The 144,179-nt window shown below is 48.7% G+C and overlaps 2 protein-coding genes across 2 annotated transcripts; both read left to right on the top strand.

The window, feature by feature from the left end:
• The first annotated feature begins 40,500 nt into the window (after nucleotides 1–40,500).
• LOC119974592 (alpha-tectorin-like) lies at nucleotides 40,501–106,609 on the top strand. The gene is made up of 11 exons (XM_038813622.1): nucleotides 40,501–40,532; nucleotides 41,684–41,738; nucleotides 47,350–47,376; nucleotides 63,206–63,229; nucleotides 64,813–64,932; nucleotides 72,366–72,550; nucleotides 80,518–80,681; nucleotides 86,163–86,411; nucleotides 86,521–86,683; nucleotides 89,466–89,544; nucleotides 106,156–106,609. The coding sequence occupies exons 2-11, from the start codon at nucleotides 41,699–41,701 to the stop codon at nucleotides 106,242–106,244; spliced, it is 1,140 nt and encodes a 379-aa protein (XP_038669550.1). The 5' UTR covers nucleotides 40,501–40,532; nucleotides 41,684–41,698; the 3' UTR covers nucleotides 106,245–106,609.
• A 5,460-nt stretch (nucleotides 106,610–112,069) lies between these two features.
• LOC119974234 (protein FAM187B-like) lies at nucleotides 112,070–113,281 on the top strand. Its single transcript, XM_038813002.1, has one exon. It carries the CDS (start codon nucleotides 112,070–112,072, stop codon nucleotides 113,279–113,281), a length of 1,212 nt encoding a protein of 403 aa, XP_038668930.1.
• Nucleotides 113,282–144,179: the final 30,898 nt, after the last annotated feature.

The raw sequence follows: 144,179 nt of genomic DNA, 5'->3' as shown, positions 1-144,179 counted from the left end.
TCCGGAATTCAATCCCTCTACCAATAAAGGCCAACACACCATAGGCCTTCTTCACAACCCTATCAACCTGGGTGGCAACTTTCAGGGATCTATGTACATGGACACCGAGATCCCTCTGCTCATCCACACTGCCAAGAATTTTACCATTAGCCAAATATTCCGCATTCCTGTTATTCTTTCCAAAGTGAATCACCTCACACTTCTCCACATTAAACTCCATTTGCCACCTCTCAGCCCAGCTCTGCAGCTTATCTATGTCCCTCTGTAACCTGCAACATCCTTCCACACTGTCCACACAACTCCACCGACTTTAGTGTCGTCTGCAAATTTACTCACCCAACCTTCTGTGCCCTCCTCTAGGTCATTTATAAAAATGACAAACAGCAACGGCCCCAGAACAGATCCTTGTGGTACGCCACTCGTAACTGAACTCCATTCTGAACATTTGCCATCAACCACCACCCTCTGTCTTCTTTCAACTAGCCAATTTCTGATCCACATCTCTAAATCACCCTCAATCCCCAGCCTCCGTATTTTCTGCAATAGCCGACCGTGGCGAACCTTATCAAACGCTTTACTGAAATCCATATACACCACATCAACTGCTCTACCCTCGTCTACCTGTTCAGTCACCTTCTCAAAGAACTCGATAAGGTTTGTGAGGCATGACCTACCCTTCACAAAACCATGCTGACTATCCCTAATCATATTATTCCTATCTAGATGATTATAAATCGTATCTCTTATAATCCTCTCCAAGACTTTACCCACAACAGACGTGAGGCTCACCGGCCTATAGTTACCGGGGTTATCTCTACTCCCCTTCTTGAACAAAGGGACCACATTTGCTATCCTCCAGTCCTCTGGCACTATTCCTGTAGCCAATGATGTCATAAAAATCAAGGCCAACGGCTCAGCAATCTCTTCCCTGGCTTCCCAGAGAATCCTAGGATAAATCCCATCAGGCCCCGGGGACTTATCTATTTTCACCTTGTCCAGAATTGCCAACACTTCTTCCCTACGCACCTCAATGCCATCTATTCTAATAGCCTGGGTCTCAGCATTCTCCTCCACAACATTATCTTTTTCCTGAGTGAATACTGACGAAAAGTATTCATTTAGTATCTCGCTTATCTCCTCAGCCTCCACACACAACTTCCCACCACTGTCCTTGACTGGCCCTACTCTTACCCTAGTCATTCTTTTATTCCTGACATACCTATAGAAAGCTTTTGGGTTTTCCTTGATCCTACCTGCCAATGACTTCTCATGTCCCCTCCTTGCTCGTCTTAGCTCTCTCCTTAGATCCTTCCTCGCTTCCTTGTAACTATCAAGCGCCCCAACTGAAACTTCACGCCTTATCTTCACATAGGCCTCCTTCTTCCTCTTAACAAGAGATTCCACTTCTTTGGTAAACCACTCGACTCCTTCCTCCCTGCCTGACTGGTACGTACTTATCAAGAACATGCAATAGCTGTTACTTGAACAAGCTCCACATATCCAGTGTGCCCAACACTTGCAGCCTACTTCTCCAACCTACACATCCTAAGTCATGTCTAATGGCATCATAATTGCCCTTCCCCCAGCTATAACTCTTGCCCTGCGGGGTATACTTATCCCTTTCCATCACTAACGTAAAGGTCACCGAATTGTAAGATATTCCCTCAAACCCTGCTCCCGCTGAAAGGTAAGCAAATTTAAAGGCACTCACTCACCTTCACGACAGGCCCCTGCTCCCGCTTCCCAACAACCGTGGGGGGGGGGGGGGGGGGGTTTGGTTAGAGGAGGAGGTAGGGTGGGAAACACTGACAAAGTGTTTCAGGTTTAACTGTCACTTGACAACAGGCCCTCCACAAACCACCTTCAAATTAGGCTGACCGCACTGCACGTGTGCAAATTTCCCCAGAACAGCTGATCAGTAGCTCTGCTCTGCTGCCCTCTGCTGGATCTGCTGCCCTCTGCTGGATCTGCTGGCCTCTGCTGGATCTAGTTCTGCTGGTATATTCCTAAACTTGGAATAATGCCCTTTTGGCCAATCATTGTTGAGATGGTCAGTGACTCTTTGAAGCATTGAATCCTTCTTGGTTTCTTCACGGATGAGTTCAGTTTTACCTCTGATGCAGGAAGGGTTTCAGCTCGAAGCCGCACTTGAGTGTCTATGTGATGTATAAATTTGGGAAGTTGCTCTTCTGAATTAATAGAACATGTTAACGCGTCAACAATTATCAAGTCCTTTCCTGGAGTATATATAAGTCTGACGTTGTACCTACGAAGCTTCATCAAGATTCGCTGTAACCTTGATGTCATATCATTTAGATCCTTTTGTATGATATGAACAAGTGGTCGGTGGTCAGTTTCAACTGTAAAGGTGGGAAGACCATAAATATAATGATGAAACTTTAGAACACCTGTCAGTAAACCCAAGCATTCCTTCGCTATTTATGCATACCGTTGTTCAGCTGGCATCATTTCTCTGGAAGCATAGGCAACTGGTAACCATAACGAATTAGAACATAGAACATAGAACAGTACAGCACAGAACAGGCCCTTCGGCCCTCGATGTTGTGCCGAGCAATGATCACCCTACTTAAACCTACGTAATCCGAATACCCGTAACCCAACAATCCCCCCCATTAACCTTACACTACGGACAATTTAGCATGGCCAACCCACCTAACCCGCACATCTTTGGACTGTGGGAGGAAACCGGAGCACCCGGAGGAAACCCACGCACACACGGGGAGGACGTGCAGACTCCACACAGACAGTGACCCAGCCGGGAATCGAACCTGGGACCCTGGAGCTGTGAAGCATTGATGCTAACCACCATGCTACCGTGAGGCCCCCATGCTACCGTGTAACAGAACTGCTCCAATTCCACTCTGACTTGCATCCGTTGAGATTTTTGTTTCTCTGTCAGGGTCAAAGAACGAAAGACAAGGTGCAGTCGTCAGGTGAGACTTTAAATTGAGCCATTCCTTTTGATGATTGTCAGTCCATTCAAACGTGGTAGACTTCTTGATGAGATTTCTGTGAGCAGCAGTTCTGGACGAGAGGTTGGGAATTAACCTTCCTCGAAAATTCACAACACCTAAAAATGTTAAAATGGCCTTTTTGTCCTCTGGGACTTTCATTTGTGGTATGGCAGCAATCTTGTCGTTGTCAGCTCGCACACTATGTTCTGAAATCCGGTCGCCAAGGAACTTCAAAGTCAATGTACCAAAACTGCATTTGGTTCTGTTCAGTTTCAAACCAAATCTCTGTACCCTTTGAAATACTTGCAACAATCTTGTATTGTGTTCGTCTCTTGTAGATGACCACACAATTATATCATCCACATGCACAAATACACCTTCAATACATTCAGTTACCTGTTCCATCACACAAGGAAAAATCTCTGATGCTGAAATAATTCCAAATGGCATCTTGTTGAAACAGTACCTTCCAAACGGTGTGTTGAAAGTACACAATTGTTTGCTGAATTCATCTAGCTGCATTTGCAAATTCCTCTGGAAGCAATTTATCATGGCCAATCCACCTAACCTGCACGTCTTTGGACTGTGGGAGGAAACCGAAGCACCCGGAGAAAACCCACGTAGATACGGGGAGAACGTGCAGACTCTGCACAGACAGTGACCCAGTGGGGAATCGAACCTGGGACTCTGGCGCTGTGAAGCCTCAGTGCTATCTACTTGTGCTACTGTGCTGCCCAATATTCTTATTAAGATCTTTAGGATCGACGGATATCCTCAATTCCCCGGAAGGTTTCTTTACACATACCATGGAACTGACCCAGTCAGTCGGTTCTGTAATTTTAGTTATTATGCCTAGATTTTGTATCCTAGTAAGTTCAAGCTTCAGTCTCTCCCGAAGCGGTGCAGGGACTCTTCTCAAAGGGTGTACCACTGGTTTGGCATCTGGTTGTAACTGAATTTTGTATCGGTAGGGAAGAGTACCCATGCCTTCAAAGATGTGTGGAAAGCGATCCAGAATTCCTTGTATGTCATCTTGAATAGGTGGATGAGATGAACTCACACTATAACTCCTCTGAATTAGGTGCAGATCCTTGCAGGCTTGCGCACCTAAGAGGGAAGATTTGTTTGAAACAATAATCTCAAATCTTAGAGATATCACTGTGTCGTGATTGGTAACTAACAAATAGCAAGATCTCATTGAGGTGATGGCATTGCCATTGTATTTTTTTTTGAAATAATTTTTATTGAAAAATTTAGAACTTATACAACAATAACGCACCATAGTAAAATACCAAAAATAACAATAATATTAACAATCATAAACATTCGCCCCACCTCCATGAACAACACAGCATTTTAACAACAACGCAAATTAACACAATATAAAGTTACAGAATAGACACTACAATAAGGAATACCCCCCCCCCCCCCCACCCCGGGTTGCTGCTGCTATTGACCAAGTTACCTATCTTTGAGCCAGGAAGTCAAGAAAAGGCTGCCACCATTTATAGAACCCTTGTATTGATCCTCTCAGGGCAAATTTGACCCTTGCTGATGCCCGCCCTTTGCCACCCCCTAAATCCCCCATCCTTGTTCCCCGGGATGAACCGATGGTTGCCACCCAGTGGAGCCTCCATCGAGTCCCCTGTTTCCCCCCGATGCCGTCTCCACTGTCCCTAGATTCTTAGGGTCGCCGCCGCCACCACCGGTCTCGTGGTAACCTCTTAGGGGAGAGCGGCAACGGTGCCGTTACCATGGCACCCAGGCTCGTACCTCTACATGACGCCATCTCCATTCTTTTCCACGCCGCCCCTCCCCCCTCCATCACCCATTTACGCACCATTGACACATTGGCTGCCCAATAGTACCCCAGAAGGTTGGGCAGCGCCAGCCCGCCTCTATCTCTCCCTCGCTCCAGGAACACCCTCTTCACTCTCAGAGTCCCATGTGCCCACACAAAGCTCAAAATACTGCTAGTCACTCTCCTAAAGAAGGCCCTGGGGATAAAGATGGGCAAGCACTGAAAGAGGAACAAGAACCTCGGAAGCACCGTCATTTTGACAGACTGTACCCTCCCCGCCAACGATAATGGCAGCATGTCCCACCTCTTGAACTCCTCCTCCATCTGATCTACAAGTCTGGTGAAGTTATGATTGTGAAGAGTCCCCCAGTCCCTGGCCACCTGCACCCCCAGGTACCTAAAGCTCTCCCCTGCCCGCCTAAGCGGGAGCCTACCAATTCCTTCCTCCTGGTCTCCAGGTGTTGTATTTTATATTTTCCCCGCGTCTTGACTGTGATAGAGAAATTCAAACAGCATTCATTAGATAAGCAAAACTGAACTTTATTCACTAATTAGAACTGCTAGCAGAAATTGGCTGATACTTGGAGTCGGAAGGCAGTCAATTACAAACTGCGGAGTCCGTCCCAAGTCTGCGCTAGTACAGAAAAGAAGGCGATTCTTATACATTATAGGATCAAGATAACATGAATACAACTTGGTCAGGAATTTGGTCAAAAGTAAAACATAAGTAATAATCGTTACCATGGCGGCACCTTGCTGACCGCCAGGGGACGTGAGTTTCATATTATTATCTTGTCTTTGTTTTAAGTAAGGGAAGAAGTTGTTTAGGAACAGGAAGAGATAGTTGTTCAGCTTGTTATGTATTACGACTACTTCGGGCTCCAAGCCTTATCTAGACTCTCAGAGTCACCCAGTTCCCAAGACATGCTGACCTCGGCTGTCTCTGTATTCTGGGCCTTAGGTTATATGAAAATCAGTTTAAATTCACTTGTACCAAGAAGACTTGACTAGTTTTCCCATCATGCCATTATTTGCTTCACACAATACTACACAGGGTGCACCACAAACACCTCGCTCATGCCTAAATTTAATTTATAACCTGAAAAGGTCCCAAACTCAGCTAGCAACTCCATCACTCCCGGCATCCCTCCCACCGGGTCCGCCACATACAGGAACAGGTCATCGGCATACAACGACACCCTATGTTCCTCTCCACCTCGCACCAAGCCTCTCCACCTCTCTGAATCCCTCAACGCCATCGCCAGCGGCTCGATTGCCAGCGCAAACAACAAGGGGGACAGGGGGCAACCCTGCCTGGTCCCTCGGTAAAGCCGGAAGTACTCCGACCTCCTCCTATTCGTGGCCACGCACGCCATTGAGGCCTCATATAGCAGCCTTACCCATCTAATGAACCCTTCACCAAATCCAAACCTCCCCAACACCTCCCATAGGTACCCCCACTCCACTCTATCGAAGGCCTTCTCCGCATCCAGTGCCACCACTATCTCTGCCTCCCCCTCAATCGCCGGCATCATGATGACATTCAACAATCTCCGCACATTCGTGTTCAGCTGCCTTCCCTTCACAAACCTGTCTGGTCCTCGTGCACAACCCCTGGCACACAGTCCTCTATCCTGGTGGCCAGGATTTTTGCCAGGACCTTAGCATCCACGTTGAGGAGAGATATGGGCCTGTATGAACCACACTGCTGGGGATCCTTGTCCCTCTTTAAAATTAATGATATCAGCGCCCGCGACATCGTCGGGGGCAAAGTCCCCCCTTCCCACGCTTCATTGAGTGTCCGCACCAGCAAGGGGCCCACTAGGTCCACAAACTTTTTATAAAATTCCACCGGGAACCCATCCGGCCCCGGTGCCTTCCCTGACTGCATCTGCCCGATCCCCTTAACTAGCTCCTCCAGCTCAATCGGCGCACCCAACCCCTCCACCTTCTCCTCCTGCACCTTCGGAAAAGAAAGCCCGTCAAGGAACCTCTCCATTCCCCTCCTTCACCCCGTTGGCTCCGACCGGTACAGTTCCCCGTAAAAGTCCTTGAAGACCTCATTCACCTCTACCCCCTTCCGCACCACATTCCCACTCTTGTCTCTCACTCCAGCAATTTCCTTAGCCGCATCCCGCTTGCGGAGCTGATGAGCCAGCATCCTACTCGCCTTTTCACCATGTTCGTACACTGCCCCTTGTGCCTTCCTCCACTGTGCCTCTGCCTTTCTAGTGGTCAGCAAATCAAATTTAGCCTGCAGGCTGCGCCTCTCCCCAACAGTCCCTCCTCTGGTGCCTCTGCATACCTCCTGTCCACCTCCAGGATCTTTCCCACCAGTCTATCCCTCTCACTCCTCTCGCTCCTCTCTCTGTGTGCCCGGATGGATATCAGCTCCCCACGAATCACTACCTTCAGGGCTTCCCAGACCATCCCCACCTGAACCTCCCCCGTATCATTCACTTTGAGGTACCCCTCAATACTTGCCCAGACCCTCCTACACACCTCCTCCTCCGCCAACAACCCCACATCCAACCGCCACAACGGACGTTGGTCCCGCACCTCCCCCATCTCCAACTCTATCCAATGCGGAGCGTGGTCGGAGATTGCAATGGCCGAATACTCGGCCTCCTCCACTCTCGGAATCAGTCCCCTACTCACAACGAAGAAATCTATCCGAGAGTAGACCCTATGTACGTGGGAGAAGAAAGAGTACTCGCGTGCCCTCGGCCTCACAAACCTCCATGGATCCACCCCACCCATCTGATCCATAAACCCTCTCAGTACCTTGGCCGCCGCCGGCCTCCTACCCGTCCTAGAGCTGGACCGATCCAGTGAAGGATCCAACACCGTATTAAAGTCCCCCCCCCCCATGATCAGACCTCCCGCCTCCAGATCCGGGACCCGTCCCAACATACGCCTCATAAAGCCCGCATCGTCCCAATTTGGGGCATACACACTAGCCAGTACCACCTTCTATCCTTGTAGCCTGCCCCAACCATAACATACCTACCCCCCTTATCCGCCACCACCTCCGATGCCTCAAACAACACATTTTTCCCCACCAGAATTGCCACTCCCCGGTTCTTCACATCCAACCCAGAGTGGAAAACCTGCCCCACCCATCCCTTCCTCAGGCGGACCTGGTCCGCCACCTTCAGGTGGGTCTCCTGAAGCATTGCCACATCTGCCTTTAGCCCCTTCAGGTGAGCCAGTACCCTCGACTGCTTCACCGGCCTATTCAACCATCTCGCATTCCAGGTGACCAACCGGATCAGAGGGCGTCCCGCCCCCCTCCCCCGTTGACTAGCCATAGCCCGTCGACTGCCCACCCCAGGTCAGCACCCCCTGCCCGACCCAGTCCCCACAGCGACAACACCTCTCCTCTGTCCTCCCAGCCCCCACCAGCTCCTTCCTGACCCTACCAGCAGCAACCCTGTATTCCCCTTTCCCCCCCTCCCCCCCCCCAGGCTAGGAACCCTCCCAGCCGCGAACCGTCCTCCATTGTACTTCCGTGGGTCAGTTAACTTCTGCTGACCCTGGAAACTCCCGCCAATAACCCGACCCCTCCCAAAGTGGGATCATCCCCCAATCTATCCCTCCTCCAGGCACCGCTCCAGTGCAGGGAAGAACCAGTTAGGGCCCCGCCTCCCCCGTCACCGTCTCCGCCCCCCAGCCCCGCAGCGCGGGAAACCAGAGGAAAGCCCGCAATTTCGCACTGCCCCACCACACCCTTCTGATGCAGCTCCCAAATAACAGCCCCACTCCATACCCCCAACCCGACATAGAATACAACAAACCACCCCGACCCTCCCCGCAAGATACACAACTCAACCAATGCCGCACAGCAGAAAAAAAATAGCAGAACAACACCCCCATAAATAACCATATCAAAATTGCAAAAGTACAAAAAAAAGAGAACACAGCAACAGCAGAATCCAGCACTAAAATATTACAACCGACCCCGCAACCCCAAACCCCTAGTTCAAGTCCAGTTTCTCCGTCCGCACGAAGGCCCACGCCTCCTCCGGGGAATCAAAATAATAATGCCGGTCCGAATAAGTTACCACAGGCGCGCGGGCTGCAACATTCCGAACTTTTTTTGCCTGTAAAGCACCTCCTTTGTCCGATTAAATCCGGACCGCCGCTTAGCCACCTCCGCACTCCAATCCTGGTAGATCCGTACTACCCCATTCTCCCACTTGCTGCTCTTCACCTTCTTGGCCCAGCGCAGCACACACTCCCGATCACTGAACCGGTGGAACCTCACCAGCACCGCTGGGATCATTGTCCTTAGCCCTCCTGGCCAGTACTCTGTGTGCTCCCTCCAGCTCCAAGGGCAGATGGAAAGACCCGGCCCCCACTAGCGAGTTCAGCATTATAGCCACATAGGTTGTCAGGTCCGACCCCTCCAGCCCCTCCGCAAGGCCCAAGATCTGCAGGTTTTTCCGCCTCATGCGGTGATCAAGCTCCTCGAAGCGTTCCTGACACTTATTGTGGAGTGCCTCGTGCCCCTCCACCTTACTCACAAGGACCACGGCCTCCTCCTCTCGTTCAGTGGCCTGCGCCTGCAACTCCTTGATGGCAGCACCCTGGGTGGTCTGAATCTCCGACAGCCTTCTGTTTGTTTCCTGCAGAGAGCTCAGTACCTCAGCCTTGAAGTCTGTGAAGCAGCGCAGGAGAGCAGCTAGTTGCTCCTGGGCCCACTGTTTCCACTCCTCTGGAGCTCTGCCGGCGGCCATCTTGGATCTGTTCCCCCTTTTTTTCTGGGGAGCTGCTGCTGCTTTTTCCCCCTTTCCACTCCGAGTTCGAGTCATGGACTGCAGGGAAAGTCGTTCAGCACACCTTCCCCCACCGGGAGACGTCGAATAATTTCCGTTTTGGGCTCTAAAAAGAGCAGCAATGTCCTTTTAAAACGGGAGCTCCCAAATGTGTGGCTTCCTACTTCATCACAGCCACCGGAAGTCCAACATTGCCATTGTAGTCACGCAATTGACAAGTTGATTTATTGATCTTCGGAGTTTGCTTCAGCTTTGAAAGGTGAAGCCTATTGAGCAAATTTGAAGAAGCGCCAGTGTCAAGTTTAAAATTAATTTGAGAATTATTAACTTGAAATACTGTGTTCCATTCCGTATCCGAGTTGATAGAATGAACTATCTTGAGAGGAGATGAGACTTCTGTGGTTCCATCATATTTCGCAATGATGCCCACAAAGAATGAGTCTTCCCAAAAATAAGCAACTAGATCATTGGCAAAATTTTCTTCTTGAAAACCTTCTTCCTTTATATCCACACTTCTAACTTTCATCTGCTTTGAATTTAAATTTGAAGATTTAAATTTAAGAGTGGATCTGCACTGAGTGGCAAAGTGGTTGTGTTTTCCACATTGTGAGCAAATCTTTCCTCGTGCTGGACATTTTTTTTGAGGGTGGACGTGTCCATAGCATCCACATGTCATCACGTACACGTCATCATGCTTACAGCCTCTTCACACATGCGCAGATCAGCCTTCTTCCGTCTCGCATCTTTTTGCGATGTGCGCATGTGTAGGCTTACAATGTGTGCGCACAAGATGGCTGCCATTCAAAATGTGCATCTTTTTGAGCTGTGACACAGCTCTAAAGCATTCTACCTCAAGGTGCGTTTTCGCGGCCTTTTCTCGGGGGAATATTTCATTATCCTGACTTTTGGATAATTGATGCATACAGCACGTTTTGATAGCATTTTCAAGCTTGAGATCTTTCTGTCTCAGCAAACGTTCCCTGAGCTTATCATTGATTACTCCAAATACAATTTGATCCCTGATCATTGAATCAGTTAACATGGAGTCATGAAGCAATCAATTGATTCACCTTTATTTTTGCATTCTTCTTTTGAAGACAAAATGCCGAACAGTTTCATTTATCTGGATCTTGCAATGAAGATCAATCTTTTTTATAACTACTGGTTATACTGGTTTAGCACACTGGGCTAAATCGCGGCTTTTAAAGCAGACCAAAGCAGGCCAGCAGCACGGTTCAATTCCCGTTCCAGCCTCCCCGAACAGGCGCTGGAATGTGGCGCCTAGGGGCTTTTCACAGTAACTTCATTGAAGCCTACTTGTGACAATAAGCGATTTTCATTTCATTTCAAATTTGGTCTTATGTTGACATGCAGCACATTGAAATAAGCTATACAGTTCTATGGCTTGTGGACCAGCCATTCTTTTAAATAGAGCTAATTTATGATCATTACTCACATCATTTAAATCAGAAGCTGACAGATACAGTTGAAACTGCTGCTTGAAGATTTGCCAGTTAACATCAAGTTTACCGGTGATCCGGAGTTGTCGTGGAGCATGAGCTTTCTCTATCGGTCCTGGGTTGTTCAAGTAACAGGTTTGTTAATTCGAAATTCGAGGTGCATGTTAGTTTTTCTAACTAAATCCTTATTAAACGATTGAACAAGCTTCAGCAGTCACCTGGTACCATGTTATTATGTGGTACATTAAAATTTAAAGGTGTTCACTCCTTGTACCATGTTACATTACCCTTTGTGGTAATATGTTGTGTACTTTGTCTTTTCTTCCAGAATGATCCGATGTGTTGTTGACAAAGAATCCACCAGTCAAAATATTGAAGCAAAACAAATTTATTATAAAGCTATTGATTAAATGAACAATGCACACTTTACTGACCTACAGTTAATAATTAAATAATATTGAATCTGTCTAGCAGTACTCAATAATCTAAATAGTCACAAACTACATTATGATCGAACCTCATGTTAACTCTGTCTAATCTAATCTTCTAGTTGCTGTCACAATGCTTTCTCCTTCAACTACTCTTCCCAGATACTCAGAATTTCCTCAGGGTCTGATTTCTATACAGAGAAGTGTTGGTGCCCTCTGGTGTTTGAATTATACAGAGATGTAATAATTAACACTTCACCACCCTGACTCTATACATATCATTACAGATTTGTTCGTTTTTGGGTCCTGCACACAGTCGAACTCTCCCGTCAAGATGGCGTCAAGTCCAGGTCAGAGAATTCTGCCATTGTTTCCTTTATGAATTTGGTGTTGTCCCAGTTTCGAGAGTATATATTTACTGGAACCACCGGGGCTCCTTCCACGGTCCCACTGACCATTACAAGTCATCCCCCTGGGTCCGTCACCGTATTCAATGCTGCAAATGCTACCTTTTTATTAAACAGTATGGCCAACCCCCTCACCCTTGGGTCAAAACACATCTGATGTGAAAAATGAACGAAAATTAAATGAAATGAAAATCGCTTATTGTCACGAGTAGGCTTCAATGAAGTTACTATGAAAAGCCCCTCGTCTCCACATTCCGGCGCCTGTTCGGGGAGGCTGGTACGGGAATTGAACCGTGCTGCTGGCCTGCCTTGTTCTGCTTTAAAAGCCAGCGATTTAGCCCAGTGTGCTAAACCAGCCCCTGTGTCTGTCCTACCCAGACTTTCCTCACCTTTTAAAAAAAATTAGAATACGCAATTCTCTTTTTCCAATTAAGGGGCAATTTAGCGTGGCCAATTGACCTACCCTGCACATCTTTTTGGGTTGTGTGGATGAGACCCACTGATAGATTACTGATTTGTTGATTCATTGATTAATTTGGTGCCTTTAAGAATTGCTTGAGTGCATTGACAGAGAATAGAATATTCACAAGGCCAGAAATGTGGAAAGATAGTCATTGTTTCAGATAATGCATAATCCATTGCCGTGTTTTTTAAACTTTTTTGCCCGGGACCTATTTTTACCAACCGGCCATCCTTCGGGACCCACGCCTGCCGACCTTCACATCCCACGCAGGCAGAGTTCGTGACCCGTGCCGGCCAACCTTCGCGACTCACCATTTTATCTTACCTTAATGCGAGAGGTGAGCCTGGGCTTATATTCTATCGTCTAGAGTAGCGAAGAATGAGAAATGACCTCATTGAAACAGGCATTATTCTCTCAGGACTCAACAGAGCAGTTGCAGAATGTACGTTTTCCTCGGAAGGGTGGTTTACAGCCTGGGGATAGAGTCGGCAAATTGCAATGCAACAATTTTAAACATAGATGAGGAGGAATTGCTTAACTCAATGTATTGTGAATCTTTTTAATCTCTAATATTCAATATGGGCGCACGGTAGCATAGTGGTTAGCACAATTGCTTCACAGCTCCAGGGTCCCAGGTTCGATTCCTGGCTGGGTCACTGTCTGTGCGGAGTCTGCACGTTCTCCCCGTGTGTGCGTGGGTTTCCTCCGGGTGCTCCGGTTTCCTCCCACAATCCAAAGATGTGCAGGTTAGGTGGATTGGCCATGCTAAATTGCCCTTAGTGTTGAGTGAGTGGGGTTACTGGGTTATGGGGATAGGGTGGTGTGGGCTTGGGTAAGGTGCTCTTTCCAAGAGCCGGTGCAGACTCGATGGCTTCCTTCTGCACTGTAAATTCTATGATCTATATCAAAGAGAGTTCTGAGGCTCAGCCATTGAACATGCTCAAGACAGATGCAGGAAGTATTTTTGAAAAATGTTTCTCCTAGGTCAGCGCGCTGATGTCAGGTGGAGGCAGTATTTCTCTCTGGGCTCCAAGCCTGCACACTGATGAGCAGGTACGCATGCGCAGCACGTCGGCATTTTTAAAGCTGGTTGCAGCCGTCAATTTTAAAGCCGCTCGCAGATGGCATTTTTAAAAGCCGGCTGCTGCAGCCATTGCTACTGAATTCCCGCGATCGGGAATGCCGTGATGGATGGCTTCACTACTCTCCCGACACCACCTGCGATCCACCCGCTGGTTGCGACCCCCACTTTGAAAATGCCTAATCTATTGCCATGTCGACAGAAATTCAGATATTGTTTCATGTAAATGTTGCATAAAAGTATGTTGCAATATGTATCAAATGCTTAGCAACAGCAAGGTTAATGCAAGGTTAATGTAAGCATCTTGGGCGGGATTCTCCGATCCCCCGCCGGGTCGGAGAATCGCCGGGGGTCGGCGTGAATCCCGCCCCAGCCGGCCGCCGAATTCTCCGGCTCTCCAAAAGTCGGCGAGGCGTGAGTCGCGCCGCCCGTCCCGGAGAATGGCGGGGTATGGCACGACTCAATGGGCCCCGGGGCTCCCCAAATTCTCCGGCCCGCGATGGGCCGAAGGCACGCTGGTTTTTTTGCCGGTCAGACTAGGTCCCTTACCGGCGAGACCTGGCAGCGTGGGCAAGCTCCGGGGTCTTGGGGGGGCGCGGGGCAATCTGGCCCCGGGGGGTGCCTCCACGGTTCCTGGCCCGCAAACAGGGCCCACCGATCGGCCGGCGGGCCTGTGCCGTGGGGGCACTCTTTTACTACACGTCAGCCGAGTCAACCTCCACGATGGCCGACGCGTAGGTGACCCCTGCGCATGCGCGGGGATAATGTCAGCAGCCGCTGACGCACCCGCGCATGCGCGGACTCTCACCAGCCGGCGGAGTCCCTTCGGACCGGACCCTGGGGGAATCTGGCCCCAGTAGGGGGTGGGTGGGGGGGGTGGGGTGAGGGGGTGTGCCCCCACGGTGGCCTGGCCCGCAATCAGGGCCCACCAATCTGCGGGCGGGCCTGTGCCGTGGGGGCACTGTTTCCCTCCGCAGCGGCCTCTGTAAGGCTCCATGATTCTCCATGGCCGGCGCAGAGAAGAAACCCCCTGTGCATGTGCAGGAAACATGCCGCCGGTTCTGCGCATGCGCCAGAACACTCCGGCAGTCCTGCGCATGCGTCAATTCGCGCCAGCTGGCGGCTGCCCTTCAGCGCTGGTTGGCGCGGCACCAACCCCTCCAGCGCCGGCCTAGCCCCTGGAGGTCTGGAGGATTCCGCAACTTCTGGGCAGCCCGACACCGGAGTGGTTCACGCCGCTCTTGGCGCAGGTATGGGCCGCCCTGCCAATTCCGGGAGAATCTCGACCAATATCTTCGAGTGTAAATGGTTTTGGAATGTCCCAAATTCCTGAAGGGTGCTATATCAATGAAAGTCTTGCTCGCTTTCATGAAGAATTTAAAAATAAGTATCTGTAAATAAATATGCATTTTTTACGAGTGTTCCGGGAATCAGGGATGGGCAGAATTTAATGACTGAAATAGTTGGTTACTCACTTACGAGGACTTACCGTCAAATCCACATGGTTTACAACAAATACTTGTAGTGATCTACCACTGTATATATGTGTGTGCTTGCATTAGGGGATGTATGACAGTACCTGTATTACAGGTTTTCTGGTAAGCCCCTGCCAGCTAGCTCCGCCCACAGGGAGCAGTATAAATATTCATAAGTTTCCCTGAGATGCTATTCTACAGCTGCAGCCGAAGGAATAGCATCTCACTGTAATAAAGCCTCTCTTGTACCGAATCGAGTCTTTGTGTGCAATTGTTAGCGCCACAATACTTCAGAACTTTTGCTCGTGAATTGAGAGTGATCAGAACCGGTTCTGCCAGTCATAAGATCACTTTATTATTTCCTTAAAACAAATTATTTCCAGTTGAATTTAGGTCAGAATAAAAAACACATAAAGGTGCATTTTATTTCTCGGAGTGTTTAATTGAGAAAGAGACAAGTGTGATTTCCACCTCCCATCAGGGGCTAAATAAGCAGAGTAGGACCAGCGGCCTGACCCACATCAATAAGAAACTGGTGATTCATCTGAGGAAGGAGCAGTGCTTCGAAAGCTAGTGATTCGAAACAAACCTGATCGATTTTAACCTGGTGTTTTAAGACTTCTTACTGTGCTCACCGGCATCTCCACATCATATGAAACTGGGCCGAGCTTTGAAAAGCAGCTCAACCTGTCCACTCTGTCCCCTCGATTCAGGATTTTTAATCAGCTTTCTGTCTCAAAAGATCCTGAACCATCCAATGTGTTGCCTATCGATGGAATTAAATTCCCCATTCGGTGTCCTGGTCGAGGAACATTGGAACAGGAGTAGGCCATTCAGCCCCTTGATCCTGTCCTGCTATTCACTCAGATCATGGCTGATCTGAGGCCTAACTCCATACATCTGCCTTTGGCCCATATCCCCTTAATATCTTTGCTTAATAAAAATGTACCAATCTCAGAATTAAAATTAACAATCAATCTAGCATTAATTGCTGTTTGTGAGAGAGGGTTCCAAACCTCCACCATCCTTTGTGCGTTAAAATGTTTCCTCACATCTCTCCTGAATGGTCTGGCCCTAACCTTCAGACTATGCCCTTCAGTTCAGCATCTCTAACCAGTGGAAACACTTTGGGTGGGATTCTCCGACCTGCCCGCCGGGTCAGAGAATCGCCGGTGGGCGGCGTGAGTCCCATCCCGTTGCTCCGACACCGGCTGCCGAATTCTCCGGCACTGGTTTTTGGGCGGGTGCGGGGATCGCGGCGCGCGGGTCGGGGCCGTTAGCAGTGGCCCCCCCCGCCGATTCTCCAGGCCCCGATGGGCCGAGCGGCTGCCAGTTTTCGGCCAGTCCTGCTGGCGTGGATTAGACAGGGTCCATACCAGCGGGACCTGGCTTTGAGGGTGGCTTGCGGAGTCCTCGGGGGAGCGCGGGGGGGATCCAGCCCCGGGGGGGCCCCACGGTGACCTGGCCCATGATCAACCACTCCAGCGCCCACCTAGCCCCTGGAAGTGCGGAGGATTCTGCACCTTCCGGGTGGCCCGATACCGGAGTGGTTCACGCCACTCTTTGGCGCCGGTACAGCCCCGCCGATTGCGGGAGAATCCCGCCCTTTGGGTGGGATTCTCCGTTTCAGAGACTAGTGTTGACTCCGGGACAGAATTGGTGGACTTCTACGACAGCAAAATTGGCACCAGTCCTCAAGCAATTCCGGAACTGTTAATGGGCTAGCACTGGTGATACGGGGAACCCGAGCGATTCTAATGAAAAACGGTGTCCGCTTCGCCAGGGTTTGGATTGACACACACAAGGGGCTGTCAAGCTGCAGCCACATATTAACACTCCGCTCACCACACATGCTTATCCCAGCCAACAAGATGGCAGCAAGGAGAGCGGCACCCCGGCTTGCGGGTGTGGCGATGGAGAGCTTGCTGGACACCGTGGAGGAGAGGCGAGCTATCCTGTACTCCAGGATGGGAAGGGGGCTGCCACCCACTGCTATACACTGGGCCTGCACACAGGCGGCAGAGGCCATGAGCAACATGGGCCCCACCGCCAGGAGCAGCCAGCAGTGCCGTAAAAAGCTGCACGACCTCCTCAGGTCGGCCAGGGTGAGTAGGCAGCACTGTGCCCTGGTACTAACTCCATGCACCCACAACCCCCACCCCCCACCTGGAGGGTGACTGGACCCCACCTGTCGGCAGTGTGCACACACCCCATCCTACACCACATGTCAACATTCATACCAGCCACCATGGCCAGATGCCCTTGCAATGAAGGCCACCACCCCCTGTGCTGCATGCATCTGACTGCCTAATACTGAGCACTCTCTGTCTCCCTGCCCCCAACCACTCCAAGGAGAAGGCGGCGCAAAACCGCCAGGAGATAGAAAAAAAACGCCGGATAGGGGACCACTGGATCTGTGGCACCTCACTGCAGTGGAGCAGCAGGCACTGGACCTGATTGGTGGGCCCAGAGAGAGGACAGTCACTGAAGTGGAGGTCAGCAATGGACGTGCCAGTGAGACCCCACAGAGTTGTGGTTCCCCATGACACATGTGACACAACTCCCACACCACCCCCACATCAACCCCACCACCACCCAACATTCCCCCCCCCCCCCCCCCCCCCACTACTCCTAGGATTCCAGGACCGGCATGTTCCTATGAGGAAGAAGGATATTTATGGCAAGTTTCGGGAACGAGGGATATTGTGAGCCTAGTCCTAAAGAAAAAGAAAGCATTTGCAAAGGCTAGAAGACTGGGAACAGATGAAGCCCATGAGGAACACAGGAAAATAGGAAGCAAGGAGTCAGGAGGGTATAAGGGGTCACGAGAAGTCATTGGCAAATAGGATTAAGGAAAGTCCCAAGGCTTATTACACATATATAAAGAGCAATATGATAGCCAGGGAAAGGGTTGGTCCACTCAAGGGCAGGGAAGGGAATCTATGCGTGGATCCAGAGGAAATGGGCGAAGTACTGAATGATTACTTTGCATAGTATTCACCAAAGAGAAGAACTTGATGGATGATGAGTCTGAGGAAGTTAATCTGAGTGTAGGTAGTCTGGGTCACTTTGAGATCGAAAAGGAGGTGATGGGTGTCTTGAAAAACATTAAGGTAGATAAGTCTGATATGGTCTACCCCAGAATACGAACGGAGACAAGTGTTACGTTCTAGTGCATTGCAATGATTGAGTCAGTGAACCAGAGAACGTCTAGTTTGTGACTAGTTAAAGATTTATTAAATTACAATAACTTGGGAAGGAAAACAATACTAATACTACTAAACTATGAACTGTTAATAACTAGAATATGAGAGCTAACCGTAAACATGACAATCCACAATGACTTCTAATCCCAGACTCCCCGAGGCTGCAGTATCTACTACATTTCTACTGCCACCTGCTGGCTGGAGGTCTGACATGTCAACATATAGAATTGCTTCCGCATATCATTACATCCCCTTTCCTTTAGAGTATAGCAAAATTAATACATCATTTAAATCAATTATCGTGCAGATGATATGCACAACATAACAATTCCAACTACTTACAATTTCAGTGACTATTACAGGTTTGGTCTGTCCGGCTTCTTTCGTTTTGTTGATTGGCTGAATCTGGTTGGCATTCAAGTGGTTCTGAAGATGTTTCTGGTGGAATTACCTTACTGTGTACATCTTCAGATTGTTCATTTTTGTTCAGGTTGCATTGGTTTGGTGAGACAGACAGTCACATACATCATCTGCTGGCAATGAAGTAACAGGTTGCTGAAACGTTACCAAAGCTCTCCTGTTCCTTCTGAGTTATTGTTCTTATTCTGCGATGACTGTATACGACTTTGGACCTATCTTTTGCATGAAATTTTGTCCAGCCATCAGGACCTTCCACCCTTACTGTGTTATTTTGTTCTAAGGGTTGTAGATACCTGGTTGACCTGTCATAGTATCTCTTCTGCTTCTTCTTCTGAGACTTCAGTTGATTTGCTATTTTATGACTGGTTGGCTGATTTGACGTTGTTCTTATCTTCCTATTCACAATAACTGAAACGGTGATAAACCATTGCTGAACGGTGATGCTCGGTAGCTGAGTAATGCCAGATAGGGATCATCCTGCCTGTCCATTGATTCCTTTAGTAACTGTTTCACAATTTGTACACCTTTCTGTGCTGTTCCATTGGACCATGGATATAAAGAACTGTGCGGTGATATGCATGTACACATAAATGTATATAGTTGTATATCAGTGCACATAGTTATTGGTAGACCTCAGACCAGCAGGTGGTGTCAGACATCCATCACGTGACTGGAGACACCTGCCAGTTGGTAGTAAGTAGTACAAGAAGATGGTCGCACTTGGAGTAGCTCCAGGAGAATTCACTGAATTCACCTAGTCGCCCTTGTCTGTATAATAGTCTGTTAGTTATCTCTCCATGTATTTGTCAATAAATAAACTTTCTAGTTAAACAACTGTTATATTACTTGAAGTAATATATGTTACTCATTTGTTTATGCTGAGAAGTTCTTAACTTTTATGATGATGAATACTCTAAGTCGTCCAGTGATAACAAATAATCTATTGAGTAACTAATCAATTAACTAGTGAGTTCAATTCTTTAATACTTTTACTAGCTATTAAATTAAACAGGATAGAATTAGATTGAACTATGAATATTATACTTGTACTCTGAGCTAACTCTACACCTCTGTCCTCTAGTCACAACACACTCGAAGAGAGTGGGAAAACAGATTGAGCCTGTATTTATACCCCCTGTTAGTGTTGCTCTCTAGTGATCATTTGACTGTGCTGACTAACCATTAACCCATTATGTATATACATATACAGAGATCTCTACATCCCCCTTTTTTTGTGTTTCATATTTCCTGTATCCTGTGAAGAAAATTGTACATAAAGAAATGATGCTGTGAACAGCTGTACAGGTTTGTAATGCATTATATATATAGCCAATTAATCAGTTCAGTGTTCACAAATTCAAACAATTGGGTTTATGTCTTCTTCTGCATGATCGCCTTGGTTGAATTGAAGTGGTTGAAGCTTTAATGTCCTTTTGTGCAATGTCAGTTGGTTGGTTGATATTCAAGTGCTGCTTGGTAAGTGATTCATGTAAATTCAATGTGGGAAAGACAGGTTTTGGAAGTTGTATTTTAAGTAGGTCTCGCCGATTTCATCGAAAAAGTACACCCTCTGCAGACTTGGCAATGTATGAACACGGTGCTGCTTGCCTGAATACGGTGCCGGTAGTAGACCATTTTCCTTCTGGATGTCTAAGTCGAGCAATGTCATCCTTCATTCGTGGTTTTAGAGGAATCGCATGCAGATCATAATACTGTTTTTGTTTGTTGCATTGATATTTGATCTTTTTTAGTACACACGATTGATCCGATTGCTGATTTGAATTGTGGGTAGCGTTGTTCTCACATCGCGGTTGAAAAGCATTTGAGCCGGAGATAGCCCTGCGCTTAATGGTGTTGCTCGGTAAGAAAGCAAAGCCAAGTGAATGTCATTCGCCTTGATTATGAGTTGCTTGATAATGTGAACACCTTTCTCAACTTTGCCATTTGACTGTGGAAAGTGTGGACTCGAGGTGACATGATGAAAATTGTACTGATTGGAGAATTCTGTCCACTCCCAGCCCGTGAAGCAAGGACCATTATCGGACATAACCGCTCGTGGAATCCCATGTCCCGAACATGTCTCCTTACAGGCTTTTATCACTGATGAGGAAGCAAGATCCGGAAGTTTCATCACTTCAGGAAAATTTGAGCAGTAGTCTATGATGAGAACATAGTCACGTCCTGTAGCATGAAACAAATCGATGCCTACTTTTGTCCACGGTGACGTTGTTAGCTCATGCTGCTGGAGTGTCTCCTTACATTGTGCCGGTTTATGTTTCTGACAAGTGGTACAAGTAATTGTCATGTCAGTTATCTCTTTATTAATACCAGGCCAATGCACGGCCTGCCATGCTCTTCTCTTGCATTTCTCGATTCCGAGATGTCCCTCGTGATTCTTGCTGAGCATTTCTGACCTTAGACTTAGTGATATGACAATTTGGTCATTTCGGAGTAACAGTCCATCCACAACAGTCAATTCTATCTGTATGTTCTGATACTATGAACACCGTCCCTTTGGCCAACCATGCTGGAGATGATGTATTACTCGGGGGCAAGGTTGCATCTTTTTGTGTCTCGAGACAAATTTGTTTCAGCTTCTTGTCAGGTGCCGGAAGATTCGCCTTGCACAATTGCATTTGAGCTTCAATATCGTCAATGGACTCAGGCGGTGAGCTTTCAGTTTCAATAGATCTAGACAGTATTTCAGCTGTGATGAGGTCCTTCCTGGAGTGTATACTAGTGTGACGTCATACCTCCTCAACTTCATCATCATTCGTTGTAGGCGAGGAGTCATGTCATTTAGGTTTTTTAAAAATATGTTGACGAGTGGTCTGTGATCTGTTTCTACGATAAACGTAGGAAGCCGATACACATAGTTGTGAAATTTTGTGATGCCTGTGATCAGACCAAGACACTCTTTTCCGACCTGTGCATACCTGCACTCGGCGGCAGTCATTGCTCTGGATGCATATGCAACTAGAACCCAGTCTAATTGATCATCTTGTTGAAGAAGCACTGTGCTGATCCTGTCTTGACTGGCGTCGGTGGAGATTTTGGTAATTCTGGTTGGATCAAAGAAAGTAAGAGTTGGAGCTGTGATCAGTTGATGCTTGAGATCCACCATTCATCTTGCTGGCATTGTAATTTTATATTGGTACGGTAAAGTAACCATACCGCAAAATACATCAGGGTATTCATTAAGCAGTTGCTGGATGCCATCGTCCAGTCTTGATGTGTCTTTGGTATTCATGGGCATTCTTTGGACAAGCCGCAAGTCCTTGCAGGCTTGGGTACCTAACAGCGAAGATTTCTGGTCATCCATGATCTCAAACCGTAGTACTTTCTTGACCTGCTTATTTACTACTTTCAAATAGCACGATCCCCTTGAAGTTATCTGGTTGCCATTGTAGTCTTTCAGCTTATATGCAGCAGGTATCTTCTCGTGTTCCTCAGGAATCGATGTGAGATCTTTGCTTGTCATTAAGTTTGCTGACGCCCCAGTGTCAAGCTTGAACAGGATTGGGAAGTTGTCAACTTGCACTGTCAAGGTCCATTCACTGTTAGAGTCAATTACATTTATTTGTTGAGGAGCCTAGGTCGTTGCTTGAAGTTCCTCTGTTTTGTCAATGATTCCAACGAAGAAAGCGTTCTTAAGGAAAAATAATCCTCTTCGTCTGAAAAATCTTTCTTCGATTTGTGATTCTCCATCGTAGCAAAGCTACGAACATTGATGTTTTGTTGTTTCTGTGTTGGGGAATAGTATATTGCTGTAGATTTGCAATGGGAGGCAAAGTGATTGAGTTTGGAGTATCTTTTCCCTAGTGCACGGCATTTCCCCTTTAAGTGGGCATTACCACAGCGGTAGCACATCATGACGTCTCTCTGGTGCATGGTGCACGCTCACGCATGCGCAGACGTCTTCTCTTGAGCCCCACATTTTTGTACCAACTGCATATGTCCCAGGCTAGATTGTGCACGTGCAAGATAGCTGCCATCCAGAACGTGCTTCTTTGCTGCCTGCGACACCATTTTTACACTCTTGACCGCGTGGTGGAATTTCGCAAGCCCTTTTCCGGTGATAAAACTCTAAATATTGAATCTTGATTTGTTAATGCGAAATACATTTTTCAATTGCGATTTTAAGCGTTAGATCGTTTTGTCTCAATAATGCTTCCCTCAAACTTTCATCACAAAGCCCATGAACAATTTGTTCCCTTATTAGTGAACCATGCAAATCAGCGAAGTTACATGTCTGTGCAAGCAACTTTAAGTCGGTGACAAAGCTTGTGATCGGTTCACCATGTTTCTGCAACCTTTTATGAAATCTAAATCTTTCCAAGGTCTCATTAGTCTGCATCTTGCAGTGGTCATCAAACTTTGCGATTATCACATGATATATGCTTTTGTACTCCCCTTCAGAGAATATAAACGAGTTATAAATTTCAAAAGCTTGCTGACCTGCCATTGACTGTAACAGTGCTATTCTTCTAGCTTCAGAGGCAGTGTTTAAATCATGCGCTTCCAAATATAATTGAAACTGCTGCTTAAAGAGTTTCCAGTTTAAGTTCAAATTACCGAGTTTTTAGTTGCCATGGAGCTTGAACGTAGTTCATTGAGTCTATTGCTTGTCAAGGATCCAAATGCTGCGAAGTCTTCCACAGTCAAATAGTCGGTACTGGTTTCTCTTGTTTTCTTGTCTAATCTTACTAGTAATCTTTCTTAAAGCTAGTTTCCTGGTACCATGTTATATTACTTGAAGTAATATGTTACTCATTTGTTTATGCCGAGAAGTTCTTAACTTTGATGATGATGAATACTCGAAGTCGTCCAGTGATAATAAATAATTTATTGAGTAACTAATCAATTAACATGTGAGTTTGATTCTTCAATGCGTTTACTAGCTATTGAATTAAACAAGATAGAATTAGATTAAACTATGAACATTATACTTGTACTCTGAGCTAATTCTACACCTCTGTCCTCTCGTCACAACACAGTCGAAGAGAGCGGGAAAACAGTTTGAGCCTGTATTTATACCCTCTGTTAGTGTTGCTCTCTAATGATCATTTGACCGTACTGACTAATCATTAACCCTTTATGTATATACATATACAGAGATCACTACAACAACTAGATGGTCTGTGTACACCATTACAAAGGTTATATCACAGAACACAACAGACTGGATGTGATATGTTTGAAATCGTCTTTCCGCGCAAATTCCCTCAGTTCCTGACAACTGAAACATGGACCGTTGTCACTCATGAGAATCTGTGGAATGCCATCATGAGCAAAGATAGGCTAAGTATCCATGATGACACACTTGGCTGACGAGCTGGATAACTGTGCCACTTCAGAAAAGTTGAAAAAGTAGTCTGTGATCAACAAATATTCCTTTCTTTCAAGATAAAATGAGTCTAACCCTACTTGATGCCATGGAAGTGCCACTATGTCGCCCTTCATTTGGTTCCTTCATTTATTTATGTTCGAATTTTTTACATGTTGCGCACTCTTCTACCATCCTTTAAGTGTCCTTGTTAATCCCTGGCAAACATACCGTGTCTCATGCTCTTTTATACTTTTCAATTCCGAGGTAGCCCTCATGAATGTTTTGTAAAATTTCAGCTCGCAGAGACCGTGGTATCACTATTCTTTGTTGCCTTAGGAGGGATCCATTGGCTACACATAGTTCCACTCAAATACTGTGATACTTTGAGCATGACCCTTTTGACCATCCCTCATTGAGGTTCTTGATGATCATCTGCAGAATTTTGTCCTTTGTGGTTTCCTCGAATATTAGCTTCGATTTTTCATTAGACACCAGCCTGTCTCCGTTATCTATTGACATTCACTTGCACATCATCTTCAATATGTCTGTCTTCCAGCACAGCTGTAGCTCTTGATAGGGCATCTGCAGCTATGATGTACTTGCCTGGAGTGTAAATGAGATCAAAATCATACTGCTGGAGCATCATCATTATTCTCTGCATCTCACTTAATTTTATTCTGACAATGGCTACTAATGGTCTGTGATCCATTTCGGCCAGGAAAGTCGGTAGGCCATACACATAGCTATGAAACTTTTCCAAGCCATTAACCAATCCAAGACATTCTTTCTCAATTTGAGCGTATTGACACTCAGAATCCGTCATCGACCTGGATGCAGAGGCAACTGGCTTCCAATCTTCTCCATCTTCCTGCTGTAACATCACTGCACTTAACCTATCTTTCAACACATCAGTCAAGAGTTTTGTTTTCTTGGTCGGGTAAAAAAACGTTAGCACTGGAGCTGTTGTCAAGGCTGTCTTCAGAGTAAGCCATTCTTGCTTAAGCCTCTCTGACCACTCAGAAGTATTAGCCTTTTTTATAACTTTTCTCAGGCATGTTGTATTGGCAGACAAATTCAGAATAAATTTGCCTGTGAAGTTGATCATTCCAAATATCCTTAGAACTTCTTTCTTGTCTGATGGTGGTGGCATATTCTGTATTGCCTCTAACTTCACTTCATCTGTTTGTACGCCTTGAGCAAACAATTAGTCTGCAGAAACGTAAATTCTTGAACACCAAATTGACACTTGGCTTTGTTCAACCTGAGCCCACATTTCTTTAAACTGTATAGTACTTTGTTACGTCTGTCGTTGTGTTCGTCCTTCATAGAACCCCACACTATAATATCGTCAACATACACACAAACCCCTTGAACACCTTCCACAATCTGCTCCATTGCCCTGTGAAAGATTTCAGATGAGGATATTATCCCAAATGGCATCATAAGAAAACAGTAGCGCCCAAATGGAGTGTTAAATGTACAAAGCTTCGTACTCTCCTCATCCAATTTAAGTTGCCTAAAACCCTGCAATGTATCCAGTTTACTGAAGCACGTCGCACCTGACATTTCACTCGTCATTTCTTCACATGTTGGTATTGGGTAGTGCTCTTGCTTGATGTTGGCATTGAGGTTTTTAGGATTCATGCAGATTCTGAAATCGTTATTACGTTTCTTCACGCACACCACTGAATTTACCCAATCTGTTGGTTCTTCAATTTTCTTAATTACCCCAATATTCATCATTATATCCAGTTCAGCTTTCAACCGATCCTTTAATGGTGCCAGTACTTGCCTTGGGGCATGTATTACCGGTTGCATTGTCCTTCAGTTGAATTCGAAGTTAACGGAAAGACACCGAAACCTTGAAAAATTTCTGGAAATGCTTGTACTATTGAATCCACCGACGCACTGTGCACAGTCAAAACACAGTCAGTGCTGTATATTCTTTTGACTAATTCAAGTGTTTCACAAGCTTCCACTTGTACATTGTAATCTTTTAAAAATAGCAGTCTGTTCAAAATCACACGGTAGCACAGTTGCGTCACAGCGCTAGAGTCCCAGTTTCGATTCCCGGCTTGGGTCACTGTCTGTGCAGAGTCTGCACATTCTCCTCGTGGCTGCGTGGGTTTCCTCCAGGTGCTCTGGTTTCATCCCGCAAGACCCGAAAGATGTGCTTGTTGAGTGAATTGGACATTTTAAGTTCTGCCTCTGTCTACCCGAACAGGCACCGGAATGTGGCGACTGGGGGGTTTTCACAGTAACATCATTGCAGTATTAATGTAAGCCTACTTGTGACAATAATACAGATTATTATTATATTTACAGTTGCCTGCTCCGTCTCTCTCTGGTGGCTGTGGGTGTTGTTTGGTCGGTCAGCCTTTGCTGCATTGCTTGTTGTTGGCCCTGGCTTGCGCTTCACTGTTTGTTATTATGTCCTCTAGTCTTCTTTTTGCCCTTAGCTTTATCCCCTGCCTCTGTGCCCCTTGCATCTTGATTGATTGATTTGATTTATTGTCACATGTACTGAAGTATACTGCAAAGTATTTTTCTGCGGCCGAGGGAACATACACCGTACGTACAATGTAGACAAAAAGAATAATCAACAGAGTACATTGACAAATGGTACATCGACAAACAGTGATTGGTTACAGTGCGGAACAAGGGGCCAAACAAAGCAAATACATGAGCAAGAGCAGCATAGGGCGTTGTGAATAGTGTTCTTACAGGGAACAGATTAGTCCGAGGGGGAGCCGTTGAGGAGTCTTGTAGCTGTGGGGAAGAAGCTGTTCCTATGTCTGGATGTGCGGGGCTTCAGACTTCTGTATCTTCTGCCTCTTGGATGGTTCTGGAAGAAGGCAATGCCTAGGTGGGAAGGATCTCTGATAATGCTGTCTGCCTTCCTGAGGCAGCGGAAGATGTATACAGAATCAATATGAGGGTGCCAAGCTTGTGTGATGCGTTCGGCTGAGTTCACCACACTCTGCAGTTTCTTGTGATGTTGGACCGAGCAGTTGCCATACCAGGCTGTGATGCAGCCGGATAGGATGCTCTCTATCGCACATCTGTAGAAGTTTGTGAGAGTCGATGCAGCCTTCTTGTGGGTCTTCTTGTGGGTTTATACCCCCTTCTTCTCCCTCCCTTCCCTTCCTTTTGTTAACCATGGCTCGACTGTTTCATTCTCCAGTGGGCGATTAGGGAGGCAAAGACAAGAGAATCGGCCCGTCTCCCCATGAAGAGTTCTGGCTGGTCTGATACCCCGAAGTCTGCCACTTTTCGAGTTAGCTCCACCCTCACCCCCAAAACCTTGGACATTGCCTCAAAGAAGGCTATCCAGAATCCGGGGCAGTCCCAGAACATGTGGGTGTGGTTGGCCAATCGTCCCTGGCACCGTTCACATTTGTCCACCACCTCCGGGAAGAACCTGCTCATTCGAGTTCTGGTTAGGTGTGGCTCTGCATCACTTTCAGCTGCATTAGGCTCGAGACAAGAGTCCCCACCCTATTTCTGTCACTAATTCTTCCCCCCATTTTTCCCGTGTCTCGTCCGGTGGGAATATGCCTCTTCTAACAGTCGTCCATACGTGTCCCGCAGTTCCCCCTAGCAAAGTCGCCTTGACCTCTAACATTGATTGTCTTGACGTTCTTGGGTATGTTGTCTTCTCCTTGCGGAGAAAGATTCCGATTTGTAAATGTCATAGTTCATTCCCTTTGGGCTGTTGCAACCTTTCCGTTAATTCCTCTAACGTCGCGAGTTTGTCGTCCATGTAAAAGTCCCTAACTGTCAATGTCCCCCCGCCCTGTCTCCACCTCTTAAAGGTGGAGTCCATTGTGGCTGGCGTGAACCTGCGATTTCTGCAGATGGGGGCCACGGTGGACATTTCGGTCAGGCCAAAGTGCTGCCTTAGCTGGTTCCATGACCGGAACCTGGCTATTACCATTGGACTTGTAGAGTGCGTGGCTGTCGGGAATGGGAGTGTTGCTATGGCAAGGGCCTGGAAGGACGTTCCTATGCAGGAATTCTCCTCCATCCTTACCCATTCTGTTCTGGCTCCCGTACTCATCCTCTCACTATTTCACAATAGTCCTCGACACCGGGACCCTGCACGGATGGGTGCCCAGTCTTCTACTGTACTCCCTATACACATATGACTGTGTGGCAAGATTTAATTCCAATTCGATCTATAAGTTTGAGGATGGTACGACTGTGGTTGGTTGTATCTCAAACGACAACAAATCAGACTACAGAAGGGAGATAAATCACTTGAGTGCATGGTGCACTGTAAATAACCTCTCTCTAAATGTTGGAAGACCAAGAAACTGATCATCGACTTCAGGAAGCGCAGGATGACACACACCCCCGTCTACATCAATGGCTCCGAAGTGGAGATGGTTGATAGCTTTAAGTTCCTGGGGGTCACCATTACCAACGGTCTGTCCTGGTCCACTCACGTTGATGCCACAGTCAGGAAAGCCCAACAACGTCTCTGCTTCCTATTGAAGCAAAAGAAATTTGGCATGTTTGCATCGACTCTCACAACGTCCACAGATGTGCTATAGAGAGCATCCTATCCAGCTGCATCACAGCCTGGTATGGCAACTGCTCGGCCCAAGATCGCAAGAAACTGCAGAGTATGGTGAACACAGCCCAACGCCTCACACAAGCTTGCACCATGTCCCACCTCTTAAACTCCTCCTCCATCTGTTCCACCAGCCTAGAAAAGTTCAGCTTGTGGAGGGTCCCCCAGTTCTTTGCCACCTGCACCCCCAAGTACCTGAAACTTTTTACTGCTCTTTTGAAGGGGAGCCTCCCAATTCCCTCCCCCTGGTCTCCCGAGTGTATTACAAAGACCTCACTTTTCCCCAGATTTAATTTATATCCCGAAAAGTCCCCGAACTCCGCTAGTATTTCCATAACCTCCGGCATTCCCCCCTCCGGGTCTGCCACATACAGCAACAGGTCATCCGCATAGAGCGAGACCCGATGCTCCTCCCCTCCCCTTGTCAGTCCCCTCCACCCCCCTGAACCCCTCAGTGCCATCGCTAACGGTTCAATCGCTAATGCAAAGAGTAAGGGGGATAGGGGACATCCCTGCCTAGTACCTCGATGGAGCCCAAAATATTCTGACCTCCTCCCGTTTGTTACCACACTTGCCATCGGGGCCGAATAGAGCAGCTTTACCCACTTGATAAATCCCTCCCCAAACCCAAACCTTTCCAACGTCTCCCACAAGTATTCCCACTCCACCCTATCGAATGCCTTCTCTGCGTCTAGCGCTACCACTATCTCCGCCTCCCCCTCCACTGCCGGCATCATGATCACGTTTAACAATCTCCGGACATTTGTGTTAAGTTGGCGTCCCTTCACGAACCCCGTCTGGTCTTCATGGATTACCCCTGGCACACAATCCTCTATCCTGGTTGCCAGGACCTTTGCTAACAGCTTGGCATCTACATTTAAGAGGGAGATAGGCCTGTAGGACCCGCACTGGGCCGGGTCCTTGTCCCGCTTCAAAATCAAGGAGATCAGGGCCTGCGACATTGTTGGGGGCAAACCCCCCCCCTCGCGCGCCTCATTAAAGGCTCTCACCAGCACTGGGCCCACCAAGTCCACAAATTTCCTGTAAAACTCCACCGGGAACCCATCCGGCCCCGGCGCCTTCCCCGCCTGCATCTGGCCTATCCCTTTAATTAGCTCCTGCAGCTCTATCGGCGCCCCCAACCCTTCTACCAGCTCCTCCTGTACCTTTGGGAACCTCAATTTGTCGAGAAAGTTCTCCATTCCCCCTCTCCTCTTCGGCGGTTCAGACCTATACAATTCCCTGTAGAAGTCCCTGAAGACCCTATTCACCTCTTGCCCCTTCTGCACTACGTCCCCATCCCTCTCTCTCACTCCCCCAATCTCTCTGGCTGCATCTCGCTTACGAAGCTGGTGTGCCAGCATCCTGCTCGCCTTTTCCCCGTACTCATACGCCGCACCCTGCGCCCTTCTCCACTGCGTCTCCGCCTTCCTAGTGGTCAGTAGGTCGAACCTGGCCTGTAAACTGCGCCGCTCCCTCAATAGCCCCTCCTCTGGTGCCGCCGCATATTTCCTATCTACTTCCAGGAGCTCACCCACCAGCCTCTCCCTTTCCTGCCTCTCCTTCCTCTCTCTGTGTGCCCTTATGGAGATCAGCTCTCCTCTAATCACTGCTTTCAGGGCCTCCCAGACCGTCCCCACCTGCACCTCACCCGTGTCGTTCGTACCCAGATAGTTCTCAATGCCCGTTCTAACCCTTCTGCACACCTCTTCGTCCGCCAACAGCCCCACATCCAGGCGCCACAACGGGCGCTGATCCCGCGCCTCCCCCAATTCCACGTCCACCCAATGTGGTGCATGGTCCGATATCGCAATGGCCGAGTACTCCGTGTCCTGCACTCTCGGTATCAGCCCCCTGTTCAATACGAAAAAGTCTATCCTGGAGTACACTCTGTGGACGTGGGAGAAAAAAGAATACTCCCTCGCCCTAGGCCTACCAAATCTCCATGGGTCTACCCCTCCCATCTGCTCCATAAACCCCCTTAACACCTCTGCCGCTGCCGGCCTCCTATTCGTCCTGGAACTCGATCTATCCAGCCCAGGGTCCAACACCGTATTAAAGTCCCCTCCCATGATCAGGCCCCCTGCCTCCAGTCCCGGGATAAGGCCCAGCAGGCGCCTCATAAAGCCCGCGTCGTCCCAATTCGGGGCATACACATTCACCAGCACCACATTCTCTCCCTGCAACCTACCCCTCACCATCACATACCTGCCCTCCTTGTCTGCCACCACTTCTGCCGCCACGAACGACACCCTCTTTCCCACCAGAATCGCCACCCCCCGGTTCTTGACATCCAAGCCTGAGTGGAACACCTGTCCCACCCACCCCCTTCTCAGGCGGACCTGATCTGCTACCCTCAAGTGAGTCTCCTGCAACATCGCTACATCAGCCTTCAGTCCCTTCAGGTGCGAGAAGACCCTTGATCTTTTAACCGGCCCATTCAGCCCCCTTACATTCCACGTAATCAATCGGATCGCTGGGCGACCCGTCCCTGCTCCCTGTCGATTAGCCATGTTCTGTCCCTTGCTCGCCCCGGGTCATCCCTCCCTTTCTGACCCGTTTCCCATAGCGATGCCCCCCCCCCCCCAGCTCTCCCCTTCTCGTCCCTGGTCTTTCCAGCAGCAACCCGGTATCTCCCCCTAACCCTCCCTCCCCCCCCCCCCTCCCCCCCCCCCCCCCCCCCCCCCCCCCCTGGCTAGGACCCCTCCTAGCCGCGATGTGCCCAACATCGTACTCCCGAGAGTCAGCTGATCTCCGCTGACCCGGCTGCTCCTGCCACACTCCGACTCCTCCCGGTTCGAGGGGGGGGGAGGGGCCTCCCCCCCCCCGCCATTCCACTCTGACCCCGCTCCAGCGCGGGAAAGGCCGCCATTACTGGCCACGCCCCACTCTTCTCCCCTCCTCTCTCCTCCATCCCGCGCGCGGGAAAAACAGAGGAAAGCCCGCGCTTACGCCCGGCCACACCCCGCCCCGCCATCTTCCACTCCCCCCCATCCCCATCCACGCCCGTGAAGGATCCCCTTAAAACCCCAGAGATAAACCCGCATGATCAACCCACTCCCCCCCGTCCCGTCTTCCCAACTTAACAATATAAATACCCAATGGCAAATAAATACATAAATACTTAACTACATACTTAAATAACAAAATAATTAAATAGCTATCAACTAACAATGTGCTTAACCATCACCCTCCATCAAACAGTATAAATAACCACAGATAACCATAACCAGAGAAGGAAGAAAAAACAAAAAAAAAGACCAAACACCCGAAGAAAAAGGGGTAAAAAGGGTAAATGACTAAGGGAAGTTGGAAACGGGAAGAAACACACCATAAGAAGAAAACGACCCGTAATAGAAATTTCAACAGTTCAAATATACAGAAACACCAAACAACTCGAAACCTTCAAGATATTCAAAAAGTCAAACGTTCAAGAAAAACCAAACAATCCAAGAAACTGTTACCCAGCTCCGACCTGGCCTGAAAAGATAAGGGCCACTTGCTCAATCAAGAGTACCCAGGCGGCTACGACCGCCGGTGCTCCCAGGTTTTAGTTCATGTCCAGCTTTTCTTCTTGTACAAAGGTCCAGGCCTCCTCTGGGGACTCAAAATAATGATGTTGGTCCTTGTAGGTGACCCACAAGCGCGCCGGCTGCAGCATTCCAAATTTGATCCTCTTCGCGTGTAGCACCGCCTTCGTCCGGTTGAACCGGGCCCGCCGCTTTGCCACCTCCGCATTCCAGTCCTGGTACACCCTTACCGTCGAGTTCTGCCACTTACTGCTTTTCTCCCTTTTTGCCCACCTCAGGACTTTCTCCCGATCACATAGCCGCTGGAACCGCACCAGCACCGCCCTCGGGGGCTCGTTTGCCCTAGGCCTCCTGGCCATGACCCGGTATGCCTCTTCCAGCTCCAGGGGCGCAGGACCGGCCCCTTCCCCCATCAGGGAGCTCAGCATCTCCGCAACATATCTCGGGAGATCCGACCCCTCCAGGCCTTCTTCTAGGCCCAGGATCCTCAAATGTTTCCTCCTCATCCGAGTGTCCAGCTCCTCGAAACGGCTCTGCCACTTCAGGTGGAGTGACTCGTGCACCTCCACCTTTGCTCCGAGGACCGTGGCCTCCTCCTCCCTCGCGGTCATCTCCTGCTGCAGCTCTCTGATCGACGCCTCTTGGGTCGCCTGGGCTCCCACCAACCTGGTGGTCGTCGCGTTCATGGACTCTAAGAGCTCCACCTTCAGCTCCGTGAAAAAACGGAGGAGAGCGGCCTGCTGCTCCTCCGCCCATTTCCTCCATTCCTCCGGTGCGCCGCCAGCCGCCATTTTGATTTTCTTCCCCCGCTTTTTTTGGGGAGCTGCTGCCACTTTTCTTGCCACTCCACTCCGAGTACCGACCATAAAATCGGTCTAGTTCTCCTCAGGGGACCTTCCCCCACCGGGATTCGTCTTTTCAGCACCGTTGGGGCCCTCCAATTGGCCCGAAAACACCTTTGTCGCAGGAGCTTCCAAATGTGCGGCTTAGCTAGTCATAGCCGCAACCGGAAGCCGATCCATCAGTGACTTGACCTCTTATTCTGTCGAACTTTCAATTATTTGACCGCTGGTTCACCCGATCTTCAAGTCATTCTCTCTCTAATCTCTGCCCTTAACTAATTTGCAGGGTCTCCACTGTTGCTATTGATCCGTTATCATTTATTTATCTCAACTGCTGGTGTTCAAGAGGCCTGTGAATGAGCTCCTTGCGATGGATATCGAGACCGAGTGGCCTGACTCCTTTACCATTATCAGGTTGGTCACTTGGGTAACTTCTATTCCAGCAGAGTGATTAGCTGTCGCTTTATACAAATCAATTAAAGGAGTAAAACTGTAGTCCCTGTTCTGAGGGTCTGAGCACAACATAAGAGACTCTCTGCCAGTTCTGCAAGATTCTCATGATAAACCCATGAATAGAAACATATTCAAGCCTGAATCAGCGAAGCCAGGGACCTCTCTGACACCAATTACATAAAAAGCCACTCCCCGGCTCACTCCCTGCTCTGTTTCTGGTAAAAAGCAGATTGTTTCCTGGACTGAGCAACAATTGGGTCAGAAAACAATCCAGACAAAAGATATTTTATCTCGCAGAGATTCAGGTGAAGAAAGGCAAGGTATTTATCATCTTCATCTGTGGTAAAGTAGCCGAATGGATCAGCAACCTGGCTGTTCAGACCACAGGTGTTAATTGACACACAAACCAAATCCACGTAGAAAACCTGACCCACGTATCACAGCTCTTTTTATTGTATTCTGCATATGAGGAGATTAATTTCTGGCAGCATAAGTAGGGAGAGAAAAGGGCTAACCTTTCGAGTCCGATGACTCTTTGTCAAAGCTTTGACAAAGAGTAATCGGACTCGAAACGTTAGCTCTTTTCTCTCCCTACAGGTGCTGCCAGACTTGCTGAGATTTTCCAGCATTTTCCCTTTCGTTTCAGATTCCAGCATCCGCAGTAATTTGCTTTTCTCCAGAAGATTAATTTACTGAGTTCAGAAGCCACGAATTACAGTGACACTTTTGGGATTTAAAGTGTTAATTTAAAACATTTCACCTAAACATTACAAGGTAAGAGAAAATGGTGGGTCACGCAAGTCAGCCAACGTGGGCCGTGAAGGTCGGCCAGCTTGGGTTGTGAAGGTCGGCCGGGTTGGGTCGTGAAAGTCGGCTGGGTTGGGTCCCGAAGGTTGGCTAGTTGGTGAAAATGGGTACCCGGTAAAAAAAAGTTTGTAAAACGCTGAATTAACACATTGCCCAATATGGAAGCATGATTTGGTGGTCTGGGATAGTTTTGGAATGGTATAAAATCCAGCTGAAAACAGAACCCATGAAAGAACTCTGATAAACAACATCAGAGATGATTCTTGGCCAAGGGATAAAAAGAGGAAGGCATTGAGAAATCAACTGCTGTTCTGTTGGAAGAGTCCAGGCAATCCGCAAATGCAGTCACAGCAGAATCACTGAGGAAAAGGAAACCTTCTCCCTCTCCCCCATAAAAAACCTGTTGACCTCCTTAGTCCAACCTGCAAATCTCCAAATAGTTGACTGCAGACGCTATCGCAGTTCCTAAGTGGAATCTCAATTTTCAATCCCTTCCTCCCTTGAAGGAAAAAAGGAATTACTGCAATGGACCAGTAATTATATGACACACAGACAGATTGGAAATCATTTTAAATATATTTTTCTTTTATTTACATTTTAATCTTTGCATCTGTATTTTGATCAACATTTTTATCATCGTTACCTAAATAACTTACAGCAGAAAGCTTTGTAATAAAGTAATATTTATCTTGCTTAAGAAAATGCGTGTCTACCCTGTTATTTTTAAATCAAACCTAACAATTTAAAAATGGACTCAGAGGACACACACACAAATTATTCATTCATGGGCCACTTTAAGGAAATGCCTTTTTAGTGGTTGTAATATTTGTTACACTGTCTTGCCCTGCATTATATTTTCCTCCTGTCACTGAGAGAAAGGTCCTCAGTGTTTCAGACATGTAATATGTGTGATATTAAACAGGGACAATTGAAACTAATTTGGGAGATGCTTTCTAACACAATTTGTGTCGGGATGAAGTGGCTAAATGGCAGTGCAGGTGGGGCTGGATAGTTAGCATGTTTAAGAGTTGTTTTATCTTTACTGTTTCTCTTCTTCTTGGTGCCTCTCAACTTTTAAAACTATGCCAAAGGGTGAGATTAGAGCCATCCTTGAGAGTTATTCCCCATTGTCAAAGAGCCCCCTGCTCCAATGGCCGCATCTCTAACTCTGGCCCTTCTCTCTCAGACCAGCATGCGAGTGTAGTGATTGGCAGCCACTTGGCCTTTCCAGTCTGCTTCTGCAATTTGTAAGATCAGGGGCTGATCCGACTGGAGTCTCAAACCCACTTTATCACCGAGCCTCCCATAACCTCTCACCCCCTCACCCCCACCCTCCACCTTCTCAAGAATCTATCCAGCTCAGTCTTTAAAACATTTCAGACTCTGATTCCACCGGCTTTGGTGGAAGGGAATTCCACAGACTCAGTGCTCTCCGAGGGCACAGAAATTCTCCTCATCCATGCCTCAAATGAGAGACATCCTTATTTTTCAATTGCGCCTCTCAGAGAATCATAGACTCCCTACAGTACAGAAGGAGGCCATTCAGCCCATTGAGTCCGCACCGACCCTCCAAAAGAGCACCCCACCCAGGCCAATTCTCCTCCCTTATCCCCATAACCTAATCTAAACTTTTGAACACCAAGGGGCAATTTACCATGGCCAATCCACATAACCTGCACATCGTTGGACTGTGGGAGGAAACCGGAGCACCTGGAGCAAACCCACACAGACCCGGGGAGAAAGGGCAGACTCCACACAGTAACCCGAGGCCGGAATCAAGCCTGGGTCCCTGGCGCTGTAAGGCAGCAGTGTTAACCACTGTGATTCACCATCACTGGCTTTCATAGGCACATAGAAAATAGGAGCAGGAGGAGGCCATTGGGCCCTTCAAGCCTGTTCCGCCATTCATTGTGATCATGGCTGATCATCCAACTCAATAGTCTGATCCCACCTTCCCCCCCATATCCTTTAATCCCCTTAATCCCAAGAGCTTTATCTAACTGCTTCTTGAAAGCATACAATGCTTTGGTCTCAACTGCTTCCTGTGGTCGCAAATTCCACAGGCTCACCATTCTGTGGGTAAAGAAATTTCTCTTCATAGAATCCCTACAATGCAGAAGGAGGCCATTCGGCCCATCGAGTCTGCATCATCCTCTGAAAGAGCACCCCATCGAAGGTCCACTCCCCCATCCACCCTGCTTTGTACCCATAGTCCTATAACCTAATCTGCACATCCCTGAACACTAAGGACAATTTATCATGGCCAGTCTACCTAACCTGCACATCTTTGGACTGTGGGAAGAAACCAGAGCACCTGGAAGAAACCCGCGCAGACACAGAGAGAAAGTGAAAACTCCACACAGTCACCCGAGGCCAGATTTGAGCCAGGGTCACTGGTGTTGTGATGCAGTAGTGCTAAACACTGTACCACTATGCCACTCATCTCAGTCTTAAATGATCTACTCCATATCCTCAGACTGTGACCCATGGTTCTGGACTTCCCAACCATTGCGAACATCCTTCCTGCAAGTACCCTGTCTTGTCCTATTGGAATTTTATAGCTTTCCATGAGATAGTAACATGGAAACATAGAAAACAGGAGAAAGAGGAGGCGATTTGACCCTTCGAGCCTGCTCCGTCATTCATTAAATCATCATGGCTGATCATCCAACTCAGCAGCTAATCCCGTTTCCCCCCCCCCCCCCCCATCCTTTGATCCACTTCGCCCGAAGTGCTATATCTAACTGCTTCTTGAAAACATGCAGGGTAGGCTTCTCCATCCCGCCGCACCTGGGGCTCGATTCTCCATTTTAGCCGCTAAGTGCCGGATCGAATGGAGAATTTGTGGGTGTTTTACAACGCTAAAATCAGTACTGAACCCTCACCGATTCCGGGACAGGTGAGGGGCTAGCAACGGCGCAGGGTGAAACTCCCGGTTCCCGCTCCGAAAATGGACAGAGAATGACTGGGTCCCACACCGGATCCCAACCGCTGAAACCACACGTGTCTCGCGTGGTTGGGAACTCGGCCCATCGGGGCGGAGCATCATGGGAGGACCTTCCGATGTTGCACCAATGCCGTTGCAATGGAGCATGACTCACAACATAATGATGCCATTTCGGAGGGAGCGGAGCATGGCTGACCAGTGTCAAACCAGCGCCGGCCCCAATTTGGGCTTTGGGCACCATTCTCTGCCTGATCGCCGATTACGATAGTGGCGACGGGCAACAGAGAATCTCGCCCCAAATGAGCCCTCGGATTTTCTCTCACCAGCCGGCCAATGGGGTTTCCCATTGTGGGCAGCCCCACGCTGTCAGGAAACCCCTGGGCTGCCAGCGAAACGGAGAATCCTGATGGCGGAGAATCCAGCCCCAATGTTTTGGCCTCAACTGCATTTTGGAGTAACGAATTCCACAGGCTCACCACTCTCTGGGTGAAGAAATTTCTCCTAACCTCTGTCCTAAATGGTCTAGCCCATATCCTCAGGCTGTGCCACTGGTTCTGCACTCCCCAACCATTGGGAACATCGTTTCTGCATCTACCCTGCCTAGTCCTGTTAGAATTTTATAGATTTCTATGAAATCCCTACTCATTCCTCTGAACTCTAGAGATTACAATCCTAACCGATGGAGGCTTGACCACAACACAAGATGACTCATTGCCAGGTCTGCAAATGTCCGTGATAATCCCATAAATAGCAGCTTGTTTAATCCTGAATCAACGAGGCCAGGGACCTCTCTGCCATCAATTATATAAAAAGCCACTCCCCGGCTCAATTCTTCCTTTGTTTCTGGTAGGAAGCAGATTGTTTCCTGGACTGAACAGCAATTGGGTCAGAAAACAATCCAGACAAAAGATATTTTATCTAGCAGAGATTCAGGTGAAGAAAGGCGAGGCATTTATCATCTTCATTGGTGGTAAATTAGCCGACCTGGTTGTTCAGACCGCAGGTGTTAATTGACACGCCAACCAAATCCAAATGGATACCTGACCCATATTCCAACTCTTTTTTATTGTAATCTGACCACGAGAAGATGAATTTACTGAGTTCAGCAGCCACAGATTTCAGTGACATTTTGGGATTTAAAACATTAAATTAAAACAGTTATTAGCAACAGAAAACATAAGCACACAAGGATACATTTACTTTATTTCATGTTGTAAAACCTTTTACTCCCCTGCAAACAGCTCAAAATCCAACCACTTACTTATCTCCGAATGCAAATTTCTATCCACTCCTTATTTGCTTACGGAATATTCACTGGCCATTGTTGTTTAAAACTATTCGCATCTACATTCCTTCCAAGTCTCCAACCCTACCAGATAATCATCCCCCAGCTTAATTAAAGTGTATTCACACACAGATACACACATGTGCACTGACACAAACACAGAGACACATGCACAAACACAAACAGACACATGTGCACAGATACACACACACACAGATACACACCTGCACAGACACACACACAGACACTGACACGCACAGACACACATGCACTGGCACACAGACACACATATAGACACACATGCACTGACACATACAGACACACATATGCACTGATACACACACGTGCATAAACACAGACACGTGCATTCCATTTTGCAATCGTTAATCAGCTTTCAAATGAGCAATCAGATTAATTATTTTTGCTTTAATTCGCTGTTTTCCATGTTAAAATGCATGAGTTTCGGGCGAGGATGGAAGTCGGCAATTGAGGTACATTAATTAAAGTGAATAGCTCCAGATGAGGTCATGGATAGAGGCTTCGTCCACAGTGTTGTGATGTGTGAATTATTCTGTTATTCTGAACTGAAGTTTTATTGTGACAGGAAACAGGAATAAAGCGATGAAACGAAATAAGAAAAGTCCTGACGCAATTAATCGATTGATATAAGTAAGGCGGAGAGGGGGGGAGGGGGTGGTGTTCGTGGAGGAGGGAGGGAAGGGGGTGGTGTGGTGGAGGAGGGAGGGAGGGAGGGGGTGGTGTTGGTGGAGGAGGGATGGAGGAGGGAGGGAGGAGGTGGTAGAGGATGGAGGGAGGAGGTGGTGGAGGAGGGAGGGAGGAGGTGGTGGAGGGAGGGAGGAGGTGGTGGAGGGAGGGAGGGAGGAGATGGTGGAGGGAGGGAGGGAGGGGGTGGAGGAGGGAGGGAGGGGGAAGAGGAGGGAGGGAGGGGGTGGAGGAGGGAGGGAGAGGGTGGAGGAGGGAGGGAGAGGGTGGAGGAGGGAGGGAGGGGTGGAGGAGGGAGGGAGGGAGTGGAGGAGGAGGGAGGGAGGGGTGGAGGAGGGAGGGAGGGAGTGGAGGAGGAGGGAGGGAGGGAGGGGGAGGAGGGAGGGAGGGAGGGAGGGGGTGGAGGAGGGAGGGAGGGGGTGGAGGAGGGAGGGGGTGGAGGAGGGAGTGAGGGGTGGAGGAAGGAGGGAGGGGGTGGAGGAGGGAGGGAGGGGTGGAGGAGGGAGGGGTGGAGGGAGGAGGGAGGGGGTGGAGGAGGAGGGAAGGAGGGAGGGGGGAGGGAGGAGGGAGGGAGGGGAGGAGGGAGGGAGGGGGAGGAGGGAGGGAGGGGGTGGAGGGAAGGGGGAGGGAGGGGGGTGGTGTTGGTGGAGGAAGGAGGGATGGGGGTGGTGGAGGAGGGAGGGAGGGGTGGTGTTGGTGGAGGAGGGAGGGGGTGGTGTTGGTGGAGGAGGGAGGGGGTGGTGTTGGTAGAGGAAGGACGGAGGGGGTGGTGTTGGTCAAGGAGTGAGGGAGGTGGGATGGTGGAGGAGGGAGGGAGGGGGTGGTGTTGTGGAGGAGGGAGGGAGGGTGTGGTGTTGTGGAGGAGGGAGGGAGGGTGTGGTGTTGGTGGAGGAGGGAGGGGTGGTGTTGGTGAAGGAAGGAGGGAGGGGGTGGTGTTGGTGGAGGAAGGAGGGAGGGGGTGGTGTTGGTGGAGGAAGGAGGGAGTGGGTGGTGTTGGTGGCGGAGGAGGGGGTTGTATTGGTGGAGGAGGGTGGGGGGTGTTGGTGGAGGAGGGAGGGAGGGGGTGGTGGTGGAGGAGGGAGGGGGTGGTGTTGGTGGAGGAGGGAGGGGTGGTGTTGGTGGAGGAGGGAGTGAGGGGGTGGTGTTGGTGGAGGAGGGAGGGGGTGGTGGAGGAGGGAGGGAGGGGGTGGTGTTGGTGGAGGAGGGAGGGGGTTGGTGGAGGAGGGAGTGAGGGGGGTGTTGGTGGAGGAGGAGGAGGAGGGAGTGGGGGGTGGGGTTGGTGGAAGTGGAGAGGGGAATGTTTGAATTGGCCCGCGGGCTCGGATGTCGCCAGCACCTTCCCGGCAGTGACAGAACTGGGTCCCTGTGACAAGTGGCACGGTGTCCAGGTGTGGCATGTGAACAATGGGCCATTGACATTCCCTCCACAGCAGTGGCTCCCTTCAATGTGAGCACAGTCACAGCCGCTACATAAACCGCAGGACAGTTTCCTCTGCAACAGGCGACCGCAGCCCTGGGTCTAACCTCACAGGCGCACAGGCGAAAGGTAAGGGTGGATTCCAACCTGGATTTCTTGTGAGCATTTCCCCAAATTCAGGCACTGGCCAATCTCGCCTCGAGGTTCAGTGGGGGATTGGGCATTGACATTTCCGAGCGTTCAATAGGATGAGGGACTGCATTGGCTTCATTCTCAGACCCTCTCTTCCAGGAGCCCCCACATCCCTCCATCTCCATCTTGGACACACACAGGGCGGGCACCCGGACCTCATCCTGGGGTTGAACAAAAAACACTCTTCGTTCAGCTCATTAATTTACATTCTGCAATGTGCTTTGCAATTAGAAAATATAACTTAATTTTTTCCTTGTCTGTTTTCTCTGTAGGGGGGTGGAATTTGGGTCCAGGTCAGGTTGTTACAGCAGCGAGTGTGGTATGTAAAATAAAACCCGTGTTAAATAATGGGAGACAAACCGCAGCGGGATAGAAGTGGCTCCCTGGTCTGGGTGAGAGGTGTGTTACAATACATAGAGTGAAAGGAATGAATTGAGTGAATTGGAGGCTCAAATAAAGGTGAACGCAACAGACCCATCACTGATGGCGGCATCATGAAAAATGAAAATGAAATGAAAATTGCTTATTGTCACAAGTAGGCGAAAAGCCCCTAGTCGCCACATTCCAGCGCCTGTTCGGGGATGCTGGGATGGGAATTGAACTGCCTTGGTCTGCTTTCAAAGCCAGCGATTTAGCCTGGAATTTCAGTTCTGCCCATCAATTATTGGGACTTCTCATTCAGCTCGGGGACAACAGACCCATGACCAGAATTACTGTCAATGCATCAACTATTCCTGCTTGTCTACCTCTCAGTGATTCCATTCTGCGAGAATGCTGCAGAAAAATTAGAGGCATCCCTGCCAGTGCACTCCGGGATGTGTTAACTTCCTCGCAAACAATTGAATCTTTGATTTCACTGCTCCTATTTACTTTTCCGTTCTCATTTTCGATATAATTTCCTGTTGTGCTCTGCTGGCTATTTTCAAGAATTACCCGGCGCTGCTGGGCAGCAAGATCCCACCACAGGGCTGTGTCACTCGCCTGTCTCTCTTGCATTCTGCCGGTTTGGTGCATCTAGTAGCCAGTGCGGGTAATCTGTGAATCTTTATTGCCGGGTCATTTCAGAAATGTTACTGTTTGTCTTGCAGGGTCTTTATTCCAGGATGCATTTGCTGTTACTAATAAGCATGTTAATACCCCCGGGTAAGTAGCGACATGGTGATATTATTCACAACGTAATCAAAACTCTGGCGATGTAAATGTGACATGAAAATGGCTAACATTCGATATGAGAATTTTATTTTATTTTCCTGAAATTTGTCCAGCAAAACTCTGGTGTGAACAACTGAGGAAATCCCGATGACTTCCAGTTCCAATCCTAAGGGAATATTGTCGATCTGACTCTATGATCAGCAAAGCTCGTTCAAGCAAACTAATCATATATTTGAAAAGCCAGACATCTGTCTTGGATGTCTTGAAATGAGGACATTTGAATAGCTCCATCCTGATCAGTGAGCTTTGTGCACAAGCAGTGGGAGAGAGCACATCCTGAGTGAGACACAGTCAGAGTGAGTGTGAGTAGCAGGAATTAGGTGCAGAGTGGAAAGAGGTAGTTTATTTTTTCTTTGCTTTCTAACTTTTTAAATCTCCGGAGAGTGGGTGTGCCCTTCTGCAGCAGTAGAGGCTACAGGGATGAGAGAGCTGATTGGTAAGTAGTGGGTAAGGTTGGTAAGTATTTCCCACTTTTATGACTTAGAATCTGTGGTTTATAGTTTGTAAGGACTATATTGTGTAGCAGCAAGGACTAGGGAAGAAGGACCCTGGAGAATTGGATATAACCTGATAATATGCATCTTCCACAGGTTCATGGGCAGGTCATGGCAGCAGAGCTCGAAGCCATGGTTTACTCCTCTTGCTCCATGTGCGAATTCGGGAACATTTCCAGTGCCGGGGCCAGCATGGGCGCAGGAAATGTCTCCGGCTGCAGCTCCTGGAAGCCGGGTTTCAGAGCTGAAGCAGCAGCTGGGGACACCGTGGGGCATAGCAGGTATAGAGTGGTGGTCACAGGCTCAGACTCCAGAGGCAGGAAGGCAATGGGTGGCCACCAGGCAGAACAAGAGGGATAGGCAGGCAGTGCAGGAATCTCCTGTGGTCAGTCCCTGCAAAAACAGATATACCATTTTGGATACTATTGGGTATGATGCCTCATGGGAAAGCAGCAGCAGCCAAATCCATTGCAGCAGAGGGGAGGAGTGAAAAGCATGGGAATGCTAAATTATAGGGAATTCAATTGTAAGGGAAATAGATAGGCATTTCTGTGGCTGTAAACAAGCCTCCAGGATGGTATGTTTCTCCCGTGGTGCGAGGCCCAAGGATGTCTCAGAGTGGCTAGAGGACATTCTGGAGAGGAGGGTGAACAGCCAGTTGCCGCGATACACATGAGTACAAATATCATAGGTTAAAATAAAGGAATAAGGCCCTAAAAGACGAATATAGGGAGTAAAGAAGTAAGTTGAAAAGTCGGACCTCAAAGGATTACCACCAATGCCATGTGCCAATCAGAGTAGAAACAACAGGATATAACGGGTGAATGTGTGGCCAGAAGGATGATGCAATGAGGAGGGTTTCAAATTCCTGGGACATTGGGACCAGTTCTATGGAGGTGGGGCGAGTACAAAACGGATGGGTTACACCTGGGCAGGACCATGTCCTGGGATGAGTATTTACTATGTGGTTGGGGAGGGTTTAAACTAGAATGGCAGGGGGGTGGGATCCTAAGCAGGGTGACAAGGGAAAGGGAAACAAGGACAGTAATAAAAAAAGAGTAGTAAAATGCAAAAATGGTAGACAGGGTATGCAAGGTCAAGAGACAAATGTTCCACGGTACAAAGAAAGGTTTGGATGATTAAAAATGACAAAAAGTCAAGCCTCAATGTTTTGCACCTCAATGCAAGAAACATTCAGAATAACGTAGATGAAGCGATGGTGCAAATCAAGTTAAATGGATGTGATCTCGTAGCCATTACGAAGACATGGTTACAAGGTGATCAAAACTGGGAACTCAGGGATATTTGACCTTTCGGAAGGACAGAAGGGAAAGAAAAGGTGGTGGGGTAGCACTGTTAATAAGAGATGAAATGAAGACAGTCATGAGAGATGATCTGGACTCAGATAAGGTAGAGTCCATTTGGGGGGTGGTAAAGAAACAGCAAGGGAAAAAAGGCATTGGTGAGAGTAGTCTATAGACCCCCAAATAGTACTCACACTGTAGGAAATGGTATCAATCAACAAATAATAGAAGCATGGGTGACTTTAATCTTCATGTTTATTGGGTTGATCAAATTAGTAAGGGTAGCCATGACAACAAATTCATAGAGTGCAATAGGGACAATTTCCTAAAGAAATATGTTACGGAGCCAATCAATTACCCACTAATGGGTAATAAGGCAAGTTTATAAATTTCTCAGAGTAAAAGATCCCCTGGGATGTAGTGAACATAACAAGATAAAATGTAATATTCAGTTAATATAATGAAATGAGGAGATAGTTAGTTAAAGTGGGAAGGGCGATAGATAATCAGGGAAGATAGTAAACAAGCAGTGGCAGACATTTAAGGAGGTAGTTCATGACTCTCAGCAAAAGTATATCTCAGTAAGGAGGAAAGAATCCAAGAGCGGGATAAATCAACCATGTCTGACCAAGGAAGTTAAGGAGAATATTAAGTTGAAGAAAAAGCATTTAAGGAGGCAAAGGTAGTGATAGCCCAAAGACTGGGATACATTCAGAATCCAGCAAAGAGGACTCAAAAGAAAATAAAGAGAGTGAGAAACTACACTATGAGGGCAAACTCGCAAGGAATATAAAAATTGACAATATGAGCTTCTATAAATATATAAAAAGGAAGAGGGAGGTCTAAGTGAACTTAGGCCCCTTAGAAAATAAATCTGGGGCGATAGTTATGGGGAATAAGGAAATGGCAGAGGAGTTAAACAGATATTTTGCATTTTCACAGTAACTTCATTTGAAGCCTGCTTGTGATAATAAGTGATTTTCATTTCATTTCATTTCAGTGGAAGATACTTTTAACGTCCCCATTAATGCAAAAGAATATGGGGTGGAATTAAATACCATCAGCATCACTAGTATTAGACAAACTAATGGGGGCTAAAGGCAGATAAGTCCCCCTGGCCCGGATGACTTGCATCTGAGGTTCCTAAAAGAAGTAGCTGAAGAGAAAGTGGATGCATTTGTTGTAATTTTCCAAAAATCCGTGGATTCTGGAGAAGTACTGGAAGATTGGAAAACTGACAATGTGACACTCCTATTCAAAAAGAGAGGGAGTCAAAAAGGGGGTAACTATAGACCGATTAGCTTAACATCAATTGTTGGAAAAAATGTTGGAATCAATTATTAAGGAAGTAATAGCAACACATTTGGAAAATCATAATCTAATCAAGCAGAGTTCGCATGGCTTCGTGAAAGGGAAATTGTGTCTGACTAATTTATTCGAGGTTTTCGAGGAAGTCTCAACAAGAGTGGATAGAGGGGAACCAGTAGATGTGTTGACTTCCAGGAGATGTTTGACAAAGTACCTCAGAAAAGGGCAGGAAACAGCGAGTGGGAGTAAGGGGTTCTTTTTCAGGTTTGCGACCTGTAACCAGTGGGGGTCCACAGGGATCAGTGCTGGGACCGCAACGGTTTCCAATATAGATCATAATGACTTGGAGGAAGGAAGCGAATGTACTGCAACAAAATTTGCAGACGACACAAAAATAGGTGGAAAGGCAAGTTGCAGGAGGGATACAAACAGTTTGCAAAGAGATAGGGGTTAAGTAAGTGGGCAAAAAGTTAGCAAATGGAATATCATGTGGAAAAACGTGAGTTGTTCATTTTGGAAGGGAGAACAATGGAAAAAAGCTGCAGAAAGCTGCAACACAAAGGGATTTGGGGTTACTTGTGCACGATACACAAAGCTAGCACACTGGTGTAGCAGGTAAACAGGAAGGCAAATGGAATGTTGGCACTTATTCAAGGGAGTTGGAGTTTAAGAGTCGGGAAGTCTTGCTGCAACTGTATAAGGTACTGGAGAGACACATCTGGAACACTGAGAGAAATTTTGGTACCCTTATTAAGAATTATATTATTTTATTGGAGGCAGATCAGAGAGTGTTCACTAGGATGATTCTCGATATGGAGGGATTGTCTTATGAACAAAGGTTAAACAGGTTGGAACTCTACTCATTGGAATTTAGAAGAATGAGAAGTGATCTCATTAAAACATGTAGGATTCTTAATGGGCTTGACAGGGTAAACGCTGAGAGGATATTTTCTCTCATGGGAGAACCAGAGGTCATTTTCGCAGAAAAAAATGGAGCCAATTTAAGACAGAGATGAGGAGGACATTTTTCTCTCAGAGAGTTGTGAATCTTTGGAACTCCTTGTTACAGAGAGCTGTGGGGGCAGAGTCCTTGTGCATATTTAAGGCTGAGAAGGATTCCTGATCAGTAAGGGAATCAGGGGTATGAGAAAGTGTAATCTCCCAATCACTCAGTCAAGCCCTTTGGGACTTGGAAGTTTTTTGTTCCCTTTAACATCTCACAGTTAAGGGACTGTGTGCATGAAGAATCTGAGCTGGAACTCTCCGGCCATGGGATTCCCTGTCCTGCCGGCAGCGCACCCCCGCCCATGGGTTTCCCAGTGGCGTGGGGCGGCTTCAATGGGAAATCCCATTGACAAGCAACGGGAAAAGAGAACCCCGCCGGCAACTAACGGTGTGCCACCAAGAAACACGTGGCTGGGGGACCGGAAAATCCAGCCCGTGATGTCTTGGTTCCCACCACGTTTTTATTCATTCATGGCATGTGTGTGCCGCTGGCTGATTTGTTGCCAATCCCTAATTGCCTTTGAACTGAGTGGCTTGCCCATCCATTTTGGAGGACATTTAAGAGTCACCCACATTGCTGTGGATTCGGAGTCACCTGTAAGCCAGGCCAGGAAAGGATGGCAGATTTCCTTCCCTAAAGGATATAAGACCATAAGACGGAGAAGCAGAAGTCGGCCACTCGGCCCATTGAGTCTGCTCTGCCATTCAGTGAGATCATGACTCATCTAATGTGATAATCCTCAACTTAACTTTCCCACCTTATCTCTATAACCCTCAATTCTCTACTGATTGAAAATCTGTCTCTCTCAGCCTTGAATATACTTAATGACCCAGTCTCTACAGCACTCTGCGATAAACAATTCCACCGATTCACCACCCTCTGAGAGAAGAAATTCCTCCTCATCTCAATCATAAATGGGTGACACCCTTACTTTGAGATTATGTCCTCTGGTCCTAGACTCACCCACAAGAGGAAACATCCTCTCAGCATCTACCCTGTCAAATCCCCTGAGAATCATGTATGTCTCAATAGGATCACCTCTTAAGCTTCTAAACTCCAATGGGTACAGATCCAACCAACTAAACCGCTCCTCATAAGAAAATCCCTCCATACCCGGGATCAATCCAGTGAACCTTCTCTGGACTGCCCCCGGTGCCAATATATGTTTCCTTAGATAAGGGACCAAAACTGTTAGTGAACAAGATGGGTTTTTACAACAATCAGTAATAGTCTTCTGATCACCATTTCTGAGATGAGCTTTATATTCCAGGTTTATTAATCACAGAATATTTATAGTGCGGAAGGAGACCATTCGGCCCATCAAGAGCGGACTGGCGCTCTGAAAGAGGATGTGTTCACAACAGTAAACTTGAAAACTAAATATCATTATTAAAATTAAATATTTAATCAACATTTCTGATTTGTTGCAGCATTCACCACAACCCCGGCCGACCAAGGTAATTATACACTGCTGATTGCTGACAGGTTCACTCTCATTGACATGGGGGCTAGCTGGGGAAATAGTGTCAGGCGATTGGGTGGCAGGTCTGAACGATGTGGCTTGTGGGTACAGCTGCATTGATGAGGCAACATGTATGTATTTATTTATTTAATAAGTAGGAACAAGAGGAAGTCTTTCAACCCTGTCGAGTCTTCGATAAGAACATGGCTAATCTTATACCTCAAACCAATTCCAAGTCAGTCCAAGCATCCCATGATCAAACGTGGAGTCTGCACTTTTCCTTGCATCTGCCTAGGTTTCCACCGGGTGCTCCGGTTTTCTCCCGCAGTCCAAAGATGTGCAGGTGATGTGGGTCGGCCATGATCAATGCACGGGGGTTACAGGGATAGGGCGGGGGAGTGGGACTGGGTTATGGTGCTTTTTTGGAGAGTCGGTGCAGACACGATGGGTAGAATGGCCTCCCTCTACACTCTAGAGATCCGGTGGATTCTCAGTCTGGAATATACTCAGAGGGAGAGTCCCCCGGGTTGGAGCTCTCTGGGCTGGAGAATTCCAAAGATTCACAGCCTTCTAAGTGAAGACATTTCACCTCGCCCTAGTCCTAAATGTTTGGCACTTATTCTTAGGGACCCTTCAAATTTTGCTCGGACGTCCGATGGTGGCCATGGTGTGAGTGGTCACACATTTGGTAACTCCCTCTCGTGGCATTTTTTCTGGATCTTTTCCCCGGTTAACGGGTGGATGTGTGGATTAGAAAAGATGCAGGAGTGTTGGTAGAAGAGAGTGAACCACCGGTGCATGGAGTCGAGGACCAGAAGCGGGCGCAAAAGAGGGGAACAGAATACAAAGACTGCTGCGGTGCTTGCCACACCTGTGGAGATGGCAGAGGGTCAGGGAGCGGCCCTGCCAGCTCAGTGGTCAACTGAGCAACTGGTGGGCTTCCTGAACGAGAAGTCCTCCCAGCAACGAAAGGAGAATCTGGAGGACCTGGCCCGGGCGGTGGACTCGATTAAAGCGGTGATCAACTGCGTGGAGACGAGGCTGGAGGCCCAGGGTCAGGCAATCCAGAAGGTGAAGGGGGTGGCAGGGGAACACTAGGAGCAGTTCACCTCGATGGCAGCGGAGATGGGGCTAATGCGGGATGAGCAGAGGCGGCTGCAAGAGAAAGTTGAGGACCTGGAGAACCAGTTGCACAGGCAGAATCTAAGAATTGTGGACTTTAAGGGCAGCACGGTGGCACAGTGGTTAGCATTGCTGCCTACGGCGCTGAGGACCCGGGTTCGAATCCCGGCCCTGGGTCACTGTCTGTGAGGAGTTTGCACATTCTCCCCGTATCTGCGTGGGTTTCACCCCCACAGCCCAAAGATGTGCAGGGTAGGTGGATTGGCCACGCTAAATTGCCCCTTAATTGTAAAAAATAATTGGGTACTCTAAATTTAAAAAAAAAAGAATTGTGGACTTTCCAGAGGGAAGAAAGGGAGCAGGTGCTAGTGTGTATGTGGGGAAGATGTTGGAGAAGCTGCTGGGGGAGGGAGCATTCGCACGACCTCTGGAAGTGGATCGAGCGCACGGCGCTGAGAGAGGAGCGGACCTGCGCGGGACACTGCTGAAGGGGAGAGAATAAAGGCAGCGCCAGACTCGAGGCCTTCACTTACCTTCCGGGAGCAGAGAGGAGCGGAACACTGCCCTGCATGGGACACTGCTGCAGGGGAGAGGATAAAGGCAGCGCATGGCTCAGGGATGAGCCGAGAGGAGCGGACCTGCGCGGGACACTGTGCTGCGGGTAGGACAGCTGCTTGTCTGTTTGTTTATTTCAAAATTGAAAAAAATTCGGTCAAGTGACGTCACAGGAGACTGTGACCTGATTGGCTGAAAGGCAGACTGGGCTAAATTTGAATATTTGTGGAGTTACTAGTTTTAATTTGATTTAAATTACTATTTTTAAGTTGATTTGAATTACTATTTTTTAAATTTGACTGAGACTACTATTTTTAAGTTGATTTGAATTACTATTTTTAAATTTTTAAATCTCACTTAAATAACTATTTTGGGTTGATTTAAATTACTATTTTTAAGTTGATTTAAATAACTTTAATTTCAATTAAATAACTATTTAATTTGTTGTCAGATCAAGCAAGATAAATACTCAGCGATAAAGCTAATTAAATAGTATACAGGAGATTGGATATAATCTGACACAAAAACATCTTTCTAAAGTTTAATTTCAAAAGTTTAATTTAAAGGAATAAATCATGGCAGGACAGCTCCAAGGCATGGTCTGCTCCTCTTGCTCTATTTGGCAGGCTGGGGACAGTTCCAGTCCCCAGGGTCAGCATGTGTGCAGGAGGTGGCTCCAGTTACAGTTCCTGGAAGCTCGAGTTTCAGAGCTGGAGCGGTGGCTGGAGACACAGTGGAGCATCCGCGAGTCGGAGAGCATCGTGGATAGCACGTATGGAGAGGTGGTCACACCGCAGACGCAGACTCCGCAGGCAGGGAGGGAAAGGGTGACCACTAGACAGAGCAAGAGAGCGAGGCAGGTAGTACAGGAATCTCCTGTGGCCATTTCCCTGCAGAACAGATATACCGTTTTGGATACTGTTGAGGGGAATGGCCTCTCAGGGGAAAACAGCAACAGCCAAACTCATGGCACCACGGTTGGTTCTGCTGCAGAGGGGAGGGGTGATAAGTGTGACATTGCAATAGTTATAGGGGATTCAATTGGAAGGGGAATAGACAGGCGTTTCTGTGGCCGCAACCGAGACTCCAGGATGATATGTTGCCTCCCTGGTGCGAGGGTCAAGGATGTCTCGGAGAGGGTACAGGACATTCTGGAGGGGGAGGGTGAACAGCCAGTGGTCGTAGTACACATCGGTACAAACGACATAGGTAAAAAAAAGGGATGAGGTCCTAAAAGCAGAATACAGGGAGTGAGGAAGGAAGTTAAATGAAATGAAAATGAAAATTGCTTATTGTCACGAGTAGGCTTCAATGAAGTTACTGTGAAAAGCCCCTAGTCGCCACATTCCGGCGCCTGTTCGGGGAGGCTGTTACGGGAATTGAACCGTCCTGCTTGGTCTGCTTTCAAAGCCAGTGATTTAGCCCTGAGCTAAACAGCTAAATCGGACCTTGAAGGTAGTGATCTCAGGATTACTACAGGTGCCACGTGCTGGTCAGAGTAGAAATGACAGGATATATAGGATGAATACATGGCTGAAGGGATGGTGTCAGGGGGAGGGTTTCAGATTCATGGGGCATTGGGACCGGTTCTTGGGGAGTTGGGACCTGTACAAACTGGACGGGTTACACCTGGGCAGGACTGGAACTGATGTCCTAGGGGGGCTATTTGCAAGAGCGGTGGGGGTGTGTTTACACTAATGTGGCAGGGGGATGGGAACCGATGCAGGAAGTCGGAAGGTAGTAAAACAGGGACAGAAACAAAAGGTAGGAAGGGGGAAAGTATAAGGCAGAGAAGCCATAGTTAAAAATCAAAAAGGACGACAGTACAAGGTACAGTGACTGACGTGAGCTCAGTGAATAGGCCCAGTAATACTAAAAGGAATAAAACGGGAAGTAAAAACATAAATGATAAGCGATGCAACAGGTTGTTACATGAAGATATGTGTTCAACGACAAAGAAAATTAGGAGAAAAGTTAAGAGGAAAAATAACTTAAGAGAGGTTACTGATCAAGGTGTTAAGATTCAAAACGGAGGTGTGAAAGCCAGCATAAGTGCACTTTACCTGAATGCTTGTGGTATTCGGAATAAGGTAAATGAGTTGATGCCGCATATCATTGTGAATGACTATGATTTAGTGGACATTACTGAAACATGGTTAAAGGATGGTCACGACTGGGAGTTAAATATCCAAGGGTATCAAACTATACGGAAGCACATAGTACAGGTGCCACGTGCTGGTCAGAGTAGAAATGACAGGATATATAGGATGAATACATGGCTGAAGGGATGGTGTCAGGGGGAGGGTTTCAGATTCATGGGGCATTGGGACCGGTTCTTGGGGAGTTGGGACCTGTACAAACTGGACGGGTTACACCTGGGCAGGACTGGAACTGATGTCCTAGGGGGCTATTTGCAAGAGCGGTGGGGGTGTGTTTACACTAATGTGGCAGGGGGATGGGAACCGATGCAGGAAGTCGGAAGGTAGTAAAACAGGGACAGAAACAAAAGGTAGGAAGGGGGAAAGTATAAGGCAGAGAAGCCATAGTTAAAAATCAAAAAGGACGACAGTACAAGGTACAGTGACTGACGTGAGCTCAGTGAATAGGCCCAGTAATACTAAAAGGAATAAAACGGGAAGTAAAAACATAAATGATAAGCGATGCAACAGGTTGTTACATGAAGATATGTGTTCAACGACAAAGAAAATTAGGAGAAAAGTTAAGAGGAAAAATAACTTAAGAGAGGTTACTGATCAAGGTGTTAAGATTCAAAACGGAGGTGTGAAAGCCAGCATAAGTGCACTTTACCTGAATGCTTGTGGTATTCGGAATAAGGTAAATGAGTTGATGCCGCATATCATTGTGAATGACTATGATTTAGTGGACATTACTGAAACATGGTTAAAGGATGGTCACGACTGGGAGTTAAATATCCAAGGGTATCAAACTATACGGAAGCACATAGTGGATGATAAGGGAAGTGGTGCAGCTCTGTTATTTAAGGATGACGTCCGGGCAATAGTAAGGGATGACATCGGTGCTATGGAGGATAAGGTTGAATCCATTTCGGTGGAAATCAGGAATAGTAAGGCGAAAATGTTACTGATAGGAGTAGTCTATAGGCCATCAAATAGTAACATTATGGTGGGGCAGGCAATAAACAAAGAAATAACTGATGCTTGTAGAAATGGTACAGCAGTTATCATGGAGATTGGTTTAACCAGGTCGACCAAGGCAGCCTTGAGGAGGAGTTTATAGAATGTATCCGCGATAGTTTCCTGGAACAGTATGTAATGGAACCTACGAGGGAACAAGCGGTCCTAGATCTGGTCCTGTGTAATGAGACAGGAATCATTAATGATCTCATAGTTAGGGATCCTCTCGGAAGGAGCGATCACAATATGGTGGAATTTAAAATACAGATGGAGGGTGAGAAGGTAAAATCAAACACTAGTGTTTTGTGCTGAAACAAAGGAGATTACAATGGGATGAGAGAGGAACTAGCTAAGGTAGACTAAGAGCAAAGACTTTATGGTGAAACAGTTGAGGAACAGTGGAGAACCTTCCAAGCGATTTTTCACAGTGCTCAGGAAAGGTATATACCAACAAAAAGGAAGGACGATAGAAAGAGGGAAAATCGACCGTGGATATCTAAGGAAATAAGGGAGAGTATCAAATTGAAGGAAAAAGCATACGAAGTGGCAAAGATTAGTGGGAGACTAGAGGACTGGGAAATTTTTAGGGGGCAACAGAAAGCTATTAAAAAAGCTATAAAGAAGAGTAAAATAGATTATGAGAATAAACTTGCTCAGAATATACAAACAGATAGTAAAAGTTTCTCCAAATATATAAAACAAAAAAAGAGTGGCTGAGGTAAATATTGGTCTTTTAGAGGATGAGAAGGGAGATTTAATAGTGGGAGATGAGGAAATGGCTGAGGAACTGAACAGGTTTTTTTGGGTCGGTCTTCACAGTGGAAGACACAAATAACATGCCAGTGACTGATAGAAATGAGGCAATGACAGATGAGGACCTTGAGATGACTGTTATCACTAAGGAGCTGGTGATGGGCAAGCTAATGGGGCTAAAGGTAGACAAGTCTCCTGGCCCTGATGGAATGCATCCCAGAGTGCTAAAAGAGATGGCTAGGGAAATTTCAAATACAGTAGTGATAATTTACCAAAATTCACTAGACTCTGGGGTGGTCCTGGCGGATTGGAAATTAGCAAACGTGACACCACTGTTTAAAAAAGGAGGTAGGCAGAAAGCGGGTAATTATAGGCCAGTTAACTTAACTTCAGTAGTAGGGAACCCTATCATCAAGGAAGGAATAGCGCGGCATCTGGATGGATACTGTCCATTGGGCAGACACAGCATGGGTTCATAAAGGGCAGGTCGTGCCTAACTAATTTAGTGGAACTTTTTGAGGACATTACCAGTGCGGTAGATAACGGGGAGCCAATGGATGTGGTATATCTGGATTTCCAGAAAGCTTTTGACAAGGTGCCACACAAAAGGTTGCTGCATAAGATAAAGATGCATGGCATTAAGGGTAAAGTAGTAGCATGGATAGAGGATTAGTTAATTAATAGAAAGCAAAGAGTGGGGATTAATAGGTGTTTCTCTGGTTGGCAATCAGTAGCTAGTGGTGTCCCTCAGGGATCAGTGTTGGGCCCACAATTTTTCACAATTTACGAAGATGATTTGGAGTTGGGGACCAAGTGCAATGTGTCCAAGTTTGCAGATGACACTATAAGGTGAGTGGTAAAGCTGCAGAGGATACCAGAAGTCTGCAGAGGGATTTGGATAGGTTAAGTGAATGGGCTAGGGTCTGGCAGATGGAATACAATGTTGACAAATGTGAGGTTATCCATTTTGGTAGGAATAACAGCAAAAGGAACTATTATTTAAATGATAAAATATTAAAACATGCTGCTGTGCAGAGAGACCTGGGTGCGCTAGTGCATGAGTCGCAAAAAGTTGGTTACAGGTGATTAAGAAGGCAAATGAAGTTTTGTCCTTCATTGCTAGAGGGATAGAGTTTAAGACTAGAGAGGTTATGCTGCAATTGTATAAGGTGTTAGTGAGGACACACCTGGAGTATTGTGTTCAGTTTTGGGATCCTTACATGAGAAAAGACGTACTGACGCTGGAGGGTGTGCAGAGGGGATTCACTAGGTTAATCCCAGACCTGAAGGGATTGGATTACGAGAAGAGATTGAGTAGACTAGGACTGTACTCGTTGGAATTTAGAAGGATGTGGGGGATCTTATAGAAACATATGAAATTATGAAGGGACTAGATAGGATAGATGCGGGCAGGTTGTTTCCACTGGCGAGTGAAAGCAGAACTAAGGGGCATAGCCTCAAAATAGGGGGAAGTAGATATAGAACTGAGCTTAGGAGGAACTTCTTCACCCAAACGGTTGTGAATCTATGGAATTCCTTGCCCAGTGAAGCAGTTGAGGCTCCTTCATTGAATGTTTTTAAGATAAAGATAGATAGTTTTTTGAAGAATAAAAGGATTAAGGGTTATGGTGTTCGGGCCGGAAAGTGGAGCTGAGTCCACAAAAGATCAGCCATGATCTCATTGAATGGCGGAGCAGGCTCGAGGGGTCTAATGAGGAAGCCCCAGGGGAACGAGCCGCTGAGGGTGATGGTAGTGCACTTGCACAGATTCCTGGACAAGGAGCGGATCTTGAGGTGGGCCAGGCAGTCGAGGCGCTTGAAAAATTCCATCGGGTTGCCGTCCGGACCCGATTGCATCGCCTCCAGGCCCTCCACCACCTCTACCAGTCCATTTGAAGCCCCCAGGCCCTCCACCAACTCCTCATCCACCTTTGGCAACTCCAACCTCTCTGGAAACCGCCTCAACTCCGGCTGGGGTGTCGACTCATACAACCTGCTATAAAAGTCCCTAAACAGCTCATTCACCCCCACCGGGTCCAAGACCACATTCCCTCCTGCGTTCTTTACTTTCCCGATCTCCCTTGCAGTCCCCTGCTTCCTCAACTGGTGCTCCTGCTCGCCTTCTCCCGATTCTCATACATCACCTCCGGGGCATCCGCATACCTCCTGTCCACCTGCAGGATTTCCTCCACTCGCCTTTCTATCTCCGCCCACTCCACCTTCTCATTATGTGCCCGAATCGATATAAACTCCCCCCTGACCACTGCCTTTATTGCCTCCCATACCGTACACGCCGAGATCTCCCCTGTATCGTTAATCTCCACATATCCTTGGATGGCCTTCCTCATCTGCTCACACACCTCTTCCTCCGCCAACAACTCCATGTCCAACCTCCATTGCGGGCATTGCCCCCCCCCCTTTTGCTGTCCGGCAGGACAACCCAAGTGCGGGGCATGGTCCAACACCACTATTGCTCAGTACTCAATATCCACCAATCCCGAGGAATCCCCAGGGGAACGAGCCGCCGAGGGCAATGGTGGTGTGCTTACACCGATTCCTGGACGCAGAGCGGATCTTGAGGTGGGCCGGGCAGTCAAGGCGCTGCACCTGGGAGGGCAGTGAAATCCACCAGCAATGTCTCATCAAACACAAAATAGTCTTTTCAGGAGTACATCCTGTGCATAAGGAAGAAGAATGAAAATTCCTTCACTCTTGGTCTCCATATCGCCACGGATCTATCCCCCCCCATGTGCTCCATGAACCCCCTTAGCTTCTTAGCTGTAGCCGACACCTTCCCCGACCTCGAACTCGACCGGCCCAGTCTCGGATCCAGGACCGTATTGAAGTCCCCCCATATAATTAGCCGATGTTAGTCAAGGTCGGGGATCCTCCCCGGCTCCCACCTCATAAATTCAACGTCTTCCCAATTCGGGGCATAGATGTTCACTAATACTACCGGCATCCCCTCCAGTTTCCTGCTCACTATAACATACCTTCCCCCAGAGTAAGCAACTAGAAAGAAAAGAAAGAAAGAAGAAAATCGCTTATTGTCACGAGTAGGCTTCAATGAAGTTACTGTGAAAAGCCCCCAGTCGCCACATTCTGGTGCCTGTTCGGGGAGGCTGGTACGGGAATCGAACCCGTGCTGCTGACCTGCCTTGGTCTGCTTTAAAAGCCAGCGATGTAGCCCAGTGTGCTAAACAAAACTCTACTTCCCATTTCAAACACCACCCATTTGTTGATCAAAATCGCCACCCCCTTTGTTTTAGAATCCAATCCCGAGTGAAATACGTGCCCTACCCATCCCTTCCTCAGTCTAGTCTGGTCCCCTACCTTCAGGTGAGTCTCCTGTAGCATAGCCACATCCGCCTTCAATCTTTTTAAATGTCTGAACACACGGGCCCTCTTGACCGGCCCATTCAACCCTTGCATGTTCCACGTGATCAGCTCCCCCCCCCCCCCCCCCCCCCCCCCGATCAGCCATAGCCCTCTTGGGCCAGCCTCCAGCCCATGTCCCACACCTCCTCAGGCCCGCACTTGGGCGGCCACCGTCATTGATCCTCCTCCTACCATTTTTTAGAAATCCTTTCCCTGTCAGCAGTTTGTCCCCTTCACCCCTCCCCACCAACCCCCCATAACAAAAACCCTTACCCCCATTCCCTCACTAACCATCTGCTCACCCGCCAATGTCCACCCTGAACTTACCCTTCCAGCTAGCCTGGTCGCCCTGCCCATAGCGCCTAGCATCCTCCTCCCCACTGATTCCCCTCTCCTCCCGCCCAACCATCCTGCTAGTGCAAACAACACAACTCCACCCCAAGCCCAATCGATGAGAACAACCCCCCATTCCCCCACCAAAGAACAGAAACAAACCTGAAGCAAAATAATGGCGCCAAACACAGTATAGACACAACGCAAAAGCATCTCCACTAAAGTTCAATGTCCTCCTTCTCCTGCCAGTCCATTGGCTCTGATAAACTCCATCACCTCCTCCAGCATCCCAAAATACAGTTCCCGGCCTTCATAGGTCCCCAGAAGCATGCCAGATACAGCATCCCGAACTTCACCCCCTCCTTGAAGAGGGCCACCTAGACCTTATTAAAGCTCGCTCTCCTCTTGGCCAGCTCTGCAGCCAGGTCCTGATACACGTGGATTTCACTGCCCTCCCAGGTGCAGCACCTCGACTGCCTGGCCCTCTTCAAGGTCCGCTCCTTGTCCAGGAATCGGTGCAAGTGCACCACCATCGCCCTCGGTGGCTCGTTCCCCTGGGGCTTCCTCATTAGAACATAAGAACATAAGAACTCGGAGCAGGAGACGCCCGTCTGGCCCCTCGAGCCTGCTCTGCCATTCAATGAGGGGGTATTGGGGCCACTGCAGGTAAGGGTTTTTAATGGGGCAAGGGAGCTGGGAGTGCTCTCCCGATGTTGTTGCAGGCTTCAATCTCCCTCATAGGGGCTGGTTTAACACAGTGGGCTAAACAGCTGATTTGTAATGCAGAACAATGGCAGCAACACGGGTTCAATTCTCGTACCGGCCTCCCCGAACAGGCACCAGAATGTGGCGACTAGGGGCTTTTCACAGTAACTTCATTGACGCCCACTTGTGACAATAAGCAATTATTATTATTATTTTAAAGCGGGAAAAAGACCCGGAACAATGATGGTCACGTAGACCGATTTCCCGGCTAAATGCAGATGACAAACTATTGGCTAAGATCTTGGCCTTGAGAATAGAGGATTGTATGCCGGGGGTGATAGGGGAAGACCAGATGGGGTTTGTAAAGGGGAGGCATCTGGCGGCTAACATCAAGAAGCTACTTAATGTGATCATGATGCCCTCCGAGGGACGCGAGGTAGAGGTGGTGGTCATCATGGGCACAGAGAAGGCCTTTGATCGGGTGGAGTGGGAGTATCTGTGGGAGGTCCGGGGGCTGTTTTGGTTTGGGCAGGGATTTGTGGGCTGGGTCCGGTTGTTATATCAGGCACCGGTGGCGAGTGTGCGGACGAACTGGGTTATTTCAGACTATTTCAGGCTGCACCGGGGGACAAGGCAGGGGTGCCCGCATTCCCCCACCCCCACTGCTTTTGCTCCAGCTATAGAGCCGTTGGCAATGGCACTGAGAACATTGTTTGGGAGTCTGGCATAGTGTGGTGGGGGTGGTGGTATGGGGGTGGAGCATAGGGTCTCTCTATACACGGATGATTTACTTTTATACATTTCAGACCCGCTGGGGGGATTGGAGGGATTATGGGGATAATAGAGGAATTTGGTCGGTTTTTGGGGTATAAATTGAATACGGGCAAAAATGAGGTCTTTGCAATCCAGACGAGGGGGCAGGAGAAGAGATTGGGTGATATGCCGTTCAAGGTGGTAGGGGTGAAGCTTTCGTTATTTGGGCATCCAGGTGACGCAGGAGTGGGAGTAGCTGCACAAGCTGAATCTGGTTCGGTTGGTAGAACATATGAGGGGGGACCTTCGGAGGTGGAATGCGGTCCCGCTGTCATTGGCAGGGAGGGTGCAGACAGTGAAGATGACGGTGCTCCCATGGTTCCTGTTTGTCTTTCAGAGCCTCCCAATTTTTACCCCCAAGGCGTTCTTCAAAAAAGTGAATGCGTGATCTCGGGGTTTGTGTGGGCGGGTAAAACCCCGTGGGTGAAGAAGATGTCGCTGTAGTGGGGCGAGGGGGGGGGGGAGGGCTGGCTGGCTGCCGCTTCTGAATTTTATAAATTATTTATTGGGCGGTGAACATAGCAATGGTCAGAAAGTGGGTAGTAGGGGAGGGGTCAGTTTGTGAGCGGGTGGAGACAGCCTCATGTATGGGGGTACCGTTAACGACGCCTCTGCCATTCTCACCAGCCAGGTACTGCAGAGTGAGGACAATGGCAACAGCATATAGGGTTGGAGGGGGCGTCGGTGTGGGCGCTGATATGTGTGTCTGCCGACTCCGCCTCCACCCGACATGTGCGACTCATGGTGGCTGCCATCTTGGCATAACCACCGTTTGCTCCAAGGGAGCTAGATGGTGGGTTCCGGAAGTGGCAGTGGGCGGGGATCGATAGATTTAGAGATTGTTTTATTGATGAGGGCTTCCCGAGCTTGGAGAAGTTGAAGGAGGAGTTTGTTCTGCCAGGTGGGAATGGGTTCCGGTAGCTGCAGGTGAGGGACTTTGTGCAGAGGCAGGTTTCAACCTTCCCTCGCCTGCCACCCCAGGGGTTACAGGATAAGGTGGTGTCCAGAGTAGGAGGAGGGGAGGAGAAGGTTTCAGAGATCTACAAGGAACTGATGGAGTGGGAGGGAGCCCTGATTGACATGACTGTGGCCGGGATGAGCAGATTCTTTTGGAGAGGTGGAGGATAGGTGTGGGCGCTGTGCGAGGGGTCCTGCCAACCAGGTCCATATGTTTTGGGCATTCATTCCTGAGCCTGAGGGGTTTCTGGCAGGGGTTTGCTGACGTCATATCAGAAGTATTAAAGGTGAGGGTGGTACCGAATCCAGAGGTGGCGATCTTTAGAGTGTCGGAAGATCCGGAAGCCCAGGGGGTGAGAGGGGCCAATGTCCTGGCCTTTGCCTCCCTGGTGGCCTGGAGACGGATCCTACTAGGTTGGAGGGGCTTGGAGCCCCCGAAGTTAGGGGTGTAGGGTAGCGGCATTGTGGGGTTTCTCAGACTCGAGAGAGTCAAGTTCGACTTGAGGGGATCGCTGCAGGGGCTTGCCTGGAAGTGGCAGCCGTTCATCGACTTCATCAAGAAAAATTAAGCTGTTAGCAAGTGGTGGTGGTCGAGGGGGGGGGGGGGGGGGGGGGGATGGAGAGGCATGGAGGGGTTGAGTCAGGTTAGGATGACTAGTGGAGAGGAGGGCTCGGGAAGGTGGTCCTGGTTGTGTAAGCCATGTTGGCTGGGGTTTGTTACCTGGTGGGTGTGTTGTTTATTTTGTTTTGTTCCTGTTGGTACCTGATGGTTAAAATTGTGGAAATTATAAATGCCTTCATAAAATATTTTCTTAAAAAAAAAATCTTTCTCAAAGATTTCTTACAGTGCGGTGCTCACCCATCCTTGGAACGGTCAGTAGGTTTAAACAGATGTTTGCGAAGCTTATTGCAGTGAAATGGAGGTGAAGCAGGTGTCTCCTTGGAGGCTGCTCATTCATATTTTCACCAAAGGAAACATTAATTTGGCAGATTTTTATTAATGCACAGCGAGACGAGCAGAATGGTGAGGTTGAGGCCACAATCAGGCCCGCCCAGTTCTGGTTGAATGGTGGAGAAGGACCAAGGGGCCGAATGGCCTCCTCGTGTTGCTGTTGCTTATCAGATAACAGACGGTGCCCCTCAGCTCAATCCTGGATAGGTGACCGGGACAAACCAGGCGCTCAACTGTCTCAGCAAAGTGCAGTGGGGAGGGGCTGGAGGACAAGGTGTGCGTCTGACTGCAGGACCGTAGGACAAGCAGGGCTGCGTCAGACCAACCCCAGGGACCGGTTAGCGGACTCAGGAGGTGCCAAGAACCTGCTCTAACTCAGAGAGTTAGTCACCAGTTTACCATCATTCATTCAGAAAATGAAATTCCCATCAACATTTATAAACAACATTTTGGGCATCAACATTTTGGACGGTACGGTAGCACAGTGGTTAGCACTATTGTTTCATGGTGCCAGGGTCCCAGGTTTGATTCCTGGCTTGGGTCACTGTCTGTGTGGAGTCTGCGCGGACTCCCTGTGTCTGCGTGGGTCCCTGGGAAGAACTAATCTCAGCGTGCCAAGGTGGATGACTTGGAGAATCGCTACAGGAGGCAAAGCCTCAGCGTGGTGGGACTGGCGGAGATTCTCGGACTCACCGGTGCTGCAGACAGGGAGTGAAAACAGATGTCCTCACTTTCCCCTCATTGATAGCTGTTATATTTTAAATAATGACTTATCTAAAAGGGGCAGCAGGGTAGCATGGTGGTTAGCATAAATGCTTCACAGCTCCAGGGTCCCAGGTTCGATTCCCGGCTGGGTCACTGTCTGTGCGGAGTCTGCACGTCCTCCCCGTGTGTGCGTGGGTTTCCTCCGGGTGCTCCGGTTTCCTCCCACAGTCCAAAGATGTGCGGGTTAGGTGGATTGGCCATGCTAAATTGCCCGTAGTGTCCTTAAAAGTAAGGTTAAGGGGGGGGGGGTTGTTGGGTTACGGGTATAGGGTGGATACGTTGGTTTGAGTAGGGTGATCATTGCTCGGCACAACATCGAGGGCCGAGGGGCCTGTTCTGTGCTGTACTGTTCTATGTTCTATGTTCTATATATATTACTCTTGAATCGACCAGGATGATAAAATGACCAATAGTCTTCTTGTTGAAAGATGAACTATTTAATGAATAATAAAATAATAAACTGTGAGTTCTTTTACTCAATACTAAACTAACAATAAAGCATTAAAGTATAATACAGATAACTATATAACTATACACTATTATAACAAACTAGTTCTAACTTCTCCCACTCTAGCTATTCTATGTCTTCCTTGTTCACTGTTCTGAATCACATCATCATGTGACTTAGAAAAGGCGGGAATCCAGTTCTTATAGTACTGTATCTGACTGTGAGCCATCTAGTGTTGAAATTACTGTACTACATTTACATACATTGTTCATGTATATTTATATCTGAATATTACTACAATAGCCTGGAGGCACGTTCCACTGGTATGGAGATCTCCCACTCCGCTTAGCGCCTCAATGTGGCTCGGTGATCAAATGGATTTCCTATATCTTGAAAAGGTCAAGTACACCATGCGAGGGTCCGTAGATGGATTCTACTCCAGATGCCAGCCGTTCACTTCCTTTGTTAGAAAGTTAGTCTCTGTCAGCTGTCCAGGGGATTATTAGGTATTAGTTGGGGGTTTCTTTGTTGTGTGTTACAGGGGTAGGGTTAGTAGAGTTGACAGTGATTGAAATGTGTTATTTTTGTACTGTACTTGTGGTTATTGTCGTTGTATTTTGTAATATTGAATATTCCTTCTTTGTAATAAAAATATATTTTTAAAACAATTTGTCATGTAAGATACCTTTAAGAAATGGGTGCTTTTTATAGAATAACTGTAGTGGGTGTACCTTTAAGAAATGGGTGTTTATTACTGCAGTGATGTCAGAGAGTGGGTGGAGCTGGGCTGTCTGTCTGCTTTACTTTCGTTTTTGAGCAGGCTGCTATAGAGTCAGGTTTTAGTTTTGTTTTCAGAGAGAAGAGCTGCAGTGAAAGCCAGCAGATGTGCATGGATCTCTCTGCAAGCTAAAGAGTGTTCATTTGGATGATTTCAAAGGGATAACTATAGAATATAGAATATAGAACATTACAGCGCAGTACAGGCCCTTCGGCCTTCGATGTTGCGCCGACCTGTGAAACCCCTCTAAAGCCCATCTACACTATTTCCTTGTCATCCATATGTCTATCCAATGACCATTTGAATGCCCTTAGTGTTGGCGAGTCCACTACTGTTGCAGGCAGGGCATTCCACGCCCTTACTACTTTCCGAGTAAATGAAATGAAATGAAAATCGCTTATTGTCACGAGCAGGCTTCAATGAAGTTACTGTGAAAAGCCCCTAGTCGCCACATTCCGGCACCTGTCCGGGGAGGCTGGTACGGGAATCAAACCGTGCTGCTAGCCTGCTTGGTCTGCTTTAAAAGCCAGCGATTTAGCTCAGTGAGCTAAGAACCTACCTCTGACATCTGTCCTATATCTATCGCGCCTCAATTTAAAGCTATGTCCCCTCGTGCTAGACATCACCATCCGCTCTCATTAGAGAATTTAAACCTGATCTCTGTGTTAAAAGGGTCTTTAGTCTTCTGGATGTTGTTTGGGAATGTATTCAGGATTACTTAGTGGTGTATTCTTTGGGGGTTGTATTTGAATTGATGGTTGCTAAGATGTTCACTGTATGTTTAAAAGGGTTAACTTGAATTCATAGAATAAACATTGTGTTGCTTAAAAAAAACACTTTTTGATTTCTGCTGTACAACACCTGTAGAGTGGGCCGTGTGCTCCCCATACCACAATCTATTAAACGTTGTGGGTCAGGTGAGCTCCATGATACACTTTGGGGCTCTCTAAACCCTGGCCCATAACACATTTATAAAATTCACAGGTACTTGTTCCCAGAAGAGTGCAAAAGGTTTACTTTGTGGTTTTTATCGAGATGAGTGAATGAAATTATTTAATTCTCAGTCTGTGCTTGCTGATCACTTGTGTTGATTTCTTTAATCTTTTTCAGCCACCGGCAGTCCAATAAATCCAGGTAAAATTTACAGTTCCATTATTTTTTTAATAGAAATTTAGAGTACCCAATCATTTTTTTTTTCCAATTAAGAGACAATTTATCGTGGCCAATCCACCTAGCCTGCACATCTTTGGGTTGTGGGGGCGAAATCCACGCAAACAAGGGGAGAATGTGCAAACTCCACACGGACAGTGACCCAGAGCCGGGATTAAACCTGGGACCTTGGCGCCGTGAGGCAACAGGACTAACCCACTGTGCCACCATGCTGCCCTACAGTCCCATTAATTTGCCATTTATTGACCAATTTAACTTTCCTTCTCTGCACACAAATTCCCCTGTGTCTTCCAGCACAAAGCCCCTCACTTCATTTTAATTTCATTGTTTATGTTTTTAATTTACTTAGTAACTCATTTTATTTTTTACACTGGAATAGATTTTCAACATGAAATTCATAGAAATCAAATGTCCAGGTTCTGTAAGACCATCCAGCCCATCAATTTGTCCATAAAAATTGGAAAAGGTATTCATCTTTAAATTAATTTTCGGCAAATTGAGAAGGTGGAGAAAAGCGATCAACAATATGCATAGTGCAATTCAGGCATAAGGGGCCTTAGGTGCAAAGTAAATCTCACTCTTCACTGTCCTCTTCAAACACTCCCAGGACAGGTCCAGCACGGGATTACAAGGGGCTGGTTTAGCTCACTGGGCTAAATCGCTGGCTTTTAAAGCAGACCAAGCAGGCCAGCAGCACGGTTCGATTCCCGTACCAGCCTCCCCGGACGGGCGGCAGAATGTGGCGACTAGGGGCTTTTCACAGTAACTTCATTGAAGCCTACTCGTGACAATAAGTGATTTTCAGTTCATTTCATTTCATTCAGAGTAAAGCTCCCACGATACTGTCCCCATCACTCTCAGCATAGGTACAGCACGGAGTTAGATACAGAGTAAAGTTCCCTCTACACTGTCCGCATCAAATACTCCCAGGACAGTTAGAGAACAGAGTTAGGCACAGAGTAAATCTCCCTCTACACTGTTGCCATCAAACACTCCCTGGACAGGTAAAGCACAGGGTTGTATACAGAGTAAGGTCCCTCTACACTGTCCCCATCAAGCACTCCCTGGACAAGTACAGCAATGGGTTAGATACAGGGTAAAGCTCCCTCTACACTGTCCCCATCAAGCACTCCCTGTTCAAGTACAGCACGGGGTTAGATACAGAGTAAAGCTCCCTCTACACTGTCCCCATCAAACACTCCCTGGACAGGGACAGCATGGGGTTAGATACAGAGTAAAGCTCCCTCTACACTGTCCCCATCAAACACTCCCAGGACAGGTACAGCATGGAGTTAGACACAGAGTAAAACCCATTTAATGATCTTCTTTATTTAAGTAAATGTGTTGAACTGTGATTTGGTGATGGACTCTGCTGTAGTGTGAACGTTCCAGGTAACATTAACTATGTCATTTTGACGCACTTTGTTGAACATTCAGTCCATTTGGCCATTTGGGTCTTGCTGTTGGATCAACGCAATAGTCACTGTCAGTGGATCAGGGACTTTGCAAACCTTTCCCTCAAACCTTTTATTTTTCAATTGCTTCAGCCTCGCAAGACCCTTGTGCAGAGGAATCCTGTGTCGAGTGGGAGACCTGTGGGTTACGGTATGGAAAATCTGGCTGTCGTTGCACTAATGTGTCTGACAGTGGGAGCAGTGAGACCTTTGGTGAGTGGCCCTCAACCCCTGCGTGAAAACATTGCTCAGTGCCGCTTCGTCCAAGTGCTGTTCCAAATGATTAATCTGAAGAGACAAAAACAACCAAAAAACGGAGGTTTACAAATCCACCAGCTCTGAAGAATTGCAGATTTATCATTTCCCAAAATGTTTCCCCGAAAATTAATCTAGTCAGAGTTACTACATCTGCTCTAAAGATCTGGGGCTGGGTTCTCCGGTTTCTTGGCCGTGCGACGTTGGTTGGCAGTGGGATTCTCTCTTCCCGCTGCTGGTCACTGGGAATTCCCATTGAACCCCCCCACCGAGCTGCCGACAAACCCGGGGGTGCGCTACCAGTAGGAACAAAGAATTCCCAACGGGTGGAGTATTCCGGCCATTATCCAGATGTGAATAAGACTGTAATTAGTCTGGGTCCCCTCCCAGAGGGGAACTCTTGCTTCTCCCGGACCCTGAATGTCAGATTGCTGACTATTTTGAGCACAGTCCCAGGCTGGGCGGTGACCCCTCTTTCTAAGACTGGCCATCGGGGTTATGTCCTGGCAGGGGCGGGCTGAGCTGCTGACCCATTGTACCACCTGGGACCAGCATGTGATTCTTGAACTGGGAGAGTGGGGCTGGAGCTATAGAACCACAGAATCTCCACCGTGTAGAAGGAAGCCATTCGGCCCATGACAAAAGAATGCTGAATATGAAGGAGTTGTGGAGAAAAATGCTGCCTAACTGTTTCCAGACATTCAATCCCACCGATGCATGGTACGGTATGTATAACATGCAGACACATCTGTCCATGACAGTGTCGGAAGAAGTGACCAATGCACAATCCTGGCGGAGACAAAGTCACGTCTTCACATTGCAGATACCCTCCATTGTGTCGTGAGACACAACCACCACGCTAATTGGGTAGATTCAGAACAGATTTGGAAACTCTAGTCTGGACAGCCGGTTTAGCTCAGTTAGCTGGGCAGCTGGTTCGTTATGCAAAGCAAGACCAACAGCCTGGGTTCAATTCCCATACCGGGCAAGATTACTCATGAAGTAACCTTTTCCTCACCTGTGGTGTAGTGATCCTCAGGTTGTAAATCACCACCGGTCACCCTTTGAAGGGGAGAGCAACCTATGGTCATCTGGGACTATGGCAAATTTACTTTCCTTTTTTTTAAGCAGCTTACTGACACTCAGTTTGGGTTCCACCAGGGTCACTCACTTCCTGACCTCATTACAGCCTTGGTTCAAACGTGGACAAAAGGGCTGAACACCAGAGGTGAGGTGAGAGTGACTGCCCTTAACATCAAGGCAGCATTTTACCGAGTGTGGCATCAAGGAGCTTCAGCAAGACTGGAGTCGATGGGAATCAGGGGGAAAACCCTCCTCTGGTTGGAGTCATACCTGGCACAACACCTGGGTGTTGTTGTTAGAGTTCAGTCATCTCAGTTCCAGGACATCACTGCAGGAGTTTCTCAGGTGAGTGTCCGAGGCCCAACCATCTTCAGCTGCTCTGTCAATCCGCTACGTCCCACAATAAGTTCAGAAGTGGGGATGATGTTCGGCACAATGTTCAGCACCATTCACGACACTGAAGCAGCCCATGTCCAAATGCAGTAAGACATGGACAGTAAGATTCACGTCACACAAGTGCCAGGCAATGACCATCTCCAGCAAGTGAGGATCTAACCATCTCCCCTTGACAGTCAATGACATCACCATCGCTGAATCCCACACTATCAACATTCTTGGGGTTACCATTGATCAGAAACTGAACTGGACACAGTCATATTAATAATGTGGCTACTGGGACTTCCGGTTGCGGCTATGCGGAGCTAAGCCGCACGTTCGGCAGCTCCCACTTTAAAAGGACTTGTGGGCTCTTTTAAGGGCCCCAAACGGCGCTGATTCGACGATTCCTGGTGGATAAAGGGGTCTGGAGCAAAACCCCCTGGGATTTATGGTTTGGACTCGAAGTGGGGCGAGGAGAAAAACGGCAGCAGCTCCCCTGGAAAATCGGGGGAAGGTGGACAAAATGGCGGCCGGTGGAGCCCCTGAGGAGTGGAGGCAGTGGGCTGAGGAGCAGCAGGCGGCCCTTCTGCGCTATTTCACGGAGCTGAAAGGGGAGTTGTTGGAATCCCTGAAAGTGACGACGAGTAAGCTGCTGGAGACCCAGACAACCCAGGGTGCAGCGATACTCGAGTTGCAGCAGCAGGCCTCTGAGCGCGAGGAGGAGGTTTCGGCCCTCGTGGGGAAGGTGGAGATACACGAAGCACTTCATAAAAAGTGGCAAGATCGGTTTGAGGAGATGGAGCTTCGGTCACGGAGGAAGAACCTGCAGATCCTGGGCCTCGAGGAGGGGCTGGAGGGGTCGGACCTGCCGGCCTATGTGGCCATGATGCTGAACTCGCTGGTGGGGGCAGGATCCTTCCATCTGCCCCTGGAGTTGGAGGGGGCCCACAGAGTACTGGCCAGGCGGCCTAAGGCGAATGAACCCCCGCGGGCGGTGCTGGTGCGGTTCCATCGGTTCATCGACCGGGAGTGTGTTCTCCGATGGGCCAAGAAGGTGAGGAGCAGTAAGTGGGAGAATTCGGTAGTGCGTATCTACCAGGACTGGAGTGCAGAGGTGGCTAAGCGGAGAGCCAGGTTTAACCGGACGAAGGCGGTGCTCCATGGAAAGCAGGTGAAGTTCGGCATGTTGCCGCCTGCGCGCCTGTGGGTCACCTACAAGGACCGGCATCACTACTTTGAGTCCCCGGAGGAAGCGTGGGCCTTTGTGCAGGCTGAAAAGCTGGACTTGAACTAGAGATTGGGGGCTGTGGGAGTTTTTCTATTCTATTCATGTATCATTGTTTATGCTGTAGCGGGTTATTCGGTTTGTTTTTGTTTTTTCTCTCGCTTTCGGACGATGTGGGTTATGGTTTCGTGTTCTAAGGGGGGTACTGGGGTTTGTGGTTGATCTGTGTCTTTGTTGGTATGGAGTTGGTGGTTGGGTTGGGACTGCGGTTTGGGAGCTGCGTTGGTGGGGTGGGGCAGTGTGAAAGCGTGGGCTTTTCTCTGGTTTCCCGCGCTGCGGGACGAGGGGGTGGAGCTGGTGGTGAGGGGCGTGGCTATTAGACCGGGTTTCCCGCGCTGAAGCGGTGCCCAGGAGCTGATGCAGGGGGGAGGGGGACCTCATATCGGGAGGGGTCGGAGTTAGAGTAGGAGCTGCCGGGGTCAGCAGAAGTCATCTGGCTCACGGGAGTACAGTGGAGGGAGAGTCGCGGCTAGGAGGGGTCCTAGCCTGGTTGGGGGGGGGGGGGGGGAATACCGGGTTGCTGCTGGATTGGCCAGGGAGGAGTTTGGGGGGGGTCGGAGTGAGGTTCTATCGCCGTGGGAAACGGGCCGAATGGATGATAGCCAGGGGCGAGCAGTCGATGGGTTATGGCTAGTCGACGGGGAAGGGGGGGCGGGGTGCCCCCTGATCCGGCTGATTACGTGGAACGTGAGGGGATGAATGGGCCGGTTAAGCGGGCCCGGGTATTTTTGCATCTGAAGGGGCTGAAGGCGGACGTGGCCATGCTCCAGGAGACCCACCTGAAGGTGGCGGACCAGGTCTGTCTGAGGAAGGGGTGGGTGGGGCAGGTTTTCCACTCAGGGCTCGACTCGAAGAACCGGGGGGTGGCGATCCTGGTGGGGAAGAGGGTGGCGTTTGAGGCGTCTGAGGTTGTGGCGGCAGATATGTGACGGTAAGCTGCAGGGGGAGAGGGTGGTGTTGGTTAATGTGTCCGCCCCAAATTGGAATGATGCTGGTTTCATGAGGCGTAAGTTGGGCCGCATTCCTGGCCTGGAGGTGGGGCTTGATCATGGGGGGGACTTCAATATGGTGCTGGATCCCCTACTGGATCGTTCTAGTTCAAGGACAGGCAGGAGGCCAGCGGCGGCCAAGGTATTGAGGGGGTTTATGGACCAGATGGGAGGAGTGGATCCCTGGAGGTTCGGGAGGCCGAGGGCTCGGGAGTACTCCTTTTTCTCCCATGTGCACAGGGTTTATTCCCGCATCAATTTCTTTGTTCTGAGCAGGGGACTGGTCCCGAGGGTGGAGGAGGCCGAATATTCGGCTATCGTGATTTCGGACCATGCTCCGCATTGGGTGGATCTGGAGATGGGGGAGGTGCGGGACCAGCGCCCGCTTTGGCGTCTGGACGTGGGGTTGTTGGCTGATGAGGAGGTGTGTAGGAGGGTTCGGGGATGTATCGAGAGGTACCTCGAGGTCAATGATACTGGGGAGGTCCAGGTGGGGATGGTGTGGGAGGCTCTGAAGGCAGTGATTAGGGAGGAGCTGATCTCCATCTGAGCCCATAGGGAGAGGGGGGAGAGGAGGGAGAGGGAGAGACTGGTGGAGGAGCTGTTGAGTGTGGATAGGAGGTACGCTGAGGCCCCGGAGGAGGGATTGCTGGGGGAACGGCGTAACTTGCAGGCCAAGTTTGATTTATTGACCACCAGAAAGGCGGAGACACAATGGAGGAAGTCGCAGGGAGCGGTCTAAGAGTATGGAGAGAAGGCGAGCAGGATGCTGGCTCACCAGCTGCGTAAGTGGGACATGGCAAGAGAGATTGGTGGAGTGAAGGATAGAGATGGGAATGTGGTGCGACAGGGGGCAGAGGTCAATGAGGTCTTTAGGGACTTCTATAGGGAACTGTACCGGTCGGAGCCACCGGCGGTGGGAGGGGGAATGGAGAATTTTTTGGACAGGCTCCGATTTCCAAGGGTGCAGGAGGAGCAGGTGGAGGGACTGGGGGCGCCGATCGAGTTTTAGGAGCTGGTCAGTGGGATTGGCCACATGCAGTCGGGGAAGGCGCCGGGACCGGATGGGTTCCCGGTTGAGTTTTATAAGAAATATGCGGACCTGCTGGGCCCCCTTTTGGTCAGGACCTTCAGCGAGACATGGGATGGGGGTGTTCTGCCCACGACGATGTCTCGAGCACTAATCTCCCTGATCCTGAAGCGTGATAAGGACCCCTTGCAGTGCGGTTCATACAGGCCGATTTCCCTGCTGAATGTAGACGCCAAGTTGCTGGCGAAGATCTTGGCCACTAGAATAGAGGACTGTGTGCCGGGGGTGATATATGAAGATCAGACGGGTTTTGTGAAGGGGAGGCAGCTGAACACTAACGTGCGAAGGCTGCTAAATGTGATAATGATGCCGGCATCAGAAGGAGAGGCGGAGATTGTGGTGGCATTGGATGCGAAGAATGCCTTTGACAGGGTTGAGTGGGGGTACTTGTGGGAGGTGTTGGAATGGTTCGGGTTTGGGGTGGGGTTTATTAAATGGGTGAGGTTGCTGTACGAGGCCCCGATGGCGAGTGTAGCGACAAATGGGAGGAGGTCTGAGTACTTCAGGCTCCACCGTGGGACGAGGCAGGGGTGTCCCTGTCCCCCTTGCTTTTTGCGCTGGCAATAGAGCCTCTTGCCATGGCTCTCAGGGAGTCGAGGAGGTGGAGGGGTCTGGTGCGGGGTGGGGAGGTACACCGAGTGTCGCTGTATGCGCATGACTTGCTGTTGTATGTAGCAGACCCGGTGGGGGGAATGCCGGAGGTGATGGAGATTCTTGCTGAGTTCGGGAGTTTCTCGGGATATAAATTGAACCTGGGCAAGAGTGAGCTGTTTGTCGTGCACCCGGGAGATCAGGAGGAGGGGATTGGTAGGCTCCCGCTAAAGAGGGCAGTGAGGAGTTTTAGGTACCTGGGGGTTCAGGTGGCTAGGAGCTGGGGGACTCTGCACAAGCTCAATTTTACTAGGTTGGTGGAGCAGATGGAGGAGGAATTTAAACAGTGGGACATGCTGCCGTTGTCATTGGCGGGTAGAGTACAGTCCGTTAAAATGACGGTGCTCCCGAGGTTTTTGTTTTTGTTTCAGTGCCTCCCCATTTTTGTTCCGAGGGCCTTTTTTAGGAGGGTGAACAGCAGCATTCTGGGATTTGTTTGGGCGCATGGGACTCCGAGGGTAAGGAGGGTCTTTTTGGAGCGGGGCAGGGATAGAGGGGGGCTGGCGCTGCCCAACCTCTCTGGGTACTATTGGGCGGCTAATGTCTCGATGGTAGGAAATTGGGAGACCTGTTTATTGACGGGAAGTTCGCGAGCCTTGGTGAACTGGAGGAGAAGTCTGAGCTCCCCCCGGGGAATATGTTCAGGTACCTTCAGGTCAAGTCGTTTGCTAGGCGACAAGTGGAGGGGTTCCCTTGGCTGCCCACGCGGGGGGTAAGGGATAGGGTGCTTTCGGGGTGTGTGTCGGGGATGGGAAGATGTCTGACATCTATCAGATAATGCAGGAGGTGGGGGAGGCGTCGGTAGAGGATCTGAAGGCTAAGTGGGAGGTGGAGCTGGGGGAGCAGATTGAGGAGGGGATATGGGCGGACGCCCTGGAGAGGATGAACTCCTCCTCTTCATGTGCGAGGCTTAGTCTCATCCAGTTCAAGTTGCTGCACTGGGCCCACATGTCCGGATCTAGAATGAGTAGGTTCTTTGGGGGCGAAGACAGGTGTGTCAGGTGTTCGGGGAGTCCAGCAAACCATGCCCATATGATCTGGGCATGCCCGGCACTGGAGATGTTCTGGAAGGGGGTGGCGGGGGCGGTGTCGAGGGTGGTGGGATCCAAGGTCAAGCCAGGTTGGGGACTCGCGATATTTGGCGTTGGGGTGGAGCCGGGAGTGCAGGAGGCGAAAGAGGCCGATGTCTTGGCCTTTGCGTCCCTAGGTAGCCCGGCGGAGGATCTTGCTGCAGTGAAAAGATGCGAGACTTCCGAGTGTGGAGACCTGGATTAATGACATGGCGGGATTCATTAAATTGGAAAGGGTCAAGTTCGCCCTGAGGGGGTCGGCACAAGGGTTCTTTAGGAGGTGGCAGCCTTTCCTCAACTTTCTGGCTCAACGATAAGGTACTAGGTCAGCAGCAGCAGCAACCCGGGGGGGGAGGGGGGGGAAGGGGGGGGTGGTTTAGGGGGATAGTGTTTAAGTTAATTTGCTTATTGTTAATTTATTCTGTTGTTTATTGGGGTTGGGAGGGGGTGAGGGGTTTGTTATATGTGTTGTTACGGGTGCCGGGGGGGGGGGGGGGGGGAGGTGTTTATTATTATTATTGTTATTGTTATTATTGTACTGTTTTGTTGATATATATTTTCCAAAAAATTTCAATAAAAAATTTTTTTTTTTTTTTAAATACTGTGGCTACCAGAGCAGGTCAGAGGCTGGGAATCCTCTGGGGCCAAACTCACCTCCTGACTCCAAAACAATCCATCCGGGTAAATTAATCCTTTTAGCCCCACGATCATCCTGGTAAAACTGCACTGGACCCCTCCAAAATCTATCCATGCTTCGAGAGGTGGGTTACCTAACAGGTCCCTAAGGTTTTCCTGTTGTTGCAGATATGAGCCGCTTTCTAATCTATGTTCTCTGTCTATTGTAGACTATGCTTTGAGCTGTAATGGTACGAACAGTTCAGTGTCCCTCTCCCGCTGCATGTTATTTGATGTTGGGTTCTCCAGCAGTGATTTCCATCTGAATGACCCCAGGTGTGTCGGATATGTTAGCCACGGACGGCTAATCTTTTCATTTGCGAGTGACAGGATTATTTGCGGCAACAAACTCCAGGTCGGTATAATTCCGCTTATTTGGGTCTTGTTTACCCTTTTCTCAATGTTGTTTTGTCCCTTTCCTGATGGTTGGTGGTGGCTGGACTGTGGTCAACTGGAGCCTTTGAGTATTTTTTATGTTTCTATGGGGAAAGCGGGATGAGGCTATTGAGTTCGATGATTAGCCATGAACATATTGAATGGCGGAGCAGACTCGAAGGGCCGGATGGCCTCCTCCTGCTCCTATTTTCTATGTTTCTAAGTTTAAGTGGTTAATCAAATGTGTAAAGGACGAATTAAATCAAATTATTACTCGTTATGTACAAAGGAGACAGTCAGCATAGCCCCTGGCACTATATTAAATTGATGTTATCTTGAAGAGCAGCTGATCTTTCGAACTATGAAAAAATGGGTAAGACACTTCCTGATGGAGCAAGTAAATCAGAATGAAGTTCATGTGGTACAGCACTGCCATCTAAAGGTCAGGTAACATATTACACCCAGATAAAAAATCCCCTGAAATAAAACATAAAATGTGAAGGAGTTCAAAATCCAATTTGTAGATTCGTGTGATTAGGTTTAGGCTGGGCACTATGTACACAGGTGTGAATAGCGTTAGGATGCGCACTGTGTACACAGATGTGATTAGGTTTAGGCTGGGCACTATGTACACGGGTTTGATTAGGATTAGAATTGGTCTTGTTTACACAGGTGTGAAAGTATTAGGGTGACCACTGTACACAGGTATGAATAGAATCAGGATGAGTACTGTGTACACATTTGTGATTAGGATTAGAGTGGGCTTCATGTACACAGGTGTGATTAGGGTTAGGTAAATACTGTGTACACAGGGGTAATTACAGTTCGGGTGAGCGCTATATACAGGTATGATTAGGGCTATGGTGAGAACTGTGTACATATGTGTGATTAGGGTTGGGGTGTACAATGTGTACATCACTGTGATTCACGTTTGCGTCGGGTTAGGTTGGGCACTGTGTACACATTTGTGATTAAGGTTAGGGTGGGCACTGTGTACACAGGTGTGAATAGGATTAGGGTGAGCACTGTGTAGACATGTGTGATTAGGGTTAGGGTGAGCACCATGTACATATGTGTGATCAGGGTGAGGGTGTATATACATCAGTGTGATTCCTGTTTGCAACCACTGTGTACATCACTGTGATTAGGGTTAGGGTGGGCACTATGTACACAGGTATGATGAGGGTTACAATGGGCACTGTGTACACAGGTGTGATTAGGGTTAGCGTGGGTACTGTGTACACAGGTGTGATTAGGGTTCAGGTGGGCACTGTACTCAGTGCAATTAGGGTTTGGGTGAGCATTGTGTACACAAGTATGATGAGGGTTAGGGTGGACACTGTGTACACAGGTGTGATTACGGTTCACGTGGGCACTGTCTCCACAGGTGTGTTTAGGGTGATTGTGGGCCCTGTGTACTCAGGTGTGATTAGGGTTAGGATGGGTACTGTGTACACATGTGTGATTAGGGTAAGGAAGGGTACTGTGTACACATGTGTGATTAGGGTTCGGATGGGCATTGTGTACACATGTGTGATTAGGGTCAGGCAGGGCACTGTGTACACATGTGTGATTAGGGTTAGGAAGGGTACTGTGTACACATGTGTGATTAGGGTAAGGAAGGGTACTGTGTACACATGTGTGATTAGGGTAAGGAAGGGTACTGTGTACACATGTGTGATTAGGGTAAGGAAGGGTACTGTGTACACATGTGTGATTAGGGTTTGGATGGGTACTGTGTACACATGTGTGATTAGGGTAAGGAAGGGTACTGTGTACACATGTGTGATTAGGGTTCGGATGGGCACTGTGTACACATGTGTGATTAGGGTTAGGAAGGGTACTGTGTACACATGTGTGATTAGGGTTTGGATGGGCATTGTGTACACATGTGTGATTAGGGTAAGGAAGGGCACTGTGTACACATGTGTGATTAGGGTAAGGAAGGGTACTGTGTACACATGTGTGATTAGGGTCAGGAAGGGCACTGTATACACATGTGTGATTCGGGTAAGGAAGGGTACTGTGTACACATGTGTGATTAGGGTTCGGATGGGCACTGTGTACACATGTGTGATTAGGGTCAGGCAGGGCACTGTGTACACATGTGTGATTAGGGTTAGGAAGGGTACTGTGTACACATGTGTGATTCGGGTAAGGAAGGGCACTGTGTACACATGTGTGATTAGGGTCAGGCAGGGCACTGTGTACACATGTGTGATTAGGGTAAGGAAGGGCACTGTGTACACATGTGTGATTAGGGTCAGGCAGGGCACTGTGTACACATGTGTGATTAGGGTTTGGATGGGCATTATGTACACATGTGTGATTAGGGTAAGGAAGGGTACTGTGTACACATGTGTGATTAGGGTTAGGAAGGGTACTGTGTACACATGTGTGATTAGGGTAAGGAAGGGGACTGTGTACACTTGTGTGATTAGGGTAAGGAAGGGGACTGTGTACACATGTGTGATTAGGGTAAGGAAGGGCACTGTGTACACATGTGTGATTAGGGTTAGGAAGGGTACTGTGTACACATGTGTGATTAGGGTTAGGAAGGGCACTGTGTACATGTGTGATTAGGGTTAGGAAGGGCACTGTGTGCAGTGGTGTGATTAGGGTTAGGATAGGCACTGTGTGCAGTGGTGTGATTAGGGTTAGGATAGGCACTGTGTGCAGTGGTGTGATTAGGGTTAGGAAGGGCACTGTGTGCAGTGGTGTGATTAGGGTTAGGATAGGCACTGTGTGCAGTGGTGTGATTAGGGTTCGGATTGGCACTGTGTACACACCTGTGATTAGGGTTCGGATTGGCACTGTGTACACACGAGTGATTAGGGTTAGGATGGGCACTGTGTACACACCTGTGATTAGGGTTCGGATTGGCACTGTGTACACACGAGTGATTAGGGTCAGGATGGGCACTGTGTAAATAGGTGTGGATTTATCGGTAGAAGTGACCATCGCACAGTCCATGTGGAGTCAACATCCCATCTTCACATTGAGAATATTCGCATTGTGTTGTGAGGCACTACCACCGTGCTAATTGGAATAGACTTCAAACGGATCTAGCAACTCGAGAGTGGGCATCCATGAGGCGCTGTGGGCCATCAGCGGCAGAATTGTATTCAACCACAATCTGCAACCTCATAGCCCAGCAAATCTCCCACTCTATCATTACCACCAAGCCAGGATCAACCCTGGTTCAATGAAGAATGCAGGAAAGCATGCCAGGAGTAGGGCCAGGCATATTGAAAAATGAGGTGTCATGCTGGTGAAGCCACAACGTAGGTCCACTTGTGTGCCTAACAGCGTAAGCAGCAAGTAATAGACAGTGCTAAGCGTTTCCACAACTAACGGATCAGACCGAGGCTCTGCAGTCCCGACACATCCAGCCGTGAATGGTGCTGGACAATTAAACAACTCACTGGAGGAGGAGACTCCACAAATATCCCTATCCTCAATGATGGAGGAGCCCAGCAAATCATTGAAAAAGAAAAGGCCCAATCATTCAAAACAATCTTCAGCCAGAAGTGCCGAGTGGATAATCTATCCTGGCCTCGTCTAAAGGGCCCCTCCAAATGTCAGTCTTCAGTTAATTCTATTCACTCCATATGGCATGAAGAAATGGCTGAAGGCACTGGACACTGCACAGACTATGAGCACTGGCAATATTCTGGCAACAGTCCAGAAGTGACTGCGCTTGTGGCCAAGCTGTTCCAGCAGAACTACAATACTGGCATCAACCCAACAATGTGGAAAATTGCCCAGATGTGTCCTGTCCATAAAAGGTCAGATAGATACAACCCACCAATTACTGCCCCATCAGTCTACTCTCAATCATCGCTAAAGTAATGGAAGGGTTCTTCAACAGGGCAATCCAGTAGTACCTACTCAACAATAACCTGCTCACCGACACTCAGTTTGGGTTCTGCCAGCTCCTGACCTCATTACAACCTCGGTTCAAACATGGAAAAAAGAGCTGAATGCCAGAACTAAGGTGAATGAGATTGCCCTTGACAGTATTTAACCGAGTGTAGTATCAAGGAGCCCTGGCAAAACCAGACTCATAGGGCATCGAGAAATCTCTCCACTGGTTGGAGTCTGATAGAGGTCAATAAAATAATGAGGGGCAGAGAGAGGGTAGGTAGTCAACATCTTTTCCCAAAGGTAGGGGCATCTAGAACTAGAGGACATAGGTTTAAAGTGAGAGGGGAGAGATACAAAATAGACCAGAGGGGAAATTTCTTCACACAGAGGGTGGTGAGCATCTGGAACGGGCTGCCAGAGGCAGTGGTAGAGGCGGGTACAATTTTTTCCTTTAAAAAAAAAAGGTTAGACCGTTACATGGGCAGGGTGGGTATAGAGGGATATGGGCCAAAAGCGGGCACGTGGGACTAGCTTAGTAGTAGAAACTGGGCGGCATGGACAAGCTGGGCCGAAAGACCTGTTTCCATGCTGTAAACATCTGTGATACTTGGCAAAAAGGAATGTCAATAATCTCAGTTCCAGGACATCACTGCAGGGTTTCCTCAAGGTAGTATCCTAGGCCCAACCATCTTCAGCTGCTTCATCAATGACCTTCCTTCCATCATAAGGTCAGAAGTGGGGATGTTTACGGATGACTGCACAATGTTCAGCCCCATTCGCGACTCCTCAGGTAATGAAGCAGTCTATCCAAATGCAGCAAGACCTGAACAATGTCCAGACTTGGGCTGACAAGTGGCAAGTTACGTTCATACCACACAAGTGCCAGGCAATGACCATCTCCTTCAAGAGAGGATTGAACCATCGCCCCTTGACATTCAATGGCATTATCATTGCTGAATTCCCTATTATCAACATTCGGGGGTTACCATTGACCAGAAACTGAACTGGACTAGCCATAAAAATACTGTGGCTACAAGAGTGGGTCAGAGGCTAGGAATCCTGTGGCGAGTAATTCACCTCCTGACTCCCCAAAGCCTGTCCACCATCTACAAGGCACAAGTCAGGAGTGTGAAATGAACATATGAACACACAAAGAGCAGGCCCCTTCAGCCCCTTGCATGTGGTCCACCATGACTGCTATAGTGGGTAGCACAGTGGTTTGCACTGTTGCTTCACAGCCAAGGACCGGGGTTTGATTTCCGGCTTGGGTCACTGTCTGTGGGGAGTCTGCACACTCTCCCCGTGTCTGTGTGGGTTTCCTCCGGGTGCTCCAGTTTCCTCCTACAAGTCCTGAAAGACATGCTTGTTAGATGAATTGGACATTCTGAATTCTCCCTCTGTGTACCTGAACAGGTGCCGGAATGTGGCGACTGAGGTATTTTCGCAGTAACTTCATTGTGGTGTTAAAGTAAGCCTACTTGTGACACTAATAAAGATTATTATTATTAACCTCAATGAGTAATAATGCCTCTCTCTTTTGCCACTTCTCTACTCTTTGATTTACCACATCATCCTAAATTTGATCCCTTGCCCGCACTATTTAGTTTGAACCCCCTTTACTTCCCTAGTTATGCAGCTTGCAAGAAAATTGATCCCAATAATGGAATATCCTCCGCATGCCTGGATGAGTGTAACTCCAAGAACAATGAAGTGATATGACACCATCCAGGACAAACCAGCCCCGCTCGATTGCTACCCCATTCACGACCCTTACTTCCCCCACCACCGACACATACACCGACACACAGTGGCAGCTGTGTGCACCACCTACAAGATGCACTGCAGGAACTCACCAAGGTTCCTCAGGCAGCTCCTTCCAAACCCATGACCATGACCATCTAGGACAAGGACAGCAGATACATGGGGGCACAACCACCTTCAGGTTTTCCTCCAAACCACACACCATATCCCTGTTCCTTCACTGTTGCTGGGTCAAAATCCTGGAATCCCTCCCAAACAGCACTGTTGGTGTACCTACACCTCATGGACATGCTGCCTTCAAGAAGGCAACTCACCACCACCTTCTGAAGGGCAACTAGGGATGGGCAATAAATGTTGGCCTAGCCAGTGACACCTACATTGCAATAGTTAGTTTTTTAAAAAGCATTAGGGGTGACACAGTGGTTAGCACTGCTGCCGCAGAGTGCCAGGGACCTGGGTTCAATTCCAGTCTCGGGTGACTGTCTGTGTGGAGTTTGCATGTTCTCCCCATATCTGCGTGGGTTTCCTCCAGGTGCTCCAGTTTCCCCCCACAGTCAGAAAGATGTGCAGATTAGGTGGATTAGCCACACTAAATTGTACCTTAGTGTTCAAAGATGCACAGTTTAGGTGGGGTTATGGGGATAATGCGGGGGATTCGGCCTAGGTAGGGTGTTCTTTCAGCGGGCTGGTACAGACTTGATGGGCTGAATGGCCTCCTTCTGCACTATAAGAATTCTGTGGATTAGGATTTGTTTTAAGGCTAGGGATGGGCACTGTTTTCATAGGTTTATACTAGCTTTTGTGTTAGGGTTAGGGACTTGCGCTGTGTACATTGGTGTACATTAACATCAGGGTTACAGGTGGGCACTGTGCACATAGGTATGCATCAGCATTTGGGTTGGGGTGGGCACTCTGTATGTATGGAATGGGCACTGCTATGTAGGCGTGCATTAACTTTACAGTTAGAGTTATGGGTGGGCACTCTGTGCACAGGTGTATATTTGCCTCTATGTTCCCCATTGTCGGCTTATGAAGAAAGTAAGGAGGTGTGGGATAGAGGGAAATTTGGTCAATTGGATAAGTAACTGGCTATCACATAGAAGGCAGATGGTGGTGGTGGATGGAAAATTTTCAGACTGGAGACCAGTTACCAGCGATGTACCACAGGGATCAGTGCTGGGTCCTCTGCTATTTGTGATTTTTATCAATGTCTTTGAGGAGGGGGCTGAAGGGTGGGTCAGTAAATTTGCTGACGACACCAAGATTGGTGGAGTAATGGATGAGTAGGCTGTTGTAGGCTGCAAAGAGACATTGATAGGATGCAGAGCTGGGCCAAAAAATGGCAGGTGGAGTTTAACCCTGATAAGTGCGAGGTGATTCATTTTGGTAGAAAAAATTTGAATGCGGATTACAGGGTCAACGGCAGGGTTCTGAGGAATGTGGAGGAACAGAGAGATCTTGGGGTTCATGTCCACAGATCTCTGAAGGTTGCCACTCAAGTGGATAGAGCCGTGAAGAAGGCTTATAGTGTGTTAGCGTTTATTAACAGGGGGCTTGAGTTTAAGAGCCGTGGGGTTATGCTGCAACTATACATGACCCTGGTGAGACCACATTTGGAGTATTGTGTGCAGTTCTGGTCACCTTATTATAGGAAGGATATGGAAGCTTTGGAAAGGGTGCAAAGGAGATTTACCAGGATGCTGCCTGGTTTGAAGGATAGGTCTTATGAGGAAAGGTTGAGGGAGCTAGGGCTTTTCTCTTTGGAGCGGAGAAGGATGAGAGGCAACTTAATAGAGGTTTATAAGATGATGAGGGGGATTGATAGAGTGGACGTTCAGAGACTATTTCCTCGGGTGGATGTAGCTGTTACAAGGGGGCATAACTATAAGGTATAGGGTGGGAGATATAGGAGGGGTGTCCGAGGTAGGTTCTTTACTCAGAGAGTGGTTAGGGTGTGGAATGGACTGTCTGCTGTGATAGTGGAGTCAGGCACTTTAGGAACTTTCAAGCGGTTATTGGATAGGCACATGGAGCACACCAGAATGACAGGGAGTAGGATAGCTTGATCTTGGTTTCGGACAATGCTCGGCACAACATCGAGGGCCGAAGGGCCTGTTCTGTGTTGTACTGTTCTATGTTCGATGTGTATGAGCCCTTTGAGGCAAACTGAGTCTGCCGGGTGAAAGAATGTATCTAAATATCAAGATCACAATGGAAATGAACCTGAACTATTGTCAGCACCTGTGGCAATAACCGATTGAAGTAAATCTAATGATGTATTAGTCACTAAATGTTTAACATATGTTCATATTTATCAAGGTGAATAGCACTCACTTTATATATTCCAACACTATCCGAGTTAAAGCTGAAACGGGATCAGGATCAATCGTCATAAGAAAACCGAATGTTACCATCGATTTCTTGTGCGTCTACCCTCTAACCATGAATATATCCTCAACAGTGGTCATCTCAGCTGTGCACAGGTAAGTTAAACATGGCCATTGTCAGTGCCAGTGTAGGGGTCATGTTAGTGGGCTGTACTTTCTTTACATATGACTCCAGTCCGCCAATCTTCTTCTTTGGTGGTCACTCACTAACGAGTACGATTGTCCACCTAAGAAACTCCGTGACACTGGTCATGGTTTCTCAGGGTCCTTGCCTGGCTGATGAGTCCGATCCTAGAGTAGCATTTCTGGACGCAATCTTGGCAGGTGTTTCCAGGAGCTGTGGTTCGTCCTTGGATGATAAGTGGCATTCCTTTCTCAGGCTCCTTTTCCAGGTCTCCTGTTGCCGTCGGGTGTCCTTGGACAATTATGACCCTTCAATCAGGAGGATCCTCCAAGTAGGTCTCTTCTGAGAAAGGGTCTCCTTGACGCCTGCAAATTAAACAAGTGTTGTGTAGATTGGCTGCATGTTCACAGGACAGAATCATTATTTGGCAAAAAAGAACAAAAAAGGGTCAGGGTTAGGGTTAGTGTTTGGTTGGGGTGTGAAGTTTAGATTTCCCTAGCTCTCAGGTAATTCAGAAAAGGTGCAAGGCCTGAATGTCTGGATCACACTCAACCAGTCCACATTTGCAAAAACCATATTCTTATACACAGTCATGCATAGAAAATAGAAGCAGACGGAGGCCATTCGGCACTTTGAGCCTGCTCCACCATTCATTATGATCATGGCTGATCATCAAGTTCACTACCCTGATCCCGCCTTCCCCCCATATCCCTGATGTATATCGCCCCAAGAGCTATATCTAATTCCTATGATCAATCAGGGAATCAAGGGCTATGGAGATGAGGTGGGAAAGTGGAGTTGAGGATTATCGTATCAGATCTGTTATCAACCCATTGAATGGCAGAGGAAACCCGATGGGCAGAATGGCCTTTTTCTGCTCCTATGTCTCAATGGTCAAAACCAAATTGCTGTTCGATGTGAATCTGCAATAGGGCAGTAATTGCTGAACAACCCTGAGTATGCTGATAGCTGCACTAAGAACCAATTTGAGATAATCAGTAGAGCGCATAACAGAGCTGATTTATACTTTCTCCAAATGCTAGGCATTCACACGCAGAGTCCCATTCTTTGCAAACAAAAGGAATATGTTCAAGCCTTGTGCTATTTTTGCATTACCTGGGAGCATGAGAATTTATTTTAGGGTCAATCAACTTAACAGAATAACAACCCTCTTTAAGAAGGGTGTGAAGTTTGGGATGCTGTACCCAGCCCGTCTGTGGGTCATACATGTGGAACAGGACTTCTACTTTGAAATGCCAGACAAAGTATGGACCTTTATTAAAGAAATTAAGCTGGAGGCAAATTAATAGACACTTAAGCCTTGGAGAAGTACTGTGGCAGCGATTTGTGGTGCTGGATTGCATAAATCTAAGTAGCTCTACGTGAAATAATGGGCTGTGTGGATGGTTAAAGGTTGCTTTGTCTCGCAGGGACCTTGTTCAGGGGGGGGATAGACTTTGAACTTGGTCCTGCTTTTTGGGTAACTATTTTTCTAAAGTGACTGTTTCTTCACTGTTTTTTCTGATGTTTATTTACTGGGGAATGTGATGCTTTTGAAATGTTTATTCATGTGGGGGGGAGAGGAGAAAACAATAGGTAGACAGACTACTTGGTGCCAGGAGCGGGAGCTACCAAGTCAGCATGGGTCAGCTGACTCTTGGAAGCGCAGTGGGGGGTGAGCAGGTGTTAAACTGGAGCTTGACTTGAGGGATTGGGTTTCTAGTGTTGTTGCTAGGGGGAGAGAGGGGGGAGCTGCTTTGCTGACAGGGGAGGAACTGTTATTAGGGGACAAATGGGAGGTCGGGATTGGCGACAGCCCGAGTGGGGACTCGAGGAAGTGGAGGGCACGAGCTCGAGGCTGGCCTAAAAAGTTTGATGGTTAGTTGGCGGGGGGGGGGGGGGGGGGGGGGGGGGGGGGGGGGGGGGGGTGGGGGGGGGGGTGGGGGGGGGGTGGTTGGAAGCCCCCTGGTCCAGGCTGATCATATGGAACGTGAGAGGACTGAATGGGCCAGTCAAGAGGGCTCGCGTGTTCGCGCATTTGAGGGAACTGAAGGCAGACGTGGCAATGCTGGAAGAGACACACCTAAAGGTTACAGACCAGACGAGATTGAGGAAGGGGTGGGTTAGCCAAGTGTTCCACTCAGGACGGAACTCAAAGACCAGGGGGGCAGCAATCTTGATCAGCAAAAGGGTGGCATTCGAGGCAGGGAGAATCGTGTCAGACAAAGGGGGTGTTGTGTTATGCTGCTTCGGATAACACAGGCTGCTATTTGATGCAGTCTTACCAAACAGATGCTCCAGACTCTGAAATGAGTTCAACGTGTTTATTGAACTATTAACACAGTTCTCAAATGAGTTTGACTCTCTGCTAATCTAACTGTAGTAACTCAGTCTAACTGTACCAGCTTGCTCTAAGCCACGTGCTGGGGTGTGATGCTGCTGATCAACCCTGTCTAACTCTCTAGATGTCTGTCTGTGGAAAGAGGCAGGGTGTGAGTGCCTCATCCCTTTTATAGTGTTTATGTCATGCCGCCTTGTGGTGATGCCACCTCTGAGTGTCCTGACTGCCCATTGGTTGTGTCCTATTCTGAGTGTTCATTGGTTGCATGTTTGCATATCATGACTGGGGGTAGGTACATAATGGGAAGCTGGAGGGGGTGCGAGTGGTACTTGTGAACATATATGCTCCGAATTGGGACGACGTGGAATTTATGAGGCGGGTGTTAGGTAAGACCCCAGACTTAGAGTCACATAACCTGATCATGGGAGGGGACTTCAACACCGTCATTGATCCGGAATTGGACCAGTCAAAATCCAGGACAAGGAGGAGGCCGGCTGCGGCAAAGGAATTGAAGGGTTTTATGGAACAGATGGGGGAGTAGACCCATGGAGGTTTGCACGGCCGAGGATGAAGGAGTTTTCCTTTTTTTCACATGTCCACAAGGTATATTCTCGCATCGTCTTTTTTGTTCTGAGCATGGCGCTAACACTGAAGGTGGTGGATACTGAGTACTCGGCAATCGCAGTGTCGGATCATGCCCCGCGCTGGGTGGATCTATGGGTTAGTGTGGAGAGACTGGATGTGGGGTTGCTAGCGGACAAAGCGATCTGTGGACGGGTTAACAAGTCCATCCAGAAATACCTGGAAACAAATGATATGGGGGAGGTCTCCGCAGCGACGGTCTGGGAAACTTTGAAGGCAGTGGTCAGAGGGGAATTAATCTCGATACGGGCCCACAGAGAAACGGTGCAACGGGCTGAGAGGGACAGGTTAGTTGAGGAGATACTCGGAGGCCCCAGACACAGGGCTGAAGGGCATGCAGTCGGGCAAGGCCCCGGGGCCTGACGGCTCCCCGGTGGAATTTTATAAGAAGTTTTCAGAGATATTGAACCCACTGCTGGTGAGGACATTTAACGAAGCAAGAGAGAAGGGAGTCCTCCCCCCAACACTGTCGCAGGCCTCAACATCCGGAGCAATGCGGGTCATACAGGCCGATATATCTACTGAATGTGGACGCCAAACTGCTGGCTATGATACTTGCCACAAGCATAGAGGACTGTGTCCCGGGGGTGATAGGGGAAGACCAGACGGGATTTGTTATGGGCAGGCAACTCGAGGCCAATGTTCGAAGGCTTCTAAATGTTATTATGATGCCCTCAAAAGGAGAGGAGGTGGAGGTGGTGGTAACGATGGATGCGGAGAAGGCTTTTGATCGGGTGGAGTGGAATTACCCGTGGGAGGCGCTGGGAAGGTTTGGGTTTGGTGAGGGCTTTATTGACTGGGTGCGGTTGCTCTATCAGGCACCAGTAGCGAGTGTGCGTACGAACCGGCTGAGGTTGGGGTATTTTAAATTACACTGAGGGACAAGACAAGGGTGCCCCCTCTCCCTGTTACTGTTTGCTCTGGCCATAGAGCCATTGGCCTTGGCGTTAAGAGCCTCGAGAAACTGGAATGGGCTGGTTCGGGGGGAAGGGGGGGGTGGAGCAACGGGTCTTGCTCTACCCAGATAACCTGCTTTTGTACATTTCAGACCTGTCGGAGGGGATAGGGGAAGTAATGCAAATCATTGGGGAATTTGGCAATGTTTCGGGGTATAAATTGAACATGGGGAAAAGCGAGATGTTTGCGATTCAGGCAAGAGGACAGGAGAAGAGACTGGAAGAGCTGCCACTTAGAATGGTAGGGAAGAGCTTTCGATATCTGGGAATCCAGGTGGCTCGGAAATGGGAGGTACTACACAAGTTAAACTGATCCCGGTTGGTAGAACAAATGGAAGGAGACTTTAAGAGATGGGACATGCTCCTGCAATCACTGGCGGGGAGGGTACAGACCGTGAAAATGACGATCCTCCCCAGATTTCTGTTTGTCTTTCAGTGCCTCCCCATCTTCATCCCCAAGGCCTTTTTCAAGTGGGTGAATAAGATTATTTTGGGCGTTGTGTGGGCGGGTAAAACCCCGCGAGTGAAGAAAGTGTTGCTGGAGCGCAGTTGGGTTGGCGCTGCTGAACTTCTGCAATTACTACTGGACAGCTAATATAGCCATGATTAGGAAGTGGGCAGTGGGGAAGGGGTCGGCATGGGAGCGGATGGAGGTGGCTTCATGTAAAGACACCAGTCTGGGAGCATTGGTAATGGCACCTCTGCTGTTCTCGCCGGCCTGATACTCCACAAGTCCGGTGGTAGTGGCGGCTCTGAGGATCTGGGGGCAATGGAGGAGATATAAGAGAGGGGAGGGAGCATCGATTTGGACCCCGATTTATAACAACCACAGATTTGTACTGGGTAGGCTAGATGGTGGGTTCCGGAGTTGGCAGAGGGCAGGAATTAGAAGGATGGGGGAGCTATTTATAGACGGGAGCCTCGAGAGTCCATGGACAATGCATGACCCCTTTCCACGGACACCCGGCCGCAAGTAAAGCTGTGGAAGAGGGGCGGGCAGTCCGGCTGGACGATCCCCTTGGTCTCCCACTGGAAGACCTCCCGGAGAAGGTTCAGGAGGAGATCCTCGCCTTCCCCGCCCCTTTCTGGACCGGGTGCCCATAGATCAGGACGTGGGGCTGAATGCAAACAAAATTTCAATAAAAGAGTTGACAAGAAGCTAAAAAGGGAGTGGGGCCCAGAACATTGAACGTAGACATAGCTCAGGGACTCCACAAGACCAAAAATGGCAGGGTTCTTGGGAGTTTGTGAACTGGCGGGAGCGTGAGGAACCCATAGTTGCCCATTGGTTTCTTCATGACAATGCCTCAGCCAATTAGTGTTGACTTGCCAATCAATCAATCAATATATGTAGTATAAATTGTTAGGAATTAGTCATTCCTGCAATTGCCCTGATGTGATTGGGGAGCAAGAGTTCAGCCACACGTTCTTCAACGGGATACATGTTTCTTTTATTGTTACAATGCCAATTCCAAAGTGCTGACATTTCTACACAAATTCACTTTTTTCCTCAGTGTTGTGAACATAACTTTACCATCAGGCAAGGGGCTGTTTGAAACCAAGATGTTTGTTTATCGTGAACCTGGGTACACTGAGCCCTTCACCCAGACCCCAGTCCTGCTTGGTGTCAATGACAAAATCTACGTTGGAACCATTGTTTCCGGCATCGATGCCAATCAATTCGTGCTGACCCTGAGCCATTGCTGGGCAACTCCTCGTAGAGATCCCAACACACCGACGCAATGGTCCTTTATAACTGGCCAGTGAGTATCTTACCTTCTGGGGAAAACAGGCAGAATATGCCCAAAATGCTTCCTCTGAAATAAATGTGAAACCTTCACGAGGCTTTATTAGTCATTCTCTCTGAAACAGGTGCCCCAGTGTCCTGGATGGTTCGGTTAGCATTGAAGAAAATGGACTTTCCCCCATCGCTCGCTTCTCTTTGAATATCTTTCGATTTGTCGGAGATTCGAGCGAGGTTTATATTCACTGCCAGATACAGCTGTGCAATTTTCAAAGCACCAACTGTTTGACAGTAAGTATGTGTGTCCTTCTGTGTACAGAGTTCACATTATAAATAAATGACCGCTCGCGAATTCAATGTGGAACTGAAAGTCAGAAAGATCAGGGAGGTAGAGACAAAGTTAGAATCCATTCAGTTTAGCACAGTGGGTAACACTATGGCTTCACAGCGACAGGGTCCCAGGTTCAATTCCTGGCTTGTGTTACTGTCTGCATGTTAGAGTCTGCATGTTCTTCCTGTGTCTGCGTGGGTTTCCTCCGGGTGCTCCGGTTTCCTCCCACAAGTCCCGAAAGATGTGCTGTTAGGTGAATTGAACATTCTGAATTCTCCTCTGTGTACCCGAACAGGAGCCGGAATGTGGCGACTAGGGGCTTTTCACATTAACTTCATTGCAATGTTAATGTAAGCCTACTTGTGACAATAAAGATTATTATTCAATTATTGTTCAAAACAACTAATTTAAAACTAACCACAAACAAGAACTTGACCTCCAGAAGCGATAATAAATGTTTATCTAAGTGGATTCAAATTGAATAACCTGTTTTATATTCAGGCACGTTTCATCCTGAAAATCCGAATTGAGAATGAAATAAAAAATGAAATGAAAATCGATTATTGTCACAAGTAGGCTTCAAATGAAGTTACTGTGAAAAGCCCCTAGTCGCCTCATTCCGGCACCTATTCGGGGAGGCTGATACGGGAATTGAACCGTGCTGCTGGCCTGCCTGAAAAGCCAGTGATTTAGCCCAGTGTGCTAAACCAGCCTCTTGAGGCATGGTTTAGCAGAATATCAATAACAAAGAGACGTCGGCATTTGTCTGTGTGATGTTTATTTGTGACTCCTCTCATAACCTCTGACCCATTCGTATAATAGAAAGTTAAACATGTTCATAAAGCTTCTGATTTGCATTGACTCGAATTTGCAGCAACATCTGACTCAGAGACAACCCCTCAGAATGAAATCCAGAAAATTCTGGAAACACTCAGCAGGTCAGGCAGCGTCTGTGGAGAGAGAGAAACAGGGTTCACATTTCAGATCACCTTTGTCAGTCCTTTGTAAGGCAAGGGTTAAAAAAGTAAACCATTTATGTAAATATCTCTGTCAATTGGCCCCTGATATTTAATGGTTGGTTGTCTGTTGGAGAATCTTCGGTTGTTTCTGGGAAATAATTAGCAGAAATTGTAGACCGGTTGATCACATGTGAATGTTGGGATGAGGCAGGTAGAAAAGAGGTCATATGTTGGGAGAACTGGTGAGCAGACCGGAAGCAAAAGGTTGGAATGAATGAGTCTTTTTACGATTAGCAGGCAGTAACTAGTGGAGTCCTGCAGGGATCTGTGCTGGAACCCCAACAGTTTGCATTATATATTAATGATTTGGACAAAGGCACTAAATGTATTATCTCCAAATTTGCAGAGGATACAGAGTTGGATGGGAGGCTGAGTTGTGAGGATGATGCAGAGATGTCCTGGAGCGGGATTTGGTCAGGCTGAGTGAGTGGGCATATGCATGGCAAGTGCAGTATAATGTGGATAAATGTGACCGTTATCTGCTTCAGTGGCAAAAAATGTGTCGACTAGAGGCCTTTCACAGTAACTTCATTGCAGTGTAAATGTAAGTCTACTTGTGACCAATAAAGATTATTAAAAAAAGGAAGGCAATTATTTGAATGGGTGAAAATTCAGAGGTGAATACTCAGCCAGATCTTGGTAGCCTCGTGCTTCAGTCGCTGAAAGTAAGTGTGTGGGTACAGCAGGCAGTAAAGAAGGCAAATGGTATGTTGGCCTTCATAGCAAGCGGTTTTAAGTATTTACTACAATTGTATAGGGCATTGGTGAGGCCACACCTGGAGTATTGTGTGCAGTTTTGTTGTCGTTATCAGAGGGAGGATGTTCTTGCCATGGAGGGAGAGCAGTGAAGATTGACCAGGCTGATTCCTGGGGCGGCTGGATATGAGGAAAGACTTGGTTAGAATTATGTTCATTGGAGTTTAGAAGAGTTAGAGGGGATCTCATAGAAATTTATAACATTCTAACAGGATTAGGCAGGGTAGGTTCAGAAAGAATGTTCCGATGATGGGGGAGTCCAGAACTAGGGGTCATAGTTTAAGGATAAGGGGTAAACCTTTTAGGACTGAGGTGAGGAGAAATTTCTTCACCTCGAGAGTGGTGAATCTGTGGAATTCACTACCGCAGAAAGTAGTTGAGGCCAAAATGTTGGGTGGTTTCAAAAAGGAATTAGATTTGCTCTTGGGGCATAAAGGGTTCAAAGCGATATGTGGGGAAGGCAGGATCAGGGTATTGAGCTTGATGAATGAATGGTGGAGCAGGCTCGAAGGGCCGAATGGCTTCCTCCTCCTTCTATTTTCTATGTATGTTTCTATGTAGAATGGAAGTTCTCCTAGAGCGCAGGGTCAGACACGACATGTCAGAGATGCCCAGTTACTGTTAACAAATATATGCTGCTCACCAGTTATCGGAGCCCAATACTTCTACAGAAATAAATTCTACTGCCTGGGAATATAATTTTTCCAAATTGTGCCATGGTAGCACGGTGGTTAGCACAGTTGCTTCACAGTTCCAGGGTCCCGGGTGCTCTTCCCAAGGGCCGGTGCAGACTCGATGGGCCAAATTACCTCCGACGGCACTGTAAATTCTATGAAAAAAAAATTGTATGATTGCCTTGTAACAGCCCAACAGCTATTTACATGAAGATTATCCATCGTTTGTTGGATTTGAGGCAGATGACTTTTTATTGAAGTAAAGTGTTTATTCTACTTTGTCCTGAATGTAGCAGTGTCTTGGAGAAAGATCTGGCGTGAGTCAAACCAACGGCACCGTTCACACCACCGGCCCATTTAAGAAAATGGAAGGTACGATGTATTATGAAGAAATATTATTCATTTAAATCCATTTAAGAATCATTTAATTCTGATTAAGGGTGGCACGGTGGCACAGTGGTTAGCACTGCTGCCTCACAGTGCCAGGGACTCGGGTTCAGTTTTTGCCTTGGGTGACTGTGTGGAGTTTGCATTTTCTCCCCCTCTTTGACTTTTCTTTCTCCAGGTGCTCCGGTTTCCTCCCGCAAGGATGGCAGGTTAGGTATATTGGCCATGCTAAATTGCCCCTTATAGTCCAAAAGGTTAGGTGGAGTTACTGGGTTACAGGGATCGGGTAGGAGTGTGGGCACAGGTAGGGTGCTCTTTCAGATGCTCGGTACAGACACAAAGGGATGAATGGCCTCTTTCTGCACTGTACGGATTCTATGATTTACTCTTTTCCATTTTCTCTCTTTCCATCTCCCCCCCCCCCCCCCCCCCCCACCCGTGCGTTCTTCAGTTCTGATTGTCCATTAGACGAGAGCAACTCCAGGGTGAACTTTATCCAATACTTCCAATTTGTAACTTTGTGCAAAAGGCTTTTCCCTCATTCCCCTTGTCACCAACATCCTCCCTGTTGAGGAAGGTTCTGAGTTTAGCTGGGTCTGGTATGGGGGTATTTTGAGTATCTATGGCCAGATCTTATCAGTGGAATCGGCCCCAGTGGATAAGTTGAAGGCAAAGTGGGTGGGGGAATTGGGACCCATTTTGGACTAGGAGGTGTGGAGTGAAGCCCTTCACAGGGTAAACTCCATGTCCTCCTGTGAATGTCTCAGCCTGATCCATTTTAAAGTGGTGCACATGGCTCATCTGACCAGGGCTAGCATTAGTGGCTTCTTTGCAGGGGTGAACGACAAGTGTGAGCGGTGTTAGGACATTGTTGTAAAACCTTTGTCTGCTTTGTGTTTCCTTTATGTAATTCCTGTCCTGGCTGCCTTTAATCTGCAATCTTCTTGCTAGCTGCTGGAAAATGAGACACCCCTGATCCAATGGACTTGCCCAGGACTTCCCTTTTAGGTTCTGTGGCAGAGCCGTGATGCCAGTTTGATAGACTGGCAAGCAGCCAATCAATGAAGCTGAAATTCTAAACTATCTCTTGTTGTTGCTTGCGATTGATCGATCCATTCAGAATCTTCCAGAAGAAAGGCAGGACATCTGAAGAACTCCATTTTGTCCTGAGTTCTGTGAAGAGTTTAACCTGGAAGCAGCTGGAAGACACTGTCTCTCTCTCTCTCTCTCTCTCTGCCAGGCAATTTTAAAAAACTCCTCGTCATATCCGTGAAGGCACTCCTCTTTAAAAGACCGACAGCAGTCAGAACTGGAGTTGAAAATTGAAGCTGTTCCTCAACCAGGTCTCTGATTCTTTTAATCCTCTGTCTGAATGGCTGGGAAGAATCCAATCTACAAACACGGTAGCAGAGTGGTGAGCACTGTTGCTCCACAGCGCCAGGTACCCAGGTTCGATTCCAGGCTTGGGTCACTGTCTGTGGGGAGTCTGCACACTCTTCCCGTGTGTGCTTGGGTTTCCTATGGGTGCTCCGGTTTCCTCCCACAAGTCCTGAAAGACGTGTTTGTTAGGTGAATTGGACATTCTAAGTTCTGCCTCAGTGTACCCGAACAGGCACCGGAGTGTGGTGACGAGAGGATTTTCACAGTAACTTATTGCAATGTTAATGTCAGCCTACTTGTGACACTAATAAAGATTATATGAAAATCCTCTTTATAAGACAAGCCAGGGTTTCTGTACAGAGATCAGATAAATGGAAGACACTGTAAAATTCTCAGGTTTAAAGTTCCAGTAATATCTCCGGGAGATGGTAGCCACAGGTCAGAATTGCACTGACCTGAATTTCCTGTGTGAGGCTCCATCTAGTGGTCGGAGGTGAGAATTGCGCTGACCTGAATCGCCTGTTTGAGCTCGATTGGTGGTCAGAGGTCAGCATTACACCAACCTGAATCTCTTCTACGAACCAATTCACCAGAGGGTTGCATTCGGAGAAGACCGGTGCCGATAGCGGCCACAACTGCAGCGGTGAAGATTCATCTGAAATCTTTTCTTTCAATTCCCATTGTTTTAATTCTTCCCTTCCACTTACCAAGTGGCTGTCTTGTATGTGTCTGGGTGCAAGGTGGTACAGGGCTTTGGGAATAGGTAGACTAGTAGACCGTAGTGCTAATTATTTCCTTTATATTGTTATGGGCCAGGGTTTAGAAAACCCCAAAGTATATCATGGAGTTCACCTGACCTATAACTATTTATTGATTTTGGTTACGATGAGCATAACGGCCTGCCTTTCTGGTGTTATTCAACAGAGATCTTTTAAAAAACAACATTTATTCTACAAATTTAGTTAACATCTTTATAAGCAGACACAGTAAGCATTTTTATCAACTACAAACATAAATATCCCACACAGCTACAGTAATCTATGTATATCCTGAGTGAATCCCCCCTTTACTGTTCCAATTAAATAACAAGGTTCCCTGAACCAAAAACCCCTTTTTACCAAAAACAGCAGTTAAGTATAAACAATGGGTTTCTTCCTTGGAATAACTCTTTAAAATTGAAAATAGAGAGACAGGCTAAGATACTTCTCGTCTGAGTACAGCAGCCAAATGCGAAAACAAAGTTCAACACTCAGAGCCACAAACCAGCTCCAAACCAAAGTGAAAGTAAAACCAACTCCCAGAGCCACAGCCCAGCTCCACCCACACAATGACATCACTGAAACATTTCTTAAAGGGACACTCCCATGACAATAATTTCTTGTTTTGCTCTTGTTATAAATAAACAGTTTGTAATGTTTTACTTATCAATCTAGTGTCTGTAACGCATTGGAGCAGGAGGGTTAATGATCTCAGGAAAACCACAAATTATTGGTTAATTCACTTATGTTGGGGCTCCGGGGTCTGTGGGGCTGGAACTGACCGGGCACTCACCCAGGGTGTCGTAACAACAGTGTTCTTGGCGGTCAACTAACCACACCCATATGGTCTGGTCATGTCCCAAATTGCTAAGCTGGTTGATCTCCTTCTTTAGCGCCATGTTAGTAATTCTTTTTTAATGTTTTTATCGAGGTTTTTACAGTTTATGCAGTATACATTCGGTGAGAATAAATGTGCAGGTTAGAATGTACATGTCATTTTCCTCTGTTCTGATCCTCTCACACTTGTTTCCTGGGCCCTTTGCTGTACAATGGGCAGTTATCTGCTATTTACATGTGGGTGGTGCCTATCCCTTCCCTCTCCCCACATTTTGTCATTTGGCCTCCCCTCTTTTCTTCTCCCCTCTCTCTACCCTTTTTTTGGCATTCCCTTGAGGGTTCCTTTTCTTGTAGCCTTGTTCTCAGCCCCCTAACATTTGTGTCAGTTGTTTTCTAGCCTCCCCCACGTTTTTTCTCTAGCCTTCCCCCCTACCTTTCCTGTGTGCTCTCTGTGGTCCCGTTGGCCCCCGTGCGTCCCCCCTCCGCACTGCTCTATTGGCTGTTGGCCTCGAACAGATCCTGGAACAAGTTGGTGAATGGCCTCCACGCTTTGTGATAGCCATCCTGACCCTCGGATGGTGAACTCGATTGGAGAAATTCCGATCGGTCTCCCACCAGCCAGTCTGCATCCATGGCTGGTGTTGCTGATCGCCAGCTGAGCAGGATTCTCCGGCGGGTGATTAGAGAAGCAAAGACAAGGGCGTTGGCCCTCTTTCCCATGAATAGTTTTGGAGGGTCTGATACCTCAAAGGCTGCCACTCTTGAGCACGGCTCCACCCTCACCTCCACAAACTTGGACATCACCTCGAAGAAGGTTGTCCAGGGCCCGACAAGTCTGGGGCAAGCCCAGAACATGTGGGTGTGATTGGCTGAAGCTCCTGGCACCGTCACATTTGTCCTCCACCTCCGGGAAGAACTTGTTCATTCAAGTTCGTTAAGTGTGCTTTGTGCACCACTTTCAGCTGTGTGAGGCTTAGCCTTGTGCATGAAGAGGTGAAGCTGGCCCTGCACAGTGCTTCACTCTCGAGTCCGCACCCTATTTCCGTCCTGATCTCTTCCTCCTATTTCCCCCATGTTTCATCCAGTGGGAGGTGCGTCCTTTCTAAGAGTCATCTGTACAGGTCCCCACAGTTTCCCTTCGCCAGACTGTCCAGGTCCAGTAACTTCTCTAACAGAGTCCTTCTCTGGGATCATGGGTATGCAGTGGTCTCCTTGCGAGATGTCGGAGTTCGTTCCCATTTGTTAGTTCCAGTCTCCATCAGCTCCCAAAGTCGCTAGTCTGTCTTCAGTGTAAAAGTCCCTGTCAGCCCCCCCCCCCCCCCCCCCCCCCCACACCATCCCTATCCTGTCCCACCTCTCTTCCGTGGCATCAAGCATGGCTGGTGCAAACCTGTTGTTGCCGCAGATTTTTTTCTTATTCTTTCTTAGGATGTGGGTATCAACGGCTGGGCCAGCATTTGTTGCCCATCCCTAATTGCCCTTGAACTGAGTGGCTTGCTTGGCAATTTCAAAATGGTAGACCCTACAGCTTTCCCCTCTCGGATTCACCGGGGATACTCCACTTTTTTGCCCAGGTTAAGTTTGTAGCCCGAGAAGGCTCCAAACTCTCCAGAAGTTTCATAAATCATAGAATTTACAGTGCAGAAGGAGGCCATTCGGCCCATCGAGTCTGAACCAGCTCTTGGGAAGAGCACCCTACCCAAGGTCAACACCTCCACCCTATTCCATAACCCAGTAACCCCACCCAACACCAAGGACAATTTTGGACATTAAGGGCAATTTACCATGGCCAATCCACCTAACCTGTACATCTTTGGACTGTGGGAGGAAACCGGAGCACCCGGAGGAAACCCACGCACACACGGGGAGGATGTGCAGACTCCGCACAGACAGTAACCCAAGCTGGAATCGAACCTGGGACCCTGGAGCTGTGAAGCAATTATGCTATCCACAATGCTACCGTGCTTCCCATGATTTATGTAATGCCATTTCATGGATCTGAGATGTAGAGGAGCAGATCATCCACATAGAGTGAGACTCTATGCTTTCTGCCCCCCCCCCTCCCCTCCCCCCCCCCCCCCCCCGCTTCGGTTTCCCTTCCAGCCACGCGCCACTCTCAGGGCGATTGCCAGCGGCTCAATTGCCAGGGCAAACAAGAGTGCAGACAGCGGACATCCCTGCCTGGTGCCTCTGTGCAGCTGAAAGTATTCAAAGCAGGTGGTGTTTGTCCTTGGGGTGATATACAGGAGCTTCACCAATGAGGTGAACCCTGTCCCTAGCCCAAACCGTTCTAGTACCTCAATGAGGTATTTCCACTCGACTCTGTCAAAGGCCTTCTCTGCGTCCAGGGAGATGATCACCTCTCGTGTTCTCTCCCTGGATGAGGTCATTATCACGTTCAGCAGGTACCTGATGTTTGCAGTTAGCTGTCTACCCTTAATAAAGCCTGTCTGGTCTTCTGCGACCACCTCTGGTATGCTGTTCCCCAGCCACTTAGCCAGGACTTTTCCATGTCCACATCGAGCAGCGAAATGAGGCTGAATGATCCGCACTCAATTGGGTCTTTGTCCTTTTTGAGTATCAGCCTTATGATGACCTGTGTCAGTGTTGTAGGCTGGATTCCCCTCGCTGGCGATTCTGCAAACTAGCGATTCACAGGGGTAGGTCCAGTGCCATCGCAAATACTTTGTAGAAGTCCACTGGCAACCCGTCGGGTCCTGGCGCCTTCACCGCCTGCATGAAGTTGATGCACTCCATGACCTCTCCCAATCCTAATGGTGCTTTCAGCTCCCTCCGTCTATCATCCCCCATGACTGGCATGGTCAGTCCATTGAGGAACCATTTCATCGCCAAGTCCCCGTTAGGAGGTTCGGAGGTGTACAGACCCCTGTAGAAGGCCTCAAGTGGTTGGTTGACCATTTTTGGTTTGTCTGCCTCTGTTGTCCTTTACCTGGGCTATTTCCCTCATGGCTGCCTGCTTTCTCAGCTGGTGAGTCAACAGATTAGCCTTGTCTCCACACTCACAAAAGGTCCCCCGTGTCTGGCAGAGTTGGTACTCTGCTTTCCTGGTGGATAGCAGGTTAAAGTCCATTTGTAACTTTTTCCTCTCCACCAGAATCTCTACGGTCAGGGCCTCAGACCACTTTCAGGATGGAGTCGATCAGTTGTTGCCTAGCTGCCTTCTCTTCCATATCTGTGTGAGCCTTGTAGGCGATAATTTCTCTCCCAATCACCGCCTTCAGTGCATCCCAGAATGTGGAAGGTGAGACTTCCCCATTCCAGTTGTTCGTAATGGACTCGTCTAGAGCCTGTGATGTTTTCTGGCAGTAGACTTTGTCAAACCTCCATGTGGGGCATTGAGCATGGCCCATCTCCAACCTCAAATCCATGTAGTGTAGAGCGTGGTCGGTGATTACGATCGCGGAGTATTCCGCTCTTACTATTTCTGGAAGCACCAATTTCCCAACTACAAAGATGTTGATGCAGGTGTAGACCTTGTGTACTGGTGAGAAAAATGAGAATTCCTTCACTCTGGGTGGATGAATCACCATGGGTCCACTGCCCCTATCTGCTCCATAAATGTTCCCAGATCCTTAGCCATGCCTGCTGTGTTTTCAGTTCTAGGGCTTGATCTGTCCGTCAGTGGGTCTTGTACACAGTTAAAGTTTCTCCCCCCCCCCCCCCCCCCCCATGATCAGTCAGTGGCTGTCTTTGGCAGGGATTCCTGACAGTCTCCTTTATAAATTCAATGTCGTCCCAGTTGGCCACATACGCATTCACCAGGATTACCAATGCCCCGTCTAGGTCACTGATGACCATGACGGACCGTCTGTCTTGGTCTGGAACTGTCGCCATCGCAGTAAACACAGTCCTCTTACTTATTAGCATGGCTACTCCCTAGCCCTCATCCCATAGCAGGAATGGTAGGTCTGTTCCACCCAGCCCTTCCTTACCTGCAGTCAGTCCTTCTCTCTCAGGTGCATCTCTTGGAGGAAGACTATGTCGTCTTTCATGCCTTTCAGGTGGGCGAAGACTCTGGATCTTTTCACTGGGCCGTTAAGTCCCCTGACATTCCAGGTGACTATCGTGATGTGGGAATTTTGTCTCCCCAATTGTTGCGAGATCAACCATTCTTACCTTGTGATGTCCCCCTGCACTCCATAAGTGGCTGCTTACGGTGCCATCTTGTTCCATGTTCCCGGGATTAGCCTGTTGAAGCCAGTCTAGAGCTCGCCGTGTCCACCCCCCCCCCACCTTATAATTTTGTTCCCCCTGTGGTTTTAATTCCCCCATCTGCCTCCCCACCACTTAACCCCCATATTCTGTCTACCCCTCGACCTTTCTGCACACCAGGCGCTCTCCTCGGTGGGATATGTGCCGTGCCCCCCCCCCCCCCTCCCACCCACTCTCTCATACTTCCTTGAGCTAGCTTTCCCGCAAGTTTGGTGGCCACCCCCCCCCCCCTGCCAGCGTCGATCTGACCCCCTCCTATGCCTGCCTTGCTGATGTCCCTTCTATCTCCTCCTCGACCTCTCCTGTGCTCTGCTGCACTCGCCCTCTCCTTCCTGTGAGCTGGTTCTCCTGTTCATAGCGATGCGATGCAGTCCCATGTAATATTATCCATTGACACACAATCAGGTCAAACAGAATGCAGGTAGTAAGTTTCAAGGGAGTAAGACAAGGCTGGATGGCCTCTACTTTTCTGCCAGGAGTATTAAAGGTAAAACGGATGAGTTAAGGGTGATGATTGACCCATGCAATTATGATATAATAGCTATCACAGACATGGTTGAGTGAGGAGCAGGATTGGCAGCTCAACATCCCGGGATATAGAACCTTCAGGCAAGACAGAGGAGGGGGTAAAACAGGAGGAGGCATTGCATTATTAGTTAAGGAGACAGTTAGTGCAGTGAGGAGAGATGTTACCGTGGAGGCGGCGTCAAATGAAGCTTTGTGGATAGAGCATAGGAATAAAAAAGCGACAGCTACATTGCTCGGTGGATATGATAGACCCCCAGATAGTCAGTGGGAAATTGAGGAGCAAATATGTGCATAACTTGTGAACGGGTGGAAAAATAATAAGAGGGAAATAATATCAGGTGATTTCAACTTTTCCAAAATTAATTGGGATGCCCATCATGTTAAGGGCTTAGGTGGAATAGAGCTCTTAAAATATATAAAGGAGAACTTTTAAGCTCAATATGTAGAGGATCCAATAAGGGACGGTGTAGTGCTGGACCTAATTCTGGGGAATGAAGCCAGACAGGTGGTTGATGTGTTAGTTTGATTTTGATTTAATTTATTGGCACATGTACCAAAGTACAGTGAAAAGTATTTTTCTGCGGCCAACAGAACGTACACAGTACGTAGATAATAGACAAAAAGAATAATCAACAGAGTATATTGACAAATGGTACATCGACAAATAGTGATTGGTTGCAGTGTGGAACAAGGGGCCAAACAAAGCAAATACATGAGCAAAGAGCAGCTTATGGCATTGGGAACAGGGAACAAATCAGTTTGAGGGCGAGTCGTTCAGGAGTCTAGTAGCTGTGGGGAAGAAGCTGTTCCTATGTCCGGATATGTGGGTCTTCAGATTTCTGTATCTTCTGTCTGATGGAAGGGTCTGGAAGAAGGCAATGCCTGGGTGGGAGGGATCTCTGACAATGCTGTCTGCCTTCCTGAGGCAGTGGGAGGTGCAGACAGAATCAATGGGAGGTGGCAAGTTTGTGTGATGCGTTGGGCTGAGTTCACCACACTCTGCAGTTTCTTGCGATCTTGGGCCGAGCAGTTGCCATACCAGGCTGTGATGCAGCCGGATAGGATGCTCTCTATCGCACATCTGTAGAAGATTGTGAGAGTCGATGCAGACATGCCAAATTTCTTTAGTTTCTGTAGGAAGTAGAGACTCTGTGGGGCTTTCTTGACAGTTGTATCAACGCGAGTGGACCAGGACAGACTGTTGGTGATGGTGATCCCCAGGAACTTAAAGCTATCGACCATCGCTACTTCGGAGTCATTGATGTCGGGGGGTGGGGGGGTCATGCTACGCTTCCTGATGTCGGTGATCAGTTCCTTGGTCTTTCCGACATTTAGAGAGTGGTTGCTTTCAATACACCCTGCAACTAAGTGATTTATCTCCCTCCTGTAGTTTGATTCGCCGTTGTTTTGAGATACCCCCCAACACAGTTGTATCATCCGCAAACTTATAGATCGAATTGGAGTTGAATCTCGCCACACAGTCGTGTGTGTATAGGGATTACTGTAGACGACTGAGCACACATCCTTGCGGGGCTCCGGTGTTGAGGACTATTGTGGAGGAGGTGTTGTTCCCTATCCTGACAGATTGCGGTCTGTTGGTGAGGAAGTCAAGGATCCAGCTGCACAGCGAGGGGTCAAGTGCAAGATTGCAGTTTGGTTGTTAGTCTTGTCAGGATAATGGTGTTGAAGGTGGAGCATTTTAATGATAGCGACCACATCATGGTACAATTTAAATGTGGTCTGGACAAAGAAATAGACAAGTTGGGAAAAAAAGGTTTTGGATTGAGGCAGAGTAGATTTTAACAAAATAAAGCAGGATCTGGCCAAGGTAGACTGGAAAGAGTTACTTGTGGAGAAATCTACAGAAGAGCATTGAGGGAATTCAAAAAGGAAATGGGGAGTGTCCAGGCCCAATATGTTCCCTCCAGGGTAATAGGAAGGAGTAACAAGCCCAGAGAACCATGGATGACAAAGATATTCAGGATACAATGAGAAGGAAAAGGGAAGCGTTTAACAAGTATAAGGGGACCATGTTTGCAGAGACATTAATGGAGTACAGAAAGTGCAGAATGGAGCTTAAGAAATCAATTAGGAAAGCAAAAATGGGATAAGAGAAAGCTCTGGCTGGTAAAAGTAGGGATAATTCCATATCAATGGGAAGAGGATAACTAGGGAAAGAGTCGGGCCCATTAAGGTCAAAGGGGGAAATCTGTGAGTGGAGCCAGAGGACATTGGTAGAGTGTTGAATGAATATTTCACATCTGTCATCATTTAAGGGAATGAGGTGGTGGTAATGGAACTGGGGGAGAGAGATTGTGAGGTTCTTGAGCAAATTGGCATGGGGAGTAACGAGGTATTGGCAGGCTTAAAAGTGGACAAATCTCCAGGTCCAGTTGAATTGTGCCCCAGTCTGCTGTGGGAGACAAGGGGGGAAGATTGTCGGGGTTCTGACCCAAATTTCTAATTCTTCTCTGGCCACAGGGAAGAAGTACCAAAGGGCTGGAGAACAGCTAATGTAGTCCCACTATTTAAGGAACGTTGGAGAGACAAGCCAGAGAACTACAGACCAGTGAGTCTCATGTCAGTGGTTGGAAAAATACTGGGGAAGATTCTGAAGGACAATCTATCTCCACTTGGAGAGGCAGGATTTGATCAGGGATGGTCAGCATGACTTTGTCAGAGGGAGGTCATGCCTAACAAATTTGATTGAATTTTTTGAGTATGTAGCCATGTAGATGAGGGTGTCATGTGACAGTACCTTTAAGAAATGGGTGTTTATAAATGGGTGTGTATATAAATATCCGTAGTGAGAGTACCTTTTAAGAAATGCGTGTTTACTACTGCAGTTATGTCAGACTGTGGGTGGAGCTGGGCTGTCTGTCAGCATTTTACTTTCGTTTTAGGCTGTTTGCTGCAGGGTGTGTTTTAGTTTCGTTTTCAGGGTTGGAGCTGAAGCCATACAAAGCAGGCGTACTGCTGTTCTCTCTGCCATGAAAAGATTATCTGTTGATCATTTGGTGAATTCAAAATTATATTTTTTTTCAGTAGTGAATGTAAACCTGATGTGCTTCTGTTAAAAGGGGTTTCTTTTGTCTTCTGGATATTGTTTGGGACATTATTAAGGATTACTTGGTGTTGTATTCTTTGGGGGTTGTATTTGAATTAATGGGTGCTAAGATGTTCACTATGTTTTAAAAAGGTTAACTTGGGTTCATAGAATAAACATTGTTTTGCTTTAAAAAACACTTCGATTTCTGCTGTACCACACCTGTAGAGTGGGACGTGTGCTCCCCATACCACAATCTATTAAAGGTTGTGGGTCAGGTGAACTCCATGATACACTTTGGGGTTCTCTAAACCCTGATCTATTACAAGGATAGTGCAATTGATGTAGTTTACGTGGATTTCAGCGACGCCTTTGACAAGGTCCCACATGGGAGACTTATTAAGAAGGCAAATGCACATGGGACACAGGGTGATTTGATAAGGTGGATTCATAGTAGGAGACACGAGGGTGATTATAGAAGGCTACTTTATTGTCTGGAAGCCAGTGTCCAATGGCGCACCATAGGGTTCTGCACTGGGTCTCCGGTTGTTTGTTTTATATATATATGACTATGCTGTGGAGATGCCGGCGTTGGACTCGGGTGAGCTCAGTAAGAAGTCTTACAACACCAGGTTAAAGTCCAACAGGTTTGTTTCAAATCACTAGCTTTCGGAGCTAGATGAGCTAGATGATTATGTGTGAGGTAGGATCAGTAAGTTTGCGGATGACACAAAGCTTAGCCGGGTGGTTAACACTGAGGTTGAGTGTCTTGGGTTACAGGAAGATATAGACAGGATGGTCAAATGGGCTGATGGAATGTAACCCTGAAAAGTGTGAGGTGATACACTTTGGAAGGAGTAATGTGACAAGGAAGTATACAATTAAGGAAGTTCCGAAGAACAAAGGGACCATGGTGTGCATAAATATCTGAAGGCAGGGCAGGTTAATAGGTTGGTACATACATAGAACATACAGTGCAGAAGGAGGCCATTTGGCCCATCGAGTCTGCACCGACCCACTTAAGCCCTCACTTCCACCCTATCCCCGTAACCCAATAACCCCTGCTAACATTTTTCGTCACTAAGGACAATTTATCATGGCCAATCTACCTAACCTATACGTCTTTGGACTGTGGGAGGAAACCGGAGCACCCGGAGGAAACCCACACAGACACGGGGCGAACGTGCAGACTCCGCACAGACAGTGACCCAGCAGGGAATCGAACCTGGGACCCGGGCGCTGTGAAGCCACAGTGCTATCCACTTGTGCTACCGTGCTGCCCCCTGCTGTAAAAGGCATATGGGACACTCGCTTTTATCAATCGGGGCATAGATTACAAAAGCAGGGCGGTCATGATGGAGCTGTACAGAACTCTGGTGAGGCCACAGCTGGAGTACTGTGTGCAAATTTGGTCACCACATTATAGGTTGTAATTGCACTGGAATGGGTGCAGAGGAGATTCACCAGAATGTTGCCTTGGATAGAAGATTTAAGTTATAAAGAGAGGTCTGATAGGCTTGGGTTGTTTTCTCTGGAGACGAGAAGACTGAGGTGTGACCCGAGTGAGATGTACAGATTATGAGGGATATGGTCCGGGTGGATGGGGAGCAGCTGCTCCCCTGTTGAAGGGCCATTTATGAGGGGACACAAGTTCAAAGTGAGGAGTGGGAAGTTTAGGGGGAATTTGAAGAAAAGCTTTTTTTACCCAGAGAGGTGATGGTCTGGAATGCACTGCCTGGGAGGATGGTAGAGGTGGGTTGCCTCACATCCTTTAAAAAGTACCTGGATGAGTACTTGGCACGTCTTAACATTCAAGGCAATGGACCAAGTGCTCCCCGTGTCTGCATGGGTTTCCTCCGGGTGCTCCGGTTTCCTCGCGCAGTCCAGAAATGTGCAGGTTAGGTGGATTAGCCATGCTAAATTGCCCTTAGTGTCCAAAAGGGTAGGCGGGGTTACTGGGACAGGGTGGTGTGGGCTTAAGTAGGGTGCTCTTTCCAAGGGCCAATGCAGACTCGATGGGCTGAAGGGCCTCTTCTGCACTGCACTACTGTGATTATGTGATTTCCTTCGCGTCCTCTGTGCGTTCCTCACCGCTGCCTCTCTTGCTGCTTGTCCAGACTGTTCTTAGAGATGAACCCGTCCACCACTGCTCAGGCAATAAAGTAATTTTCTTTGCCCTGGTATGTTACCCAGAGCCTGGCTGGGAATAACATCCCGAATCTGACCTTGTTCTTGGATAGGTTAAATTTCTTTGCATGGTTAAATTCGGCCTTGCGCTTTGCCAGGTCTGCCCCAATGCCTGATGCACTCAGGATCTGTCGTGCCCAGCGAAGGATCCTTTATCCTTTCCCGGTCCTAATAGCAGCTTGGCTATTATCACCCTCGGCTGCACCCCGGCCCTGAGCTTTGGTCGGAACGACCCATGAGCCCTGTCGATCTCCCGCGGTTTGGGTAAGATGGCCCTCCCAACTAGGTTGCCCAGCATTTGGGCCGCACAGTCGATTGGGTCCCTGCCCTCAATTCCCTCTGGCAGGCCCACTATCTGAATGTTCTGCCACCTCGACCGATTCTCCTGATCTTCAACCTTCCCTTTAAGGCTCCCCTGGGTTGCCACCAATCTCTTGATCTCGGCCTCCAGAGTGACGGTTCTGTCGCCCTGATCCATTGATGCGTTTTCCAGTTCTCGTATCGGGCTCTCCTGGGCTTCCTGCCTCTTCCACATGCCGTCGCGTGCCTTCTGCATGGCGGCTAGCGCCACTGCCACCTCCATCTTGATTGTCGCCGTTATCTCAGTCATTAAGTCATCCTTCATTAAGGTTAGGAACATCTTCCACCCATTGCCTGGGGGTGGGTGGGGGGTCTTTTCCAAGGTCTCTGGTCTCCCTCTCTTGGAGGTGGCCGGGGACCCCAAGCCTTGCCTCATGGGTCCGCTGACCTGCTTGCTTGCTGCTCCTGTCTTTTGCTGCAATTCCTGGTGTTCCTGCGGCCTCTCAAGCTGCTGCTTCCTGGCATTTTTGTCGTCCGTTATTGTTGATCGTGAGATGTTTAAGTTCGGTTTTGCGGGCTTAATCCGGTCAAAAGTGCCTATCTTGTTGTCTTATGAAGGAGAGCCACATGATGTGTGACTACTTAGCCCGTCACCTGAAGTCTCCCATGCAAGTAATTCTTAATGTCAAACTGGAGTCTTGTCCTCTGGTGGCCATTTTCAGGGCATGGAACTCGACGGGGGTGAAGGTGGATGTTCTTATCTTTGCCTCACTTATAGCCTGGAGGCGGGTTCTGCTGGGATGAATATCTCCTACTCCACCGGTGCTCTGGCTTCCTCCCACAGCCCAAAAATGTGCAGGTTAGGTGGATTGGCCACTCTAAATTGCCCTCAGTGTCCAAAGGTTAGGTGGGCTTTCAGGGATAGGGTGGAGGTGGGCTTTCAGGGATAGGGTGGAGGTGGGCTTAAGTAGGATGTTTTTTCAAGGGCTGTTGAAGACCCGATGGGCCGAATGACCTCATTCTTCACTGTTGATTGTTGATTCTACCTGTATTGTTGGTTATTTATTTTATAGTGTAACCTGTAATATCTATTTTTATATAATTCTATTGTTAAAGATGAAAGATTTCAAGAAAAATATATTTTTTTATAAGATGAGTGCAATTCCAACAACACTCAAGAAGCTCAACACCATCCAGGAGAAAGCAGCCCGCTTGATTGTCACCCTGTCCACAAACATTCACTCCCTCCGCCACTGACACACAGTAACAGCCGTGTGTACCATCTACAGGGTGCACTGCAGGAACTCACCAAGTCTCCTTAGGCAGCACCTTCCAAACCCACAACCACTACCATTTGGAAAGACAAGAGCAGCAGATACATGGCAACCCCACCACCTGAAGATTCTTCACCAGTCACTCACCATCCTAACTTGAAAATATATCGGCCGTTTCTTCGCTCTCGCTGGGTCAGGATCCTGGAACTCCCTCCCGTGAGTTGAAGCAGATTTAGGCTATTCGGCCCATTGACCCTGTTCTGCCATTAAATGCGATCGTGACTGATCTGATATCATCCTCAAATCCCAGTTTCCCGCCTTATTCCCATAACCCTTGATTCCCTCACTGATTTAACAATCTGTCTATCTCAGCCTTGAGCATATTTAATGACCCAGCCTCTACAGCTCTCTGCGGTAAAGAATTCCACAGATTCACTACCCTCCGGGAGAAGAAATTCCTCCTCAACTCTGCACTGTAAGTGTACCTACACCACACGGACTGCAGCAGTTAAAGATGGCAGCTCGCCACCACCTTCTCTGGGATAATTAGGGATGGGCCATTAATACTGGGCAAGGACAGCGACGCCCAGATCCCTTGAATGAATGAAACAAAATCTGGCATTAAAACATCGTGTGGGATTTACTGGCTGTTCACACCGGTGGGATAATCCGGTCTCACTGACGGCGCACGGGTTTCCCGGCGAAGAGGGGTGCAGTCAACGGGAAATCCCGACAACAGTGGGAGCAGAAAATTCCACTGGCGGGCTGCCTCGCCTGCCGAAAAATACACGGTGGGTTACTCCATAAATCCCGCCAATTATTTATCTATTTATATAGTGTGTACAGGATAAATGACCATGTAGGCATCACATCGGAGTCTGATTCTATTCACCCTCCACTGCAGATAGCAGAAGTGGGGTTGGCACAGTCGCAACTTCACTGGATTTATAAACCAGAGACCTCGGCTAACAATCTGGGGATGTGGGTTCAAGTCCCACCACAGAAATTGGTGGAATTTAAATTCAAATATCAATGGATGAGGCAGCACGGTAGCACAGTGGTTCGCACAGTTGATTCACAGCGCCTGGGTCCCAGGTACGATTCCCGACATGGGTCACTGTCTGTGCGGAGTCTGCACTTTCTCCCTGTGCCTGTGTGGGTTTCCTCCGGATGCTCCGATCTCCTCCCACAAGTCCTGAAAGACGTGCTTGATAGGTGAATTGGACATTCTGAATTCTCCCTCTGTGCACCCGAACAGGTGTCGGAATGTGGCGACTTGGGGATTTTCACAGTAACTTCATTGCAGTGTTAATGTAAGCCTACTGGTGACAATAAAGATTATAATTTGAAAGCTCCTCTCAGTGATAGCAATCATGAAACTATTGTCAATTTTTTAAAACCCCTGAATTTTTGATCGGGCCTACATGTGACTCCAGGCACTCAGCAATGCGGTGACTCTTAACTCCCCTCCGAAATAGCTGAGTCAGTTCAGGGGTCAATTAGGAAGGGACAACAGAATACTGGCCAACCTCCCATCAGAGAATGAATCTTGTTTTTAAACTCGGCATTCCGCAGGAGTGGCCGGTGATTAGGATTGGGGTCTCTGGGTAATACATACAGACGCACATCCTCAATATGGACTGGTGCAATTGCCAAGAGGCTGCAGCCCGCGTTAATTCAGCCCGTCTTTCAACATTACATTTCTGATCAGCAGATTGCAGCCACTTTTGCAACAACCATGTCACTAAACCAACAATAGAATATTATTCAGTAGTAACATTTACCAAAGGTGACACTTCTGAACATGGGTTGTTGCTAAATATTTACAAATTAGGAATGAATTTGGATCAGAACGCATATTTCTGAGTATGCATGTGTTGTAGCAAAGGGAGAGTGAGGCTTCTAACCGCCCCCCCCCCCCCCCCCCCCCCGCCCCCCCCCGGATTCAGAGATCCAGTGAGAACTCAGTGAACAAGCTGCTTTGAGTGTCTGATGTATAAGACTGTGGTGCCTGTGTGAAAGATGTCAACCTTGATCTCTGTTTAACCAACAGGACAATCTAATCGTGCAAACTCCCGACAAATACCGTGGCTGGCCATGATGACGCTGTGTTTCACAGCGATATTTGGATGTTTCCGTTAACTGGCAGCTAGTTTTGTCAGTGCTGATGGATGACCAGTTAGACACGAATCAATGATGTCCCAACAGAATAGAGGGGGAAAGGGTTCTGATTTCCAATGTTAATCAAGGCTCTAGTTTTAGCACTCAATGCACTCTGTATTCAGGGTTAACAAATGCCCTGAAAGAAATATTGTTCATAGATCTCCATCTCTTGTGTAAGGACATGAACTGAAATAATCTTTAAACCTAAATCATTATTCTCCCATTAACAAGTCCAGCAGCTGTTACAACACAAATATTTTTAAGCGTTTGCAAATCACAAAGTCTCACAAACACTCTCTCACTCTCTGTCACACACACACTCTCTCAGACATACTCCACATACATACTCACACTCTCATACACACATATATACTCACTCTGACATACTCGCGCACACCCACATACATACTCACAGATTCTCACACACACATATACTCACACACCTACATACTCACAAACACATACATACACACATACTCACATACATACACTCACACGCACATACACACACACACATACATACTCACACACACTCACATTCACATACTCTTACACGCATATCTAAACACTCACACACACATGCACTGTCACGCACTCTCATTCTGTCTTTAAGGGGCATCTTGACAAATACATGAATAGGATGGGAATACATGGAAGTGTAGAAGATTTTAGTTTAGACGGGCAGCATGGTCGGCGCAGGCTTGGCGGGCCGAAGGGCCTGTTCCTGCACTGTACTTTTCTTTGTTCTTTTGTTCTTTGTCTCTCACATATTCTCTCACACATGCTTTTTAACACACTCACTCTCACATGCACTCTCTCTAAACACTCTCTCACAAACTCTCTCTCTCACACATCTCTGTAACACTCTGTCACACTCACATTCTCACACACACACTCTCACACAAACTCTCACATACACATTCATCCCTATCACTCACTCTCTCACACACTCATGCACACTCTCCCACATACAGACTCTCACACTCATCTCTATCACACACTCATTCTCTCACACGCACTCTCTCATGCACTCTCTCCTTCACACACACAAACTTTCTCTCTCACATACACTCACACACACTCTCTAACACACACTCTCTATCACACGCACACTCTCTATCACACGCACACTCTCTATCACACGCACACTCTCTATCACACGCACACTCTCTATCACACGCACACTCAGTCTCTCATGAACACACTCCCTCACACAAACTTTTTCTCTCACATACACACGCACTCTGTCACACACTCTCTATCACACACACACACTCTCTATCACACACGCACACTCTCTATCACACACGCACACTCTCTATCACACGCACACTCTCTATCACAAGCACACTCACTCTCTCATGCACACTCCCTCACACACAAACTTTTTCTCTCACATACACACGCACTCTGTCACACACTCTCTATCACACACACACTCTCTATCACACACACACACTCATCTCTATCACATACTGTCTCACACACACACTCTCTTTCACGCACACACTCACACACACTCTCTCTCACACTGGGCGAGACATTCCGGCCAGGCTGGGCCAGAAAAGCATCTTGCCGAGGTGCAGTGTAGCCAATGAAAGCTGGAAGACCCCGTTCCTGGGATCCGCCCAGATCGCAACGTCTTGTGAAATTAAAAGCAATCTCACGAGACGTTGCAAGGAGAATCCCATTGTAAAAAAAGCAGGGCTAGGCCACGCGTTCCCCATCCAGGCCCCTTATTCAACGCGTGTAGCACAGGCGCACTTTCACACACGCGCACTGTCTCACACGCGCACTCTCTCACACACGCGCACTCTCACACACGCGCACTCTCTCACACACGCACTCTCTCACACACGCACTCTCTCACACACTCGCACTCTCTCACACACACTATCTCTCACTCCCTCAGTCACTCTTTTTCTCCCACACTTACACACACTCTCTCTCACATACTCTCTCACTCACACACTCGCAGATACATTCTCCCTCACACACTCACACTCCCTCACTCATCTCTCTCACACTCACTCGCAGATACATTCTCTTACACTCTCACTCCCTCACTTACGCACTCGCCCGCGCTCTCACACTCGCGCTCTCACACTCGCAGACACATTCTCTCTTACGATCTCACTCGCCCTCACACTCACCCTCACACTCGTGCCCTCTCACACTCGTGCCCTCTCACACTCGTGCCCTCTCACTCGCAGACACATTCTCTCTTACTCACTCCCTCACACTCACTCCTCTCTCTTACACTCACACTCTCACACACTCTCTCACACACACACTCTCTCACACACACACACTCACTATCTCTCACACACACACACACTATCTCTCACACACACTCATACACACATGTCTAGTTAACACATTTGCAAATTTTACTTCTGCCCACAGATTTCCAATTGTTTATTTGAGTGATTAGTGACAGAGGTCCCGACCCTGGTCTTGGTGGAGACCCACTCCCACCATCTGAGATTTTTCCTAATCCTTTACCCAGCTGCCTAACCGCTGACTTCCCGCATTTCTATCCAGGACGTGTTGATTAGGTGAGACCTTTGATCAATTCTCTCCAACTCATTTAAAAATATAATAAAGAGATGTGTTAAGTGTGATCTGACTGCAACTAAAGGCCACGAACACCTGAGGTTTCATATGTACAATTTCAATATTAAAGATCAAATAAATTTGAGCAACCACAGTTTATGACTTGTAAAATTTCTGCCTGTTTGAAACATTTTCAAGATTGAAATAAATTAAATAAATGCAAGGGGAGGGGGGCAATGTGATGTAAGGAGGATTCCCCCTACCCCCTGTGGAATGGACAGCACAATTTCAAAACGCAGGTTTTACTGCCTGTAACCATCCATCTGTCTCTCTCTTACACTCTTTCCCCACACTCCCAAACACACCCACGCTGTCATAGAGACGCTACAGAGCAGAGGTAGGCCACTTGGCCCATCAACTCTGCATCAACCCTCCAAAAGGACATCCTACCTCGGACCACTCCTCCATCCTATCCCAGTAACCCCACCTTGGACACCAAGGGGCAATTGATCATGGCCAATCCACCGAACCCGAACATCTTTAGCCTGTGGGAGGAAACCGAAGCAGCCGGAGGAAACCCACAGAAACATGGGGAGAAAGTGCAAACTCCACACAGACGGTCACCCAAGGACGGAATTGAACCGGGTCCCTGGCACTGAGACAGTTGTGCTAACCAGCATGCCACCAGGCTGGTCTCACTGTGTGCGTCTGTGAATTTTTGCCAGGAGGAGGAGGGTCAGAGCCAGGACCCTGTGACTTTCTGGTGCTGGCAGATTTGGCTGCAGTAGGTGTATGTAGAGGAGGGTCAGCAAGATGAGAATTAGAGAGGTCAGCCCCATACGCCAGGGTGGTCCAGATGAGCTCCATGGGGCTGCCGCCCGCATCCCTGTGTGTCCTGAAGGGGTTGAAGATCCTGAGGTGCAAGGAGGCGGCAATTCTCTCAGACACGAGGCATCTGTAGAGTCCCTGGTCTGTCAGCTGGGCGTCGGTGATGGTGTAAATGCTCCCGCCGGTGCCTCCCCCGCCACGGCTCCCTCGCCCCCTCCCGCCGCGGTTCCTCCGCACCCCACCCCCCCCACTGCGGCTCCCCCGCACCCCCCCATGCCCCTAAGTTCTCTCCCCCCCCACAGCTCCCCCACCCCCACTGCGGACCCCCCTCCCCCCATTGTGGCTCCCCCACCCCCACATCCCGCGGCTCCCCCCCCCCCCCCAGGGAGAACCCCCACAGACAGAACCCCCAGGGGGATGGACAATCAACCCGCCAACCAGAGTGAGGTAGGTGAACAATCGCTACAACAATGGTCATTCCCTCTGACCCACTCTCCCCACCCCAAACAGGGGCCACACATCATTCTGTTACAAGTCCGAGTCATACAGCACAGAAAAGGCCCTTCGGTCCATCAAGTCTGTGCCAGTCAAAAACAACCACCTAATTATGCTAATCCCATTTCCAAGCACTTGTATGCCCTGGGATCGCAAGTTCACATCTAAATACCTCTTAACTGTACTGAGGATCTCTGCCTCCACCACCCTTTCAGGCAGCGAATTCCAAACTCCCACCACCCTCTAGATCAGAGGTTCTCAACCGGGGTCCATGTAACATTACTGGGGGTCCACACAAAAAAAATACCGAATTGGGGGTCCATGGTGATATTTTAGTGGTCCATAGAGCAATTCTACTTCAGAACAACTGTTATTACTGAGAATTAAATTTTTACAGTAATCTACGCCATATTAAAATACTAAAAGTAGAAATATTCATGTAGCTATGAATTTTTTATGGCAATCAAGTAGAAGAAAAAAACTTTACATTTGACAGTGTCGTAAATTTAAAGTTACTTAGAACAAACGGAGGTGAAAATCACCCATTGTTTCTCCTTGACAAGTTTAATGAATGATTTATAACAGTAATCACTAAAAACTGTGTATATTTGATATGAATTGGTTATTTTTAGAGTCATTTAATTCAATTTAGTCAGTAAAAAGTTTTTTTCATTACTTTTCATATTAGAATAAGTTTGGCAACGTACGAAAATACCGCTAATCCGTTTCCAACCCTCGCGGTAAGGTAGATGGACTTTAGTCATCGGACAAAATATAAGGATTAGTTTACCACGCATATAAGAAGCTTTTTTTCCTGTGGAATGGCTATGGGAGTCCACAAAAAAAAATTAAGAGGAAAAGGGGTCCATGGGTTAAAAATGGTTGAGAACTCCTGCTCTAGATGAAAATGTTCTTCCTCACATCCCTTCCCCTCCTGCACCTCACCTTAAATCTATGCCCCTTGGTCAATGCTCTCTCCATCAAGGGGAAAGGTTTCTTGTCTATTCTCATAATTACATTCCCTCATAACTTGTACATATCAATCATGTTGCCAACTCTGCCCCAAGAAAAACAATCCAAATCTATTCAAACTCTCTTCAGAACTACAATTCTCCAGCCAGAACATCCTGGTAAATCTCCTCTGCACCCTTTCCAATGCTATCACATCCCTCCAATAATGTGGATTCCAGAACTGCACACAAGACTCCAGCATAACCTCCCTGCTCTTAAACTCTATTCCTCCGCTAATAAAAGCAAGTAAACCACATGCCTTCTTAACCACTGTATCCATCTGCTCTGCTACTGTAAGATCCGGTGTACATGTACACCCAGATTCCTCACTGTCAGCTCAGGTCACGGCAGAAAGGCACCAAAATCTTAAATAAGCTGAACCACATCCTCCTTGTCATCCGAACCCCACACAGTTTGCCTTTCACTGACAACGTCTACACAGGTTTGATGTTAAAGGGGAGGGGGGGGGAAGTGACAGAATGATGTGTGGTCCCTGTCTGGGTGGACAGAGTGGGTCAGAGGAAGTGACCATTGTTGTAGCAATTGTTCACCTACATCACTCTGGTTGGCAGGGTGATTGTCCATCTCTCTGGGGCTTCCGTCTCTAGGGGCTTCTGTCTGGGTTCTGTCTCTGGGGCTTCGGTCTCTGGGGGGTTCTGTCTCTAGGGGGTTCTGTCTCTAGGGGGGGGGGTTCTGTCTCTGGGGGTTCTGTCTCTAGGGGGTTCTGTCTCTAGGAGGTTCTGTCTCTAGGGGGTTCTGTCTCTAGGGGGTTCTGTCTCTAGGGGGTTCTGTCTCGAGGAGGTTCTGTCTCTGGGGGGTTCTGTCTCTAGGGGGTTCTGTCTCGGGCCCCAGTCTATACAGTCACTCTTGTTGGGAAAGGTGTGAAGAATATTCCCTGGGTGGGAATTTGAGTGATGCTGATGCTGCTCCCAGCTCTCTCCATCCTGGCTCTGCTCATGGACAAGCTGCTGCCAGTACCCGGCGGCCAGGACGCCTCCTGTTTGCCTCCCCAAGCCTGCCAGATCCCCCTGCTGAGCCGGAACGTGGCCACCCTGGTGTGTGTGGTGGGGCCTGTGTCTGAGGGGCCGGTCGCCTGGTTTTATGTGAACAGTTCGGATGCAGAAGGCAGGGCCCAGCTGCTGCTGGGGGACGGCAGCCAGGGAGCCCCCAGCCCACAGCTCCAGCTGCTGCGGTCTCGCTCCGAAGTGAAGGACGGCAACCTGATCATCAGCCCGCTCGCCTTGTCCGACTCCGGCATCTACTCGTGCAGAGCGGCCGACAAAACGCTGGCCTATTACGAGGTGGACGTGCAGGACGTGGACAGTGTGCATGTGTCGGATAGGTGGCTGGGCCAGACGGTGCTGCCCCGGCTCAGGGTGCAGCTGGGCAGGAGGAGCCTGCAGATGTTCACCCTGTGGAATTCCTGGCAGGAGTGTGACCGCTGCTCCGCCCGGGGCCAGAGGAAGCGCCTGGGGTACTGCTACGCCCAGGCGGCCGGGGCGCCCGGGCCGCCGCTCCCCTGCGGCCTACAGGCGCTGCGGGAAGGCCGGCGGCTCCCCCGCCGGGGCCCCGAGCTCGCCCTGGCGTCCTGCCACGTCCCCTGCGCCACCGGCCCCTCGCCCGACGACCAGCTCCGCCGCCTCGAACTTCCGGGCCGGCGCTTCGTGCTCCTGGACCAGGCCCCGGTCCTCCTCCTGGAGACTCACCTGGTCACCGTCCACAGCAACGTGACTTTCCGGTGCCCCGGGGCCTCCATCTACAGCCCGGTGTCCTGGCAGTGGAATTCCACCCAGGTGGGCGGCCTGGAATCCCCCCAGGAGGCGGCCGACACACATTCCCTGGATCCAGCCACCGGCGGGAGCGTTTACACCATCACCGACACCCAGCTGGCAGACCAGGGACTCTACAGGTGCTTCGTGTCGGAGAGACTGGCCGCCTCCTTCCACCTCCGGGTCTTCAACCCCTTCAGGACGCACAGGGGGGTGGGCGGCAGCGCCATGGGGTTCATCTGGACCACCCTGGCCTGCGTGGGGCTGGCCTCTCTCATTCTCATCCTCCTCACCCTCCTCTACACCTACTGCAGCCAAATCCGCCGGCACCAGAAAGTCACAGGGTCCTGGCTCTGACCATCCTCCTCCTGGCAAAGATTCTCACACATACACACAGTGGCGGACCTACATTTTTGGGGGCCCTGAAGCTTGAACTGTTATGGGGGCCCCTTCGCAACCAGCAACGAGGTCTGGGTAACCACTGTTATCTTCTTCAATGGGGTTGTTCCACGACAGATCACCCCAATTTAAAAAAAAACAATTTAACCACTACCTCTCAGATTTTGATTAAAATTGCTGTACTGGATTATCTCACATGTCAAAGTCACTGGTGCGAATAAAAGTTTCCTATATAAAAGCGAATTACTGGGGATGCTGGAATCTGAAACGAATCGGAAAATGCTGGAAAATCTCAGCCAGTCTGGCAGCATCTGTAGGGAGAGAAAAGAGCTAACGTTTCGAGTCCGATGACTCTTTGTCAAGCTAACAGACAGAGAAAGTGGGAAATATTTACACTGTGGAGTGAGAATGAAAGATAAGTCATAGCCACAGAAACACGGGTGGCAACCGGGTGCTGATGGCCACAGAAACCAAGGGGAAAGAGTGTTAATGGCAGTCCCCAGAGAGGACAAAAGATGTGAAAGGTCAAACAGCAGGGAAACTAACATCAGAGGATGAACTGTAGGTGTGGGGGAAGCAAAGAGGAGAAAGGTGCAGGAAAGGTGGATAAGATTGGGGGGGGGGGGGGGAATTAAATGCATATCAAGAAAGAAATGGTAAAAGACAGTTAAAATGAAATGAAAACAAATAGGTCGAGGTGGGGCTGATCATCAGAAGTTGTTGAATTCGATGTTCAGGCCGGAAGGCTGTAGCATGCCTATCCGGAAGACAAGATATTGTTCCTCCAGTTTGCGTTGCGCTTCACTGGAACATTGCAGCATGCCAAGAACAGACATGTGGGCATGGGAGCAGGGTCTTTTGTTAAAATGGCAAGCAACAGGAAGGTCAGAATTCTGAATGCGCACAGACCGAAGACGCTCAGCAAAGCGATCACCCCACTTCCGGTTGCGGCTATGCGGAGCTAAGTCGCACGTTCGGCAGCTCCCGCCAGAAACAGACTTTTGGGCTCTTTTTAGGGTCCCTAACAGCATTAGTTTGACGATTCCCAGTGTGGGAAGGTGACAGCAATATTTCCCCGGCACTGTATGGATTGGACCAGGAGTGGAGCGGTGAAGAAAGTAGATTTGGAGCAGCGAAAAGTGCGAGGGAGGAAAACCAAGATGGCGGCGGGTGGAGACCAGGCAGCGTGGTCACAGGAGCAGCAGGAGTTTCTCCAGTGCTGCTTCACGGAGCTGAAGGCAGAGCTGTTGGAGCCGATGAAGGCTTCAATTGACAAGCTGCTCGAGACCCAGAAGGCCCAAGGGGCGGTGATCCGGGAGGTGCGGCAAAAGGCCTCAGAGAACGAGGATGAGATCTTGGGCCTGGCGGTGAAGGTAGAGGCGCACGAGGCGCTGCATAAGAAATGGCAGGCGAAAGTTCGAGGACATGGAGAATCGGTCGAGGAGGAAGAACTTGCAGACCATGGGTGATCCGGAGGGGGTGGAAGGGTCAGATGACGGAGCATACGTGGTCACGATGCTGAACACGCTGATGGGAGCGGGGGCCTTCCCGGGGGCCCTGGAGCTGGAGGGGGCCCATCGAGTTCTGGCGAGGAGGCCCAAGCCCAACGAGCCGCCCCGGGCAGTGCTGGTGCTGTTCCACCGCTTCGTGGACAGGGAGTGTGTCCTGAGGTGGGTAAAGAAAGAGCGGAGCAGCAGGTGGGAGAATGTAGAGGTCCGGATATACCAGGACTGGAGTGCGGAGGTGGCCAAGAAGAGGGCCGGGTACAATCGGGCTAAGGCGGTGCTGCATCGGAAAGGGGTGAAATTTGGAATGTTGCAGCCGGCGCAACTGTAGGTCGCTTTCAAGGATCGCCACCACTACTTCGAGACGCTGGAGGAGGTGTGGACTTTTATCAAGGCCGAAAACTTGGACTCGGATTGAGGGTCAGTGGCGAGGGGATGTCGAGAGGGGGTTGATGTGACTGTTGTGTTTTGGGGGGATGTTCTGTTCTGTTTTGTACTGCTTTTTCTGGGTTTGTAGCGGGAGTTTGGTGAGAGTGTGGGCGTCTGGGGTTGGAAGAGAGGGCCACGTTGGGGGGGGGGGGGAGGGGAGACCCGAGGTGGGGGAGCTGGGATTAGGTCGTGAAAGGGAGCTGCGCCAGAGGGGGCGGGGCCGGCTTGGTGGAAAGCGCAGGATTTTTCCCGCGCTAGGGGAGGAAGGGGGTGGGGTTGGGGGGAAGGGTGGTACTGGAGAGGAGCACCAGCTGATGGACAGGAGGGGGGAGGGGAGATTCTCACACTGGGGGCTCGATGGAGTGGTCGGGGTCAGCAGGAGTCAGCTGACTTACGGGAGTGCTATGGGGGGAGCAACACAGCTGGGGGGGACCTAGCTTGGGGGTGGGGGTGGAGCGGAGGGGGGGAACTGGGTTGCTGCTGCAATGGCGAAGAGGGAGCTGGACTCTGTCGAGAGAGTCGGGGCGGGGGTCTGCCGCTGGGGGGAACGGACAGTGTGGGAGGCGCGGGCAAGCAGCTGGCCTAGAAAGGGTGATGGCTAATCGGCGGGAGGGGGGGGGGCGGGTAGCCCCCTGATCCGGCTGATAACTTGGAATGTGAGAGGCCTGAACGGGCCGGTCAAGAGGGCCCATTTGTTCGCACACCTGAAGGGACTGAAGGCAGATGTGGTAATGCTCCAGGAGACGCACCTGAGGGTGGCAGACCAGGTTAGGCTGAGAAAGGGGTGGGTAGGGCAAGTCTTCCATTCGGGGTTGGACGCAAAGAATCGAGGGGTGGCGATTTTGGCGGGGAAGCGAGTGTCGTTTGAGGCGCTGAGCATTGTGGCAGACGTTGGAGATAGGTACGTGATGGTGAGTGGTAAGCTGCAGGGGGTGCAGCTGGTCTTGGTGAATGTGTATGCCCCGAACTGGGACGATGCCGCATTTATGCGGCGCATGTTGGGCCGGATCCCAGACCTCGAGGCAGGAAGCTTGATAATGGGGGGGGACTTGAATACGGTATTGGATCCAGCATTGGACCGCTCTAGGTCCAGGACGGGTAGGAGGCTGGTGGCGGCCAAGGTGCTGAGGGGGTTTATCGACCAGATGGGAGGAGTGGACCCATGGAGGTTTGTTAGGCCGGGGGCCAGGGAATTCTCATTCTTTTCCCACGTCCATAGAGCCTACTCCCGGATTGACTTTTTCGTGATGAGCAGGGCGCTGATTCCGAGGGTGGAGGACACGGAGTATTCGGCCAGAGCCATCTCTGACCATGCCCCGCACTGGGTGGACCTCGAGGTTGGGGAGGAGAGGGACCAGCGCCCGCTGTGGCGCCTGGAGGTGGGGTTGTTGGCGGATCAAGAGGTGAGCGGGTGGATCCGGGGGTGCATAGAAAGATACCTAGAGGTCAACGATAATGTGGAGGTGCAGGTAGGGGTGGTCTGGGAGGCGCTGAAGGCGGTGATCAAGGGAGAGCTAATCTCCATTAGGGCCCACAAGGAGGGGGGAGAGAGGGAGAGGCTGGTGGGGGAGATGGTAAGGGTAGATAGGAGGTACGTAGATGTCCCCGAGGAGTGACTACTCAAGGAGCGACGAAGCCTCCAGGCAGAGTTTGACCTGTTGACTACCAAGAAGGCGGAGGTACAGTGGAGGAAGGCGCGAGGGTATGAATACCGGGAGGCGGCTAGCCGGATGCTGGCACACCAGCTTCGGAAGCGGGAGGCAGCGAGGGTGATCAGGGGAGTTAGAGATAAAGGGGGGAACACAGTGCAGAGTGCAGTGGGAATAAACGGGGTCTTTAGAGACTTTTATGAGGGGCTGTATAGGTCTGAGCCCCGACGGAGATGGGGGGGGGGGCGCCGATTTCTGGACCGGCTGAGGTTCCCGAGGGTAGAGGAGGGGCAGGCGGCGGGGCTTGGGGCACTGGTAGGGCTGGAGGAACTGGCTAAGGGACCGGGGAGTATGCAGGCGGGGAAGGCACCGGGGCCAGATGGGTTCCCGGTGGAATTTTACAGGAAGTATATGGACCTGCTGGGCCCACTACTAGTGAGGACTTTCAAGGAGGGGGGGGGGGGGGGGGGGGGGTCTTACCCCCGACGATGTCTTGGGTGCTGATCTCGCAAGGACCTCGCAAGGGTGCTAGGACAAAGACCCCTACAGTGTGGGTCGTATAGGCCAATCTCGCTCCTCAATATGGATGCAAAACTGTTAGCGAAGGTGTTGGCTACTAGAATTGAGGACTGTGTCCCGGGGGTCATCCACGAGGACCAGACGGGTTTCATGAAAGGAAGGCAGCTAAACACCAACGTGCGGAGACTCCTAAATGTAATCGTGATGCCGGCAGTGGAGGGGGAGGCGGTGATAGTGGCTGCTATGGATGCGGAGAAGGCCTTTGATAGGGTGGAGTGGGGGTACCTGTGGGAGGTGTTGAGGAGGTTCGGGGAGGGGTTCGTCAGTTGGGTTAGGTTACTATACGAAGCCCCGGTGGCAAGTGTGGCCACGAATCGGAGGAGGTCGGAATACATTCAGCTGTACCGGGGGACGAGGCAGGGGTGCCCCCTATCCCCCTGCTGTTTGCGTTGGCAATTGAGCCTTTGGCGATGGCTTTGATGGATCCAGGAACTGGAGGAGGTTGGTGTGTTGGGGGGGGGGGGGGGGGGGGGGGGGGGGGACACCGGGTATCGCTGTATGCCGATGATCTGTTATTGTATGTGGCGGACCCGGTGGGGAGGATGCCGGAGGTGATGCGGATCCTCAGGGAGTTTGGGGACTTCTCCGGGTATAAGCTCAACATAGGGAAGAGCGAGCTGTTCGTGGTACACCCAGGGGGCCAGGGAAGGGGGATAGATGAGCTTCCTCTGAAAAGGGCGGAAAGGAGTTTTAGGTACCTGGGGATCCAGGTGGCCAGGAGCTGGGGGGCACTGCACAAGCTCAACTTGATGAGACTGGTGGAGCAAATGGAGGAGGAGTTTAAAAGGTGGGATATGCTGCCGCTCTCCCTGGCCGGTAGGGTGCAGTCGGTGAAGATGACGGTGCTCCCGAGGTTCCTTTTTATATTCCAGTGCCTCCCCATCCTGATCCCTAAGGCCTTTTTTAAGCGGGTCAGCAGGAGCATTATGGGGTTTGTATGGGTGAAGAAGACGCCGAGGGTGAGAAGGGTGTTTCTGGAGCAGAGGAGGGCTAGCGTTGCCTAATCTATGCGGGTACTACTGGGCTGCCAACGTGGCGATGATACACAAGTGGGTAATGGAGGGGGAGGGGGCAGCGTTGAAGAGGCTGGAGATGGCGTCCTGTGTGGGCACGTGCCTGAGAGTGCTGGTGACGGCACCGCTGCTGCTCCTGCTGACAAGGTACACCACGAGTCCAGTGGTGGCAGTGTCCCTCAAAATTTGGGGGCAATAGAGATGCCACGGGGGGAGGTAGAGGCTTTGGTGTGGTCCCCGATCCGAGAGAACCACCGGTTTGTCCCGTGGAGAATGGATGGGGTGTTCCTGAGCTGGCACAGGGCAGGTATTAGAAGGATGGAGGACCTGTTTATAGACGGGACGTTCGCGAGCCTTGGGGCGTTGGAGGAAAAATTTGGGCTCCCCCCTGGAAATGCCTTCAGGTACATGCAGGTAAGGGCGTTCGTAAGACGGCAGGTGAGGGCATTCCCACTGTTGCCAGCATGCAGGATCCAGGATAGGGTGCTCTCGGGGGCATGGGTTGGAGAGGGCAAGGTCTCAGCTATCTACCAGGAGATGCAGGAGGAGGAGGAGACCTCGGTGGAGGAGCTAAAAGGTAAATGGGAGGAGGAGATAGACGAGGGTACGTGGGCGGACGCCCTGGGTAGGATAAATTCTTCCTCCTCTTGCACCAGGCTTAGCCTGATACAATTTAAGGTTCTGCACAGGGCGCACATGACTGGGGCAAGGCTGAGTCGGTTTATAGGGTAGAGGACAGGTGTGTGAGGTGTTCGGGGAGCCCGGCAAACCACACCCACATGTTCTGGGCGTGCCCAGTGCTGGATGAGTTCTGGAGGGGCGTTGCGAGGACGGTGTCGAAGGTGGTTTTGTTGAAACGCTCCAGCACTTCTTCCCAAACGACAGTTAAAATAGCATTTTCCAGCTTTACCAACTTGTGGTATCAATTCTTTGCATCTCGTTTACATTCAGGCTTCTCTTCTGAGACTTCAAAAATATGTTTGAGAGTTTGTAACATACCCATATATCCATTTTTAATTTCCCGGACTGCTTCATAGTGTGCAGACCATCTAGTTAAACTTAAGCTCTTTCGAGAAAAATGTAGATTGCCCTGTGTGTTTAAAATCCCCCGTCTTCGTGGAGATCCAGAAAAGAAAAAAAAGCAACCTCATTACATCAATATTGTCCATCTTCCCCCCCCCCCCCCCCCCCCCCCCGTTTTGATCGGGAATGCATTTTGGAAGTCATTAACTGTGTTATGTGGAATGTATTTGATCTTTAATATCGAAATTGTATATAATTAAACCACAGGTGTTAATGACCTTTAGTTGCAGTCAGACCTCATTTTACACATCTCTTTATTACATTTTTAAAATGTGTGGCCGAGCATTTGATCAAAGGTCTCACTGAATCACCACCGTCTTGGATTGTTACATGCCCGGATGAGACCCCAACAGTGGCGAGGATACTGGACAGAAACCCCAATATTTTATTTTAACTTTGTAAGACTATGAGGAAAGGATACCTTGCTCCAGGAGTGATTTCACAAAGAAATAGGGATATGGTTTATTAAAGCAAACTTGATTACTAACAGTTTTAAAATATCTTCAACATCATATCAGAAAGTAGCTCACAATTACCCCTTAATGCTAATTCATACAGTGAATACAATAACCCTTAACTGCGATCTTTATTCCCACTCTGAACTCCATCTAAACAGTCTTGTATTTCGATCTTTAAACTTTTCCAAAAACTTTAATGGATTACGGTCTATATACACAATTGCCTCCCGTGAATTGTTAACAACAAATGTCAAATGTTGTAACGCCAATGGCAAACTTAATGTCTCCCTCTCGATGGTTGAATATTTATTTTGATGAATATTTAGTTTCCGGGAAAAATAACCAACAGGCCTTTCGATTCTTTCATCATCTTCTTGCAACAATACAGCACCAAGGTGACCGTGTGGAGTTTACTTTCTCCCCGTTTCTGCATAGGTTTCCTCCAGGTGCTCCAGTTTCCTCCCACAGTCCAAACGTTGTGCAGATTAGGTGGTTTGGCCACACTAAATTGTCCCTTAGTGTTCAAAAAAAGTTAGGTAGGGTTACTGGGTTACGACGACAGGGTGGATGCATGGACTTAAGTAGGGTACTCTTTCTCAGGATCAGTGCAGACTCTGGGCTAAATGGCCTCCTTCTGCACTGTAAATTCTATGATTTTCTGAACACTCACATTAATTGCCACCTTAAATTGCTTGACATAATTAGGTTACACAAACACTGGTGCAGTGATTAACACAGTTTTGAGGTTATCAAATGCCTCCTGACATTCTGGCATCCATTGAAATTGCCTGTGTTTTTTCAGAAGTTCACTCAGAAGAACAACCACACTGATAAAATTTAGCACAAATTTCCAGTAGAAACCACTCATGCCCAGAAATCTCAGAACTTCTCTCCTCAGAGATGATATTGGAAACTCTCATAATAGATTTTTTTTCACATCCCATGGGCCATCTGACAATGTCCAATTGTATGGCCGAAGAATATGACTTGAGCTTTCACAAATTCACTTTTAGCCAAATTTACCACCAATCCAGCATCCTGTGGTCGATTGAATAATTCCTTTAAATGTTCCCAATGCTTCTTCCCATTTGAGGGAACACCACCAAATTGTCAATGTACATTGCACAATTGTTTTGTCCAGAAATTACCTTGTTGATTAATCAATGGAATCATCATAGAATAGGGTCATAGAATCCCTACAGCACAGAAGAAGGCCATTCAGCCCATTGAGTCTGCACCACCCTCTGAAAGAGCAATCAATCCAAGCCTACTTCCCCGTCCTTTCCCAATCACCCCTTAACCTAACCTGCACTAAGGGCCAATTTAGCATGGCCAATCCACCTCACTATTCTTCATTCCAAATGGCGTAACTTTAAACTGATACAGACCATTTGGGGTCACAGAAGCCAAAAGTTCCTTCACCCTATCTGATTAAGGCACTTGTCAATATCCTTTCAGCAGGTCAAGTTTGGTAATAAAATTCACTTGTCCCACCCTTTCAACACACCCTTCCAAATGAGAAATAGGATACAAATCTGACTTTGTAACTGTGTTGACATTTCTGTAGTCCACACACAATTGTTGTGTTCCATCCGGTTTTGGTACCATCATAATAGGTGTGCTCCAATCGGTAAGCTCACTTCAATGATATTATTCTTAAGCAAGCTTTCAATCTCCTTTTGTACCTGTGCTTACTTTAATGGATTGATCCTGTATGGATGTTGTTTAATTGGTTTAGCATTTCCTACACCTACATCATGTATAATTACTTTTATACTTCCCAATTTATTTCCACATTCAGGTCTATGTGACATAAATACCTCTTTTTTTTAGATATTTTTGATTTTCTTCTGAAGATAACATAATAATTTATCACGATTTCTTATTACTTTATCTCTTCTCCCTGAGTTACATCATATAACTTCAGGCTGGTTTAGCACAATGGGCTAAACAGCTGGCTTGTATTGCAGAACCAGGCCAGCAGCGCGGGTTCAATTCCTGTACCAGCCTCCTCGAACAGGCACCGGAATGTGGCGACTAGGAGCTTTTCACAGTACCTTCATTGAAGCTTACTTGTGACAATAAACGATTATTATTATTATTCTAACATCTCCTTTCCATCTCTATCAAAATGCATTTTCAGCATGACACCTTTGTGTGTTTTCTTTCTATCTAGCATTCATATCAAATAATTCACCTCACTCAATTTCCTTTCAATTTGATAAGGCCCACTAAATCTTACTTTTAATGGTTCACCTAGCATTGGTAACAATACTGATACTTTCTCCCCACTAACAAAACTTCCAATTTTTGATTTTTTTAGCCACCTCTTTTTCTCATCACATGTTGTGACAATTTTAAATACTTTCTAGCCAGTCCTAGTTAATATCTTCCTAACGTTTGACACATAGTCCAACAACATAGTCTCCAACTGTTGATTTATTAATTTCTCTTTGATAAATTTAAGTAATCCTCTCACCTCATGACCAAAAATCAATTTGAAAGGACTGAATTTAGTTAAATCATTAGATGCATCCCTAATTGCAATTTGTACAATGGAGTTCCTTTATCCCAATCCTCTGGATAATCCTGACTATAGGCTCCCGACATGGTCTTTTAAATTTGATGCCACCTTCCTAATGTCCCTTGTGATCCTGGATGAGTTAAATTGCTTTATTACTAAACTATCCATAGCTTCCCTGAATAACCAACATAAAATTGGATCCCTAATCTGATTGAATTTATTTTGGTGGTCCGTATCTAGTTTTTAAAAAATAGTTTCTTAATGGAATGGCCTCTGGAAATGATAGAATAAAATTAAATCCCTATATTGCGGAAGGAGGCCATTCAGCCCATTGAGTCTGCATCAGCCTTTTGAAAGAGACCCTATCCCTGTAACCCAGTAACCCTTCCGACTCATTTGCACACTAAGGGGTAATTTAACATGGCCAATCCACCTAACCTGCACATCTTTGGACTGTAAGAGGAAACCGGAGCACCCGGAGGAAACCCACGGAGATAGTCACCCAAGGCCGTAATTGAACCTGGGTCCCTGTGTTGGAACTGTGAGGCAGCAGTGCTAACCACTGTGCCACCCAATCTAGTAGACACACCCAATATGGGCAACAAATAATAATTCCCACTTTTGGTTGTAGGTACGGGTCCCACTCAATCAGTTAAGATGCCAGTAAAAGGTTCCTCAAATGCTGGAATGGTATTAAAGGTGTTGGTTTGATTACCATTTGAGATTTCCCCATTGCCTGACATGCGTGACATATATGGTAAAATTCCACGGCATTCACGGCGCCGAGGTCCCAGGTTTGTTCGATCACGGCTCTGGGTCACTGTCCGTGTGGAGTTTGCACATTCTCCCCGTGTTTGCGTGGGTTTCGCCCCCACAACCCAAAAGATGTGCAGGCTAGGTGGATTGGCCACGGTAAATTACCCCTTAATTGTAAAAAAAATAATTGGGTACTCTAAATTTAAAAAAATAAATTAAAATTAAAAATAAATTTAAAAATTCCACGGCATCATTACGCAGTCTAGGTGAATAAAAATGTTTTGGTACTTTTGTTTCAGTTTTCCTTCCTCCTAAATAAACTCAACTGGAACCTCATGCACTACCCACAAAACCTCCTTTCCATAACCTACTGGTAATACCACTTGATGAACTTCTCCCCATTTCTCAGCTGCCTCAATATGTAAAGTGCTCCATTTTCTCATTAATACATTATTTCTAATGTAATAACGCTCTGGTATGCACTCAGATTCTATTTCTGTATAAACTTTCTGATTCAACTCCTTCATCTTCATGGGGCAGCACGGTAGCATTGTGGATAGCACAATTGCTTCACAGTTCCAGGGTCCCAGGTTTGATTCCGGCTTGGGCCACTGTCTGTGTGGAGTCTGCACATCCTCCATGTGTGTGCTTGGGTTTCCTCCGGGTGCTCCGGTTTCCTCCCACAGTCCAGAGATCTGCAGGTTAGATGGATTGGCCATGATAAATTGCCCTTAGTGTTCAAAATTGCCCTTAGTGTTGGGTGGGGTTACTGGGTTATGGGGATAGGGTGGAGGTGTTGACCTTGGGTGGGGTGCTCTTTCCAAGAGCCGGCGCAGACTCGATGGGCCGAATGGCCTCCTTCTTCACTGTAAATTCTATGATCTCTGAATCGTTCTGCTGTAATTCTACCAACTTGCTTGAACTAACGACATCCACTTCATCCATCACCTGCTCATGTTCTTGATCAAACATGGTTTATCACAACTGAACTCTAGCCTCCCTATCTGTACTCCTCAAGTTCTCATTCTCCTGTCTCGGCCTATGTCTTTGTGATCTTGTCACCACACAATCAGGAAACACTCCAAGAACAGCACGGTGGTGCAGTGAGTAGCGCTGCTGCCTCACGGCGCCGAAGTTCCAGGTTCGATCCTGGCTCTGGGTCACTGTCCTTGTGGAGTTTGCACATTCTCCCCATGTTTGCGTGGGTTTCGCCCCCACAACCCAAAGATGTGCATGTTAGGTGGATTGATCATGCTAAATTTCCCCTTAATTGGAAAAAATGAATCGGGTACTCTAAATTTTGAAAAAAAGGAAACACTCCAGGATATGCTTCTTGCAACACCTCCGTTGTTTGACTTTCTACTGGCTTCTCAGTAGGCATCACTCTCATCTGTAATCTAGTTTTATCATTATCCAGGATAAATTTTATTCCTGAAAAAGTTAATTTTCCTATTACTCCTACACCACTTCTCCCCTTTTCACCAAACTCTCTAACCTTACCTTACATAGTGGCGCACTACCCCTCTCACCACTGTAGCCACCTGGCTGGCCACGTCCTGATTTCAAAATGGACACTTGCAGAGAATTAAGGGAAAATTGGACAATGCTAAGAAAGCAGGCAAGTGCAAGGTTTGTCTGGGGATTGGAGTTTGCAGCTCCCAGACAAGACCGATACTACCAGCCATTAGCATAGTAATGAGCTATCTCCGGGGACAAAGGGGAAACATTTAAGCAAACGATACCAGAGCAGACTCCCCGGCGCCAGTGGAGACTAAAACAAAGGCCAACTGTCACCTGGGGCCCGCCCAGCGATCAAGCAGCCACCCCTTTATTGGAGAAAATCAATACAGATGATTAGGATATGGTCCAATTAATTGGGGCCAAGTTCAAGGCCCACCCAAAAGAGCGCGAAGCCCCTTTGGGGTATAAAGAGGAGCCCCCAAGACAGATCGGGCTCTCCTTCTTCTTCATCTTGGCCTTGGCTCTCAGCGACGAGAGACCCGCCAAGCACCAGACAAGTAAGTCTAAAGTCAACGCACGCTACGAGATAGGCGCTCCTAGCTACTATTCTATACCAGTTCGATGCCAGCAGCCTCAGAACCGGACAACGGCCATTGTTCCTCTGACTGAGTGGGCACCCGAAGCTAAGTATAGGCTTTTAGTGGTAGTGATAGTTTAGTGAGTAGAGTTTGTGCATGAGTATAATTGACTGTGTGTGTAAATAAATGTGCACTGATTTTAAACTTACTAACTGGTGTATCGAGTCATTGATCAGTATTCGGTTTTGAACCTTGTGGCGGTATCGAAAGGATACCTAGCGACTCTTGAACTAGCATAATTAAAACAAATTAAAGCAAATTAAGGAGAGAGCATAACGAGCAACACCACTAATCCCACATTTTACCACCTTGCCTGGAAATACTCATTCCAAACTGCATATCTCCTTGTCTCTCACCATTACAGATTGACCTCCTTTGTATCCCTGAAGCACTTAATATCCTTACCTACTCCACCGTGTACACCTGAGTAAACATTACCCTCACAAATAAGATCCTTAAAAGCACCTGCATATCCATCAACCTCTGAAGAGGTTGTACACTGTTGCACCTCTTCCACTGGAACAATGGTTTTTCTTTCCTTTTAATAAACCCCACTGGCTTATCTTGTTTTAACGAGTCTGTCTTCCCAATGCTTTTCTTAAGCCACCAACACTGTGACTTCATGTGTCCAACTTTATCACGATAAAAGCTTTCTTATAACAATTTTATTATCATAGGTTTCCTTTTAAATCTGTGGAAAACTCTCCTTAACATCACCAACTCAACCTCCTTTGCCTCAACTACCCGTGAATATCTGATTTCCCCAGTTTCTATCCTTCACGGATTGAAATTAATGTCGAAAACCAGATTTTGCTTTGTGAAAAAATGAAAATTTATCTGCCATTGCTGCTGCCAGTCTAGCAGTTTGAACACTTTGGTCTTCCACATGAGTTCTCACTACTACATGAGATGAATCTTCAAATTCCTCCAAAATGATCATTTCCCTAAGTACATTATTCTATTTTTAATACTCTTATCCACCTTTCAAGATTATTTTCTTCAATTATTTTGAAATCTATATATGCCTGACCTGATTCTTTCCTTAGACTTCTAAGCTTCTGTTTGTAGTCTTCTGGCACTAATTCATATGCAATTAATATTGTTTTTCTCACCTCATCATAATCCCTAGATACCTCCTCTGATAGTGATGTAAACACTTCACGAGCTCTACCTACCAACTTTGTTTGAACCAACACTACCCACCTTTGGCCGATTCAATTATTTAGCCACTTTCTCAAATTAAATGAAAAAACCTTCCACATCTTTTTCATCAAACCTTTGAATATATTTGACGAGGAAGTGTTTATGCTTCCTCTACATTTTCCTCAGCTTCTGCCTTTAACTCCAACGTTCTCCCATGTGTTCTCTTTGCAGTTCCAGTTTCCAAAGTTCAAATTCCCTCCTCTATTTCTTCTATCCCACCGCGCTCCCCCACCCCGCCCCCATAAACAAGGTAACCATCTTTTCAACCTCCTTGAAAAGTGCTTTTGGCAGGCACTGAAAAATAAACAGAAATCGCGACAACACATTAATTTTAATTGCCATGGGCAGCACGGTGGCACAGTGGTTAGCATTGCTGCCTACGGCGCTGAGGACCTGGGTTCGAATCCCGGCCCTGGGTCACTGTCCGTGTGGAGTTTGCGCATTCTCCCCGTGTCTGCGTGGGCTTCGCCCCCTCAACCCAAAAAGATGTGCAGGATAGGTGGATTGGCCATGCTAAATTGCCCCTTAATTGGAAAAAATAATTGGGTACGCTAAATTTATAATAAACATTTTTTTAAATTGCCTGTACCCGACCTGCCAGCGACAGAGGGCGACCATCCCACCTTGCCAGATCCGCTTTCACCCTCCCCACCAAACTAGTAACATTGTACCTACGGAGCCCCACCCCCCCCCCCCCCCAGTCCTGTGCTACCTGCACCCCAAATATCTAAAGTAAGTCCCCGCCCTCCGAAATGGTAGCATCCCCCCAACCCTGGCCGAGACACCACAAAATATTCACTTTTATCTAAGTTAAGCTTAAACCCCAAAAAAGATCCAAACACTCGAAGCAGCTCCAATATGCCACCAATCGACACACTTGGTTCCGATACATACAACGGAAAGTCATCTGCGTACAGAGAACTCCCCCGCCCCCCGCACTATCCATCTCCACACCTCCGAACTCCTCAACACGATGGCTAAAGGCTAAATCGCAAGCACGAACAACGGGGGGGGGGGGGGCTTAGGGCATCCCTGCCTGGCCCCACGGTGCAGAGTAAAATATCCCCAATTCATGTTATTTGTGTGGACACGCGCCCTCGACTCCCTGTACCTAATCTACAAATTGTGGCCCAATCCCAAACCGCTCCAGAACCGCCATCAAACACCTCTACTCTACCCGGTCAAATGCCTTTTTGGGGTCCAATGTCACAATGGCCTCTGTCTCCTTCCCCTCCGCCGGTGCCATAACCACGTTTAATACCCTCCTATTCTTCGAAAAGAGCTCCCTCACCTTCACAAACACTGTCTGATCTTCCCCATATCACCTTTGGGAGGCACTCCTCCAACCTACCCGTCAATACCTTCGCCAACACCTTTGCATCCACATTCAAAAGTGATATGGACCTATATGACCCACATTCTGTCGGATCCTTATCCTTCTTGGGCAACAGGGAGATCAATGCCTGTCCCAAAGTCTGTGGCAACACCAACTTCCCTATCGCCTCCTCAAACATCCCCACCATCAACGGCGCCAACTTATCTTTAAATTTCTTGTAACACTCCAGCGGAAACCCATCCGGCCCTGCTACCTTTCTCGACTGCATCCTCCTAATCGCATCTTTCATCTGCTCCACTATCAGCCCCTCCAATATGGCCCTATCCTCCTCCCCCAACCTCGGGTATTCCAAACCATCCAGGAATTCCTGCATCTCCCGATCCTCCCCCAGTGGCTCCAACCTATACAATCTCTTGTAGAACTCCTCAAACACCCTATTAGTCTGATCCAGAGCCACCACCAATGTCCCTGCCCTATCCTGCACCTGAATCCCCTCGCCACTGCCTCCCTCCGAAGCTGGCCTGCCAACATGCACCCTGCCTTCTCTCCATAATCATAAACCGTTCCCCTTGCCCGCCTCAGTTGGCGTACCTCCTTCCTTGTGGACAGCCGGTCAAAGCTCGCCTGCAACCCCTTCCTCTTCTCCAACTTCGCTGGATCCCCGTCTTCTGCATATCTCCTGTGTACCTCCTACATCTCATCTATTATGCTTTGACTCTATCCCTCTCCTCCTTATTCACCTTTGCCTTAAATGAGATCACCTCCCCCCTCACCATCACCTTTAGAGCTTCCCAAAGCACCGCCTGCGAAACCTCCCCCGTACAATTAAACCTCATGTATTACTCAATTACTTTCGCAATCTTATCACAGAACCCTCGGTCCCCCAACAGCCCCACATCTAATATCCACCCCGGCCTCTGTACTGCCCCCCTCTCCAACACCATATCCACCCGATGCAGTGCATGATCCGATATCGCAATTGCTGAATATTCCGACCCCTTGACCCCAGCTAACAGCGCCTTCTGCACCACAGAAAAGTCAATCCACGAATAAACCTTATGGACCGAGGAGAAAAAAGAGTATTCCAGCTCCCCCAGGTGCAGAACCTCCAAGGGTCCACCCCTCCCATTTCCGCCATTAGTCCAGCCAATACCTTCGCCCGCCCCCCCCCCCTGACAGGACAAGCGAGTGCGGCCTTGACCTGTCCAATCTCAGCTCCTGCACCAAGTTCCAATCTCCACCCACTATCAATTTGTTTGAATCCAAGTCGGGGATGGCCCCACACACTTTCTTCAGAAATCCTCCATCATCTCAGTTGGGACCATACACGCTTACCAGTGCCACCAGCCTCTCCTCTAATGCCCCTGTCACTATCACATACCTACCTCCCTCGTCTGCAACCACTTTCTCCACCTGGAACCGTACTCTATCCATTGTTAACATCGAACCGCCTCCCAGAATCCTCCCCTGCACTTCCTCTTGAAAAACTCTCACCCAGTATCGATCCCCTGCTCCTCCCCCCACCCCCCGGCTTTTTTCACCTCTTAGGCCCATCGAAACCTGCTCGCCAGGCTCCAATGTCCACAGCCCCTCCCCCCACCTCACCTCCATTCACTCGCCTTTCTTTCCCTCCCTCCCAGTCCCAGGAAAACACTCAAACCCAAACATCTCAACAAAATAAAATAAAACCGTCGTAACAAAGAATGCCAATCAAGAAACCTAACCTCCATAACAGCGTGAAGTAAAAAATAACAATGTAGGTCAAATAAGAAACATTTATACATTCTCCCAACTCCCCATTCACAGTCCACAACCCTCTCTTCAGTTCCAGTCTTCACTTCTGTCCCAAGCCTTCTCCCTTCAAAAACGCCTCTGCCGCCCCCACCATCTTGAAGTAGAAATCTCTGGCGTTGTAGATCACCCTCAGCTTCGCTGAATGCGCCACTCCAAATCGCAACCTGCTGTTGTATAATGACGCCTTCGCTCAGCCGAAAGCCGCTCACCTCTTTGCCAGCTCCACATGGTAACTGTGAACACCAGCACCAGCCCACTGCACCACCCGCTTCTGCTTCGCCCAATTCAAAACCTTCTCCTTCATGTGGTACTTGTGGAAGCAGATCACTGCCCTTGGCGGCTCATTTAATGTTAGCTTCGGCCTCAACAACCGATGGACTTAGTCCAGTTCATACCGAGAGGAATCCTCTCCCTTCCCCATCAGCGCCACCAACATCTTGGCAAAGTACTCCGTTGGCCTCGAGCCCTGCACTCCCTCAGGCAAGCACACAATCCTCAAATTTTGCCGCCTCGAGCGGTTCTCCAAGTCCACCAGCTTTGCTCAAAGGCCCTTATTTACCTCAACCACCCTCTGCCGCACATCCCCCATCGAGATGAGCTGGTCACTGTGCTGCGACATGGCCTCCTCCACTCCCTTCATCTTCTTACCCAGTTCCCTGACCTCGGTCGATGTCATCGCCACAGCTACTCTCACCGGGGCAATTGCCTCCTCCACCAACGCCTTCAAAGCCACTTTCATCTCCTTCCTCAGCACCTCCATATGCTTCGCAAACTGCTTCTCCAGCTCCAAAGACATTACCTCAATCATCTTCTCTGCTGTGAGTAGTGTGGCCCCACCCAGAAGCCCAGCCTCCGCCATCTTGCCAGCTCCCTGGCTGGCTCTCTCACTCGACGGTGAACACTCACTCCCTCCCTTCTTCATGGCTGTTTTCCTTAAACCTTTTGACATCCTTTGCCTTCCTTATATCTTCCTACATTCAATAATTCGCAAATTGTCCCCAGGAACGGACTTTAAAACTCCTAAAAACACGTCTCAAGCAGGAACTACCTAATATGCGACTTCCCCTCTACATGCCGCCACCGGAAGTCAACCGCTATCTTTATTCCCACTCAAACATCAACAAAGAAAAACATCTTGGCTCTCAATCCACTGTTTACTAAAATTTTTATTAGAATTTTCCAATTTTAACAATTTGACAATTAGGCATATAAAAACACATCATATTTACAGAATGAGCCGTTTCTTATGTACAATTTACATGTACCCCTTTCATCGGCCCTCGCCCCTCCTTGCTCCGCCTCCACCCCCCCCCCCCCCCCCACCTCCTCCTGTTCATAGTCGGCCTCCATCTTGACCCTTCTTCTGCCAGGTGTGTTATATTGCAATTGGTGCTGCTTCCCCTATGGCTTTGCTGCAAGGGGGTATCTGCCCACCCCATGTCGCTCTTTTCCCACGTCCCTTCCTGATACTTTTCTGGGTTCCTTCCCTGCTGCCCCTACCCCTGTACCTCTCTGCTCTGTGTGTTCTTGTCTGCCCTCATTGGTGTCCCCCCACCCCTCTTCCTAATCGCTATTGGCTTTGAACAGGTTTTGGAACAGGCTGATGAATGGCCCCTACACTTTGTGGAGACCCTCGGATGGTGAACCTGATCTTCTCCAGGTGGAGAAATTCCAACAAGTCTGCCAGCCAGTCTGTAGCTGTGGGCTGTGGGTGGTGCTGCTGATCACCAGCCGAGCAGGATTTTCCAGCGTGCGATTAAGGAAGCAAAAGCCAGGACACCAGCCCTCTTCCCCATTTGTAATTCTGGCTGGTCCGGCACCCCAAAGACTGCCCCTCTCAGACACCGCTCCACCCTCACCCCCACAACCTTGGACACCGCTTCCAAGAAGACTGTCCAGAATCCGACAAGTCTGGGGCATGCTCAGAACATGTGCGGTGGTTGGCCGGGCCTCCCTGGCACCACTCACATTTATGCTCCACCTCTGGGAAGAACCTGTTCATTCGGGTTCTGGTTAGGTGCGCTCTGTGAGGTTGAGCCTTGCACAGGAGGAGGTGGAGTTGGCCCTACTTAATGCTTCGCTCCAGAGTCCCCACCCTACTTCTGTCCCAAGTTCATCCTCCCATTTTCGTCATACTCTGTCTAATGGTGTCCTTGCCCTTTCTAAAAGTTGTCCGTTTATATTTCCCCACAATTCTCTTTCTCCATACTATCCGCATCCAGCAGTTTTTCCAGCAAAGTGTCTCTCGGGACTCGAAGGTTACCTCGTCTCCTCCTTTCGGAGAAAGCTTTTGATTTGGAAGTGTCGGTGCTCCTGTCCATTCGGTAGCTCCAGTCTCTCCATTGGAGGGGTTGCGAGTCTGTCCCTCATGTAAAAGTCCCTGACCGCTGGCATTCCCCATCCTGTCTCCACTTCTTAAGAGTGGCGTCCAGCATGGCTGGTGGGAATTTGTGGTTATCACAGATGGGGGCCATGGTGGTTAAGCCGAAGTGTTGTCTCATCTGGTTTCATGTTTCCAACGTGGCTACCACCACTGTGCTGGAGGTGTATTGTGCCGCGGGGGGGGAGGTGGGATCGCTGCCGTGGTGAGGGCTCGGATGGTCGTTCCCGTACAGTAAGACTCCCTCCAGCCTCACCCATTTCGTACTTGGTTCCCTTACTCATCCCCTCACTCTCTTGGCTGTAGCTTCTCAGTGGTATTATTGGAGGTTCAAAAAAGGCCAGGCCACCCATGTTTCTTCTCCTCTGCAGTGAAGTCTTGAGGATTCTTGGATTCTTCCCCCCACCCTCCAACCCCACACAAACGCCATGATCATTTTACCTATTCCTTGGAAATAAGCCTTGGCTATGAAGGTCGGTATGGATCTAAACAGGAAGAGGAACCTTGGCAGTACGTTCATCTTGATCGTCTGCACTCTTCCTGCCAGAGAAAGGGGGAATTCACCCATCTCTATAGGTCCTTTTTAACTTCCTCTGCCAGACTGGTCAGATTCCACTTCGGGATCTGTGTCCAGTTGTGGGCTATCTGGATCCCCAGGTAGCGGAATTTGTTTTGGGCTAGTTTGAATGGTAGACCCACAAAATGAAAATGAAAATGAAACGAAAATCACTTATCGTCACAAGTAGGCTTCAATGAAGTTACTGTGAAAAGCCCCTAGTCGCCACATTCCGACGCCTGTTCGGAGAGGCTGGTACGGGAATTGAACCGTGCTGCTGGTCTGCCTTGGTCTGCTTTAAAAGCCAGCTCTTTAGCCCTGTGCTAAACCAGCCCTAATATTCGCTTATTGTCACAAGTAGGCATCAATGAAGTTACTGTGAAAAGCCCCTAGTTGCCACATTCCCGCGTCTGTTCGGGGAGGCCGGTAGGGGAATTGAACCTGCGCTGCTGCCATCGTTCTGCATTGCAAACAAGCTGTTTAGCCCATTGAGCTAAACCAGCCCCTAATCTGTCCCTCCCCCGTTTGGGTTCACCGGGAATGCCTCGATCTTGCCCAGGTTGAGTTTGTAGCCCGAGAAAGCACCAAACTCTTCCAGGAGCTTCATGATTACTTTCAAATCATTCTGCGGGTATGAGATGTAGAGGAGCAGGTCACCGTATGGAATGAGACTCTGTGCTCTGTGCCTTCTCTTCGGATGCCCTTCCAGCCTTTCGTGTCTCGCAGAGCGATTGCCAGGGGTTCGACTGTCAGAGCCACAGGAGCGGGGACAGAGGGCATCCCTGCCTGCTGCCTCTGTGGAACTGTAAGCACTCAGAGCTGGTGGTGTTGGTCCGACCGCTCGCCTTCGGGGCATTGTGCAGGTGTTTCACCCATAAGGTGAACCCCGTCCCAGCCCAAACCTGTCCAGTGCCTCTATGAGGTATTTCCATTCAACCCTGTCGAAGGCCTTTTCTGCGTCCAGGGAGACGATCACCTCTGGTGTTCTCTCCTCGGATGGGGTCATTATTACATTCCGCATCCATCTGATGTTCCCAGTTATCTGTCTACCCTTGACAAAGCCCGTCTGGTCCTCTGTGACCATCTCTGGTACACAGTTCTCCAGCCTCTTGGCCAGGAATTTCGCGAGTATTTTCACGTCTACGTTGAGCAGCGAGGTGGGTCCATATGATCCGCATTCCGTCGGGTCTTTGTCTTTCTTCGGCATAAATGATATCATGGCCTGTGTTAGCATTGGAGGTAGGGTGTCCCTTGCTAGCGAGTGCAAACATCTCCATAGGTGCGGGACCAGGACTGGTCCACATTTTTTATAGACGCCTGCCGGGAAACCATCGGGTCCCGGTGCCTTCCCCGGTTGCATAGAGCTGATATTCTCCATGACCTCTCCCAGTCTTATTGGTGCTTTCAGCTCCCTCCATCTATCTCCCCCTTGACTGGCATGTCCAGTCCATTGAGGAACCATTTCTTCCCTGAGTCCCCATCAGGGGACTTGGAAGTGTCCAGTCCCTGGTAGAAGGCCTCAAACGCTTGGTTGACCTTTTTTGGTTTGGCTAGCAGTCCGCCTCTGCTATCTTTCACCTGTGCTCTCTCCTTCATGGCTGCCTGTTTTCTCAGCTGGTGAGCCAACAGGCGGCTAGCCTTCCCTCCGTGTTTACAGTCCACTGTGTCTGGCGGAGTTGGTGCACTGCCTTCCTGGTGGATAGCAGGTTAAAGTCCATTTGCAGCTTTTTCCTCTCTGCCAGACGCCAGAAGGTCGGGGCCTTGGAGTATTTTCTGTTGACTTCTAGGATGGAATCGATCAGTTGCTGCTCTCTCTTCCCTGACTCTGCGTGCCTTTTAGGCTATAATTTCTCCCTTAATCACCGCCTCAGCGCTTCCCAGAACGTGGAATGTTAGACTTCCCCATTCTGGTTGCTGGTGATGTACTCGTCTATGGCCTGTGATGTTTTCTGGCAGAAGAACTTGTCAGCCAAGTGGTCCATGTCCATGTGGGGCGTTAGGCATGGCCGTGTCCAACCTCACATCCATGTAATGTGGAGCGTGGTCAGAGATGACTACTGCAGAGCATTCCACTCTGACTATTTCTGGAATCGCCAATTTCCCCACTGCAAAGAAGTCGATTTGTGTGCATATCTTGTGCACCAGCGAAAATAACGAGAATTCCCTCTCACCAGGGTGTAGGAACCACCGTGAATCCACAGCCCCCAAATGCTCAATGAGTGCTCCCAATTCCCTGACAATGCCTGTCTTTTTCCCTGTTCTGGGGTTTGATTAGTCTGTCAATGGGTCCTGTTCATAGTTACATTTCCTCCCCGTGATCAGTCGGTGTGTGTTGATGGTGGGGATTTCCACCACAGTCTTCTTTATGAAATCCGTGTTGTTCCAATTGGGCACATACACGTTTACCAGAACTACTGGTGCCCCATTTAGGGCACTGCAGACCATGATGTACCGCCGCCCTAGGTCCATAACAGTCTTTGTCACTGTAAATACTGTTCTCTTACTAATCAGGATAGCTACCCCCCTGGCTCTCATCCCATAACATGTCTGTCCCACCCTACCCTTCCTTACCTGCAGTCAGTCCTTCTCTCTCAGGTGTCTATTGGAGGAACACTATGTCGGCCTTTCAAATTTCTCAAATGGGCAAAGTCTCTGGATTTACATTGGGCTGTTGAGTCCCCTGACATTCCAGGTGATAATTCTGGTGGGGGGTTTTTGTCCCCCCTCCCCCCTCTTCCTGCGGGATCAACCGTACTTACCTGATGGACACGCCCCTGCATTCTGAGGTTTCCTGTTAGGGGGCCATCCAAAATGGCCATGGTCACTGTTCTTACCACGAGGCCGGGGCCCTGCGCTCCGGGGTTTCCCTTTGTCCAGGGGGCAGCCAACTGTATGTATGCCACATGGGTGCGCCCCTGCACTCCAGGATTTTCCTTTGCCCAGGGACCCTCCAATGTGGCTGCTTATGGAGCCATTTTGTTCATCAACCTGGACCTTATCTGCTGAAGCCAATCTGAAAACCAACCCTTTCTTATCCTTGTATTTCCCTTGTGTTTCCCCCTTTTCCCCTCTGTCCTCCCTGCTGCCTACTGCCCCCTCCCCTATCTCTCTCCTTGCATTTCCCATCTCTGCCCCTGTGGTTTCCCCCCCCCCCTCCCCCCAATGTGAGACACTCCCTTCCTGCCAGGAGGTGCGCCACCCCGCTAGTGTAGTCGTTCCCCCCCTGGGGCTAGATTGCTGGACAAATAGCCAAGCTGAAATCTAATTAACTCCAATGCAATCCCCCTTAATCCAAACAACATTCCATTCGTCCAATCTTTTACAATGCTTTATCTGTATCGCTGGTTCCCAAAACTTAGCTGTCTTTCATTTTTTTTAAACGACCGCGGTAGTCACACAAACACATTAACTCAGGCTATTTATCCTTCCTGCACCAATATAGATCTGAAATTCCGACAATCATCACAGGATGAAAATCAGGGAAGTCAACGGAAAACCCGGGAGTAAGTTACAGACTGGAATATAATCAAGCGGTTTGGGGTGGTTTATATATAGAATAACAGATACTCAGGAGTGAGTTACAGACTGGAACCTAACCAAGGGGTTTGGGATGGTATATATGGAATAACAAATACCCAAGAGTGAGTTACAGACTGAAATCTGATCAAGGAGGTCGATCTGGTTTATATATAGAATACCAGATACCTGGGTGTAAGTTTAGACTGGAATGTAATTGAGGGGTTCAGGGTGGTTTATATATAGAATAACAGGTATCCAGCAGGGAGTTACAGACTGGAATCTAATCAAATGGTTTGGGGTGGTTCATAAACAAAATAATAAATACCCAGGAGTGAGTTGCAGACTGGAATTTAATCGAGGGGTTCTGGAGAGTTTTTGTAGAGAATAACAGATACCCGGGAGTGAGTTTCAGACTGGAATCTAATCGAGGGGTTCAGGGTGATTTATATACAGAATAACAAAGACCCAGGAATGAGCAAGAGGGTAACCAGGGAAAGGGTTGGCCACCTCAAATACGGAGGAGGGAATCTATGTGTGGAGCCAGAGGAAATGGGCAAGGTACTAAATGAGTACTTTGCAACAGTATTCACCAACGAGGACTTGGTGATGCCAATCTTAAGGGAGTTTGGCAGTTTCTCGGGGTATCAATTGAACATGGGGAAGAGCGAGTTGTTTGTGATCCAGGCTAAAGGACAGGGGAAGAGACTGAGTGCGCTGCCGCTGAGGAGGGTAGAGAAGAGCTTTCGTTACCTGGGTATACAGGTGGCCCGGAAGTGGGATTTGTTGCATACGCTTAATCTGACCCGGCTGGTCGAACAAATGGAAGGGGACTTTAAAAGATGGGACATGCTCCCGCTGTCTTTGGCGGGGAAGGTACAGGCCGTGAAAATGACGGTCCTCCCCAGGTTTCTATTTGTATTCCAGTGCCTCCCTATCTTCATTCCTAGGGCCTTTGTCAGGCGGGTTAGTAAGATCATCTCGGGATTTGTGTGGACGAACAAGACCCCGCGAGTGAAGAGAGTGCTGCTGGAACGCAGTCGGGGGGAGGGTGGGCTGGCGCTGCCGAACTTTTGAAACTGCTATTGGGCGGCCAACATTGCCATGATCAGGAAGTGGGTATTGGGGAGGGGTCGGCATGGGAGCGGTTGGAGGCGACGTCATGCAAAGGCACCAGTTTAGGAGCGCTGGTAACAGCACCTCTGCCGTTCTCACCGGCCCGATACTCCACAAGCCCGGTGGTGGTGGTGGCACTGAAGATCTGGGGGCAGCGGAGGAGACAGAAGAGGGTGGAGGGAGCATCGGTCTGGACCCCGATATGTAATAACCACAGGTTCCTGCCAGGTAGGATGGATGGCGGGTTCCAGAGCTGGCAGAGGGTGGGTATCAGAAGGATGGGTGACCTGTTTATAGATGGGAGCTTTCCCAGCCTGCAGGCGCTGGAGGACAAATTTAAACTGCCGCCAGGGAACGGCTTTAGGTATCTACAAGTGCGGGCCTTCCTGAGGAAACAGGTAGTGGCTTTCCTGCTGTTGCCGCCATGGGTGACACAGGATAGAGTAGTGTCCGGTACCTGGGTGGGGGAGGGGAAGGTGTCAGATATCTAACAGGAGCTGTCGGAGGCGGAGGAAACCCCGGTGGAGGAGCTTAAAGGCAAATGGGAGGAGGAGTTAGGAGGGGTGTTAGAACCAGGTCTATGGGCGGAAGCCCTAAGTAGGATCAATTCCTCCTCATCATGCGCTAGGCTTAGTTTAATCCAGTTTAAGGTGGTCCACCAGGCACACATGACGGCGGCGAGGATGAGCAAGTTTTTTGGGAGGGGCTAGAAGACATGTGCGAGGTGTGCGGGGAGCCCAGCAAACCATGTCCATATGTTTTGGGCATGCCCGAAGTTTGAAGGGTTCTGGCAGATGTTTGCCAGGGCAATGTCCAAGGTGCTAGGTACGCGGATGATGCCGAGTCCAGAGGTGGCGATCTTTGGAGTGTCAGAAGACCCGGGAGATCAGGAAGCGAAAGGGGCCGACGTTCTGGCCTTTGCCTCCCTGGGAGCCCGGTGACGGATCCTTTTAATGTGGAGGGACTCGAAGCCCCCGTGTGTAGAGACCTGGGTTAGTGACATGGCTGGGTTTCTCAGCCTCGAGAAAATAAAGTTTGCCTTAAGAGGGTCAATGTTAGGGTTCTCCCGGAGGTGGCAGCCGTTCATTGACTTTCTTGGAGAAGTTTAATTTAAAATGTCGGCAGTAGCAGCTTTCCGAGGGGGAAGGGGGGCGGGGCAAGGGTTGTTTTTATGTTATTTTAGGTGGTCTGTGAAGACAGAGCCGTTCGGGGAAATATCTATTTTTGCACTATGTTAATGTTTAACGTTTATTGCTCTTTTTCTGTTTTTGTTATAAAATTTTACAAATACTTCAATAAAAATATTTTTTTAAAAAGAGAAGGACTTGGTGGATGATGAGTCTAGGGAAGGGTGAGTCGATAGTCTTGGTCATGTGACTATCAAAATGGAGGAGATGTTCGGCATCTTAAAAAGCATTAAGGTAGATAAGTCCCCAGGGCCTGATGGGATCTACCCCAGAATACTGAGGGAGGCAAGGAAGGAAATTGCTGGGGCCTTGATAGAAATCTTTGTATCTGTCATAATGTACACACAAGTATATGATGGTGAACAGACAGGCATTGATTGACACACAGGATGACCAATGAACACACAGAACACAGCAGCCAATCACCAGACAGGACACGGCCACTATAAAGCCAGAGGGCACTAGTTTTCCCGCTCTCTTGGGATGCAGCCTCTGAGACAGTCAGAGCCTGTGAGCAACAACTAGAACATCCACCATGTGGTAGTAAGATAGTCTGGTCAGGTTAGCCTCAGGTCTCCAGTCAACTCAGCATAGTGTCAACCCACAGTTAAAGTATGTATGATAGTTAAGAGTTCAACAAAATAGAGTTGCATTTCTTCAAGTGTTGAAGCCTGTCTCTCTCATTGCTATAGTAAACACAGTCCTCGCAGACACAGCATACCCAACACATCAATATCCCCATTGGCTATAGGTGAGGTCCCAGAGGACTGGAGAGTAGCCAATGTTGTTCTTTTGTTTAAGAAAGGTATCAGGGATAATCCAATAAATTATAGGCCAGTGAGCCTTACTTCAGTGGTGGGGAAATGATTGGAAAAGATTCTTAGGGACAGGATTTACTCACATTTGGAAACAAATGGACTTATTAGCGATAGGCAATATGGATTTGTGAAGGGGAGGTTGTGTCTCACTAACATGATCGAGATTTTTGAGAAAGTGACGAAGCTGATTGATGGAGAAAGGGCAGTGAATGTTGTCCACATGGATTTCAGTAAAGCCTTTGACAAGGTCCCTCATGTCAGACTGTTACAAAAGGTGAAGTCACACGGGATCAGAGGTGAGCTGGCAAGATGGATACAGAACTGGCTCCGTCATATGAATAGCGGTGGAAGAGTGCTTTTCTGAATGGATGGCTGTGACTAGTGGTGTTCCACAAGGATCAGTGCTGGGAGCTTTGTTGTTTGTTGCATATTTAAATTATTTGGAGCAAAACGTAGCTGCTCTGATGAGTAAGTTTGCAGACAACACAAAGATTGGTAGAGATGCGGATGGTGAAGACGAGCCAGAGGATACAGCAGGATATAGATTGGTTAGAGAGTTGGACGGAGAAATGGCAGATGGAGTTTAATGCAGACAAATGTGAGATAATGCATTTTGGAAGGTCTAATACAGATGGGAATTATACAGTAAATGGCAGAACCCTAAGGAGTATTGGCAGGCAGAGAGATCTGGACATACAGGTCCACAGGTTACTGAAAGTGGCAACACAGACGGATAAGGTTGTCAAGTAGACATACGGCATGCTCACCTTCGTCGATCGGGGCCAGAAGCCCCGGCACTTCCGATACTCCAAAAACTGCCTCCATTGGGTCCGGCCTGACTTCCACCCCTACTAGCTTAGAAAGCGTCCAAAACACCTTAGGTTAGGTGGATTGGCCATGCTAAATTGCCCGTAGTGTAAGGTTAATGGGGGGATTGTTGGGTTACGGGTATACGGGTTACGTGGGTTTAAGTAGGGTGATCATTGCTCGGCACAACATTGAGGGACGAAGGGCCTGTTCTGTGCTGTACTGTTCTATAAACCTCGGGCTGGATTCTCCGTTTCTGAGATTAAGTACCGATGCCAATGGAGGATCCGTGGTGTTTCACGATGGGAAAGTCGGGCGCGATACCCTCACCCATTCTGGTGCTGGTGAAGGGCTAGCACTGGTGCCGCATGATAAATCCACGGAACGCTCGGAAAATGGTTGCAGAATTGCCGGGTCCCAGGCTGCACATACGCAGGGCTGACAAGCTGTAGCCGTGTACAACTACAGCCCCCACACACCCACCGGTCGTGCCGGAAAACATGGTGCCGGCCGTGCTGGACCACGTACCCGCCCTCCCCAACCCCACAGCCCACCTCCTGGCCACCTCCACCACTTCCCTCAGCCCTAGCAGAAACCCCCCAGCCAGCGGCATGGATCTTGGCCATGACATGGAGGGGGCAGAGTATCACAAACCATGTCAAACCGGCGCTTGCCCCAATTTCGTCGTCGGGAGCCATTCTCCGTTCTCGATTTCGCCGTCGGGCTACGGAAAATCCTGTCCCCTCTCAGAATATCTCCAGCTTCTAGCAACTCCAGAACATGTGCGCATGATTCGCAAGCCCCCGTCCACACTTCTCGCACTCATTGGCCACCCCCTGGAAGAACCCACTCATCCTCTCCTGAGTCATATGTATCCTGTGCACCACCTTGAACTAAATCAAGCTCCTCCTCGCATAGGAGGAGGTTGAGCTCACCCTCTGCATCGCCTCGCACTACAGTCCCCATCCTATTTCCCCCCAACTCTTCCTCCTATTTGTTCTTGATCCTCAGCATTTGCGGCCCTCCCCCGCTCCCCCAACCACCCGTATATATCTCCAATCCTACCGTCCCCCAACTCATCCAAGAGCAACAGTTGCTCCAATAAAGTGTATTCTGGTAACATGGGAAATGGCCTCCACTCTCTCTGCGTGAAGTCCATCACCTGCATATATCTAAACTCACTACCTCTCGGTAACTCAAACCTCTCCCACAACTTATCCGGACCTGCACACTTCCCTTCCGAGTCCAGGAACCTAACCCTCTGCAGCCCGCCTCCCTTCACTTCCCATGCATTCCATCCATCTCTCCTGGCGTGAACAAGTGGTTCCCACACGGTGACGTCAACACCGACATCCCCTCCAACTTAAAATGTCTCCTCAGCTGCTTCCACACCAACTGCCAACTGCACCACCGGGCTCCCCATGTACTTCCCAGGAGCTAATGGCAGCAGAGCCATCAGTCTGGATTCCCTCCTGGACTCCTCATCCATCTTGACCCCTCCACTCTACCCAAGCGAAGGCCGACTCTGCATCCATAGAAACAATAACCTCCGGCATTCACCATTCTCTCCCCCCACACCCGACGGAGTCATAACCACATTAACAGCCTCCTGACATTGCTAGAGAGCTGCTGGCCCTTTACAAAACCCGTTTGAGCCTCAGCGACCACCCCAACACACATCTTTTCATCCACCCCACCACCACCTTAGCCAATACTTTCACATCCGTATTCACAATGAAATGGTCCTGTACGATTCACAATCTAGTGGATCCGCCCCCTTCTTCGGAATTAGCCTAATCGATGTCTGTGTCAACGACTCTGGTAACTCCCTTTCTCCAACGCCTCACTAAACATCCCCTTCAAATATGGTGTCAACTCTACCACAAATGCCTTATAAAACTCCATCAGGAACCATCTAGTCCCAAGGCCTTCTCTGGCTGCATTCCCCTGATACTATCTATCACCTCTCTCAACCACACTGGTTCCTTTAAAGCCTGCCTCTTCTCTTCCCCCAACCTTGGGAACTCCAACCCGTCCAAAAATCCCCTTCCTCTCCATCCTGCTTGGCCCTATACAGCTTCTCATAATACCCCTGAACACCTTGTTTATCCTCCCAGGCTCTGACAGCACCTCCCCCTTCTCCATCCGCATCCTTAGAACTTCCCTAGATCCCACATCCCGCAGTTAGTGGGCCAGAATACAGCTCGCATTCTCTCCATATTGCGACCCTCTCGCCATCTGTAACTGCCCCACCATCTTTCCCATAGCCAACCTACTAAACTGCCCTGCAACCTCTTCATCTCCACCAACAACTCCTTAGTGGGAACCCCCGAGTATCTCCTGTCCACCTCGACTACCTCGTCCAGCAGCCATCCATGCTCCTCCCACCTCCCCCAATCCCTGTGCGCCTTGAACGAGATACTCTCCCCTCGAACCTCTGCCTTCAAGCCTCTCAGAACATGGCCGCCTACCCCACCCCGTTCTGATTAATCTCCATGTAATCCCCAACCTCACGCTGTCGCAAAACCCCTTATCTGCCAAAAGACCCACGTCTAGCCTCCATCCCGGCCTCTGCATTTGCCCCGCGCTAAGCCTTACCTCCAGCCAATGCAGCATATGATCCGAAATCACAATTCCCACATCCACCACTTCCATCAGTACCGCTCGACTCACCACAAAGAAACCAATTCTAGAGTACACCTTATACAAGTGCGAGGAGAAAGAGTACTCTCTCCCCCCTGGGCTTCCTGAAACTCCAGATCTCAACCATTCCCATAAGTTCTATAAACCCTCCCAAATCCTTTGCCATCCTTGACCTTCTCATTGACTGGGTTCAACTTGTCCACCTTCGGCTCCATCACACAATTACAATCTCCACCCATAATCAGTCAGTGCATATCCAAGTCCGGCATCGCTCCCACTAACCGTTTTACAAACACTGCATCATCTCAATTGGGCACATATACATTGACTAGCACCACCAGTATCCCCTCCAGCACTCCACTATCACATGCCTTTCCTCCCAGATCCCGCACTTCCCTGACCCCCACAAACCCCGTCTTTATGTTCAACAAAATGGTCACTGCTCCCGCGACTTCGAAACAAACCCTGGGTGAAATACTTGTCCCTCCCATCCCTTCCTCAACCTAACCTGATCCTTCACCCGGAGGTACATCGCCTGCGAAAAACTCACCTCCGCTTTCAAACTCCTCAGGTGCGCAAAAAACCCAGGACCTCTTAACCAGCCCGTTTCAACTCCCAGACGTCCCACGTCACTACTCTTCCTGGAGGTTTAAGCCTCCATTCCCCACTATCATCCCCACCAGTTCTACCTCACTTAATGCTGCCATAAACCAGGCCCATCCAAGATGGCCCCCCTCTCTGTCCATGACCATGCCCAGTCTCTGACTCTGCCCCCTCCCACCTGCCCCCCCCCCTCCCCCCAAAACCTGGCCATCTCCTGTGACCTCCTCCCCCACCTCACTTCCATTCACTTGCTAGCATGGCAACTCCCACTTGAAGGCTCCCCCTATGCACCCCTCTGCCGCTCCCCCCGCCGGTCCCTCCTCAGCCTTACTGGCCCCTTACCACTTGTGTACTCCCACAACCAGACTCCTAAACAACATTCTTATGGACTGATGGGCTTATGGACTGATTTGATCGCTTCACACACCTTCTCGACTGAGTAGTGCTACACTCCTGGATGCATCACCAGGGGGGGAACCCCTTACAAACTTACAACTCCCCGAAAAAAATTCCCACACTCCAACAACACAAAACAACCATGACATCCAACCTTTGCGGATTTAGCTCCTCCATCTCACACCAACTATCAGTTCTCACCCAGTTTATGGGCCCTTATTTGGATTTGTTTATTGTCACATGTACTGAGGTACAGTGAAAGGTATTTTTCTGTGAGCATACAGATCATTTAGTACATGGAAAGAAAATAAAATAAAAAGAAAATACATAATAGGGCAACACAAGGTACACAATGTAAATACATAGACACCGGTATCAGGTGAAGCATATGGTCTTCTGGCATCTC

The sequence above is a fragment of the Scyliorhinus canicula genome, chromosome 12 (assembly GCF_902713615.1).
Source record: "Scyliorhinus canicula chromosome 12, sScyCan1.1, whole genome shotgun sequence".
In the NCBI taxonomy this organism is placed as follows: Eukaryota; Metazoa; Chordata; class Chondrichthyes; order Carcharhiniformes; family Scyliorhinidae; genus Scyliorhinus; species Scyliorhinus canicula.
The sequence above is the reverse complement of the archived record's forward strand: the minus strand, read 5'-3'. Positions and strand labels throughout refer to the sequence as shown.

Bases quoted from the DNA above. Each gene is read 5' to 3' on its own strand.
- LOC119974234 (XM_038813002.1), top strand. From the start codon at position 112,070: ATGCTGATGCTGCTCCCAGCTCTCTCCATCCTGGCTCTGCTCATGGAC.
- LOC119974592 (XM_038813622.1), top strand. From the start codon at position 41,699: ATGCATTTGCTGTTACTAATAAGCATGTTAATACCCCCGG. The intron at 80,682-86,162 runs GTAAGTTAAACA...TTTTTTCCTCAG, and splicing joins GTCATCTCAGCTGTGCACAG to TGTTGTGAACATAACTTTAC. The intron at 86,412-86,520 runs GTGAGTATCTTA...TCTCTGAAACAG, and splicing joins TGGTCCTTTATAACTGGCCA to GTGCCCCAGTGTCCTGGATG.